The sequence below is a fragment of the Ylistrum balloti genome, unplaced genomic scaffold (assembly GCF_031769215.1).
Source record: "Ylistrum balloti isolate Yb309-2 unplaced genomic scaffold, AGI_CSIRO_Ybal_v1 Utg369954, whole genome shotgun sequence".
NCBI classification, from domain to species: Eukaryota; Metazoa; Mollusca; class Bivalvia; order Pectinida; family Pectinidae; genus Ylistrum; species Ylistrum balloti.
The window spans coordinates 1,051,376-1,187,500 of record NW_026782055.1 but is presented as its reverse complement, the minus strand read 5'-3'; the positions used below and the strand labels follow the sequence as shown (position 1 = coordinate 1,187,500).

Sequence of the window (136,125 nt, the reverse complement as noted above, 5' to 3'; positions counted from 1 at the left end):
GGCCACACATACACACACCTTACATACACGGCCACACATACACACACCTTACATACACGGCCACACATACACACACCCTGCATGCACGGCCACACATACACACACCTTACATGCATAGCCACACATACACACACCTTATATATACGGCCACACATACACACACCTTACATACACGGCCACACATACACACACCTTACATACACGGCCACACATACACACACCTTACATACACGGCCACACATATACACACCTTACATACACGGCCACACATACACACACCCTACATGCACACACCTTACATACACGGCCATACATGCACACACCTTACAAACACGGCCACACATACACACACCTTACATACACACACCTTACATACACGGCCCCATATACACACACCTTACATACACGGCCACACATACACACACCTTACATACACGGCCACACATACACACACCCTACATACACGGCCACACAAACACACACCCTACATGCACGGCCCCACATACACACACCTTACATACACGACCACACATACACACACCTTACATACACGGCCACACATACACACACCTTACATACACGGCCACACATACACACACCTTACATACACACACCTTACATACACGGCCCCATATACATACACCTTATATACACGGCCACACATACACACACCTTACATACACGGCCACACATACACACACCTTACATATACGGCCACACATACACACACCTTACATACACGGCCACACATACACACACCCTACATACACGGCCACACATATACACACCTTACATACACGGCCCCACGTACACACACCTTACATACACGACCACACATACACACACCTTACATACACGGCCACACATATACACACCTTATATACACGGCCACACATACACACACCCTACATACACGGCCACACATACACACACCTTACATACACGGCCACACATACACACACCCTACATACACACACCTTACATACACACACCTTACATACACACATAACATATACACGACCTGTACTACACACATCGCACGCCACATACATACGACTACATATACACACAGACTACACATACATGACCATCCCTACACACTGCACACACTAACCACCCACACATCACACATACAAACACCTCACAGTTTTGATAAAACATGATTATTTCATGTGTCCAAAAGTGATATGAATTTCGTCGTACTAGATTTGATATGATTATACATTTTAGTAATGAACCCTATATCTATACATTAGTGAAATTTTACAGTAAAATGATATTGATCTTCATTGTCACCACTATAACATTGTGTACTGATTCTGTTGATTTGACTTCGTTATCTAATTTGTCGGTTTATATATCCGGTTATGGGACGGCAACTGCATATTGCGATATAGCTGATATTTTGTTTAAATATTGTATAAAACCAAATTTCCCAGCAATAAATTTGTAAATTGAACACTTAAGGACAGCTAAATAAAATCCAAATATTCTTGTTTAAAATACCACTACACACCTTCGATGACAATTGATAACACTTCGTTATCATTAATTTCGATTTCTCACAATACCCTAAATTTCATTCATCTCATATCTACAGTGAACGGAAGGTGAGGGGTGGTTCATGAGAGCAAATGCACCAGAAATCTCGAGTTTGCGGAGGTGAGGGGGTGGGGGGAGATGGGGCAACAATGCTTGTGAAAATAACGAAAATTATTTTTTCAGTTTATCTACGCCTGCTCTAGGGATCGAACCCGATACCTTGCGCTTAACAGAACACACCTATGCTCTATCGATTGAGTTAAAGACAAGTTTTTGCTAGCCGAGCGATATATGGCGGCTGGTATTAATCAGGATGAAAGGTATTTTCGGAGATTATTTACCACAACATATGAAGCAGAAAAGACGAGTCAGTCCATTAATATACCAACCATGTAACCAATATATAGACCTTGTGACAATATGACGCACAACTTTGATATGTTGTGCTTAATATATCTAACAAATTAGTACCTGTATCAGCAAGCGTTCGCAATAATGTCTACAGCGACCATTTTATATATAGCGTGTCTTCTAAATGCCTTTATCACACCTCGTTTCAATGCAAACAAGCTTGAAAATACACGGTAGCGACATGTAACGGAGATACAATATTAAGCTTGATAGATAATAAACGGTCGAGACGTCTCATAGAGGTAATGGTCAAGCCCATTCCAGCTTTATAATACCGTGACGAAGTGTCTCACGCAAACAAAATGCAGCCTTGCGACGGGACGATTTGTCTAACAAAGCTAAATATTGTCTTGTGAAGGAAACGCAAGCCCCAACTTGTTATTTCAAGGCCGATGTGGTGAGAAAATTGTCCTACAAAATGCAACATTTGTGAGAAAATCACACGTGAATTATTCTTTGAGAGCAAACAGAGTACACATTGTATAGGATAGTACAGTTTTCTTTCGACACTGTAGCTCTGGCCACATGCTATAGGATAGTACAGCTTTCGACCCTGTAGCTCTGGTCACAGATACTAAAGGATAGTACAGTTTTCGACCCTGTAGCTCTGATCATACATGCTATAGGATAGTGCAGCTTTCGACACTGTAGCTCTGGCCACATGTTATAGGATAGTACAGCTTTCGACACTGTAGCTCTGGCCACATGCTATAGGATAGTACAGCTTTCGACCCTGTAGCTCTGGCCACATGCTATATAGGATGCTAGTAGTACAGCTTTCGACCCTGTAGCTCTGGCCACATATTATAGAATAGTACTATAGGATAGGATAGTACAGCTAGCACATGCTATAGGATAGTACAGCTTTCGACCCTGTAGCTCTGGCCACATGCTATAGGATAGTACAGCTTTCGACCCTGTAGCTCTGGCCACATGCTATAGGATAGTACAGCTTTCGACACTGTAGCTCTGGCCACATGTTATAGGATAGTACAGCTTTCGACTCTGTAGCTTTGGCCACATGTTATAGAATAGTACAGCTTTCGACACTGTAGCTCTGGCCACATGCTATAGGATAGTACAGCTTTCGACCCTGTAGCTCTGGCCACATGTTATAGAATAGTACAGCTTTCGACCCTGTAGCTCTGGCCACATGTTATAGGATAGTACAGCTTTCGACACTGTAGCTCTGGCCACATGCTATAGGATAGTACAGCTTTCGACTCTGTAGCTTTGGCCACATGCTATAGGATAGTACAGCTTTCGACCCTGTAGCTCTGGCCACATGTTATAGAATAGTACAGCTTTCGACACTGTAGCTCTGGCCACATGCTATAGGATAGTACAGCTTTCGACCCTGTAGCTCTGGCCACACATGTTATAGGATGGTACAGCTTTCGACCCTGTAGCTCTGGTCACAGATACTAAAGGATAGTACAGATTTCGACCCTGTAGCTCTGATCATACATGCTATAGGATAGTGCAGCAGCTTTCGACACTGTAGCTCTGGCCACATGCTATAGGATAGTACAGCTTTCGACACTGTAGCTCTGGCCACATGCTATAGGATAGTACAGCTTTCGACCCTGTAGCTCTGGCCACACATGTTATAGGATAGTACAGCTTTCGACCCTGTAGCTCTGGCCACATGCTATAGGATAGTACAGCTTTCGACACTGTAGCTCTGGCCACATGCTATAGGATAGTACAGCTTTCGACACTGTAGCTCTGGCCACATGCTATAGGATAGTACAGCTTTCGACCCTGTAGCTCTGGCCACATGTTATAGGATAGTACAGCTTTCGACCCTGTAGCTCTGGCCACATGCTATAGGATAGTACAGCTTTCGACCCTGTAGCTCTGGCCACATGTTATAGGATAGTACAGCTTTCGACACTGTAGCTCTGGCCACATGCTATAGGATAGTACAGCTTTCGACCCTGTAGCTTTCGACCCTGTAGCTCTGGCCACATGCTATAGGATAGTACAGCTTTCGACCCTGTAGCTCTGGCCACATGTTATAGAATAGTACAGCTTTCGACCCTGTAGCTCTGGCCACATGTTATAGGATAGTACAGCTTTCGACACTGTAGCTCTGGCCACATGCTATAGGATAGTACAGCTTTCGACATGTTATAGGATAGTACAGCTGTAGCTCTGGCCACATGTTATAGGATAGTACAGCTTTCGACACTGTAGCTCTGGCCACATGCTATAGGATAGTACAGCTTTCGACACTGTAGCTCTGGCCACACATGTTAAAGGATGGTACAGCTTTCGACACTGTAGCTCTGGCCACATGTTATAGGATAGTACAGCTTTCGACCCTGTAGCTCTGGCCACATGCTATAGGATAGTACAGCTTTCGACCCTGTAGCTCTGGCCACATACTATAGGATAGTACAGCTTTCGACCCTGTAGCTCTGGCCACACATGTTATAGGATAGTACAGCTTTCGACACTGTAGCTCTGGCCACATGCTATAGGATAGTACAGCTTTCGACCCTGTAGCTCTGGCCACATGCTATAGGATAGTACAGCTTTCGACCCTGTAGCTCTGGCCAACTGTTATAGAATAGTACAGCTTTCGACACTGTAGCTCTGGCCACATGCTATAGGATAGTACAGCTTTCGACACTGTAGCTCTGGCCACATGTTATAGGATAGTAGTACAGCTTTCGACACTGTAGCTCTGGCCACATGCTATAGGATAGTACAGCTTTCGACCCTGTAGCTCTGGCCACATGCTATAGGATAGTACAGCTTTCGACCCTGTAGCTCTGGCCACATGTTATAGAATAGGAGCTAGTAGCTCTGGCCACATGCAGCTTTCGACACTGTAGCTCTGGCCACATGCTATAGGATAGTACAGCTTTCGACCCTGTAGCTCTGGCCACACATGTTATAGGATAGTACAGCTTTCGACCCTGTAGCTCTGGTCACATGTAGCTATATGCTATAGGATAGTACAGCTACAGCTTTCTGGCCACATGTAGCTCTGGCCACATGTTATAGGATAGTACAGCTTTCGACACTGTAGCTCTGGCCACATGCTATAGGATAGTACAGCTTTCGACACTGTAGCTCTGGCCACATGCTATAGGATAGTACAGCTTTCGACCCTGTAGCTCTGGCCACATGCTATAGGATAGTACAGCTTTCGACCCTGTAGCTCTGGCCACATGCTATAGGATAGTACAGCTTTCGACCCTGTAGCTCTGGCCACATGTTATAGGATAGTACAGCTTTCGACACTGTAGCTCTGGCCACATGCTATAGAATAGTACAGCTTTCGACCCTGTAGCTCTGACCACATGCTATAGAATAGTACAGCTTTCGACCCTGTAGCTCTGGTCACGTATTATAGGATAGTGCAGCTTTCGACACTGTAGCTCTGGCCACATGCCATAGGATAGTACAGCTTTCGACACTGTAGCTCTGGCCACATGTTAAAGAATAGTACAGCTTTCGACCCTGTAGCTCTGGTCACAGATACTAAAGGATAGTACAGTTTTTGACCCTGTAGCTCTGATCATACGTGTTATAGGATAGTACAGCTTTCGACACTGTAGCTCTGGCAACATGCTATAGGATAGTACAGCTTTCGACCCTGTAGCTCTGGCCACATGTTATAGGATAGTACAGCTTTCGACACTGTAGCTCTGGCCACATGCTATAGGATAGTACAGCTTTCGACCCTGTAGCTCTGGCCACATGTTATAGGATAGTACAGCTTTCGACCCTGTAGCTCTGGCCACATGCTATAGGATAGTACAGCTTTCGACCCTGTAGCTCTGGCCACATGTTATAGAATAGTACAGCTTTTGACCCTGTAGCTCTGATCATACGTGCTATAGGATAGTACAGCTTTCGACACTGTAGCTCTGGCCACATGCTATAGGATAGTACAGCTTTCGACACTGTAGCTCTGGCCACATGCTATAGGATAGTACAGCTTTCGACACTGTAGCTCTGGCCACATGCTATAGGATAGTACAGCTTTCGACCCTGTAGCTCTGGCCACATGCTATAGGATAGTACAGCTTTCGACACTGTAGCTCTGGCCACATGCTTTAGGATAGTACAGCTTTCGACCCTGTAGCTCTGGCCACATGTTATAGGATAGTACAGCTTTCGACCCTGTAGCTCTGGCCACATGTTTTATAATAGTACAGCTTTCGACCTTGTAGCCCTGGCCACATGTTATAGAATGGTACAGCTTTCGACACTGTAGCTCTGGCCACATGTTATAGAATAGTACAGTTTTTGACCCTGTAGCTCTGGCCACATGTTATAGAATGGTACAGCTTTCGACACTGTAGCTCTGGCCACATGCTATAGGATAGTACAGCTTTCGACCCTGTAGCTCTGGCCACATGCTATAGGATAGTACAGCTTTCGACCCTGTAGCTCTGGTCGCATGTTATAGGATAGAACAGCTTTCGACCCTGTAGCTCTGGCCACATGCTAACTATGTAGCTCTGGTCACATGTTATAGGATAGTACAGCTTTCGACCCTGTAGCTCTGGCCACACATGCTAAAGGATGGTACAGCTTTCGACCCTGTAGCTCTGGTCACATGTTATAGGATAGTACAGCTTTCGACCCTGTAGCTCTGGCCACACATGCTAAAGGATGGTACAGCTTTCGACCCTGTAGCTCTGGCCACATGTTATAGAATAGTACAGCTTTCGACCCTGTAGCTCTGGCCACACATGCTAAAGGATGGTACAGCTTTCGACCCTGTAGCTCTGGCCACATGTTATAGAATAGTACAGCTTTCGACCCTGTAGCTCTGGCCACACATGCTAAAGGATGGTACAGCTTTCGACCCTGTAGCTCTGGTCACACACGTTATAGGATAGTAGTATTCGACCCTGTAGCTCTGGCCACACATGCTAAAGGATGGTACAGCTTTCGACCCTGTAGCTCTGGTCACACACGTTATAGGATAGTAGTATTCGACCCTGTAGCTCTGGCCACATGTTATAGGATAGTACAGCTGTCGACTCTGTAGCTCTGGCCATACTTGTTGCATTGGTTTAGTAACGGTCAAATAGCTTAAATAAAATAGCATGACATTCACGAGAAGAACATCTGAGACACATCAATGACATTTTGTGTGGCGTGACACTTAACCAGAGTGTCCAAGTCCATCATAGACCTAGTCCGTCTCAGCACATCACAACCCCAGACAGCTCAATCGCATCACACACCAGACTGCGTCAGTCAATGACAGGTTTTTTCTTGTCAGTAATTATCGATTTATCTGTTTATCTGATTGTTTTATTTCCATACTAATTAGGGTTTGTCTGAATGTCCTCATGTCTTCTACTGTCATCAGTTTCACGGATATAGTCCGATTTCAGAAATCTTGGTCTACAATAAAGACGATAGCAGCTAGCCTGAAATTTGATCAAAATTCATCAAAGAATGACGTCACTAGACTACTGAAAAGGACAGAAATGTGTATAATGGTCCTTTATACGAATATTAAGATTGATGAAAAACCAAAGGAGTTAAGCCACTAGAGCGGTGACAAACATCTTCATAACAACATGTAACATTTGCCTTGACCTTGAATCTACAACCTTGAAACTTAAATTGGTCCATGATACTATGATACTTTTTAAGAAGTTTAGTTCGATAAAATTCCTTCACGACATAAACCACCAGAGCCCTGGCAAGTATTTCGAAATAATACAGCCGAACTTGACCTTATCCACAGGACAATCACAGATCATTGATTACAACTATATACCATTGTATCGTAACTGTATTACCTACTGTGTGTATTGCTTTGTAAAGGTGACCTCTTGTAACACACGTTAGTGTGGCCAGAGAGAAATTTACAGAAAAAACAACTTTAATCAGATATTTGAACTCACTTGAGATAAAATTTGTGTAGCTAAGAAATTTGACATGTTCTCGGGTTCTGAATGTTCTATACACGTTATCGGGTTCTGAATGTTCTATACACGTTCTCGGATCCTGACTGTTCTATACACGTTCTCGGGTTCTGAGTGTTGTATACACGTTCTCGGGTCCTGAATGTTTTATACACGTTCTCGGGTTCTGACTGTTCTATACACGTTCTCTCGGGTTCTGACTGTTCTATACACGTTCTCGGGTTCTGAATGTTCTATACACGTGCTAGGGTTCTGAATGTTCTATACACGTTCTCGGTTCCTGAATGTTCTATACACGTGCTAGGGTTCTGAATGTTCTATACACGTTCTCGGGTTCTGACTGTTCTATACACGTGCTCGGGTTCGGATTGTTCTATACACGTTCTCGGGTTCTGACTGTTCTATACACGTTCTCTCGGGTACTGAATGTTCTATACACGTTCTCGGGTCCTGAATGTTCTATACACGTTCTCGGGTCCTGAATGTTCTATACACGTTCTCCCGGGTTCTGACTGTTCTATACACGTTCTTTCGGGTTCTGAATGTTCTATACACGTTCTCTCGGGTTCTGACTGTTCTATACACGTTCTCGGGTACTGAATGTTCTATACACGTGCTCGGGTTCTGACTGTTCTATACACGTTCTCTCGGGTACTGAATGTTCTATACACGTTCTCGGGTACTGAATGTTCTATACACGTTCTCGGGTCCTGAATGTTTTATACACGTTCTCGGGTTCTGACTGTTCTATACACGTTCTCGGGTTCTGAATGTTCTATACACGTTCTCGGGTCCTGAATGTTCTATACACGTTCTCGGGTTCTGACTGTTCTATACACGTTCTCGGGTCCGTAATGTTTTATACACGTTCTCGGGTACTGAATGTTCTATACACGTTCTCGGGTCCTGAATGTTTTATACACGTTCTCGGGTTCTGACTGTTCTATACACGTTCTCTCGGGTACTGAATGTTCTATACACGTTCTCGGGTTCTGAATGTTCTATACACGTTCTCGGATCCTGACTGTTCTATACACGTTCTCGGATCCTGACTGTTCTATACACGTTCTCGGGTTCTGACTGTTCTATACACGTTCTCGGGTTCTGAATGTTCTATACACGTTCTCGGGTCCTGAATGTTCTATACACGAACTCGGGTTCTGAATGTTCTATACACGTTCTCTGTTCTGGGTGTTCTATACACGTTCTCGGATTCTAAATGTCTCTATGTGTTCTCAGATTCTGAAAGTTCGAGAGGCACAAAAATAGAATATCAAAAAATATGAAATACAACTTGCCTGACTTTCTTTTTCATAACACAACTGAGCCATTAGATGAAAGTGGTGGAGAGGAATTAAACAAAAGTGTCGTGCATTATGTTAGGGAGCCGGACTGTTTATATTTGGTTATGTTACCCGTTAAAGGTCACGAACTGAGAAAATGTACCCGGGGGAAGTGCCTGCAAACAGCTAACGATGTTACATTGTATAAACGTAAACCTTATGTTGATCAATATGACCATATGGTCCAAATTTGGTTATCATGACGAACATGTATGGCTGGTGATGGTCCGTAACCTCGGACGAAAACACGCTCCCCACCACCACTCGTCCTCACTAACTTAGTAAGAGACTAGTACGTGGACACCTTTTATTCCACAACTAGATTTGGAGTTGATACAGTTGTCAGTGGATCGTTGGCGCAGGCAGCCCTAACTTAATTACGTTCTGCCTTATGATTTGAGGTGTCATATGGTCGGCGTCACCAACTCGTAGCCGTGACAACAAAGTGACACCGCTCGGTAGTCTTTTTAACAAAACGTTTGATGTCATTACAAAATCTAAAGCCTACTCGTACATCTTGTTAGCCCCAGTTCTAGTGCACTTAGCACTGCTGTGCACTTCATCATTAATCTAAAAGGCTGATTTAGTTTGTCCCGTAGAGAGATAGTTAAGTAAAACCAGCAGTTCACACTACTTTTTTAAAATACATTTTCTCGCTTTACAGTAGGCTTGCTGCAGCCTTCACACTTTTAAACATATAGACGGAAATCCTTTTAATACCATGCCATGAGATGCTACAAAGAATTTTATAAAAGCGTTTCAAATTCGACCACAAAATATCGATACTATCAACCATTAATCCGTCAGTCTCGTAATTCAATTTATCCGCTCGCGCAATAGGATGAACAATCATCAAATATAGATTCATTGAAACATTTCCCGACTGTTGTACCCCATAATAGCCTATAATTTGGTGTCTGTATTACAACGATTGTTGTATATACCAAATGTAACGGGATTACGCTGTAACTATATCCCAGAGGATAACGATTTCCGGTCGTCTTTATATCATTAATAAATGCTTCTATTCCCGATAGTTTACACAGTTGAAACCTCATATAGCGACTACTGTTGACTCCTGACACTGTTTACTGTTGTCCCCTGACACTGTTTACTGTTGTCTCCAGACACTGTGTATTGTTGTCTCCTGACACTGTTTATTGTTGTCTACTGACACTGTTTGCTGTTGTCTCCTGACACTGTTTATTGTTGTCTACTGACACTGTTTGCTGTTGTCTCCTGACACTGTTTACTGTTGTCTCCAGACACTGTTTATTGTTGTCTCCTGACACTGTTTACTGTTCTCTCCTGACACTGTGTATTGTTGTATCCTGGCACTGTGTATTGTTGTCCCCTGACACTGTGTATTGTTGTCTCCTGACACTGTTTATTGTTGTATCCTGGCACTGTTTACTGTTCTCTCCTGACACTGTTTACTGTTGTCTCCTGACACTGTTTATTGTTGTCTCCTAACACTGTTTACTGTTATCTCCTGACACCGTTTACTGTTGTCTCCAGACACTGTTTATTGTTGTCTCGTGACACTGTTTACTGTTCTCTCCTGACACTGTTTACTGTTGTCTCCTGACACTGTGTATCGTTGTCTCCTGACACTGTTTATTGTTGTCTCCTGACACTGTTTATTGTTGTCTCCTGACACTGTTTATTGTTGTCTCCTGACACTGTTTATTGTTGTCTCCTAACACTGTTTACTGTTATCTCCTGACACCGTTTACTGTTGTCTCCAGACACTGTTTATTGTTGTCTCCTGACACTGTTTACTGTTCTCTCCTGACACTGTTTACTGTTGTCTCCTGACACTGTTTATTGTTGTCTCCTGGCACTGTTTATTGTTGTCTCCTGACACTGTTTACTGTTGTCTCCTGACACTGTGTATCGTTGTCTCCTGACACTGTTTATTGTTGTCTCCTGACATTGTTTACTGTTATCTCCAGACACTGTTTACTGTTCTCTCCTGACACTGTTTACTGTTGTCTCCTGACACTGTGTATCGTTGTCTCCTGACACTGTTTATTGTTGTCTCCTGACACTGTTTACTGTTGTCTCCTGACACTGTGTATTGTTGTCTCCTGACACTGTTTATTGTTGTCTCCTTACACCGTTTACTGTTGTTCCCTGACACTGTTTACTGTTTACTGTTGTCTCCTGACACTGTTTACAGTTGTCTCCTGACACTGTTTATAGTTGTCTCCTGACACTGTGTATAGTTGTCTCCTGACACTGTTTATTGTTGTCTCCTGAGACTGTTCACTGTTGTCCCCTGACATTGTTTACTGTTTGCTGTTGTCTCCTGACACTGTTTATTGTTGTCTCCTGACACTGTTAATTTTTGTCCCCTGACACTGTTTACTGTTGTCTCCTGACATTGTTTATTGTTGTCTTCTGACACTGTGTATTGTTGTCCCCTGACACTTTGTATTGTTGTCTCCTGACACTGTTTATTGTTGTCCCCTGGCACTGTTTACTGTTGTCTCCTGACACTGTGTATTGTTGTCCCCTGACACTTTGTATTGTTGTCTCCTGACACTGTGTATTGTTGTCCCCTGACACTTTGTATTGTTGTCTCCTGACACTGTGTATTGTTGTCCCCTGACACTTTGTATTGTTGTCTCCTGACACTGGTTACTGTTGTCTTCTGACACTGTTTACTGTTGACTCCTGACATTGTTTATTGTTGTCTTCTGACACTGTGTATTGTTGTTCCCTGACACTGTGTATTGTTGTCTCCTGACACTGTTTATTGTTGTCTCCTGACACTGTTTATTGTTGTCTCCTGGCACTGTTTACTGTTGTCTCCTGACATTGTTTATTGTTGTCTCCTGACACTGTGTATTGTTGTCCCCTGACACTTTGTATTGTTGTCTCCTGACACTGGTTACTGTTGTCTTCTGACACTGTTTACTGTTGACTCCTGACATTGTTTATTGTTGTCTTCTGACACTGTGTATTGTTGTCCCCTGACACTGTGTATTGTTGTCTCCTGACACTGTTTATTGTTGTCTACTGACACTGTTTGCTGTTGTCTCCTGACACTGTTTATTGTTGTCTACTGACACAGTTTACTGTTGTCCCCTGACACTGTTTACTGTTGACTCCTGACACTGTTTACTGTTGTCCCCTGACACTGTGTATTGGTGTCTCCTGACACTGTTCATTGTTGCCTCCTGACACTGTGTATTGTTGTCCCCTGACACTGGTTACTGTTGTCTTCTGACACTGTTTACTGTTGACTCCTGACACTGTTTATTGTTGTCTCCTGACACTTTTTTGCTGCTGTTGTTTTTCTGCTGTTTTTTCTGCTGTCTACTGCTGTTTTGCTGCTGTTTGCTGTTGTTTGCTGTTGTTTGCTGCTGTTTGTTGCTGATTAATGCTGTCTTGCTGCTTTTGTTTGATGCTGTTTTGCTGCTGTTGTTGCTGCTGTTTTGCTGCTGTTTGCTGTTGTTGCTGCTGTTTTGCTGCTGTTGTTGCCGCTGTTTGCAGTTGTTGCTACTTTTTTGCTGCAGTTGTTGCTGCTGTTTTGCTGCTGTTGTTGCTGTTGTTTGCAGTTGTTGCTACTTTTTTGCTGCAGTTGTTGCTGCTGTTTTGCTGCTGTTGTTGCTGTTGTTTGCAGTTATTGCTACTTTTTTGCTGCTGTTTTGTTGCTGTTTGATGCTGTTTGATGTTGTTTCCCTGCTGTCTGCCGTTTTGCTGCTGTTGTTGCTGCTGTTTGCTCTTGTTTGATGCTGTTTTGCTGCTGTTGTTGCTGTTGTTTTGTTGCTGTTGTTGCTGCTGTTTTGCTGCTGTTTGTTGCTGTTGCTGCTGTTTTGCTGCCGTTTGCTGTTGTTCCTGCTGTTTTGCTGCTGTTTGCTGTTGTTGCTGCTGTTTTGCTGCTGTTGTTGCTGCTGTTTGCAGTTGTTGCTACTTTTCTGCTGCCGTTTTGCTGCTGTTGTTGCTGTTGTTGCTGCTGTTTGCAGTTGTTGCTACTTTTCTGCTGCCGTTTTGCTGCTGTTGTTGCTGTTGTTTGCAGTTGTTGCTACTTTGTTGCTGCTGTTTTATTGCTGTTTGATGCTGTTTCCCTGCTGTCTGCCGTTTTGCTGCTGTTGTTGCTGCTGTTTTGCTGCTGTTTGCTGTTGTTATTGCTGTTTCGCTGCTGTTTGCTGCTGTTGTTGCTGCTGTGTTGCTGCCGTTTGCTGTTTTGCTGCTGTTGTTTGATGCTGTTTTGCTGCTGTTGTTTGATGCTGTTTTGCTGCTGTTGCTGCTGTTGTTGCTGCTGTGTTGCTGCCGTTTGCTGTTTTGCTGCTGTTGTTGTTGTTTGATGCTGTTTTGCTGCTGTTGTTTGATGCTGTTTTGCTGCTGTTGTTGCTGCTGGGTTGCTGCCGTTTACTATTTTGATGCTGTTTTGCTGCTGTTTCGCTGCTGTTTCGCTGCTGTTTGCTGCTGTTGTTGCTGCTGTTGTTGCTGGTGTTTTGCTGCTGTTTCGCTGCTGTTTCGCTGCTGTTTGCTGTTGTTGCTGCTGTTTTGTTGCTGTTTGATGCTGTTTCCCTGCTGTCTGCCGTTTTGCTGCTGTTATTGCTGCTGTTTGGTGTTGTTTAATGCTGTTGTTGCTGCTGTTGTTGCTGCTGTATTGTTGCTGTTATAGCTTCTGTTTTGCTGCTGTTGTTGCTGCTGTTTCGCTGCTGTTTGCTGTTGTTGCTGCTGTTTTGCTGCTGTTTTGCTGCTTTTCTTGCTGCTGTTTTGCTGCTATTTTCTGTTTTGCTGTTTTTGTTGCTGCTGTTTCGCTGCTGTTTGCTGCTTTTGTTGCTGCTGTTTGCTGTTTTGCTGCCGTTGTTGTTGCTGTTTTGCTGCTGTTAACTGGTTTGCTGCTGTTTGCTGTTGTTTGATGCTGTTTTGCTGCTGTTGTTTGATGCTATTTTGCTGCTGTTGTTGCTGCTGTATTGTTGCTGTTATAGCTTCTGTTTTGCTGCTGTTTCGCTGCTGTTTGCTGCTGTTGTTGCTGCTGTTGTTGCTGGTGTTTTGCTGCTATTTGCTGTTTTGCTGCTGTTTGCTGCTGTTTTGCTGCTGTTTCGCTGCTGTTTGCTGTTGTTGCTGCTGTTTTGTTGCTGTTTGATGCTGTTTTCCTGCTGTCTGCCGTTTTGCTGCTGTTATTGCTGCTGTTTGTTGTTGTATAATGCTGTTGTTGCTGCTGTTGTTGCTGCTGTATTGTTGCTGTTATAGCTTCTGTTTTGCTGCTGTTGTTGCTGCTGTTTCGCTGCTGTTTGCTGTTGTTGCTGCTGTTTTGCTGCTGTTTTACTGCTGTTGTTGCTGCTATTTTGCTGTTGTTGCTGCTGTTGTTGCTGCTGTTTTGCTGCTGTTTTCTGTTTTGCTGTTGTTGTTGCTGCTGTTTTGCTGCTGTTGTTGCTGCCGTTGTTGCTGCTGTTGTTGCTGCTGTTTTGCTGCTGTTGTTGCTGCTGTTTTGCTGCTGTTTCGCTGCTGTCTGCTGTTTTGCTGCTGTTTTTCTGCTGTCTGCTGTTTTGCTGTTGTTTACTACAGATGTTCTCGACAAACTTTTCACTTTTTTACTACTAACAAAATTTTTTTCCCCTCGTTTTTGTTTTGCTTGGCAATACTTTTGAGATAAACGTGTTTGACCTCAAAATGTGTAATTTGAACTATTCCAGTATTCGGTGATTTTCTAATGATAGGTACGAGTCTTCCAGGTTGTTTACAATTGTCGCGAACATTAAGGCCGGGTGCGAAGAAAAGGAAAAAACGTCATTTCTACTATGTTGTCGAATTCTGTGTCTACAATGCCTGCCGCCGTTCGTTCTCTTTACAAATTTTACTTGAGGTGGAAGCTGAGAAAAAGATAAGACTGGATATCTGCGATAATGAGTATTCAGACGAGGAACGATTATTTGAATGTGTTAAATGGCGTTGATCGCGCTTGTTATGTTTACCAAAGGACGGATTCGTTTCTTAAACAGTCGTAGGGAAAATGCCGTTGAGGAAGCAAGAAGATTATCCGAGGACGATCCCAAGCACGTTTTAGGTTTTACGGGTCACTCTAGGTTGTTTGAGGGCATAAAAAAGAAGGTGAATATCAGACAGGTCGATAACAGATCGTTGATTGGCTGCCAAACCAGGATCACTACAGAGTTCGAAAACAAATGAGAAACAAAAATCCCTCGGGCCACAAGCCTTTAATCAGCGTTGACAACATGTGGGATGCAGATTTGGCCGACGTGCCTAACATCAAGGAGAATAACGACGGTGTGTGCTTTTTATTCGTCGTCATCGATCATTTTCCTGGTATGCTTGAGAAAAGTCTCTTAAAAACAAGAAAGTCAACACCGTTTTGGAAGCTTTTAATGAAGTATTTGCCGAAAGAAAATCAGAACTCGTCAGGTTACAGGACCTCAGTAGAAACAGTAGAAAACATTCGAGGCTGCGCGGTTTCGCCCCAAGGACGTAAACGAAGACACCCAATGCCTCATTTCCATCAGAAGAAGGACGAGAGGCCTTTGTAGAGAAGGCCGTACCAATTTAGGAAAGGAGATAAGGTGATATTGAGTTATAAGAAACGTCAGTTTCGTCGCGGATGGCAACAGAAGTGGACGAAGAAATATTCGTAGTTTCTTACAGGTATAAAGTCGGAGACTTCGACAACAAGCAAATACAGGGTTCTTTCCATGGTCAAGAATTGCAGAAAGTAAACAAAGATAAAGATGCGATCTGGAAGATAAAAGAAGTTTAAAAAAAAAAAGAAAAAAGAAATTCGATTCTTTGATAGATGCCTACGATGTGTCCCCGAAAACAAACAAAAATAAGAGGAATATCCTTACACCGTATTTACATCATGCCTCACGATCACCTCTGTCCGATTTGTTTTCAATCTTTCACGAGGAAATATTCTAAGACAGTACACACGACAAGATAACATGCGTCACGTAATATGCAGTGAAGAAAACATCCAAACGAAGATACGCACCTCCCCGACATTTCACCGCAAAGAAGTGTACCGATCGAAAAAAAACATTATCCTTTCAAAATCAGCGACGTACCCGAACACATATTGCCGATCCCGTCAGTCATTTGTACCTTGGATACGTCCTTTAACGTTCCTGATTTCGGGTCCTACCGGAAGCGGAAAGACTATGTTTGTTACAAAAATTCCTAGAAAACGTCCGAGAAATGATGAATCCCGTACCCGATCTTATCGTGTAGTGTTACGGAGAGTATCAGATTTCCTACGCGTTCATAGAAGGCGCCGACTTCCACAAAGGTTTACCTAGTATAGACCGTGTGGACGCTTCGCTCAAGCACTTGATAGTCATGGACGATCTGATTACGGAAGTGGATCCAAGCGTGACGTCCTTGTTTACGAAGAAGAGTCATCACGGAAACATCAGCGTGATGTACATCGTACAAAATCCATTTTTCGAACAGAAGTATCACTCGTAACGCCCATTACATCGTGCTAATGAAAACCCTAGAGACCCTTCGAAAATCATACGGTTGTCTCAACAGATGTTTTCGGGAGGAAGTACTTTTCTGCGAGAAGCTTACGACGACGCAACGTCTAAACCCCACGGCTATTTGCTGATAGACCTGCAACAAGACACTTACCCCGGCCATAGATTGCGCTCCGATATGTTTCACGGACAATATCAAAAGGTTTACCTCCCCTAAAAAGTCTATATAAGGTAGCCGCCTGTCGAGTTAAACATTCAACATGTAAAACGGCCCGCGAAAAGGTCGACAAAGGTCTAATTAATTGTCACTTCATAAAGTCGGTCTTTCTAAATTATTCAAGAGACTACCGTTGAAACAAAAGAAACGCATCGTCCAAAAGGTGGTTTCATTCAGGCACTAGTACCCCTAGTGTTACCGTTAGTGACCAAACTCTTGGGCGGATTGTTCAAAGGAATATGAGAAAGAAATCTTCGATAATGCAGGGATACTGTGAACGAGTGAGACCTAAACGTCGGTGCACTCGATCGTAAAATCCGTGGACAAATTAACGTCGATATGCCAAACATCTTAAATCGAGACGATCTTCCGTTAGACGTTGAAATGGTGTTATACAATCAGACTTTACAGGAGGACATGTCCAGATACCGGCAATACAGACATGACAGTGATAAACCTATATTGATGAATACCGTCCACTCGGTGGGTGTATCAGAGGGCAACGCGGAAACAACGGGAAAACCAAAGGACTCAATTCAGGAATCACCTTACAGAGTGTAGCGAAAACTTCACGTTCGAAAACGGAAATGTTGATGAATCGATTGAAATACGTCATCAGTTGGAACGAAAAGGAGGAATTCCGATACAAATGTCAATAGGTGATTCCGGGTTCGAATACGGTAGATTTTGTCGGTAATGCTTCGCGTAACAGATCTCTGAAACACGCCAGTCCCGAGGACACGAACACTTTCCTGACGGCTCTCAGAGACGTAAACATGTCCCAGAGTTGGATAATAAATCGTATATAGAACAGATGAGAGACGTTGCTTCCACACAAAATACTCCGGCAATTCCCGTTACGCAGCAAAGAATCCCGACGCATCTTCGAACGGAATCTCCAGTCATACAAGAGGATTAGAAAATATCGACAAGGACGTTGTGGAATGGAAAGACGACGATGGCGATGATGGCGAAACCGGTTACGGTACTGCCATTTCTTTCAAAACTCTCAAATTACAAAATTTAATGTCAACTTCCTGTCGACCGATATCTGAAATTTTCAGTTTTTTTTTTTCGGAAAATCTGGGCAAGACACAAACCTTCGTATTAACGTATCAACAGAAAAGCTTACCAAATGGACCAAAAAGTCTTTATATTGGAAAACAGAATAATACATTTAAAAAAATATGTAATGGAATGGCTTGTAACATTTATAATCTAAGTATTGACAATCAACAGGGGTCTTTGTGGGTTGCTCCGTTGATCAGCAGTATCGGCTGTCTATTGCCTAATCCCTCGATCACAAAGAAACACGATGTTTTACATAACCCTACCTTGTAACAGTTCAACGGAATATTTCCCCGATAATAGTTTGACCATTTACACTTCCCAGTTATCGCAAACTCAATACCTGAAAGGTTCTTGGGAAATCGGTTTAGCCGGAATTCAATATCCTCATTCTTGGTTTAACGTGAACGAAAGCGAATTGTGTTAAGAAATGATTGTCTTCGGCAGTGAAAACGTCGCTTCTGAGCTTCGATGAAACTGCACAAGAAAGCAGGTTATTATCCGACAGTGGAAAGCCTACTGGAATATCTGTAGGGAGCTAAAGGAATGGTATCGCACGGTGGCATGTTAAGTATCAATGTCGACGACGTCGACAGTGGAGTTAAGTTAACGATATCGGCTGGCTTACGCACCGTCAAGAACGAAAGATTATCGAAATTGTTAGGTTTCGAGAAAAGGAAATTTTCGGAAGGAAAACACTCAGGGAATTTCATGGCAGACGTCAGACAGGGATTCTATTCCATCAACTATATTGTCCGTAAGTAGAACCTCAAATGGTAGGTGACATGAAAGTCCCGCTGGTAAGAACAGTTTTCATAGAAGACAGACCAGGACGCGTCTTGAGCAAGGAATTTCATCCCATTCATTACGTAGCTCTCCATCAAAGACAACTTTAAGAAATTAACATAATGCTGATAGACGATAAAAATTCGAAAAAAAAAATTCAAAAATACAGAAATACTTTTTTTGGTGGCTACGAAAAAAACTAGTATCAAAGAAATGAAAGTAACTCACAACAGCGACGGAAGTCTATTCGACAGATATTACTTAAATCAGGCCGGAGGTGGAGCTGACGTTTTCAGAGGAGTTCGAATACAGCGAGGACACGGATAGGTTTTGGGCAAACAGGCATTAAGAACTGGCATGATTTGGCGGAAGATTTGTGAAGTGGTAAAGATATTAAAACGTTGACTAGAAAACGAGTTTCCGAAGCAAAACATCGACTCAAACGCAAAGTCTTGCAAAGTCTCGGACCACCGAGAAAAAGAATAAAAACGCCAGGGAAAACACGACAAAGGGATATTTCCGATGCATGATCCGGCAGCCAAAGAATCCCAGTTGACGGGAAGTGTGTGGTATAAAGACACGAATACGAAAATGGACTTTACCTGAGCCGAAAATCACCGTTACGTCAAAAGGAAATTACTAACAGCGACGAGCCAAACCCTCGAACTGATGGGCAGACTGTATTCAGATTTGTTCGTTCTTTAGAGATACTTAATCAGCAACGTAGACGTGATGATAACGTTAACCAGAAGTAAAGATTCGTTTTGTCTGATGGGGGAAGGTGACGGGTTAGAAGTGGTCATACAAGACATTTACCTGAACGTGAGGAAAGTTAAACCTGGTTCGTCAGTTAGATTGGCACATACGAAAGCGTTAGAATTGACGCCAGTCAAATACCCCATAACCAGAATCGAAATGAAAGCTACTTCCGTTCCGAGGGGGAACCTCGACTTCGTAAAAGATAATTTGTTCATAGGACAAATCCCCAAGAGGTTGGTCGTGGGCTGCTTAGACAGCGATGCCTACAGTGGTGTCGTTACAAAATCCATTCAATTTCAAACATTTTAAAATTAATTTCGTCGTCTTGAACGGGGATGGCAATCAGGTTCCGACAATGCCTTTACAACCTAATTTTACTACGAAACACTAGATAAGGATTTATTCAGCAGTACCGGCAAAATGTTCTACGACGAGGTTATAACGTCGCGAAGGAAGAATACGGCAACGACTATACTCTGTTTGGATTCGACCTGACGCCCGATCTTTCCGAATAAGTAACATTTCACCTTATACAGAGAGGAAATCTGTCTGGAAATTCATTTCGGTGAAGCCTTGATCCGAACCATCAACGTCATCGTGTATGCCGAATTAGACAACATCGTAGAAATCGACAGGAATCGACATGTCTTATTTGATTTCAATGTCTAAAAAATGAATCACCTATTTTAAAGGTGTCGATGCCAGGAACAGATTGCCTCGTGCATTAAAGTATATTAAATTAAAATACCGCTCAGGATACGAGGCAAGGTCAACGCTGGATTGTCGTATACATAGACGAAGAAAGAAGTGGAGAGTATTACGATCCGTCTGGAGTAACCCCTCTTTCACGACGCTTTAGTTAACTTTTTAAACAAACAGTATATAACGTAGACATAAAACACTATCCGAGTACAGCAACTCAACTCTCTAGTGTGTGGTCAGCACTGTATATTTTATTTGGTACACAGAGAAAGAGGTCAATGTATGACTTAACTGAAATTCTTGATAAAAGATGTCGATGCAAACAGCTATCTTGTAGATAGACCCGTCTGTCGAAATACGTACTCTACCATAGCCAAATACATCAATGACGTCGTCAAAACCAACCCGTCAGTCGAATAACTTAGGATGGCACACCTGAAACACGGCAAGCAGAACAGGGGAGACAATTAGTGACAGCGGCGATAACTCGATGAGTGATGACGTCACACATCCCACAATTATGATTACATGTGAAGGAGGGGCTGTAGGTTTAGGGGGCTGCAAAATTGACAACAGGTAACAAATTTTCTATCCCAGATGTTTCAGTTGAATTTTTGAGTAATTTCCAGAAATCTTTAGATGAAAAGAAGGCTGCAGGTGCTGACGGTGTTAATGCTAAGCTGCTGAAGCTTGTCCATAATCAGGTAGCACCTTCACCGACATATATTATAAATCTTAGTATAAGAACATGTAAATTTCCTGACCAGTGGAAAATAGCTAGAGTAATTCCTTTGTATGAAAGTGGTAACTCTACTGATTTTAATAATTATAGGCCAATCTTTGTTTCACCCATTTTATCTAAGATACTGGAAAGGCATGTACATACCCATTTTAACAAGTTTTTAAATGAACACAAGCTCATTGTCTCATCACAGTCTGGTTTTAGAGAAAAAACATTCGTGTGAAACAGCCATGTAAAATATTGTTAACTCTTGGCCCAAAAATATTGATGATGGGCTTTTCACATGTGTAATTTTAAGAAGGCCTTTGATTAACTTAATCATTCTGTTTTGTTAGAAAAGTTTAAATCATATGGATGTGATGAAAGCTCATTATCCTGGTTTGAATCATATCTTTCAGATAGAACACAAAAAGTCTGTTTGTCTGGTACTCTGTCGGAAACAAATAACATTACACATGGTGTACCACAAGGTTCAATCTTAGGCCCGTTACTATTTTGGACATTTATACAAATACCCAAATGTATGCTGACTATTCCAGTTTTCATTATGCCAGTAAATCCTTAGAATATATACAAAATGTTTTGCAGACAGATTTAGAAAATGTAACAAATTGGTGTAATGAAAACAAAATGATTGTAAATGCCCAAAAAAACAAAATGTATGATTGTTGCTTCAAAACAGAAAATCTCCTGGACTACAGATAGTAAACTCATGTATTTTTCCCCATTTTATTTATTGGTGTACTGTATGGTGTGGATGTGATGCAAATCATATGGGTAAATTATATAAAGCCCAGAAACAGGCAGCAAGAGTTATACTTGATGTGTCATATGATACACCTTCCTCTGATATGTTTTCTGTTTTAAAATGGCTTCCAATTGAAAAATATTTTTAATTCAAGAGAATATGTGTGTTTTACAAATGTATTCATGGATTGGTGCCAGATTACTTGAGCTGCAATATCAAACTTGCTAATGATGAACACAGAAGATATACCATGTTCTCCGTGGCAAATAATGTTATTGTTCCTAAGCACAGAACTGCATTTTACTCAAAACAATTTTTTATATCTGGTTCTCAGGACTGGAATAGTCTACACAGTCTGTTAAAAGACATTCAAAATTTTAATTCTTTTAGAGACCAACTAGTTCATTACTTTTGGAATTCTTAACTGTTCTTTTTAATGCAAATTTTCCTTTTTTTAATCTATGCTATATTATCGTATATCCTGATCATTTTTACTTTTTGTTATGTTAGTATATATGTATATACGGCTTAAAGCCATTTAATTGACAAATCAAATTAGCACAAATATGTGTTTGTGCTATCTGTGATTATCTTAATTAATACTGAGTGTGATGTTATAATGTCTTTCACTATTATAATGTTGTATGTATTTTAGTCTCTGATTGTGATATCATGTTTTACTAACGAAGTAATATTTAACTAACTTGAGGACCATGTGGTAGATTAGCCTTTGGCTAAACATGTATTATCCTCTTTAAATAAAGTCTATTATTATTATTATTATCATAGGCACGCCAGCTTGGATTTCCGTTGCTAAGGAAATCCAAGCTGGTGGACTCCTTAGTAGCACCTCTCATCCACATTGTATCATAACACACCAACCCGTTACCTGGTTGTTAAGACCGCACTGGAGCCACACCGACCCGTTAGCTGAGTGACAGCGGCAGTATTTGAGTCACACCGACTCGTCAGCTGAGTGACAGTAACCGTATGAAAGTCACACCGACTCGTCAGCTGAGTGACAGTAACCGTATCACAGTCACACCGACTCGTCAGCTGAGTGACAGTGCTGTATGAAAGTCACACCGACTCGTCAGCTGAGTGACAGTGGCTGTATGAAAGCCACACCGACCCGTAAACTTCGTGCTTACCTAATTTATATAAAGAACTTACCTACAATTCTTCGAAAACTGCAATGTTGTTCTCAATACCTATTTAACGGACTTAATGTCCGCTATTACGGCCTGTGTGCCTTTCAGCAGACGGGAAAAATATGAAAGTGAAGCATACAGTTTGCCGACCGTGTTCTTCACATATGCAAGTCAATCCGCCATGGGTTGAAATATACTTTTGTTTTCATTTGTCATAGATGTAGTTGTGTCCCCTATGTTCCAGTATAGCGGCGTATATTGCCGATATCGTGGCCCTGTGTTGACGGTACTTGTCGCGCCTCAAGCCTATGAAGACACTGGGCCATGCTAATCTGCCATTTACTTACAGTGTACACAGACAATCGCCACGGACGTTCGCCGAGAATCCTATTGACGCTTACAATAAAGGTTCTGCCCATTATCACTGCGACCTCATCAGGTCCTATCGGACGAATGCTAATTCTCCCTTCTTTCTCAAACACTAAAAATAAAATTGATCTATTTGAGTGACACCATTGAGGTCACGTGAGTAACCAACTGATTAGAGTTGTCACGGCTGTACGAAGATGCCTTGTGGCCACGGATATTAGTCTCCCCCTCTATTCCCCTCCCCTCCGTGTTAACATCCGTCTCGTTAACACTTCAATATCGAACATCGGATAATCGACACGACATGACTATCTAGAAAGGGTTTAGAAACCCTGTACGAATTTGTTTGATATAAAAAGAAATGGAACATGATTCATTACCAATATTCACTCTTAATGATGAACTGACACGTTACGAATATCTGACAGGCGAGGACTTAAGCTGTATAGAGAGATATTAAACTGTCATTCATAACACAGCAGTAGATTCAGAGAAGTTGTCAACTCCTTCAGTGATTTGTTTTCAGGATGGTTTCCACCTCAAGAGTATAAGCAGATCTAATCTTTACACGTTTTTTGATTAATCGCCCAGATACAGTTATTGAGAGTAGACTCCCCACCCCCACCTAACCCCAAACCCCTTCTACAAATGTGTGACAATATTCTGAATGTAACACAATTCTGTTATATTAATTAAGTTGCCATATGACATTTGAATGCGCTCTCCGGTTAGACTAGGAGAAGACCGTGATATCTACCAGTGTAACTTTATAGATACAATATGTTAACATACATATAACTTCGACATAAAGTAAATTTTCTAATAATCTTTAAAAGATAAAATCCTATTAGTATGCAGTATTGATATTACCATTTAGTCTACAGAATGTTTTTTTTTAATTACAAGGTAACAAACCTGTGTCTTGGTCAGAGATTTACTGTTTAACAACATATTAATCCAGGGACACTCTGTGTTCGTGTCTTCATTGTAGAGTATCAGGCTGAATATTCACCGTGACGATGATAAAGGAAAGAGATGTGGTGACCAGGAGGCAGCCATGACAGAATCTCGGGTTGTTATGGTTGGCATGTTGACGATAGAAGTAGACAAATGCTCACTATAGACAGAATGAGGACCTCTGCACCATTACCAAATGGTATATTGGTGATCACCCAGAGACACCCGGCCATATGTTTTACTAGAGATGAAGTTGAAAATGGAAATAGATTTTTAATCTTTAAAGAGGTGGCATTTTTCCTCCACCATACCTCGATATCTAATTAAAATAATAACTTTATAGAAAGTATACATATATGTATGTAGTTGATATTTTCTAACAAACAAATTCTACAGCGTATAAACCTGCCAATCCGACGGATAAAAAAGTCACGTGCACGTCAGGTGATCATGGGGCTACTATCTGTATGATAGTGTTGGTATTGGCCTTTTATAGAAGTACTGGCTGGCCATAGGCCATACATTGGTCCTGGTGAAAATCTCTATCGTGTCACATACCGTTATTTGTCCTGTTGGTACCTAATCCAAAGTAAGTCATAAAATAACTGTTCGTGGTTCCCATTACGTGTCTCTTAGAAACACCGACTAAAATGCATTGTAAAGTTATTCCTCGACTGGTGCATATTGTCTACCTAAACTACCCAGAAAGTACAACAGTAATTAAAAAAAAACCACCGCTTACAATTGTATGTCCCATTACACGGAGGCGCCTGTCTCCTGAAAGTTAAAAAAAAAACAAAAAACAAAGCAAACATTCGCTATTCATACGACTCTGTATTGTGAATGGGTATTCATTGTCTATTTTTATTATGGAATTTTGTCACCATCCCCTTTAACTGGTATATTGCACTGGAAATGACATCTATGGTCCGAATTCACGAAAGCATACTGACCGACTTGTTAACTTTTCCACGGGGGAGGTTTTACGTGCTGAAATACAAAAATACAGATAAAATGTGGATAAAGATCGACCCCCCAGAAAACTTGTAAATTACATCTTCTGGGTTATTCATTCAAGTAAAATCATCACATCTTAGAAAATCATAATAGCTTAGCTAACTCACTTGTGGCAATTACAAAAATCAGGGGTCCAAAATCGGGAGTCGCCCTCCTGAATAAGGAGAGTTGGAGAGGGATATTTATACATTTTATGTACACAGCAACGTTGTTAGTGCATAAGAAACATTCTACAATATTAACGCGCAAGACTGATATTAGCAAGGCACCAGTCACCGTGCGAAAGTATCGGAAAAATTGACAAATCTTCAAATCAATGATAGAACAATGTTTAAGCACTTATCCGGCCAATTGTCCGTGATAATACGAGTTCGGACCAATCGCCTCCGGTTTTGTTTCTATAAACTGACCAATAGGAAGCGTCATACGGCAGCTTAATTACTGAATATCTGAATTAATTCACAAGACTACCGAGTGAGGATTAAAACTCTAATATTTGTTGGTGTATCCACATATAGCTGGAGTGTATTGATCACTGTGTCAGCCTCGCTGTCCTTGCTCATACACACGTTACACTTTACATCGCTTGCGCCTTCAGAAGAGCGATCCGTCACACCGCACGCTGGATTGACGAAGATCAGGTACGTCAACAGGTGTATCGACAGGAGTAGCATCAGGTGTGTCACCAGGTGTCACCAGGTGTGTCAACTAGTGTATTGTCAGGTCTTTTTCAAAAAGTGTGTTGTGGGTATGTCAAACAGTACGTTAGTATGTTTGTCAAACCGCGTCAGAAGCTACGTGAAGAAGTGCGTCAACAACTACCAAACCATGGTTAATGTCACCATCATGGACCTCTGTTGTGATGGAGTTACTAGGTACATCACTTTTACAGAGTATGCTTGATTTGTGTCGCTTTCACTTGGAAAACTGAAATATAGTCACTGGAGACAGCAGTGATGTGTATACAATACGATACGTTCGAAAATAAGTAGATAATTTGTCATACAAATGTAAAATATTCTGACCACTATCCACGGAGCTCTAAAAGGAATACCACGATACACACACCTTGGATTACTAGACAAGAAACATTAAACATTGCTATCTTTACCTAGACGGGTTGGCCTGGGTCCAGTTTACTAACACAAACTTACTAACTGAGCACGGATTTGGAACACAAGTGACAAAGTGAGTCTCCCAGGAATATTGGGAACTAAAACGCCGGTCCCATTAAACGGAATGTACTGTCGCGAGCTAATGGTTGGTGAGACGTGGTGCTAGAACTGGGTAGTAAGTTGTCACGTGGTCAAGTGTCACACTCAATACTGCAATCGTTCCATGATTCGACCCATCGTCCTGAGCAACAGGTACAATCGAAGTTCACTTCCGGTGTTGTGTGCTCCGATGGGTGAACAAAGAACGACAACTACAAAATGGGCTGCACTCCATGGACGTTAACGTTCGCATCCTTAGCGTTTTGCGCCATATCTATCGGCGCATTGGCGCTTGCAGTGGGAACGGACAACTGGCTTATCACTATGGAAGTGATGTTAATCTCAAAAACGGAAAATGGAACCGAATTTCGTTTCAGCGTCTTCGTGACGAGCAAAATAGGACTATGGCGGACTTGTGCGATAGGTGAGCTTTCTTCTCCAATAATAAGCGATATACGCTTCGATTGTTTAAAATTTTCTATACAGTAGACATAGATAGGTCCATTCTTTCATTTCTAAATTACATTCAAAATGATATCAACAACTACTTCCTTGTATCGGATTTTTATACAAAATTAAGGTTGAAAGGGGGACATGTTCAAAATCTCTAACCTTATTACCCTTTAAACCTATTTTTCTGTGTCCTGTCCTGACTTGATATGTAGTGTTAGCATTCTGCACTTGTGTTATTACAATATTGAATGCTATTCGCTATTCTTCCGTGAAGAATTAAACCACATCCACAAAATTGGCTAATATATTTTGCGAGCACTCGCCTGACACAATTATCAGACGAACATTGTAACCATGTATATACAAGTCAACGGCGAGTACTCGCCTGACACATCCATCAGACGAACATTGTAACCATGTATATACAAGTCAACGGCGAGTACTCGCCTGACACATCCATCAGACGAACATTGTAACCATGTATATACAAGTCAACGGCGAGTACTCGCCTGACACATCCATCAGACGAACATTGTAACCATGTATATACAAGTCAACGGCGAGTACTCGCCTGACACATCCATCAGACGAACATTGTAACCATGTATATACAAGTCAACGGCGAGTACTCGCCTGACACATCCATCAGACGAACATTGTAACCATGTATATACAAGTCAACGGCGAGTACTCGCCTGACACATCCATCAGACGAACATTGTAACCATGTATATACAAGTCAACGGCGAGTACTCGCCTGACACATCCATCAGACGAACATTGTAACCATGTATATACAAGTCAACGGCGAGTACTCGCCTGACACATCCATCAGACGAACATTGTAACCATGTATATACAAGTCAACGGCGAGTACTCGCCTGACACATCCATCAGACGAACATTGTAACCATGTGTATACAAGTCAACGGCGAGTACTCGCCTGACACATCCATCAGACGAACATTGTAACCATGTGTATACAAGTCAACGGCGAGTACTCGCCTGACACATCCATCAGACGAACATTGTAACCATGTATATACAAGTCAACGGCGAGTACTCGCCTGACACATCCATCAGACGAACATTGTAACCATGTATATACAAGTCAACGGCGAGTACTCGCCTGACACATCCATCAGACGAACATTGTAACCATGTATGTACAAATCAAAGGAGAGTACTCGCCACACACATCCATCAGACGAATTTTGTAACCATGCGGGTACAAGTCAACGGCGGGTACTCGCCTGACACAATTATCAGACGAGCATTGTATCCATACATATAGGAGTAAAAGGACACAATACTCAGACAAAACACTGTAACCTTGTCAGTACAAGTTAAAAGCTAGGACCTATCACAGACATTCAAAGACGAGCATTCGTGGAATTTACGAACATTATGTTTTTTTATAAGCATTTAAAGTATCACATGCTCATCGGAAGTGTTAGGAGATTTCTCATAACATACTCCATTGGAGCCTTGTATCTATACGTTTATTGAAGGCGCAAAACATTCTATGCCTATGACAGATAATTCTTGTGTACATAAAATGTATGTTTATTGAAACATTTGCCATACGAATCTTCACTGTTAAAAATAACAGGTAAACGTACAGCTGATCTGCCATCTATTTTAGTATAAACTTTCTATGAACAATATAGAATACTGAATATACCCCGCTCTTTCCTACCTAAGTATTAAATAAAACACTGTTAATGATCAATTATACTCAGCTCCCGGGATTTCAACTGCTCATAAAGTAGATTGTATATAACATACATCACTTCAAACAGAAATGTGCTACAGTATTTAAATGACACATACCTGACAAACTATTAATTTAATAAAATTATTGATATGACGGTATAACTTGGCCAAACTCTCTATATTGCCAATATCCTTGCAGTGGCTCAATGTGTTGTATATCCTGTCAAGTACGTCTCAAATTGTAACAAAAATAGTTGTACAATGTAACAAACTGGCACGTTGTAACAAATTGACAGACATTATTCTGTCAAGTACGTCTCAAATTGTAACAAAAATAGTTGTACAATGTAACAAACTGGCTCGTTGTAACAAATTGACAGACATTATTCTGTCAAGTACGTCTCAAATTGTAACAAAAATAGTTGTACAATGTAACAAACTGGCTCGTTGTAACAAATTGAACAGACATTATTCTGTCAAATACAGACATTATCTCAAATTGTAACAAAAATAGTTGTACAATGTAACAAACTGGCTCGTTGTAACAAATTGACAGACATAATTCTGTCAAGTACGTCTCAAATTGTAACAAAAATAGTTGTACAATGTAACAAACTGGCTCGTTGTAACAAATTGACAGACATTATTCTGTCAAGTACGTCTCAAATTGTAACAAAAATAGTTGTACAATGTAACAAACTGGCTCGTTGTAACAAATTGACAGACATTATTCTGTCAAGTACGTCTCAAATTGTAACAAAAATAGTTGTACAATGTAACAAACAATGTAACAAACTGGCTCGTTGTAACAAATTGCTACGTCTCGTTGTAACAAATTGACAGACATTATTCAAATTGTCAAGTACGTCTCAAATTGTAACAAAAATAGTTGTACAATGTAACAAACTGGCACGTTGTAACAAATTGACAGACATTATTCTGTCAAGTACGTCTCAAATTGTAACAAAAATAGTTGTACAATGTAACAAACTGGCTCGTTGTAACAAATTGACAGACATTATTCTGTCAAGTACAAATTGTAACAAAAATAGTTGTACAATGTAACAAACTGGCTCGTTGTAACAAATTGACAGACATTATTCTGTCAAGTACGTCTCAAATTGTAACAAAAATAGTTGTACAATGTAACAAACTGGCACGTTGTAACAAATTGACAGACATTATTCTGTCAAGTACGTCTCAAATTGTAACAAAAATAGTTGTACAATGTAACAAACTGGCACGTTGTAACAAATTGACAGACATTATTCTGTCAAGTACGTCTCAAATTGTAACAAAAATAGTTGTACAATGTAACAAACTGGCTCGTTGTAACAAATTGACAGACATTATTCTGTCAAGTACGTCTCAAATTGTAACAAAAATAGTTGTACAATGTAACAAACAAATGACAGACATTATTCTGTCAAGTACTAGTTGTACAATGTAACAAACTAACAAATTGACAGACATTATTCTGTCAAGTACGTCTCAAATTGTAACAAAAATAGTTGTACAATGTAACAAACTGGCTCGTTGTAACAAATTGACAGACATTATTCTGTCAAGTACGTCTCAAATTGTAACAAAAATAGTTGTACAATGTAACAAACTGGCACGTTGTAACAAATTGACAGACATTATTCTGTCAAGTACGTCTCAAATTGTAACAAAAATAGTTGTACAATGTAACAAACTGGCTCGTTGTAACAAATTGACAGACATTATTCTGTCAAGTACGTCTCAAATTGTAACAAAAATAGTTGTACAATGTAACAAACTGGCACGTTGTAACAAATTGACAGACATTATTCTGTCAAGTACGTCTCAAATTGTAACAAAAATAGTTGTACAATGTACGTTGTAACAAATTGATAGACATTATTCTGTCAAGTACGTCTCAAATTGTAACAAAAATAGTTGTACAATGTAACAAACTGGCACGTTGTAACAAATTGATAGACATAATTCTGTCAAGTACGTCTCAAATTGTAACAAAAATAGTTGTACAATGTAACAAACTGGCTCGTTGTAACAAATTGATAGACATTATTCTGTCAAGTACGTCTCAAATTGTAACAAAAATGTTGTACAATGTAGGCTGTTGTAACAAATTGATTATTCTGTCAAGTACGTCTCAAATTGTAACAAAAATAGTTGTACAAACTGGCTATGTAACAAGCTTATTCAGGAGTCTCACATTGTAACAAAAATAGTTGTACAATGTAACAAACTTTGTAACAAATTGACAATATTCTGTCAAGTACGTCTCAAATACAAAAATAGTTGTACAATGTAACAAACTGGCACGTTGTACAAATTTGCAAATTTAACTGGCACACGGTAACAAATGGTGATACTAAAATCAGAATTATTCTGTTACACATATGGTAACGTGATACAGTTCAGAAATTAGTCATTTCACACTGTTTCTTGTGTAATAAGATGACATAAGACATCGTTATCAGTATTAAGTTACACTGTAAATTACACCCAAGTCAGGCGTGGCATTTTTTTACATTGATATATACTTGTATTTTTTGAAACACTCCCTAAGCAAATTATAAGTTATAATGTTCTCCTGGCGAATGTTTCTATAAACACGACATTAAACATATCAAACAAAGTACTTACTTTCGTCAGTCGACAGTATACGTGTTTTTTTATTATTGAAATATTCGCCAGGCGAACCCTGTATATCTGTCCTCATACATTTAACTAAGACGCTTGATCGCCGCCAATAGGTATATATCATTGTGCTCTAGTTAAATATATAGATGTCGTCTTCTCTGCTATCTGTAAAAATGAGATATGATGTTGAAGTAGCTGGAATGTAACATTGACTACAGGGTTCGGTATACAATTCCCTATGTTGTTCAAATATTATTCTGAACTTCGAAAAATCAATGCTGTACAGTAAGTCAAAGACTATTTAAACACCAGCAATCAGATAAATCGCTTAATCTTGTCTGCCAGAAAATGCATGCGTCTAATGTACAATTCATGATAAAGATATATACTTTGACTCGGCGTTATCACCATCATCAAATGTCCAATCACTGTCGTCCGTGCTCCGTCCGTGCTCCGTCCGTCTCTCCATCGTCCGTCTGTTCTTTATTACTACTTCTTTTCGCTTTGTCTTGAGAAAGACATGATTCTTAGATTCCCTATGTACCTGATTGTATCCCGCCTGGTTCAACCATAGTCATCTAAGATATTGTATCGTTTATCATAGTTAGTGAGAAGTACTTAATGGGTGATTATTATACAAATAATATAAGGACAGAAGAAGATCCTACACGGGTGGGTGCCAATATTCCTTTGACTTATCCGATGAACTGATTTTCACGAACTAATGTTTGAGAAGCTATTATATGTATGTTGCTCAATTGCCGATCAAAATGGAGGTTATCATCATTATTGACACAGAACATCACCCTCGTCTACAACTGTATATCGGTAATATAACCTACATTTAAACCGAACATCACCCTCGTCTACAACTGTATAACGGTAATATAACCTACACAGAACATCACCCTCACCTACAACTGTATAACGGTAATATAACCTACACAGAACATCACCCTCACCTACAACTGTATAACGGTAATATAACCTACACAGAACATCACTCTCGTCTACAACTGTATAATGGTAATATAACCTACACAGAACATCACCCTCGTCTACAACTGTATAACGGTAATATAACCTACACAGAACATCACCCTCGTCTACAACTGTATAACGGTAATATAACCTACACAGAACATCACCCTCACCTACAACTGTATAACGGTAATATAACCTACACAGAACATCACCCTCACCTACAACTGTATAACGGTAATATAACCTACACAGAACATCACCCTCACCTACAACTGTATAACGGTAATATAACCTACACAGAACATCACCCTCGTCTACAACTGTATAATGGTAATATAACCTACACAGAACATCACCCTCGTCTACAACTGTATAACGGTAATATAACCTACACAGAACATCACCCTCACCTACAACTGTATAACGGTAATATAACCTACACAGAACATCACCCTCGTCTACAACTGTATAACGGTAATATAACCTACACAGAACATCACCCTCGTCTACAACTGTATAACGGTAATATATCCTACACAGAACATCACCCTCGTTTACAACTGTATAACGGTAATATAACCTACACAGAACATCACCCTCGTCTACAACTGTATAACGGTAATATAACCTACACAGAACATCACCCTCGTATACAACTGTATAACGGTAATAAAACCTACATTGACACAGAACTTCACCCCCTCGTCTACAACTGTATAACGGTAATATAACCTACACAGAACATCACCCTCGTCTACAACTGTATAACGGTAATATAACCTACACAGAACATCACCCTCGTCTACAACTGTATAACGGTAATATAACCTACACAGAACATCACCCTCGTCTACAACTGTATAACGGTAATATAACTTACACAGAACATCACCCTCGTCTACAACTGTATAACGGTAATATAACCTACATTTACACCAAACATCACCCTCACCTACAACTGTATAACGGTAATATAACCTACACAGAACATCACCCTCACCTACAACTGTATAACGGTAATATACACAACTGTATAACAATATAACCTACACAGAACATCACCCTCGTCTACAACTGTATAACGGTAATATAACCTACACAGAACATCACCCTCGTCTACAACTGTATAACGGTAATATAACCTACACAGAACATCACCCTCGTCCACAACTGTATAACGGTAATATAACCTACATTGACACAGAACATCACCCTCGTCTACAACTGTATAACGGTAATATAACCTACACAGAACATCACCCTCGTCTACAACTGTATAACGGTAATATAACCTACACAGAACATCACCCTCGTCTACAACTGTATAACGGTAATATAACCTACACAGAACATCACTCTCGTCTACAACTGTATAACGGTAATATAACCTACACAGAACATCACCCTCGTCTACAACTGTATAACGGTAATATAACCTACATTGACACAGAACATCACTCTCGTCTACAACTGTATAACGGTAATATAACCTACACAGAACATCACCCTCGTCTACAACTGTATAACGGTAATATAACCTACACAGAACATCACTCTTGTCTACAACTGTATAACGGTAATATAACCTACACAGAACATCACCCTCACCTTCAACTGTTTAACAGTGATATAACCTACATTGACACAAAACATCACCCTCGTTACAACTGTATAATGGTAATATAACCTACAATGAACATCACCCTCGTCTACAACTGTATAACGGCAATATAAGCTACACAGAACATCACTCTCGTCTACAACTATATAATGGTAATATAACCTACACAGAACATCACCCTCACCTACAACTGTATAATGGTAATATAACTTACACAGAACATCACCCTCGTCTACAACTGTATAACGGTAATATAACCTACACAGAACATCACCCTCGTCTACAACTGTATAATGGTAATATACCCTACACAGAACATCACCCTCACCTACAACTGTATAACGGTAATATAACCTACACAGAACATCACCCTCGTCTACAACTGTATAATGGTAATATAACTTACACAGAACATCACCCTAGTCTACAATTGTATAATGGTAATATTACACAGACACAGAACATAACCCTCGTCTACAACTATATAATGGTAATATAACCTACACAGAACATCACCCTAGTCTACAACTGTATAATGGTAATATTACACAGACACAGAACATAACCCTCATCTACAACTGTATAACGGTAATATAACATACACAGAACATCACCCTCACCTACAACTGTATAACGGTAATATAACCTACATTACACAGAACATCACCCTCACCTACAACTGTATAACGGTAATATAACCTACATTTACACCGAACATCACCCTCACCTACAACTGTATAATGGTAATATAATCTACACAGAACATCACCCTCGTCTACAACTGTATAATGGTAATATAATCTACACAGAACATCACCCTCGTGTACAACTGTATAATGGTAATATAACCTACGTTGACACAGAACATCACCCTCGTATACAACTGTATAACGGTAATAAAACCTACACAGAACATATCCTACGTATAACGACACACAGAACATCACCCTCGTCTACAACTGTATAACGGTAATATAACCTACACAACGGTAAACCTACATCACCCTCGTCTACAACTGTATAACGGTAATATAACCTACACAGAACATCACCCTCGACTACAACTGTATAACGGTAATATAACCTACACAGAACATCACCCTCGTCTACAACTGTATAACGGTAATATAACCTACACAGAACATCACCCTCGTCTACAACTGTATAACGGTAATATAACCTACATTTTAACGGTAATATAACCTACACAGAACATCACCCTCGTCTACAACTGTATAACGGTAATATAACCTACACAGAACATCACCCTCGTCTACAACTGTATAACGGTAATATAACCTACACAGAACATCACCCTCGTCTACAACTGTATAACGGTAATATAACCTACACAGAACATCACCCTCGTCTACAACTGTATAACATCACACAGAACATCACCCTCGTCTCACCGGTAATATAACCTACACAGAACATCTCACCTACAACTGTATAACGGTAATATAACCTACACAGAACATCACCCTCGTCTACAACTGTATAACGGTAATATAACTTACACAGAACATCACCCTCGTCTACAACTGTATAACGGTACAACTGTATAACGGTAATATAACTTATATTGACACAGAACATCACCCTCTTCTACAACTGTATAACGGTAATATAACCTACACAGAACATCACCCTCGTCTACAACTGTATAACGGTAATATAACCTACACAGACAACTGTATCAATATAACCTACACAGAACATCACCGTCTACAACTGTATAACGGTAATATAACCTACACAGAACATCACACAGATACATCACCCTCACTCTCGTCTACAACTGTATAACGGTAATATAACCTACACAGAACATCACCCTCGTCTACAACTGTATAACGGTAATATAACCTACACAGAACATCACCCTCGTCTACAACTGTATAACGGTAATATAACCTACACAGAACATCACCCTCGTCTACAACTGTATAACGGTAATATAACCTACACAGAACATCACCCTCGTCTACAACTGTATAACGGTAATATAACCTACACAGAACATCACCCTCGTCTACAACTGTATAATGGTAATATAACCTACACAGAACATCACCCTCGTCTACAACTGTATAACGGTAATATAACCTACACAGAACATCACCCTCGTCTACAACTGTATAACGTGTTATATAATATCTATATAATCTCTACAGAGACGTATCACACAATGTGTTATATAATCTCTACAGAGACGTATTACACTGCTATATAATCTCTACAGAGACGTATCACACTGTGTTATATAATCTCTACAGAGACGTATCACACTGTGTTATATAATCTCTACAGAGACGTATCACACTGTGTTATATAATCTCTACAGAGACGTATCACACTGTGTTATATAATCTCTACAGAGACGTATCACACTGTGTTATATAATCTCTACAGAGACGTATCACACTGTGTTATATAATCTCTACAGAGACGTATCACACTGTGTTATATAATCTCTACAGAGACGTATTACACTGTGTTATATAATTTACACAGAGACGTATCACACTGTGTTATATAATATCTACAGAGACGTATCACACTGCTATATAATCTCTACAGAGACGTATCACACTGCTATATAATCTCTACAGAGACGTATCACACTGTGTTATATAATCTCTACAGAGACGTATCACACTGTGTGATATATAATCTCTATAGAGACGTATCACACTGTGTTATATAATCTCTACAGAGACGTATCACACTGTGTTATATAATCTCTACAGAGACGTATCACACTGTGTTATATAATCTCTACAGAGACGTATCACACTGTGTTATATAATCTCTACAGAGACGTATCACACTGTGTTATATAATCTCTACAGAGACGTATCACACTGTGTTATATAATCTCTACAGAGACGTATCACACTGTGTTATATAATCTCTACAGAGACGTATCACACTGTGTTATATAATCTCTACAGAGACGTATCACACTGTGTTATATAATCTCTACAGAGACGTATCACACTGTGTTATATAATCTCTACAGAGACGTATCACACTGTGTTATATAATCTCTACAGAGACGTATCACACTGTGTTATATAATCTCTACAGAGACGTATCACACTGTGTTATATAATCTCTACAGAGACGTATCACACTGTGTTATATAATCTCTACAGAGACGTATCACACTGTGTTATATAATCTCTACAGAGACGTATCACACTGTGTTATATAATCTCTACAGAGACGTATCACACTGTGTTATATAATCTCTACAGAGACGTATCACACTGTGTTATATAATCTCTACAGAGACGTATCACACTGTGTTATATAATCTCTACAGAGACGTATCACACTGTGTTATATAATCTCTACAGAGACGTATCACACTGTGTGTTATATAATCTCTACAGAGACGTATCACACTGTGTTATATAATCTCTACAGAGACGTATCACACTGTGTTATATAATCTCTACAGAGACGTATCACACTGTGTTATATAATCTCTACAGAGACGTATCACACTGTGTTATATAATCTCTACAGAGACGTATCACACTGTGTTATATAATCTCTACAGAGACGTATCACACTGTGTTATATAATCTCTACAGAGACGTATCACACTGTGTTATATAATCTCTACAGAGACGTATCACACTGTGTTATATAATCTCTACAGAGACGTATCACACTGTGTTATATAATCTCTACAGAGACGTATCACACTGTGTTATATAATCTCTACAGAGACGTATCACACAATGTGTTATATAATCTCTACAGAGACGTATCACACTGTGTTATATAATCTCTACAGAGACGTATCACACTGTGTTATATAATCTCTACAGAGACGTATCACACTGTGTTATATAATCTCTACAGAGACGTATCACACTGTGTTATATAATCTCTACAGAGACGTATCACACTGTGTTATATAATCTCTACAGAGACGTATCACACTGTGTTATATAATCTCTACAGAGACGTATCACACTGTGTTATATAATCTCTACAGAGACGTATCACACTGTGTTATATAATCTCTACAGAGACGTATCACACTGTGTTATATAATCTCTACAGAGACGTATCACACTGTGTTATATAATCTCTACAGAGACGTATCACACTGTGTTATATAATCTCTACAGAGACGTATCACACTGTGTTATATAATCTCTACAGAGACGTATCACACTGTGTTATATAATCTCTACAGAGACGTATCACACTGTGTTATATAATCTCTACAGAGACGTATCACACTGTGTTATATAATCTCTACAGAGACGTATCACACTGTGTTATATAATCTCTACAGAGACGTATCACACTGTGTTATATAATCTCTACAGAGACGTATCACACTGTGTTATATAATCTCTACAGAGACGTATCACACTGTGTTATATAATCTCTACAGAGACGTATCACACTGTGTTATATAATCTCTACAGAGACGTATCACACTGTGTTATATAATCTCTACAGAGACGTATCACACTGTGTTATATAATCTCTACAGAGACGTATCACACTGTGTTATATAATCTCTACAGAGACGTATCACACTGTGTTATATAATCTCTACAGAGACGTATCACACTGTGTTATATAATCTCTACAGAGACGTATCACACTGTGTTATATAATCTCTACAGAGACGTATCACACTGTGTTATATAATCTCTACAGAGACGTATCACACTGTGTTATATAATCTCTACAGAGACGTATCACACTGTGTTATATAATCTCTACAGAGACGTATCACACTGTGTTATATAATCTCTACAGAGACGTATCACACTGTGTTATATAATCTCTACAGAGACGTATCACACTGTGTTATATAATCTCTACAGAGACGTATCACACTGTGTTATATAATCTCTACAGAGACGTATCACACTGTGTTATATAATCTCTACAGTATCACACTGTGTTATATAATCTCTACAGAGACGTATCACACTGTGTTATATAATCTCTACAGAGACGTATCACACTGTGTTATATAATCTCTACAGAGACGTATCACACTGTGTTATATAATCTCTACAGAGACGTATCACACTGTGTTATATAATCTCTACAGAGACGTATCACACTGTGTTATATAATCTCTACAGAGACGTATCACACTGTGTTATATAATCTCAACGGAGACGTATCACACTGTGTGTTATATAATCTCTACAGAGACGTATCACGCTGTGTTATATAATCTCTACAGAGACGTATCACACTGTGTTATATAATCTCCACAGAGACGTATCACACTGTGTGTTATATAATCTCTACAGAGACGTATCACACTGTGTTATATAATCTCTACAGAGACGTATCACACTGTGTTATATAATCTCTACAGAGACGTATCACGCTGTGTTATATAATCTACACAGAGACGTATCACACTGTGTTATATAATCTCTACAGAGACGTATCACACTGTGTTATATAATCTCTACAGAGACGTATCACGCTGTGTTATATAATCTACACAGAGACGTATCACACTGTGTTATATAATATCTACAGAGACGTATCACACTGTGTTATATAATCTCTACAGAGACGTATCACACAATGTGTTATATAATCTCGTAGACAACTGTATAATAATAAAACAGAGACATCACACTGTGTTATATAATCTCTACACAGAACGTATCACACTGTGTGTATATAATCTCTACAGAGAACTGTATCACACAATGTGTAATATAACCTACAGACAGAACATCACACTGCTATATAATCTACAACTGTATACACTGTGTTATATAACCTACACAGAACATCACACTGTGTTATATAATCTCTACAGAGACGTATCACACTGTGTTATATAATCTCTACAGAGACATATCGTCTACAACTGTATAACGGTATATAATCCTACACAGAACATCACCCTGTGTTATAACTGTATAATGTGTAATATAATCTCTACAGAGACATCACACTGTGTCTCTACAAGACGTATCACACGGTAATATAATCTACTACAGAACATCACCCTCGTCTACAACTGTATAATGTGTAATATAATCTACACAGAACATCACCTCGTCCTACAAGACTGTATCACACTGTGTAATATATATCTCACAGAACATCACACTGTGTTATATAATCTCTCAGACTGTATAACTGTGTAATATAATCCTACACAGAACATCACCTCGTTATATAATCCTACAACTGTATAACGGTAATATAACCTACACAGAACATCATCCTCGTCCACAACTGTATAACGGTAATATACCCTACACAGAACATCACTCTCGTCTACAACTGTATAACGGTAATATAACCTACACAGAACATCACCCTCGTCTACAACTGTATAATCCTCACTACACAGAACATAACCCTCATCACAACTATCCTACACAGAACATATAACAACTGTATAACGTAATATAACCTACATTACACAGAACATGTATAACGGTACTCTCAGTCATACCCTCAACTGTATAACGGTAATATATACCTACATTACACAGAACATCACCCTCACCTACAACTGTATAACGGTAATATCTACAAGAACATACCCTCGTTTACAACTGTATAACGTAATATAACCTACATTTACACAGAACATCACCCTCATAATAATATAACCTACAACTGTATAATGGTAATATAATCTACACAGAACATCACCCTCGTCTACAACTGTATAATGGTAATATAATCTACACAGAACATCACCCTCGTGTACAACTGTATAATGGTAATATAATCTACACAGAACATCACCCTCGTGTACAACTGTATAACGGTAATATAACCTACACAGAACATCACCCTCGTCTACAACTGTATAACGGTAATATATCCTACACAGAACATCACCCTCGTCTACAACTGTATAACGGTAATATATCCTACACAGAACATCACCCTGTATAATGGTATATACCTACACAACTGTATCACAACTGTATAATATAATATAACCTACACAGAACATCCTCGTCCACAACTGTAACGGTAATATAACATACACAGAACCTCGTATAACGGTATATAATCTACAACTGTATAACGGCAATATAAGCTACATTGACACAGAACATCACTCTCGACTATAACTGTATAACGGTAATATAACCTACATTGACACAGAACATCACCCTCGTTTACAACTGTATAACGAACATCACCCTCACCTACAACTGTATAACGGTAATATAACTTACACAGAACATCACCCTCGTCTACAACTGTATAACGGTAATATATCCTACACAGAACATCACCCTCGTTTACAACTGTATAACGGTAATAATCTAACCTACATTGATAATGGTAATCACAGAACATTCACCCTGTATCTACAGTAGACTGTATAACAGAACATAATATAACCTACACAAAACTTCACCCTCGTCTACAACTGTATAACAATGATATAGCATACATTGATACAGAACATCACTCTCGTGTAAAACTGCATAACGGTAATATAACCTACATTGACACAGAACATCACCCTCGTTTATATAACGGTAATTGACACAGAACATCACCCTCGTTTACAACTGTATAACGGTAATTTAACCTACACAGAACATCACTCTCACCTACAACCGTATAACGGTAATATAACCTACATTGACACAGAACTTCACCCTCGTCTACAACTGTATAACGGTAATATAACCTACACAAAACATCACGGTAATATAACCTACACAGAACATCACCCTCGTGTACAACTGTATAATGGTAATATAATCTACACAGAACATCACCCTCTTGTACAACTGTATAACGGTAATATAACCTACACAGAACATCACTCTCACCTACAACCGTATAACGGTAATATAACCTACGTTGACACAGAACATCACACTCACCTACAACTGTATAATGGTAATATTACATAGACAGAGAACATCACCCTCGTCTACAAATGTATAACGTTAATATAACCTACATTGACACAGTATATCACCCTCACCTACAACTGTATAACGGTAATATAAACTACACAGAACATCACCCTCGTCTACAACTGTATAACGGTAATATAACCTACACAGAACATCACCCTCGTCTACAACTATATAATGGTAATATTACACAGACGGAGAACATCACCCTCACCTACAACTGTATAACGGTAATATAACCTACACAGAACATCACCCTCACCTACAACTATATAATGGTAATATTACACAGACGGAGAACATCACCCTCGTCTACAACTGTATAACGGTAGTATAACCTATATTTTACAGGGAATATCTCCCAAACCTTCAACTGTTTAACGGTGATATAATGGTGATATAATGGTGATATAACGATGATATAACCTATATTTTGCAGGGAATATCTCCCAAACCTACGACGGTATAACGGTGATATAACGGTAGTATAACCTATATTTTACAGGGAATATCTCCCAAACCTTCGACTGTTTAACGGTGATATAATGGTGATATAACGGTGATATAACGGTGATATAAACTATATTTTACAGGGAATATCTCCCAAACCTACGACTGTATAAAGGTTATGTAATTGTGATATAACGGTAGTATTACCTATATTTTACAGGGAATATCTCCCAAACCTTCGACTGTTTAACGGTGATATAATGGTGATATAACGGTGATAAAACGGTGATATAATGGTGATATAACTTTGATATAATGGTGATATAACGGTGATATAAACTATATTTTACAGGGAATATCTCCCAAACCTACGACTGTATCGCCTTGGAATACACCATCGATCTACATCGAACCCGCCAAGATGATCAACCAATCTCTACTTCCATTGCAGGTATTTGAAGTTTTTGTTACAATTTTTTTCTGTCGTATTTTTGAAATGTTTATTTATTTATTTTGAAATTGGTATTTAGAAATTGAAAATCCGATATTAAGGTGTGATACAATAATAGAATGAGTATCCACACAAAAGAGAAGAGGGTACTGCTTAATAAACACGCGGGTTCCACGACACACCATAAATAGGAGAGTGTGTTTTTGAATGTTAATTGGTTTCACAAAAACACAAAAGAAAAAAAGGTGCTGCGATTTAAATGAATGGGTTACACGGAACACGATGGAAAGGAGAGTGCTGCCTCTTAAATTAATGGGTTTCACGACACACTATAAACAGGAGAGTGTTGCTTGTAAAATTAACGGGTCATAAGAGACAGTAGAAATGAGACTGCTGCCTGTTGAATCAATGGATTTCACGACACAGCTTATAAAGGAAAGAAAGTGTTCCTTGTTCAATTAATGATTGTACAGCACACCGTAGAGAGGAGAGCGTGGCTTGTTAAATTAATTTGTAGCACCACACAGCTTAGGTAGGAGAGTGTCGTTTGAGCTAATAGGTTACAGAACCACCATAGAATGGTGAGTACTGTCTGTTAAATTAATTGGTTTCACGACACACAATAGAAAGGAGGGCAATTTATTATTATGAATCTGGCACACTATAGATGTGAGAGTATGTATTATTTATTTAATTGATTACACGACACATTAAAGATGGGAGAGTGTGACTGGTTAAGTTAATGGATTACACGTCACACTAAAGATAGGAGAGTGTGACTGGTAATGTTAATGGATTACACGACACACTAAAGATAGGAGAGTGTGACTGGTAATGTTAATGGATTACACGACAGAATAAAGATAGGAGAGTGTGACTGGTTAAGTTAATGGATTACACGACACACTAAAGATAGGAGAGTGTGACTAGTTCAGTTAATGGATTACACAACACACTAAAGACAGGAGAGTGTGACTGTTAATGTTAATGGATTACACGACACATTAAAGATGGGAGAGTGTGACTGGTAATGTTAATGGATTACACGACAGAATAAAGATGGGAGAGTGTGACTAGTTCAGTTAATGGATTACACGTCACACTAAAGATAGGAGAGTGTGACTGGTTAAGTTAATGGATTACACGACAGAATAAAGATAGGAGAGTGTGACTAGTTCAGTTAATGGATTACACGTCACACTAAAGAAAGGAGAGTGTGACTGGTTAAGTTAATGGATTACACGTCACACTAAAGATAGTAGAGTGTGACTAGTTCAGTTAATGGATTACACGTCACACTAAAGAAAGGAGAGTGTGACTGGTTAAGTTAATGGATTACACGACAGAATAAAGGTGGGAGAGTGTGACTAGATCAGTTAATGGATTACACGTCACACTAAAGATAGGAGAGTGTGAATGGTTAAGTTAATGGATTACACGTCACACTAAAGATAGGAGAGTGTGACTGGTAATGTTAATGGATTACTCGACAGAATAAAGATAGGAGAGTGTGACTGGTGATGTTAATGAATTACACGACAGAATAAAGATAGGAGAGGGTGACTGGTAATGTTGATGGATTACACGTCACACTAAAGACAGAATATTGTGAATGGTTAAGTTAATGGATTACACGTCACACTAAAGATAGGAGAGTGCGACCGGTAAATGTAATGGATTACACGACAGAATAAAGATAGGAGAGTGTGACTGGTAATGTTAATGGATTACACGACAGAATAAAGATAGGAGAGGGTGACTGGTAATGTTAATGGATTACACGTCACACTAAAGACAGAATATTGTGAATGGTTAAGTTAATGGATTACACGACACATTAAAGACAGGAGAGTGCGACCGGTAAATGTAATGGATTACACGACAGAATAAAGATAGGAGAGTGTGACTGGTAATTTTAATGGATTACACGACAGAATAAAGATAGGAGAGTGTGACTGGTAATGTTAATTGATTACACGTCACACTAAAGATAGGATATTGTGACTGGTAATGTTAATTGATTACACGTCACACTAAAGACAGAATATTGTGACTAGTTAAGTTAATGGATTACACGACACACTAAAGATAGGAGAGTGTGACTGGTTCAGTTAATGGATTACACGACACACTAAAGATAGGAGAGTGTGACTGGTAATGTTAATGGATTACACGACAGAATAAAGATGGGAGAGTTTGACTGGTAATGTTAATGGATTACACGACACACTAAAGATAGGAGAGTGTGACTGGTAATGTTAATGGATTACACGTCACACTAAAGATAGGAGAGTGTGACTGGTAATGTTAATGGATTACACGACAGAATAAAGATGGGAGAGTTTGACTGGTAATGTTAATGGATTACACGACAGAATAAAGATGGGAGAGTTTGACTGGTAATGTTAATGGATTACACGACACACTAAAGACAGGATATTGTGACTGGTTAAGTTAATGGATTACACGACACACTTAAGATAGAAGTAGGAATGTGACCGGTTACTTATGATACTTGTGAGAGGTGATTATCGTCTAATTAGTTATTTCGTTTCTTCACTTTCTTCACGTCTAAATCATTTCATCACTTGTTTTGGTCACTGTTTCTTTGAGTCATTTTTCTAGGTTCAATAACATTTCATTATAACATGTAGATAATATAGGACATCAATTGTATTCTGAAATAAGATCAACAAATGTCAATTACACAAAAAAATCTCCTTACTACTCAGTAACTGTCGACGGTGCATTTGTATCGCACCTCATAACATTTAGAGTCGTTTCTGGAGGATATTTTATAGGATACTATATATATATATACTAAAATAGATATACTAGATGTGAGCCCGGGAGTTAACTGAGGGAGACGTGGTAACCCGATGTGTTGACTGAGGGAGGCGTGGAGTCCCGATGTGTTGACTGAGGGAAACGTGGAGTCCCGAGGCGTTAACTGCGGGAAACGTGGAGTCCCGAGGTATTGACTGCGGGGGACGTGGAGTCCCGAGGTGTTGACTGCGGGAGACGTGGAGTCCCGAAGTGTTCACTGCGGAAAACGTGGAGACCCGAGGTGTTGACTGCGGGAGCCGTGGATTCCCGGGGTGTTGACTGCAGGAGACGCGGACTCCCAAGGTGTTGACTGTGGGAGACGCGGTGTCCCGGGGTGTTGACTGAGGGAGACGTGGAGTCCCGAGGTTTCGACTGCGAGGGACGTGGTGTCCCGAGAAGTTGACTGCTGGAGACGTGGATTCCCGGGGTGTTGACTGAGGGAGACGCGGACTCCCAAGGTGTTGACTGCGGAAAACGTGAAGACCCGAGGTGTTGACTGCGGGAGCCGTGGATTCCCGGGGTGTTGACTGAGGGAGACGCGGACTCCCAAGGTGTTGACTGTGGGAGACGCGGTGTCCCGGGGTGTTGACTGAGGGAGACGTGGTGTCCCGAGGTGTCGACTGCGGGGGACGTGGAGTCCCGAGAAGTTGACTGCTGGAGACGTGGAGACCCGAGGTGTTGACTGCGGGAGACGTGGAGTCCCGAAGTGTTCACTACGGAAAACGTGGAGACCCGAGGTGTTGACTGCGGGAGCCGTGGATTCCCGGGGTGTTGACTGAGGGAGACGCGGACTCCCAAGGTGTTGACTGTGGGAGACGCGGTGTCCCGGGGTGTTGACTGAGGGAGACGTGGAGTCCCGTCCCGAGGTGTTGACTGCGGGGGGCGTGGAGTCTCGAGATGTTGACTGAGGGAGACGTGGAGTCCCGAGGTGTTGACTGCGGGAGCCGTGGAGTCCCGGGGTGTTGACTGCAGGAGACGTGGACTCCCGAGGTGTTGACTGAGGGAGACGTGGATTCCCAAGTTGTTGGCTGAGGGAGACGTGGAGTTCCGAGGTGTTTACTGAGGGAGACATGGAGTCCCGTCCCGAGGTGTTGACTGCGGGAGTTGTGGACTCCCGGGGTGTTGACTGCAGGAGACGTGGACTCCCGAGGTGTTGACTGAGGGAGACGTGGATTCCCAAGTTGTTGACTGAGGGAGACGTGGAGTCCCAAGGTGTTGACTGCCTGAACATGATGACAAATGATGCCAAATGGGGCAAATATTTGGACCAAGTGATGACAAACTAGGGCAAATGAAGACAATCGAGGACAAAACTAATAGAAAACGTGGTCCAGCATCAACATTATATACGATTTTGACCAAGTGATGACAAACTAGGGCAAATGAAGACAATCGAGGACAAAACTAATAGAAAACGTGGTCCAGCATCAACATTATATACGATTTTGACCAAGTGATGACAAACTAGGGCAAATGAAGACAATCGAGGACAAAACTAATAGAAAACGTGGTCCAGCATCAACATTATATACGATTTTGACCAAGTGATGACAAACTAGGGCAAATGAAGACAATCGAGGACAAAACTAATAGAAAGCGTGGTCCAGCATCAACATTATATACGATTTTGACCAAGTGATGACAAACTAGGGCAAATGAAGACAATCGAGGACAAAACTAATAGAAAACGTGGTCCAGCATCAACATTATTTACGGTTTGTTTTTTGAAAAATAAGAGTCGTAAGAAAATATCTGTATCGAAATAAACTCTTTTAAAACAAAACATTAAAAATAGCCGCCCTCTTTAAAAATCGAAGATTAGAGATATATGTAGCCCCCTCCCCTTTCAAGAAACTCCCTAACAACTCTTCACCATGACTACCAGTCCACGTATAGGGCCCTAACAACTCCTCACCATGACTACCAGTCCACGTATAGGGCCTCATGTAACACATGTGAAAGTTGTCTGTTGTCTCCGCAGAAATAAAAGCGTATGTATAAGTAACATATAAATTTGATATCAGATACACTCACGTGGTCTACCATCATTGTCTTGTTTCAGAAGCTCAGATGGGTGCCACACCTTTCTTTGTTACCAGTTTAGTGCTAGCCTTGTGCTCCGGTGTGTTTAGTGTGTTGGGCACCCTGCAGCGCAATGTCAAGGCCATTATCTCCGCTGTGCTCTCCATACTTCAAGGTCAGTAACAAAACTAGTGGTCAAGGTCAGTAAGAAGACACGTAGTCGAAGTCAGTCATAAAACTCGCAGAAAGGTCCGTAACAAACATATGGTCAAGGTAAGAAACAAAACACGTGGTCAAGGTAAGAAACAAAACACGTGGTCAAGGTCTAAATGAGAGTCGCGGAGAGGGTCAGTAACTATGTCAGTACCAAAACACGCGGACAAGATCAGTAACAAAACACGCAGACAGTATCAGTTATAAAACACGTGGTCAAGATCAGTAACAAAACACGCAGAGAGTATCAGTTATAAAACACGTGGTCAAGGTCGTTGCAAAACACGTGGTCAAGGTCAGTAACAAAACACGTGGACAAGGTCAGTAACAAAACACGTGGACAAGGTCAGTAACAAAACACGTGGTAAAGATCAGTAACAAAACACGTGGTCAAGGTCAGTAACAAAACACGTGGTCAGGGCCAGTAACAAAACACATGGTCAAGGTGAGTAACAAAACACGCGGACAATATCAGAAACAAACACATGCTTACCCCATATAAATGAATATTATGCTGTGCCACAATGCAGCTTTCATCATTTATTCTATTGTCTGCTGTTCGACGCTATTAATAACTTTTTGCAATAACCATTAGGGAACACATGGAACCAAACCATTTTTATTCACCACGACCATTGACAAATGCACGTTATAAATAATGCAGGATTTTAATTTTCCTCTGTATGCATCACCATATTTAAAAATGGGTTTCCTCGCACATCCTAAAGGGTCTGCTGTGTTACTTGTGTGATGCAGAGAATTCTAACACATACGTGTAACATGGACGAACTACGTGTATATTGAGTTCCTAATATTTTGGCGTCGTTCGTCTACGTGTAGTGTAATTATCTATACTACCAATAGTATATATAGGCTCCGACATACATATAGGCGACGCTAGCGTAGAGAAGTCGTATTTGAACACCAAACCAGCTGAATGCGTTATTTTTTCATTAACGACTCATTTGGTCCTCCATATTTGTCTGAGTCGCGTTTTCAGGAAACAAATTAAGAATTAAATAATTTACGGCGAATAACCAAGATTGATTTTGCACAAGCTAAAAACAAGCATGCACAGCTATTCTATGTGTTTTATAAAGCAGTAAAGAATACTTGTCTCCGTTTCATGACAGACCTAAATTGTCATTGTCGTTTATATTATTTTCATTTTTATTGATAACTCTCAGCCACGGGTACATTTCTCCGTCAAATGTCAATTTCCAAGAGGCCCATATTAAAATTTGTCATTTCACAGATCGCCTAATACTTTGTAGCAAAACTTGGCTTCTACGCCAGACATTGACTTAAACCTTTCCTTGCCAGATAATAGCCTACACCGTGCTTTAAGGATCTCCACCTCTACACCTGATACTGTCTGTGTAAGATATGCGGGATACGGTGTGTTTTGTGTGTAGATACTCAGAATCGTTTGCCTTGCAGTAAATGTAATTATTATCTTAATCAATGGCACAGAATTCGGAATAAACCGTTTCCTGTATGTATCTACACCAGCCAAGACTTTCTAACACACTTTACGTAAGTTGCCTTAACTGTGTACGCTAACTCACTTCTCGTCAAAACCTCCACAAATCGCAAAAAGCGACGCACATGTTAAGACAATATCCATACGTATTATCTAAAACTTTAGCCCTTTTTTATCTCCTGCATATATCTACTCCCTCCAGTGCGTCTACATCAACTCACACTATACATGTATCAGTTTATTTACTTAACGAGTCTTACGCGCACTACTTGAGGCGGACAAGACAGAATCTGCATTTTGATACCCTACCAGAAACAGGAAACTAAGCCTTATTAATAAAATAGTTCACCAAAGACTTCATCGTTGCCTTGCCAGAAAGTGACCTAGACTTATTTCTAGGAATCTACATTTCTTCATGTGATTTTGACTTGGCTTCTCTTGTGCCAGAAAGTGACATCTGATTTTGACTTGGCTTCTCTGGTGCCAGATAGTGACCAAAACTTTTTTCTATGAATCTACATTTCTACATCTAAATTTGACTTGGCTTCTCTGGTGCCAGATAGTGACCTAGACTTTTTTCTATGAATCTACATTTCTACATCTGATTTTGACTTGGCCTGTCTGGTGCCAGACAGTGACCTAGACTTATTTCTATGAATCTACATTTCTACATCTAATTTTGACTTGGCTTCTCTGGTGCCAGATAGTGACCTAGACTTTTTACTATGAATCTACATTTCTACATCTGATTTTGACTTGGCCTGTCTGGTGCCAGAAAGTGACCTAGACTTATTTCTATTAATCTACATTTCTTCATGTGATTTTGACTTGGCTTCTCTGGTGCCAGAAAGTGACATCTGATTTTGACTTGGCCTGTCTGGTACCAGACAGTGACCTAGACTCATTTCTATGAATCTACATTTCTACATCTGATTTTGACTTGGCCTGTCTGGTGCCAGAAAGTGACCTAGACTTATTTCTATTAATCTACATTTCTTCATGTGATTTTGACTTGGCTTCTCTTGTGCCAGAAAGTGACATCTGATTTTGACTTGGCTTCTCTGGTGCCAGATAGTGACCAAAACTTTTTTATATGAATCTACATTTCTACATCTAAATTTGACTTGGCTTCTCTGGTGCCAGATAGTGACCTAGACTTTTTTTCTATGAATCTACATTTCTACATCTGATTTTGACTTGGCCTGTCTGGTGCCAGACACTGACCTAGACTTATTTCTATGAATCTACATTTCTACATCTAATTTTGACTTGGCTTCTCTGGTGCCAGATAGTGACCTAGACTTTTTTCTATGAATCTACATTTCTACATCTGATTTTGACTTGGCCTGTCTGGTGCCAGAAAGTGACCTAGACTTATTTCTATTAATCTACATTTCTTCATGTGATTTTGACTTGGCTTCTCTGGTGCCAGAAAGTGACATCTGATTTTGACTTGGCCTGTCTGGTGCCAGACAGTGACCTAGACTCATTTCTATGAATCTACATTTCTACGTCTGATTTTGACTTGGCTTGTCTGGTGCCAGACAGTGGCCTAGACTTATTTCTACGAATCTACATTTCTACATCTGATTTTGACCTGTCCTTTTGTCATGCCATGACCTTGACCATGTCAGCTGTGATGAAAAATTTCTTTGATCACATGGTGTAATTTGGTTACAGGTCTGTGTATGGCAGTGGGTATCATATTGTACATCACATTCATTAACGATGAGGCTTCCCACGCCAAACCTGACGGCGGACATTTTCAGTACCAGTACAGCTGGTCCATTATCTTGGTAGGACTAGCCTTTCTCGCCTCACAGTCCACTGCTATCGTGTGCGTCACGCTCTACCTCAAGCGTAACGCGAAGAAGGAGGATATGGTGAAAATTATCCCTGGCTTGGAAGACAAGGTCAAGGACGAACCAGAAAACGTGGGCGTAACCAATTACTCCACCCCTATCTTCTAATGGGGAACATAGGTATGTTTATGCAAAGGTCAAGGACAAATTAGAAAATGACTAATCTCACCCTATCTAGTAATGTACATTTTTAGGTAGGTTTACGATAAGGTCAAGGACAAATCAGAAAGCATAAACGTGAACCAGTATTCTAAATGTGAAACATAAGTAGGTTCATGGTTAGATAAAGAACGAATTAGAAAACGTTGGTGACGCCATTTTCTCAACCTCTAATGGGAACTTAGGCAGGTTGATAACAAGGTCAAGGACGAATCAGAAAGCACATGCATGACATCTGTTCGGCTTCTTATATGAAGATTTTGTGTCGATATTTGGAACACATTTTATTTTTAATACATTGTAATAATATAATGCAATATTTGTATTCAATATTTTGCTGTCATTAATTTCAGGTATCGTTGGAGCACGAAATCTCCGATCGCCTATGGTAACCAGGTGCCGGAGAGGGTCACTAAGTCTCCGGTCAGACATTTACACCATTCGCTGACCATCTCTAGTTGCAACGGACTCTGCTGAGCAGGATCTAATTTTCATCAAGTACACAAGTTTTCGTGAACAAATACTAATCCTGGCTTTCCATATGTCGGAAGCCATACGCTACTGGTGATTATCTGGGCTCGCCGTGAACAGCCCAGTCACTGCTCACTAGATATTACTTCTGTATGGTTACCGAGTCTGGTGGTAAACTCACTGACATTGGTAACCCGAGAACAACAATCTACGTCTTCCTTTCTCGGACAGCTTTCACTAAGGTGACACGAGTCACGAGACTGTGTTCCAGTAAATACTGCTGACTATCCGACCAATCACATGTGGCCTGTCGGTGTGTGTTTTTATACGAGTTGTCTCCCTTGTGCAGCTTTTGCGTGTATTTTGTACGGAATATTAATTTTTGACACCTCTAGCTTGTTCAATATTTCAGGCAATTGTGATTAACTTCCGCATAGTAAACGAGATAGATAGGAGGAAATCATCTTAAAATATTGACAGAAATTCGTATGTACACGTTGTGTTTATCTATGGAAAATTCGGAAAAGCTAAGCCTATCCTTGGGAAGAGCCATACCGTTCAGTAACTGGTCTTTGTCGTCTGGCTCCCTGTCACGTGATGTCATTTCTTTTTGGGAATTGATTATTACTTCACATGCAGCTTTGCTTTGATTTTAAGTATTTTGTAAATAATTGCACGTTGTAATGGAAATTTGCCAGATTTATAGTTGCATAACCAGCATCGTTATCAATATTTCCGAATTCCCTAATACGAATGAAAAGAACTAATCAAAGTTGGTGTGTGTTTTCAATCAGACTAGATATGACGACAGATGGGGTTAGAAATAACTTATGTCGCCCTCTACAACGTGATGAACGCTTTCGTGAACTATCCCATAACTTACTATACACGTAAATCGACCGAAAGGTAGCGCTATATCTGCGAGACCTGTCTGTAAGAACTGGTAGGTGTGGGATATGTCCCGGAGGCCTGTTTATATTTCAGGCGTAGGTGCGATATATCTACTGATATTGCAAATCGCTATTCTCGTGACTTTTCTAATTTACAAGTATGGGTGGGACATATTCCTGGGATTTGTATATATTTATAAGGATGGGTGGGGCATATCCACGGGACTTGTCTATACCTAAGGGTATGGGTGGGACATATCCACGGGACTTGTCCATACCTAAGGGTATGGGAGGGACATATCCACGGGACTTGTCTATATCTATGGGTATGTGTGGGACATATCCACGGGACTTGTCTATACCTATCAGTATGGGTGGGACATATCCCCGGGACTTGTCTATACATATGGGTATGTGTGGGACATATCCACGGGACTTGTCTATACCTATCAGTATGGGTGGGACATATCCACGAGACTTGTCTATACATATGGGTATGTGTGGGACATATCCACGGGACTTTTGTATATCTATGAGTATGGGTGGGACATATCCACGAGACTTGTCTATACCTATGGGTATGTGTGGGACATATCCACGAGACTTGTCTATACCTATCAGGATGGGTGGGACATATCCACGGGACTTGTCTATACATTTCAGGATGGGTGGGACATATCCACGGGACTTGTCTATACCTATGGGTATGTGTGGGACATATCCACGGGACTTTTGTATATCTATGGGTATGTGTGGGACATATCCACGGGACTTGTCTTTACCTATCAGTATGGGTGGGACATATCCACGGGACTTCTGTATACATATGGGTATGTGTGGGACACATCCACGGGACTTGTCTATACATATGGGTATGTGTGGGACACATCCACGGGACTTGTCTATACCTATATCAGTGTGGGTGGGATACATCCACGGGACTTGTCTATACATATGGGTATGTGTGGGACATATCAATGGGACTTGTCTATACCTATGGGTATGTGTGGGACATATCCACGGGGACTTCTCTATACCTATGGGTATGTGTGGGACATATCCACGGGACTTGTCTATACATATGGGTATGTGTGGGACATATCCACGGGACTTGTCTATACCTATCAGTATGTGTGGGACATATCCCCTGGACTTCTGTATACCTATGGGTATGTGTGGGACATATCCACGGGACTTGTCTATACATATGGGTATGTGTGGGACATATCCACGGGACTTCTGGGGTATGTGTGGGACTTGTCTATACATATGGGTATGTGTGGGACATATCCATGGGACTTGTCTATACCTATTGGTATGTGTGGGACATATCCCGGGGACTTTTGTATACCCATGGGTATGTGTGGGACATATTCACGAGACTTGTCTATACCTATCAGTATGGGTGGGACATATCCACGGGACTTGTCTATACCTATATCAGTATGTGTGGGACATATCCCCGGGACTTGTCTATACCTATGGGTATGTGTGGGACATATCCCCGGGACTTGTCTATACCTATGGGTATGTGTGGGACATATCCCCGGGACTTGTCTATACCTATGGGTATGTGTGGGACATATCCCCGGGACTTGTCTATACCTATGGGTATGTGTGGGACATATCCCCGGGACTTCTGTATACCTATGGGTATGTGTGGGACATATCCACGGGACTTCTGTATACCTATGGGTATGTGTGGGACATATCCCCGGGACTTCTGTATACCTTTGGGTATGTGTGGGACATATCCACGGGACTTCTGTATACCTATGGGTACGTGTGGGACAAATCCACGGGACTTGTCTATACCTATATCAGTATGTGTGGGACATATCCCCGGGACTTCTGTATACCTATGGGTATGTGTGGGACATATCCACGGGACTTCTGTATACCTATGGGTATGTGTGGGACATATCCCCGGGACTTCTGTATACCTATGGGTATGTGTGGGACATATCCACGGGACTTGTCTATACCTATATCAGTATGGGTGGGACATATCCCCGGGACTTGTCTATACCTATGGGTATGTGTGGGACATATCCATGGGACTTGTCTATACCTATGGGTATGTGTGGGACATATCCCCGGGACTTCTCTATACCTATGGGTATGTGTGGGACACAATGTATCTCCAAACTTGGCTATATTCTGTATACCTATGGGTATGTGTGGGACATATCCACACCTATGGGTATGTGTGGGACATATCCCCGGGACTTCTGTATACCTTTGGGTATGTGTGGGACATATCCACGGGACTTCTGTATACCTATGGGTATGTGTGGGACATATCCACGGGCGACATGATCATATTTACCAGTAATTTTTCAACATACACAATGTATCTCCAAACTTGGCTATATTTTCTGGTACGGTAAGTTACATCCTCAGATGATATATACATTGTACATGTTTACTTACCAGTTTACATGTGCCTTGCCACTCGATGGTTACTACCCCGAGTTGTCGTTCTTTATCCTCAAAATGTATGTCGTGTAGTCGTAGCCTAAACAGGGTTTTTAACGACCTAACTCTAAAGGTCTTATTATACAGAGTGCGTGCAGAAAAATCAAGGATCAAATTCTTGACATTATTTCAAGTGACTTCTTAGAAGTATCTACCGTATTTCGAATAGTTTTATTTCACTTATGGTTTGGCGAGAGATGGGTATTTATAAAATATATTAACCTAGTTTCGAGGGAATGTGATTTAAAATGATGAAATATTAAGACCTTTTCTGTTGTTGTAATTCACATGACTTAACCTAATGGTGTAATTAACAGTCTGGAGTTGTGTAATTAGTTGTCAATCTGACCAAATAAAGAATGCTTATTATGTTCATATAAAATACTAAAATAATTTGTAAGTTGAAGAAATGCTTGCTATGAGATTGCTGGTCGATATACCATCCGTAAGGTTTAGTATATTAACATTAAACCAACCAGCAGATGAACCGTTCAACAGTACAAAGATCTGCGTATTTGCGCTAAAACTCTGGATGCGATGGACGAGTGTGTTTGTATTTCAGTCGCTATAATATTGATTTCAGGTGTAATCAAATGACGGGTTGTACTATGTCCAACTGTGGCCTTTCTGTTAACGGGCATACTAACTCTCAATTTTCGGATTGTACATTATGTATTTAATTAAAAAATGAAAGCAATTGTCTGTTGTTTTTACTGTTACTTGTTACTGTTACATGTCACTGTGACTGGCCCGCGTTACTACACAATGGTTACTGTGACTGGCCCTCGTGACTTTACATCGGTTACTGTGATAGGTCCTCGTAAATAAACACCCGTAAGTGTGCCTGGACCACGTGTCTAAACACAGCTTACTAAGAATGACCCTTGTGGCTATACATGTGTTACTGAAATTGGAACATGTGACTATACACACGTTACTGTGACTGGCCCTCGTGACTATACACAGGTTACTGTGACTGACCATCGTGACTATACACAGGTTACTGTGACTGACCATCGTGACTATACACAGGTTACTGTGACTGGCCCTCGTGACTATACACAGGTTACTGTGACTGAACATCGTGACTATACACAGGTTACTGTGACTGGTCCTCATGACTACACACAGGTTACTGTGACTAGCCCTCGTGACTACACACAGGTTACTTTGACTGGCCCTCGTGACTATACACAGGTTACTGTAACTGACCATCGTGACTATACACAGGTAACTGGGATTGGCCCGCGTGACTATACACAGGTTACTGTGACTGGCCCTCGTGATTACACACAGGTTGCTGTGACTGGTCCTCATGACTACACACAAGTTACTGTGACTGGTCCTCGTGAATATACACAAGTTACTGTGACTGGCCCGCGTGACTATACACAGGTTGCTGTGACTGACCCTCGTGACTATACACAGGTTACTGTGACTGATCCTCGTGACTACACATTGGTTACTATGACAGGCCCTCGTGACTATACACATGTTACTGTGACTGACCCTCGTGACTATACACAGGTTACTGTGACTGGCCCTCGTGATTACACACAGGTTGCTGTGACTGGTCCTCATGACTACACACAAGTTACTGTGACTGGTCCTCGTGAATATACACAAGTTACTGTGACTGGCCCGCGTGACTATACACAGGTTGCTGTGACTGACCCTCGTGACTATACACAGGTTACTGTGACTGATCCTCGTGACTACACATTGGTTACTATGACAGGCCCTCGTGACTATACACATGTTACTGTGACTGACCCTCGTGACTATATACAGGTTACTGTGACTGGCTCTCGTGACTACACACAGGTTACTGTGACTGGTCCTCATGACTACACACAGGTTGCTGTGACTGGTCCTCATGACTACACACAAGTTACTGTGACTGGCCCTCGTGAATATACACAGCTTACTGTGACTGGCCCGCGTGACTATACACAGGTTGCTGTGACTGGCCCTCGTGACTATACACAGGTTACTTTGACTGGCCCTCGTGACTATACACAGGTAACTGGGATTGGCCCGCGTGACTATACACATGTTACTGTGACAAACCCTCGTGACTATACACAGGTTACTGTGACTGGCCCTCGTGATTACACACAGGTTGCTGTGACTGGTCCTCATGACTACACACAAGTTACTGTGACTGGCCCTCGTGAATATACACAGCTTACTGTAACTGGCCCGCGTGACTATACACAGGTTGCTGTGACTGGCCCTCGTGACTATACACAGGTTACTGTAACTGACCATCGTGACTATACACAGGTAACTGGGATTGGCCCGCGTGACTATACACAGGTTACTGTGACTGGCCCTCGTGATTACACACAGGTTGCTGTGACTGGTCCTCATGACTACACACAAGTTACTGTGACTGGTCCTCGTGAATATACACAAGTTACTGTGACTGGCCCGCGTGACTATACACAGGTTGCTGTGACTGACCCTCGTGACTATACACAGGTTACTGTGACTGATCCTCGTGACTACAGATTGGTTACTATGACAGGCCCTCGTGACTATACACATGTTACTGTGACTGACCCTCGTGACTATATACAGGTTACTGTGACTGGCTCTCGTGACTACACACAGGTTACTGTGACTGGTCCTCATGACTACACACAGGTTGCTGTGACTGGTCCTCATGACTACACACAAGTTACTGTGACTGGCCCTCGTGAATATACACAGCTTACTGTGACTGGCCCGCGTGACTATACACAGGTTGCTGTGACTGGCCCTCGTGACTATACACAGGTTACTTTGACTGGCCCTCGTGACTATACACAGGTAACTGGGATCGGCCCGCGTGACTATACACATGTTACTGTGACAAACCCTCGTGACTATACACAGGTTACTGTGACTGGCCCTCGTGATTACACACAGGTTGCTGTGACTGGTCCTCATGACTACACACAAGTTACTGTGACTGGCCCTCGTGAATATACACAGCTTACTGTAACTGGCCCGCGTGACTATACACAGGTTGCTGTGACTGGCCCTCGTGACTATACACAGGTTACTGTAACTGACCATCGTGACTATACACAGGTAACTGGGATTGGCCCGCGTGACTATACACAGGTTACTGTGACTGGCCCTCGTGATTACACACAGGTTGCTGTGACTGGTCCTCATGACTACACACAAGTTACTGTGACTGGTCCTCGTGAATATACACAGGTTACTGTGACTGGCCCGCGTGACTATACACAGGTTGCTGTGACTGACCCTCGTGACTATACACAGGTTACTGTGACTGGCTCGCGTGACTACAGATTGGTTTCTGTGACTGGCCCTCGTGATAATACACAGGTTACCGTGGATGGTCCTCGTGACAATACACAGGTTACTGTGACCGGCCCTTGTGACAATACACAGGATACCGAGTGTTACCCTCATGACTCTACACTGGACACTTTGACTGGTCCCTGTGGTGTCGTAATTGTTTGACGGCGATAGACAGACGTTCTCGGATATTAACGTTTTAGAGGTGCAGCACGTGCAACGCATACCATCTTTGTATAGAAACTATACCAAATTACGAGACTTAAGATAAAACAATTAAAACATGAAGAACAAGTTTTATAAATAAAGTTATATTTTCTAGAACACAAATAAAATGTTTGTGATATAAAATCTAAACCACTAGAATTAAAATACGAACAACAAGTATACAGGAGACATCTGAGTTCATCACTCGAACACGTGAAATGCCAGTTGCACGATTTATATAACAAACATATGCACCGATAAAGTTTTACAACATTAATAAACCACATTGTTTGTTTGTTTTTTTTAATTCTTTCGTTTTCTGTTTGGCAGCGGCATGTGCTGACTACTGACAGGAAATCCTGTACACGTCTATATGTTCAACTGATATTGTTTATGTTGTGTTTCAATCTGTATTTCAATCTGTTAAATGTTAAAATGGCTAAAATGTCAATGACCCCAGCAGTACACAATGACGCAAACCAAATTAACCACGTCGAATCTGCTCATAGAACTGACCAATCAGATGTAGCGGAGAAAAGCATGGACCAATCAGTATCGGCAATGTGCAGTACGGCTGTGATCGTACGAGCTTGCATATGGTTTCAAAACACCTGGTGATTCGGGGGAAAACATATGTATGAAGTGTGGAATGTGGTTATACCATACGTCATATAGTGGTCTGATAAATCCCTCCACTTACCATCACCTCCCCACGGCGGAGGGGTATAAACAGTCCCGCCGAGACCACGTCCCTCCCATTGTCAAAAGGATTGCTTGATCATAATGTCGGGGATTTTCCGCACCACAGCGATCAGTTCTGTGTTGATGACGGCATTTACATTGTTTTGCTTATGTCAAACAGCGCATATTAAGAAAAGTAAGTGGAATTAAAAAGAAATTTTTTTTTTTAAAATAAGACAGATATATATGTTGAACAATAATTATTAACATAAAGCTAACGTGTTTTCTGTAGCCTCCATACAGAATAAAAACGATTTTTACTACCACCGAGTCAACCGCTGAGATTGATTTCAAACTCTACGGTGCTTTATTGTGAAAGAAAATGTCTAACCGGTCTTAATGTTAGTGTGATATGAAGGGTCTTTGGTCTTAGTTACGAAATGGCCATGACCTTTTCAAACAGACAGATAGAAGGGTGATGTTCACCGAAGAAATCAATATAACACATTGTTACCGTACGTTCGCCAATAATTTTTTTTAAAAATCCCAATTCAATAAAAACACCCATGATTTTCTAGAAACGATTTTTTAACTGACTGAGCAATATGTTGTTACTATTCTCTGCGTGAAATTTTTAGTTGAATAAGCAGACATTTGCAGCTTTAATACAAACCTATACAGGACAATAGTATTGTAAGCAGTAAAATAACCTTCTAGTTGTAACAAATTGATAAACTTGATCAACGACAAAGATAATGTTTAACTGTATCACATAAGGTGATGATTGATTCAGTTCCTCTTTCCTTCAGCAGTCAAGCGTTCTGTGAGCTGTGAGCGGTCCGAATTTGCCTGTAATTCTGGCTGTATTCCTAACGGCTGGGCATGTGACGGGGATCCGGACTGTTCCGGGGGTGAAGATGAATTTCCTTCTCTCTGTGGTGAGTACACCAGTCGCTGAGCTAGAAATTGTTTCGAAACCGACTATGGTGACACTTGTATGACCATACGCTGACTGACAGGTTGAATGTGCAGAAGGCGCAGTGGTAACGCACTCGAATTTCACAGTAACACCCCTCGCACGCTTCCATGAGGGCCAACAAAACCGACTAATAGTTGAACAAACTTTTTCCGTCATTGTAAAATAAATGAAGTTTACATATTTATTTATGATATTGACACGTGTATAAACAGACACCGAGAGACAGGTACAATGTATATAGTTAGTAATGACGGAGACACGTGTATAAACAGACACCACCAGACAGGTACAATGTATAGAGTTAGTGATGACGGAGACACGTGTAAATCTTGACACCGAAAGACAGGTACAATGTATATATATATATATAGTTAGTAATGACGGAGACACGACACGTGTATATCTTGACCGAAAGACAAGTACAATGTATACAGTCTGTAATGACGGAGACACATGTATATCTTGACCGAGAGACAGGTACAATGTATACAGTCTGTAATGACGGAGACACATGTATATCTTGACCGAGAGACAGGTACAATGTATACAGTCTGTAATAACGGAGGTACGTGTATATCTTGACCGAGAGACAGGTACAATGTATACAGTCTGTAATGACGGAGACACATGTATATCTTGACCGAGAGACAGGTACAATGTATACAGTCTGTAATGACGGAGGTACGTGTATATCTTGACACCGAGAGACAGGTACAATGTACACAGTCTGTAATGACGGAGACACGTGTATATCTTGACCGAGAGACAGGTACAATGTATACAGTCTGTAATGACGGAGACACGTGTATATCTTGACCGAGAGACAGGTACAATGTATACAGTCTGTAATGACGGAGGTACGTGTATATCTTGACACCGAGAGACAGGTACAATGTATACAGTCTGTAATGACGGAGACACATGTATATCTTGATCGAGAGACAGGTACAATGTATACAGTCTGTAATGACGGAGGTACATGTATATCTTGATCGAGAGACAGGTACAATGTATACAGTCTGTAATGACGGAGGTACGTGTATATCTTGATCGAGAGACAGGTACAATGTATACAGTCTGTAATGACGGAGGTACGTGTATATCTTGATCGAGAGACAGGTACAATGTATACAGTCTGTAATGACGGAGGTACGTGTATATCTTGATCGAGAGACAGGTACAATGTATACAGTCTGTAATGACGGAGGTACGTGTATATCTTGATCGAGAGACAGGTACAATGTATACAGTCTGTAATGACGGAGACACGTGTATATCTTGACCGAGAGACAGGTACAATGTATACAGTCTGTAATGACGGAGGTACGTGTATACGGTGCTCCGACTGAAAGATACCATTTGTATAGTTTGATACAGAGTAACAGGTACTATTCAATCATATAAACACACAAATAACAAAAAATATATCGGAGAGTGGGGAATTAAGTATAGGACAGAGAGATTCACTTCATCATGGTCATGGTAAGGTAAAGCATTACACTATTTGCTTACTTTTTTCACCATTATTTTGTAATCACCCTGATTAATTCAATTAAACACATCAATACCAATTCATATGTCAAGGGTGTGGAAGCGATCCCCCCTGCCCCGCCCTAAATTTTCCCCAACCCAGACATATTTTCCATCTAGTGTTATTTATGTGTTTACATGATTGGATCAGTTTGATTTGAAAAATAAAAATGGCGAAAAAATATCTTGTAAGAAAATAGTGAAATGCTTCACTTAACCATGGTCATGGTGAATTGACCCTGCCCCTCCCCTCTCTCTGCCCATTCCACATTGTCCTATCCTAAATTCTCCCACCCCAAACATTTTCTTGTTATTTATGTGTTTGTATTTATATGAATGAATCACGGTGGTTAGAAAAAAAATAGTGAAAAAAGTAATGAAGTATAAAAATAGTAAAACGCTTCACTTTACCAAGGTCACGGTAAAATGATCCCGCCCCTCCCCCTTGTCCCTCCATCTTGCCCCTCCCACCTTGCCCCATATTTTTGTGTTTAAGTGAATGAATGGGGATACTTACAGAAGAAAATTGTGAGAGAAAGTTCATTAGTAAGAAATTAGGGAAATGCTTTATACTTTACCATGGCCCTACCTCATTCTAAATTTCCCCACCCTTGTTATTTTTTGTTTTATTATGTATGGATTTTCACACGATACCAAACATACGTTGAGTCGGCATCGGGACATGCACAAGTTTCGCTCTAAACAAAATAAACATACAACGGATGTCGCGACATGCACGATCTCCTCTGAATTAACTGCCGCTGTATATTTGACTGTGAAAATCGTAGTTTATGTATAAGAGAAGACGTGCATTTCGTGGCACTTATTGTACGTGTGTCTGCATTGGTTATATGTGATCGCACGTGTTTATCCCTCGAGAACTGTTTCCACAAATGTATCTTTGTTTTTGTATTACAGATAACCGTGTTTGTCCCGACACGTACTTCAAATGTGACGTCAACAAGTGTTTTCCATGCGAGAATGTCAACGATGGCTTTCCTGACTGCTTCGACTCTTTTGATGAGGAAAACAATAACGTCGCATGCACCATGCCCCCTCCTACCACGTGACCTCTATCATGCATTATAAATAATCGTATGGCAGCAGCAATATTTTACAAGTGTTAATGATTCCCACGAGTAAACTTGGTCACAGTAAACGTTATGTGGAATTGTAACCACATCAACATTTCATTGTATTTGCACTTACTCCCGGTGTTTCATACGAAACAGCATCCCCTTAAATGTCTATACACTTTTGCAAGCGATGTTTCAGAGCCCCAATACCACTTTTAAAGAAGTTTTTTTTTTCTTGATCGTTCAGATGGTCATCCATTACATGTATGACATCATCATCTGACCGAAAGTAGGTACCGGAAATGGCATTTTAAAAAATTTTGGAAATAGATGAAAGTCTGATGTTACGAATTCAGACGAATAAGCGGATGCTCAATCAATTCAAAGCCACAATCGTCAATGGCAGCCATGTAAACAGGGGCATTGTCCTAGTGGAACAACACATTTTACCGAGTTCCGCAGTGATTAATAATTCCTCTTAACTGCCTTCGAAGTGTCCCTTATAGATAATCTACCATCAGAATACCATCAGCATCTTAGACACCGAGGTAATAACCTTTCCAGCTGATGGATCAGTCTTTGCCGCCTTTACCAGGTGTGAACCAGGGTCCTTCCATTGTTTAGACTGTTGTTTTGCTACTGGGTGAAATGATGGGCCCACATTTCATCCATAGTCACAAACCTCTGCAGAAAGTGAGCAGGATTTATCTCTAAAAGGTTCAGATCAGCAGGCGACAATGTCCGCCTGGTGTCCTTCTGATCAATTGTCAGAAGTCTTGGTACCCAACGGGCTGAGATCTTTCTCATCGCAAGATCTTCCGTAAGAATGAAACGTACTCTTTCCTACGAAATCCCAACTGTACTGACAATGTATCTCTCTGAAACCCGCCTGTCAGCCATAAAAATATCACGGACTCTATTGAACATTTTTGGGGTTGCTTGCAACAGTGACAGGCCTTCCAGGACGGGCGTTATCTCTGCTCTGCCTGCCATGCTTAATTCAGCCACCCATCTTTCCACTGTAGCATATGAAGGGGCATCGTTCCTTATTGTTGCTACCATATCAGTATGGATGTCCTTTCTTATGCAAATATGAAATCAATCCTCTTTCAGCGATTTGTCCATTTTACAAAAGCCACTTGCCCAGTTTACTTAAGAGTGCTACCTCTTTGATATAAACTGAATAAATGACATCAGTCTTTGGGTAGTCAGGGAATAGCAGAGGGTGGTCGGGTGGTGGGGTGGTGCAGTGGTAACGAACTCGCCCTTCACCTAGCCGTCCGGGGATCGATTCCCGGAATGGATGTGAAAAGGAATGGGGCCACCTGCTGGACCACGTGGGTTTTTCCCGGTACTCCGGTTTCCTCCCACAATAAGACCCCTCGCGCTCTTCCATCCGAGCCAACAAGAGTGATTAATATAAGTTGGAAAAACTTGCTTCGCAATTGTTGTAAAATAAATAGTTTATTATTAATAGAAGAGCTGAAAAAGGACACCCTGCTTTACTTCTTTTACAGTAGTAAGGTAGAGTTATTACACAGAACAGACTTACAGTAGTAAGGTAGAGTTATTACACAGAAGAGACTTACAGTAGTAAGGTAGAGTTATTACACAGAACAGACTTACAGTAGTAAGGTAGAGTTATTACACAGAACAGACTTACAGTAGTAAGGTAGAGTGTTATTACACAGAAGAGACTTACAGTAGTAAGGTAGAGTTATTACACAGAACAGACTTACAGTAGTAAGGTAGAGTTATTACAGAACAGACTTACAAGTAAGGTAGACTTACAGTAGTAAGGTAGAGTTATTACACAGAACAGACTTACAGTAGTAAGGTAGAGTTATTACACAGAACAGACTTACAGTAGTAAGGTAGAGTTATTACACAGAACAGACTTACAGTAGTAAGGTAGAGTTATTACACAGAACAGACTTACAGTAGTAAGGTAGAGTTATTACACAGAACAGACTTACAGTAGTAAGGTAGAGTTATTACACAGAACAGACTTACAGTAGTAAGGTAGAGTTATTACACAGAAGAGACTTACAGTAGTAAGGTAGAGTTATTACACAGAACAGACTTACAGTAGTAAGGTAGAGTTATTACACAGAACAGACTTACAGTAGTAAGGTAGAGGTATTACACAGAACAGACTTACAGTAGTAAGGTAGAGTTATTACACAGAACAGACTTACAGTAGTAAGGTAGAGTTATTACACAGAACAGACTTACAGTAGTAAGGTAGAGTTATTACACAGAACAGACTTACAGTAGTAAGGTAGAGTTATTACACAGAACAGACTTACAGTAGTAAGGTAGAGTTATTACACAGAACAGACTTACAGTAGTAAGGTAGAGTTATTACATGGAAGAGACTTACAGTAGTAAGGTAGAGTTATTACACAGAACAGACTTACAGTAGTAAGGTAGAGTTATTACACAGAAGAGACTTACAGTAGTAAGGTAGAGTTATTACACAGAAGAGACTTACAGTAGTAAGGTAGAGTTATTACACAGAACAGACTTACAGTAGTAAGGTAGAGTTATTACACAGAACAGACTTACAGTAGTAAGGTAGAGTTATTACACAGAACAGACTTACAGTAGTAAGGTAGAGTTATTACACAGAACAGACTTACAGTAGTAAGGTAGAGTTATTACACAGAACAGACTTACAGTAGTAAGGTAGAGTTATTACACAGAACAGACTTACAGTAGTAAGGTAGAGTTATTACACAGAACAGACTTACAGTAGTAAGGTAGAGTTATTACACAGAACAGACTTACAGTAGTAAGGTAGAGTTATTACACAGAACAGACTTACAGTAGTAAGGTAGAGTTATTACACAGAACAGACTTACAGTAGTAAGGTAGAGTTATTACACAGAACAGACTTACAGTAGTAAGGTAGAGTTATTACACAGAACAGACTTACAGTAGTAAGGTAGAGTTATTACACAGAAGAACAGACTTACAGTAGTAAGGTAGAGTTATTACACAGAACAGACTTACAGTAGTAAGGTAGAGTTATTACACAGAACAACTTACAGTAGTAAGGTAGAGTTATTACACAGAACAGACTTACAGTAGTAAGGTAGAGTTATTACACAGAACAGACTTACAGTAGTAAGGTAGAGTTATTACACAGAAGAGACTTACAGTAGTAAGGTAGAGTTATTACACAGAAGAGACTTACAGTAGTAAGGTAGAGTTATTACACAGAAGAGACTTACAGTAGTAAGGTAGAGTTATTACACAGAAGAGACTTACAGTAGTAAGGTAGAGTTATTACACAGAACAGACTTACAGTAGTAAGGTAGAGTTATTACACAGAACAGACTTACAGTAGTAAGGTAGAGTTATTACACAGAACAGACTTACAGTAGTAAGGTAGAGTTATTACACAGCAGAACAGACTTACAGTAGTAAGGTAGAGTTTTTACATAGAAGAACAGACTTACAGTAGTAAGGTAGAGTTATTACACAGAACAGACTTACAGTAGTAAGGTAGAGTTATTACACAGAACAGACTTACAGTAGTAAGGTAGAGTTATTACACAGAACAGACTTACAGTAGTAAGGTAGAGTTATTACACAGAAGAGACATACAGTAGTAAGGTAGAGTTATTACACAGAAGAGACTTACAGTAGTAAGGTAGAGTTATTACACAGAACAGACTTACAGTAGTAAGGTAGAGTTATTACACAGAACAGACTTACAGTACAGTAGTAAGGTAGAGTTATTACACAGAACAGACTTACAGTAGTAAGGTAGAGTTATTACACAGAAGAACAGACTTACAGTAGTAAGGTAGAGTTATTACACAGAAGAACAGACTTACAGTAGTAAGGTAGAGTTATTACACAGAACAGACTTACAGTAGTAAGGTAGAGTTATTACACAGAAGAGACTTACAGTAGTAAGGTAGAGTTATTACACAGAACAGACTTACAGTAGTAAGGTAGAGTTATTACACAGAACAGACTTACAGTAGTAAGGTAGAGTTATTACACAGAACAGACTTACAGTAGTAAGGTAGAGTTATTACACAGAACAGACTTACAGTAGTAAGGTAGAGTTATTACACAGAACAGACTTACAGTAGTAAGGTAGAGTTATTACACAGAACAGACTTACAGTAGTAAGGTAGAGTTATTACACAGAACAGACTTACAGTAGTAAGGTAGAGTTATTACACAGAACAGACTTACAGTAGTAAGGTAGAGTTATTACACAGAACAGACTTACAGTAGTAAGGTAGAGTTATTACACAGAACAGACTTACAGTAGTAAGGTAGAGTTATTACACAGAACAGACTTACAGTAGTAAGGTAGAGTTATTACACAGAACAGACTTACAGTAGTAAGGTAGAGTTATTACACAGAACAGACTTACAGTAGTAAGGTAGAGTTATTACACAGAACAGACTTACAGTAGTAAGGTAGAGTTATTACATGGAAGAACAGACTTACAGTAGTAAGGTAGAGTTATTACACAGAACAGACTTACAGTAGTAAGGTAGAGTTATTACACAGAAGAACAGACTTACAGTAGTAAGGTAGAGTTATAGTTAGGTTTATTACACAGAACAGACTTACAGTAGTAAGGTAGAGTTATTACACAGAACAGACTTACAGTAGTAGAGTTATTACACAGAACAGACTTACAGTAGTAAGGTAGAGTTATTACACAGAACAGACTTACAGTAGTAAGGTAGAGTTATTACACAGAACAGACTTACAGTAGTAAGGTAGAGTTATTACACAGAACAGACTTACAGTAGTAAGGTAGAGTTATTACACAGAACAGACTTACAGTAGTAAGGTAGAGTTATTACACAGAAGAGACTTACAGTAGTAAGGTAGAGTTATTACACAGAAGAGACTTACAGTAGTAAGGTAGAGTTATTACACAGAACAGACTTACAGTAGTAAGGTAGAGTTATTACACAGAACAGACTTACAGTTACAGTAGTAGGTAGAGTTATTACACAGAACAGACTTACAGTAGTAAGGTAGAGTTATTACACAGAACAGACTTACAGTAGTAAGGTAGAGTTATTACACAGAACAGACTTACAGTAGTAAGGTAGAGTTATTACACAGAAGAACAGACTTACAGTAGTAAGGTAGAGTTATTACACAGAACAGACTTACAGTAGTAAGGTAGAGTTATTACACAGAACAGACTTACAGTAGTAAGGTAGAGTTATTACACAGAACAGACTTACAGTAGTAAGGTAGAGTTATTACACAGAACAGACTTACAGTAGTAAGGTAGAGTTATTACACAGAACAGACTTACAGTAGTAAGGTAGAGTTATTACACAGAACAGACTTACAGTAGTAAGGTAGAGTTATTACACAGAAGAACAGACTTACAGTAGTAAGGTAGAGTTACTACACAGAACAGACTTACAGTAGTAAGGTAGAGTTACTACACAGAACAGACTTACAGTAGTAAGGAAGAGTTATTACACAGAAGAACAGACTTACAGTAGTAAGGTAGAGTTATTACACAGAAGAACAGACTTACAGTAGTAAGGTAGAGTTATTACACAGAAGAACAGACTTACAGTAGTAAGGTAGAGTTATTACACAGAAGAACAGACTTACAGTAGTAAGGTAGAGTTATTACACAGAACAGACTTACAGTAGTAAGGTAGAGTTATTACACAGAACAGACTTACAGTAGTAAGGTAGAGTTATTACACAGAAGAACAGACTTACAGTAGTAAGGTAGAGTTATTACACAGAACAGACTTACAGTAGTAAGGTAAGGTAGAGTTTATTACACAGAAGAGACTTACATTAGTAAGGTAGAGTTATTACACAGAACAGACTTACAGTAGTAAGGTAGAGTTATTACACAGAAGAGACTTACAGTAGTAAGGTAGAGTTATTACACAGAAAATCTATGTGATGTCTTGTCAGAACCCTATCTATGTGATGTCTTGTCAGAACCCTATCCATGTGATATCTTGTCAGAACCCTATCTATGTGATGTCTTGTCAGAACCCTGTCTATGTGAACAACTATGTATGTCTTGTCAAAATGATTCCTGGTCTATGTGATATCTTGTCAGAACCCTGTCTATGTGACTCTTGTCACTGTCTTGTCAGAACCCTATCTATGTGATGTCTTGTCAGAACCCTATCTATGTGATGTCTTGTCAGAACCCTATCTATGTGATGTCTTGTCAGAACCCTATCTATGTGACATCTTGTCAGAACCCTATCTATGTGATGTCTTGTCAGAACCCTATCCATGTGATATCTTGTCAGAACCCTATCTATGTGATGTCTTGTCAGAACCCTGTCTATGTGATGTCTTGTAAGAACTCTATCTATGTGATGTCTTGTCAGAACCCTATCTATGTGATGTCTTGTCAGAACCCTATCCATGTGATGTCTTGTCAGAACCCTGTCTATGTGATGTCTTGTAAGAACCCTCTCTATGTGACAGAACCCTATCTATGTGATGTCTTGTCAGAACCCTATCTATGTGATGTCTTGTCAGAACCCTATCTATGTGATGTCTTGTCAGAACCCTATCTATGTGATGTCTTGTCAGAACCCTATCTATGTGACATCTTGTCAGAACCCTATCTATGTGATGTCTTGTCAGAACCCTATCTATGTGATGTCTTGTCAGAACCCTATCTATGTGATGTCTTGTCAGAACCCTATCTATGTGATGTCTTGCCAGAACCCTATCTATGTGATATCTTGTCAGAACCCTATCTATGTGATGTCTTGTCAGAACCCTGTCTATGTGATGTCCTGTCAGATCCCTGTCTATGTGATATCTTGTCAGGACCCTGTCTATGTGTTGTCTATGTGATGTCTCGTCAGAACCCTATCTATGTGATGTCTTGTCAGATCCCTGTCTATGTGATATCTTGTCAGAACCCTATCTATGTGATGTCTTGTCAGAACCCTATCTATGTGATGTCTTGTCAGAACCCTATCTATGTGATGTCTTGTCAGAACCCTATCTATGTGATGTCTTGTCAGAACCCTATCTATGTGATGTCTTGTCAGAACCCTATCTATGTGATGTCTTGTCAGAACCCTATCTATGTGATGTCTTGTCAGAACCCTATCTATGTGATGTCTTGTCAGAACCCTATCTATGTGATGTCTTGCCAGAACCCTATCTATGTGATATCTTGTCAGAACCCTATCTATGTGATGTCTTGTCAGAACCCTATCTTTTTGGCATATTGAGAATCATTGCTCTTGTCTTTCGCACATTGACTTTAAGCCTCCATCTTCCACAATAAAATGAAAAATATTGAGCAGCAGTTGTTGATTTTAAGATCTGAAAAGAGGACAGTGCCATCTGTACATAGCAGTATAAAGATTTTGATTTACATATATACAAATTAGTCCTGTTATTATGAAATATTCCAAATCGTTCAAATATAAAAAATTCTACAGATGTCTAAAACCACGTGTAAAAGGAGATTTCCTCGTTTTCCTTCATCACTATTCTAGATTTAATATCACGATACATATTAAACTTACATCAAATACTTTTCCATTAACCCCATTTACAATAATTTTGTTCCCTACACAATTCCTCTATATATTATCGAATGGCCGTTCCATGTCGATAAAAAGACAACATAACTTCCCAACCTGGATTTCACAGATCAGAATATTTGTGCAGTCTATCATTTCACATTCATCTACCTCTGCTCATTTACATAAACATCATCTTCATACAGTTGATTAAGATCAGTTGGGAAAATTGACTTTATTACGTGGACTACTTAAACATTTAGAAAACAATTAACAATGAGTTAATGATGACTGTGAGAGAACCTGTCTGAACGTCCGACCTCTAAACAATATCAGGTTTCATTAGGTCAAACATATATGTATAATGAAAACATGTCAGATTACATGTATTTTGAGACCCTTTCTACTCTTAAAATGTCTTTAAGATATTAAGATATTCTTATATTTTTATTTGCTATCGTAAATTATAGCATTAACATATAAGTTATCTGACAATTAGTTTATTTGCGGTTTGTTTCCAAACTGTACACGTGGAGGCAAACGGCTTCAAACTGTACCCGTGGAGGCAAACGGCTCCAAACTGTACACGTGGACGCAAACGGCTCCAAACTGTACACGTCAAACGGTTCCAAACTGTGCACATGGAGGCAAACGGCTCCAAACTGTACACGTGGAGGCAAACGGCTCCAAACTGTACACGTGGAGACAAACGGCTCCAAACTGTACACGTGGAGACAAACGGCTCCAAACTGTACACGTGGAGACAAACGGCTCCAAACTGTACACGTGGAGACAAACGGCTCCAAAATGTTCACATGCAGATTATTTTCATTACTTGATAAACCATTGTCTGTTTAAGCGAGGAACCAAACAGCATAATTATGAATACCACACAAATGACATATCACCGTTTACACAAGTTTATTCTAAAAGTTCAGTTTTCTATCTTCCACTACACTCCATAGATCCATCAGACCCATGCACTGCGAGGTAACCGTGGTGGACGATCTTCGCGGGAGGCCAACACATCGCCTGCCATAGTATCTCAGAGTTACATTTACTTGGTCAATCACTTTATAAGTATATTGATTACACAACTCACATCCATATATGGCAGTCACAGACGTGAGTATGCTCTTACTCTTTGAGGGATCTAACCCATTACAGTGTTACCGACACCGGTAAGTGAGCTGAGTGTCCGCCTGCCTTTTTTACAAGTTATCTAAACCTTCATCGTCTTTCAGGTTGTAGGTAAAACTCGCCCCACGTAGATGGTGGTAGTTACCCATGCGAGTAAAACCAAAGACAGTTTCTCAGAAAGACTTGACAAGATACACCATTACACATTACAATGCTGAGAGAAAAGCACGAGGATCGACCCATTTAACACGTGCGATAACTTGCAAAATAATTAATTTCCGCACCAGAAAAATACTCATGCACTTGTGAATGTTTTCCCAGCTGTATTTTCTGGTGATGACAGCTCAATCAACAGGAAGTGGTAGGATGAAAAACGTAAAGAAAAGAACCTGCACGAACAGGCAGACAACTTAATTCCTATAAATCAACTCACATTTGCGGAACAGATTTATCAAAGGCATGAACTTGCCGTCATTTGTTTTTATCGTGTTCGTTATATCTGCAGTAGTATTCGCGCCTCAGTAGCCTCCATGTTTAAGGTACATATCTGCGCAATAATTTACTTAAAATTATATGTTATTGGCAATAGATATATGTTACATTTAAAGATTTTGTCGGATTAATGAAATCCCGAGGCGTTGATTTCACCATTACATCTTTTATTCATACGCCGAATGGCTCAAAAATGCATTTCTTGTACATCTATCATTTAGACAACGTTAAACACCAAACCAAGAATATTTATGTACTCTATTTTGCATTCAAACGAAATTGCTATCAAGCTTGAAGCTAAAGATTATTGTGGAATAATTGTATCCGTATCATTTCAAATCACAATCTGTTCTTCTTTCTTCTTAAAATAACCAAATTTAACACTTTCTTTGTAAGATAGGCATGGGGAAAGCACGAGAACGTGTGCGAAATCGTAAGCCTTATGGTTTGACGAAATTTGACAGAAGGATGTCAATTTTTTGTTGATGTGCCCATGAGGACAAATATAAGCAAAGACAAATCTTTGTAAATATTGATCACGTGTTGTCTGACCATGACGTTCAGTTAACTATGACGTCACAAGTAGCAATGATTGGGCCTTAGATACCAAGGTGTCGAATGGGGTGTAGCACATCAGCACCCAAATCGGCCGACAGCGATGCCGACAGCGCCGAAAGCGATGCCGACAGCGATGGATCCGAGAATATGTTTAACAAAGATCTCACTCCAGGAGCGACGCCCTACACAGGGGAGGAACAAAGGATCATGGCGGAAGTTCTGGAGAAAGCGGAAAAAGTGCCAGTACACCATCGGAAACCAATTGGTAGCAGTCGGAATAAGACAAAACAAGCCGAATGTTGATAAAAGTCACGGACAGTTCTTGTTTTACATATTGTACACAACTAAAGTATGTGATAATTTTATATTAAAAGTCAAGTCATTTTAATGATGTTCATTTAAAAACATTAACCGTCTCATTTTTCTTAATTTTCATTCATTCAAATTTTCAACAGTTTTGACCGTCCTCTCTCGTTCTTCCAGTATTGGTATATTGGATCATTCCTTCCGTCATATCCTTTCCGCTAGGTTTGGACCATTCCATGGTTTATTCTGAGAGTGTTTCCTCGGAATCTCCAGATCTAGCCCATTCAATAGATCTATTGGCTCTACGTTGTACACGTTCAAGTATTTTGACGTCACGTTAACTAACATATTCGATATTCGGTGAATCAAGGGTTTAAATAACAGGATAAACATATATTTGGTGAGTTGCCGAAAAATCCTTAAGATGAGACCAAGCATTGTTAGCTTTCTTCACAGGGTTAGATACGTGTTCACTATTTCACTTGAAATGAACTTGTAGATGAAACTATTAAATGGGTACCATAATATACAGCAACATTACGTAGATTGAAATAAATTCTTAACAGACACACTAAACATATAGACATATACGGGTACTATATTGCATTAGGTTACATTGGTGAGTTATAGGACAATTGTTGGATTAATGTTCATCCAATCGTGAAAAAAATCCAATTTGATGCAGGACGAATAGTCATATGGTTACCAATATATACACGACCTGATCTACACGTAAAAGAACCCGATTGGGACACACTATACAAACACAACAACTTCGTAAATAATCTCTGTTTATACTTTAAGGAATGGGACTGTGCCATATATTTCCAATTATCTATTATCGTGAAATTAATACCGAAGACATTTGAAACACCAGACAACCTATCTATCGTCTTCAAATGTCGTCTACGATCGAAATTAAAAAAAAAACATAACATAATACTCTCAAAAATGCTAAATCGTTGAAAAAATATTTAAAAACAAATAATGCGTTAAAACTGCAAATATGCTAAAATCGTACCTCGTATGATCTTTGCCATCGTACTCTAAGATTTGACGTGTTTCTGTGTTCATCACTTTGACGAATCTTTACATTCTTATTAATACAAACGTTACCCTAAGTTTAGAATAAAAACTCACAAATGGATCGATTAATTACCAGTATTTCTAACAAGGTGTCAAATCTTCCTCCTTATCTCTATCTCATTTTCTATATCTTACTCTCGGGTGTTATGACAATGATAAGTCTATATTCTATATCTTAGTCTCGGGTGTTATGACAATGATAAGCGTATATTCTATATCTTACTCTCGGGTGTTATGACAATGATAAGTCTATATTCTATATCTTACTCTCGGGTGTTATGACAATGATAAGTCTATATTCTATATCTTAGTCTCGGGTGTTATGACAATGATAAGCGTATATTCTGTATCTTACTCTCGGGTGTTATGACAATGACAAGCCTATTTTCTATATCTTAGTCTCGGGTGTTATGACAATGATAAGCGCATATTCTATATCTCACTCTCGGGTGTTATGACAATGACAAGCGTATATTCTGTATCTTACTCTCGGGTGTTATGACAATGATAAGTCTATATTCTATATCTTAGTCTCGGGTGTTATGACAATGACAAGCCTATTTTCTATATCTTAGTCTCGGGTGTTATGACAATGATAAGCGTATATTCTATATCTCACTCTCGGGTGTTATGACAATGATAAGCGTATATTCTATATCTTAGTCTCGGGTGTTATGACAATGATAAGCGTATATTCTATATCTCACTCTCGGGTGTTATGACAATGACAAGCCTATTTTCTATATCTTAGTCTCGGGTGTTATGACAATGATAAGCGTATATTCTATATCTCACTCTCGGGTGTTATGACAATGATAAGTCTATATTCTATATCTTAGTCTCGGGTGTTATGACAATGATAAGTCTATATTCTATATCTTACTCTCGGGTGTTATGACAATGATAAGTCTATATTCTATATCTTAGTCTCGGGTGTTATGACAATGATAAGCGTATATTCTGTATCTTACTCTCGGGTGTTATGACAATGACAAGCCTATTTTCTATATCTTAGTCTCGGGTGTTATGACAATGATAAGCGCATATTCTATATCTCACTCTCGGGTGTTATGACAATGACAAGCGTATATTCTGTATCTTACTCTCGGGTGTTATGACAATGATAAGTCTATATTCTATATCTTAGTCTCGGGTGTTATGACAATGACAAGCCTATTTTCTTTATCTTAGTCTCGGGTGTTATGACAATGATAAGCGTATATTCTATATCTCACTCTCGGGTGTTATGACAATGATAAGCGTATATTCTATATCTTAGTCTCGGGTGTTATGACAATGATAAGCGTATATTCTATATCTCACTCTCGGGTGTTATGACAATGACAAGCCTATTTTCTATATCTTAGTCTCGGGTGTTATGACAATGATAAGCGTATATTCTATATCTCACTCTCGGGTGTTATGACAATGATAAGCGTATATTCTATATCTCACTCTCGGGTGTTATGACAATGATAAGTCTATATTCTATATCTTAGTCTCGGGTGTTATGACAATGATAAGTCTATATTCTATATCTTACTCTCGGGTGTTATGACAATGATAAGTCTATATTCTATATCTTAGTCTCGGGTGTTATGACAATGATAAGCGTATATTCTGTATCTTACTCTCGGGTGTTATGACAATGACAAGCCTATTTTCTATATCTTAGTCTCGGGTGTTATGACAATGATAAGCGCATATTCTATATCTCACTCTCGGGTGTTATGACAATGACAAGCGTATATTCTGTATCTTACTCTCGGGTGTTATGACAATGATAAGTCTATATTCTATATCTTAGTCTCGGGTGTTATGACAATGACAAGCCTATTTTCTATATCTTAGTCTCGGGTGTTATGACAATGATAAGCGTATATTCTATATCTCACTCTCGGGTGTTATGACAATGATAAGCGTATATTCTATATCTTAGTCTCGGGTGTTATGACAATGATAAGCGTATATTCTATATCTCACTCTCGGGTGTTATGACAATGATAAGCGTATATTCTATATCTCACTCTCGGGTGTTATGACAATGATAAGCGTATATTCTATATCTTACTCTCGGGTGTTATGACAATAATCAGCCTATTTTCTATATCTTAGTCTCGGGTGTTATGACAATGTTAAGCGTATATTCTGTATCTTACTCTCGGGTGTTATGACAATGACAAGCCTATTTTCTATATCTTAGTCTCGGGTGTTATGACAATGATAAGCGTATATTCTATATCTCACTCTCGGGTGTTATGACAATGACAAGCGTATATTCTATATCTTACTCTCGGGTGTTATGACAATGATAAGCGTATATTCTGTATCTTAGTCTCGGGTGTTATGACAATGATAAGCGTATATTCTATATCTTAGTCTCGGGTGTTATGACAATGACAAGCCTATTTTCGATATCTTACTCTCGGCTGTTATGACAATGATAAGCGTATATACTATATCTTACTCTCGAGTGTTATGACAATGATAAGCGTATATTCTATATCTTACTCTCGGATGTTATGACAATGATAAGCGTATATTCTATATCTCACTCTCGGGTGTTATGACAATGATAAGTCTATATTCTATATCTTACTCTCGGGTGTTATGACAATGATAAGTCTATATTCTATATCTTAGTCTCGGGTGTTATGACAATAAGCATATTTTCTATATCTTACTCTCGGGTGTTATGACAATGATAAGCTGTTTTTTCCATATCTTACTCTCGATGCCATGATTGGTATATAATTTATGGCAACGTGACTCTACCAAAATTGATAAACTTTTTGAAGATAAAAAAAATCTACAGAGGATTTGAATCCTGTAGCGTTTCTTGATATTTTACGAACAGCCACTTTCTACTTTCATTCCGTGCTATAGATACACGTCAATAGCGCTTGTGTATATAAATAGAATTTTTTCAAGGTATGCCTTGTTCAGCGGCGAAAACCGCTTCAACAGGTAGGGGCACCAAAGACGGAATGTCTTATACATTTCAGAGTATATTCAGCTGTTTTATGATAACCGGTTGATGGCCCTAATGACCTTGTATGTGTTAACGGACCGTTACGAATTTCATAATAATAATAATAAAAGCTCTTTTATAGAAATAGTTTATAAAAGTTCACTCTTTCTCTTAAATCTAATCACTTGTCAATCAAAAATGTTCCTTTCAACAATACGTATCTCCATTTAAAGACATGAATGTATATTTATGTCTTCGCATGACATTATTTCTCAGGATTATTTTCTCGTTATATCTTTTTGAAAAGATCATTTTAATTTCTATGGTGATAAGTAGCACAGAAGACGTGGGCTAATAAAGTGGCCAAAGCCATTTTCCTTTATCATTTAGCTAGTGCTCACTTGAAATGCAATATAAAAATTCTGCGTGAAACATTTGAAAAAAAAATCTGTTTCTGGTACGTTTCGTATCTGAAGGTGAAAGTTCGATGCTGACATGAAAAATGCGCTGAATATGATATTGGCTTTCGTTTAAAGCTATATACAGAAATATGATACCACCCTTAGCTTTATTAGCTCTTCAATGGGAGGCAACTCCCACTTTCCGTTTGAGATTTGAAAACGAGGCATCGCGCCATCAACACCAGTTTGATTTAGTTAGTAGACCAGAAGATCTGCATTATGTGTAACGCTATTCGAAGATACCCACTCTGCAATGTCACGACAGAGTACATGATGAAAAGTGATTGAGCTTTATATCTGTACCCTCTAGTATGCATGTTTTTTCTTCTTACTCTCGTGACAAGGATCTGCGTGTCAACCAAGTTAGGCAAGTGACAGGAACAGAAAGTAGAATGTCAAAATAAGTTCGTCCTACATACGTACAGTACCGGTAAGTATTACGATGTAAATTGTTACTGAAGTTTGAACAATGCGATTTTAAGTCATCGTTATCGCCAGCTCGTGAGTTCACTACCCTGCTATTTTCAGATGGCACATTACGTTTACTTCTTAATTTAATTTGAAGATGCGCAGTAATGTATTTTTCGTACATCTTAGGCTGTCATATCCCTGTGTTTTCTAAAATAACTTATAATACAACGATATTGCAGACATCAGTACTCTGTAGGAAATGGATGGCCGTAGTATTTTGTCATAACAAATGAATGATTAGGTTTTTATTTTTAATCAACATTATACATATAATAAATAGTCTGCACTCTTAAGATTGTCAGGCAGGCCGTTGGCAACACTCATCCATATGTAAGCAAGGTTTCATTTTCAAAAAGAGGTAATATTTTGTAAATACAGTCAAACTTCTGTGAATCAAACTTGAATGGCTAAAATTTCTTGTTGTTATAAATTGTTTGCGTAGTTCTGAATTTGATTTGTATATTTTATTACTAACTTACCCCTTTAGGAATGGAAGTTATATAAAGTGAAGTTTTCCATGTATCATTTTTTTGTAATGTTCACCACTGCCATTTCAGTAATAGCATATAGTGAGATCAAATTTATGAATTTTGAAAACAAATGGAGGAAATCCTGAACAATTTCATGATAATTTCACTCATTCTGAAAGCATCACTTTTCAATTTCAAGCATAAAAGCATGAAACTCTGTCGATAAAGGTTTTAGATGAGGCATGGTCTTTCTCAACACTCTGTCTGTCGGTAAAGGTTTTAGATGAGATGTGGCCAATCCTCAACTCTGTCTGTTGCTGTAGGTTTCAGATGAGACATGGCCAGTCCTCATCTCTCTCTTTTGGAGAATTCTTTGAAGCAACAACTGATCCCCATCTTTGCCAATCTAAGTGAGGATATACTTGACATTTGTGTCCGTGACCCGAGTAACCTCTCCGACCTCCAGCTGTGTATTGATGATCTATTGGAACTACGTACCTATTCACAACATTTGGCAAAATCCACTACACACTCACCTGAAAACTGGCCAAGACGAGATCCAGTGGTTGTCGATTCTGATGGCAAGTAACAAATCATCAAAGCTATATCAAGAGCTGTGCATATATATATTTTGACTTTTGTAATATTTCATATCATGGACTTAAAAAAATTCAGTTGATCATAAAATGAAATGACATTTTTAATTTTGAATATATAGAATGAGTTTTCAGAGAAGTGATATATTAATGGATTATTTTGCATTATCTCTCTTTCTGTTCTGGTTGAAAATATAAGAAAGAGTCTACGAACACCAGATTTTGTTAAGTTGAAGTGAAATGCTTTTAGTAAAATCTTAAAACGCTTTATTGACATGTGCTACCCCAATTGACAAAACACGGGCATTCAGATATTAATCACGAAAATATATGGCAATATAATGATAAAAGTATTGGCAATTTAATTCTTTAATTTTCAAAGTAAAGTGTTCTACAGTGTTTGTCTTTCAAAACTCCCTTAAGTTTTAACATTGGTGTTCTGTTGTAGATGATGTGGACCTTGTCGGTGCTCTGATAAGTGCTGAGAGTGAAGAGGTGCAGATTACTCAGCAATTTCCAGCCACGCGCAGCCTGGACAAAGATTGTCTTGTGACAGATGTTGATACATCTGGTACAAAAAAGGGCTCTTCCGTGAAAATTTGTGAGGCAAAATTCAAATCGCCCAGTTTTACTTCCCCTCAGAAAGTCAACCTGCTGGATTCTATTGAGTTTGACAGTGATCTTCCACGTTTTTCTCCTATCAGTAAAGAAAAATCGAAATCTCCAACTGCCCATACGCTTACAACTGAGAATGACATAATCTCCTCAAGAGTCAGAACCAGTACTTCTATCTTGGACATGGGACATACAGCAGTGGTGCACCAGTGGTGCCAAAACCCTGTGAAATCCCTCTTCACTTCACCTTCCAGACAAAAGTGTCATTTAGGATCAGAACCGTTAGTGAGTATTAAAGCCTGTGACCCTGACACTGTACCAGGTAAAGATGACATGAAGCCTAAATCTGCTGTCTTAGGGATACTGTCACCAGCCAAGCTAAAATTACCTTCATCTCCATTGAAGCCTAAATCTGCTGTCTCAGGGATACTGTCACCAGCAAAGCTAAAATTACCTGCATCTTCATTGAATCAGAAATCAGCTGCCTCAAACTCGCACAAGTATAGGTTCAATCCAGATTCATTTCAGTCTAGCTCTGTTCCAGTTATACGTCCCTCTGTATTCAACCCAGATAGGAAAGAATCATTTACATCCAGCGACAATCCACACAGTGTATCTACTGACAGAGCTCTTCCAGCTGCAACAGCTGACAGTGTATTACCAACTAAAACAGCAGGTACATCACAAGAAACAAAGCCAAAAAAAATCAAATTTAAGAAATCCCTCATCCTGCCTGGAGACCAGTCATCAGCTCCCACAGCAACTTCAGGTGATAGAATACCAGAGAAGTTTCAGGTATCTCAATCCAAAGTGGGTAGACAAGAAGATAAGGATTTTCTGCAATCAAATCTTTCTCATCTTAAAGATCAAAATGGATCTTTATCATCAGCTAATAAAAAGAAAAATGTGTTATCAACATCAAATGGACACCTTAGTAATATTCAATCAAATACACAGGACAATGGATTGTTAGCTACAACATCAGATTTAGATATGTCACAATTTGTGTATGTAAAAGGACAAGAAACTGCGATGGAAGCTGGTGCCTGTAACCAGCCTAGACTTCAGTCACAGCCTTCATCAAATGATAACCACGGACATACCATAATACTACAAAAGAATTCACATGAAGAACCCTTGATTCAGAGGCCTGTGGCAACATCAAAATGGACTGATACCCATACACCTAAACCATTACAAACTGCCAGTGGACTGCAGACTTCAAACAATAGGCCACAGCTACAGACAGGTTTGTCACAATCCTTGACTTTAAACAAGAATCAGACACTGCCTCAGCAGCCACAAAATTTAGCCATCAGTAGGCCACTGGCCCCAACATCAACTGTGATACAAGCTGAAGATGCTGGAAAAATGGCCTCAAATACATCACAGAATTCCACTGTCTTAAATTGTCTTGCTTCACAATCTACAGATCCCAGTAGACACCATTCCAAATCTAATGTACAACAGACTTCAACCATTACCTCAAATGTGAATCAACTGAACAGTTCTAGTGTGAGACAAGATGCACACATTTTGTCTTTGAATAAGCCTCAGTCAATGCCAAGTAGACAGCAAACTGTTATCTCTACTTCAAAGGCAGAGGCCCCATCTATAGCAAAGCTGTCATCAACATTAGATATATTAACAAATGAAGACATTGTAGCCTCAGCATCCGGGGACTTCAAGACACAATCAGTTAAAAGGCCAGAATCTTCTGCTTCATCAACAATAACAGGACAGTCACTGAAATCAACTTCTAATACAAAACTTACAGCTGCATCATCAGCATCAAGATCACCAGCATCAACATCATCATCATCAACATCATCAGCATCAATATCATCAGCATCAACATCATCAGCATCAACATCATCAGCATCATCACAAGCATCAAAGGATGGTAAGACTTCACCTGCAGTAAACAAAACTGTTGTCACAAAACTCAGCAACCAGACTGCCCCGTCAGTCCATCAAAATACTGCTGCTCCTGGTGCAAACAACTCTAAAGCAGAAGCTCGCTTGGTTACAGCAAGGTAAGATGTTGAAAATAGATCTAAATACTGGATTGTTAACTTAGAAATGATCTTATTTACTACAGTGGTGTGACTTGGAACCCATTCATTCTGAATCTTGAAGACAGTGGAATTTTTAGTATCACAATATTAGAACCTTTGAATTATGAAAAACTTATAAAAACTAAACTTTTAACTAAATTCCAAGGTATTATCTTCACTTATAGAATATATAACCTAACTGTAATGACATGTGAAAAATGTCCTTCAAACAGAAACACTTAAATACGACATACTGACATAGGTGAGGTACCCTGTGTCATGTATCCAATCTCCCACATCCTGTCCCCCTGCTAGAGATGAGTCCCAGCCCTTCAGCTAGGGGGAGATGGCCCAGCATAACACCTCTACCTTTCCAGCACAGCAACATCCTTATGTGATCTACAGTACCTAAACAATCCTGTCTGTCACACAAGCCAGCTTTTCTACCTAATCTACCACTATGTTTGTGCATTAGACCATGTAAATAACTCATGTGTTATCCACTTCTTGTTAGCAAATATGTAATATTAGATTATCAATGTCTACGACTTTTAGTATAAATACGACTAGGTTTCTAGCCAGTCGTCGAATCGGTTCCTGAAGGCATGCGAGTGTACCACCTCTCCATGTCTACACACAATAAATTTACATCAACCTGAACAGCGTTTGGATTTCTTCATCTCCACTCAACACTGCACCACTCTTCATTCTCAACAAAGAAGTTCACCCACTACACTTTATCGGACACCACTTCACTTTATTGGTGCCGTGACCTCGGACACCGCTTCACTACGATCACCGGTCATTCGTAAGGTAAGTGAATTGATTTTTATCTTTTTATCCGTAGAAACATTTGAACCTAAGTCATTTTTTACTTACTAATTAATCTATACATATATACATACATGTTTCTTTTATTATAATAAGTCTTTTTCTAAATCTATAATGGAAGAAAATCAACACACCCAATCTTCAACTGAATATGCCATCCAGTTACTTAAAGCTGTAGATTGTGCCATGATAGAAAATACACAATTCCCATCACAAATACACACAGCTCCTTACAACACACATACTTACACATGTAGAGATGAAGAACCAATAGAAATAGACACTACACGGGTAAGATCCATAAACACTTATACGCATGACAACAGAAATTCACACTCCACAGGAACTCGACCACAGAAACATACCACAAGTCACAAATCACAATATCACACTTACCCAGATCAACAGTCTACATACCGACACCATCATAATCCCTCTGGTCACCAGACTTCTTACGCAACAAATTCACACAAGTCTACACAACACTATCGCCACAGGGGTACAAACAACCATCACAGACACCCAAAGCCACAATCATATCATTACAACACAACAAGTATTAAATATTTCATTTAGTTCATTATGGAAGCCATTCCAAGATAAATTTCCAAACTATTCTTCCACATAAGTTACAAACAATGGAAAAAATACCAATGAAATCTTTAATTCAGCAACTATCAGAAATTGAACCAATTGAAAGTAATCTTTGGGATTATAAACAGTATTTTATTCCTATTTTCACGTGTTTAGGCTTAGTTTTAGTATTTTTTAGTATATTTTGTGTATGGTTCAAATGTTTCTTGCGGAAAAAGACAAAACGTCAATTTACGAAATCGAACGCCATTGACCAAAATGATCAAGACGGACACAAACCAAAATATTCCAGTCCAGCGGATGTAGCAGAAATACAACTAACACAGCCGTTGATGCCACCCATGTATCCAGCACAGCTCTATCCACACCTACAAAACATACTTCCACCACCAAGAATTGAAGAAGAGCCAGTGTAGAAATATTCATCAAACATGTTGACATTTACATTTATTTTCGTTAAATTTCGTCGTTTTGTCCTCTCGTCAAAAGAGACACTATTTCCAACATCATCCTTATTTTACAAGTTTTTCTACTATGGAGAGTTTACCTTACGTGATATTCAACACGGAGTGACCATTGTTTTCTTAAACTCTACCATAATGTGTTTGAAACAGAGTTAGTGATGTGGTTTAACACACACAAAAATGTAATTCTCTGTATCTTATACGACACATCTAGTAGAACTCAACAATATTTCGACGCACAGGAATCATCCGATGCAGTCTAATGCCGGAAAGACAGAAGAAGTCTTCGTTTCCTGATCAGAATCGTATTTATTATTTTACCTCTAACGACGAACTTTGTATTGTTTTTTCATTAACTCTTCATCGTTTGTCTCAGCCTTTTTGTGCGAGATATCACGTCTAGACGGTAGTACGTCAACCAAGAACTTTTCGTCATTTTCATATTTACAAGACTCATCATGTGATGAACATTACTTTTATTTGGCCTCTTCGTCAAGACTTGTGATTTCGAACCTTCGCCGTGTGGAACTATCAACTTGTGGAGTGATTGAACTGTCTTATTAATATTTCGAACTGTACTATTCATATAATAACTGTAATATCAATTTATTATTGCCTTTCGTTCTCAGTTCTTTATTAGTACACAATACTTTTATGTTTATTCTATTGCAAATATTGTAAAATTGCATGTATTACATGTAAGTTTTTATATCTAAATATTATATTGACCTCGTACATTACCTATGTATGTTACATCTTAAGTAGTATTTTATATATTTATGTCTATTAATTATAAGGAACCATCCCTTAATCGGGTAATAACAATAATTAATCGTTATGATTTACAAAAGTTTTCAATTACTAGTTTTATCAGATCTCAATGATCTATTTTTTATTTTTTTTAAATGTTATCTTGAAATGTTACAAATTGTGCTGTTTTACATATCATTATCCTTAGAGAGTTCCAAATCAATTATGTTTTCAACATATTCACACAAATTTTATTCACATACTATTTGGAGAGTTTCGCCTACGTGATATTACACGAGGATTTAAATGTTTAAACTCTACCATTTTATTTATGTCAGAGTCAAAGTCAGTGACGTGGTTGTACATGCACAATATTCATATGAAAGACTTTGTTACTCATAAGACATATTTACACAAATACATATTTCTATGCGGATGAAACATTCCCGAAACATTTATATATCAATAACTTAATGATAAGGAACTTTCTGATTTTATTTCATTTTCTCATCAATTGTACTAGTCATAGCCTTATTGTGAGCGTGACGTCATGACTTAGCATAAAAGACGGTGGTACGTCGTAACTAAGTATATTTACATATTTTTTCATTCATTATTTGTAACACAGCACAATGAAAACATTTGTCGATAATTGAAATTTATCAAAGTCGAGCGAAAGCCTTACTATCCACTTGATTATTTTTTTTTCTTCTCTTCGTTTTTTATCAAAATGTACATCGTTAACAAGCAAGTTTCATGGTTATTCATGGTTTTATTACAAAGGGACGTAACGAACTATTAGTATTTTCATAGATGATGTCAAAATTATAACTAATTTGAAATCAATTTTATACAAAGGGACGAATGAACTATCAATGTCTACGACTTTTAGTATAAATACGACTAGGTTTCTAGCCAGTCGTCGAATCGGTTCCTGAAGGCATGCGAGTGTACCACCTCTCCATGTCTACACACAATAAATTTACATCAACACTGCACCACTCTTCATTCTCAACAGAGAAGTTCACCCACTACACTTTATCGGACACCACTTCACTTTATTGGTCCCATGACTTCACTTTAAGTGTTTATAAAGCCCTGACAAGATGGAGGTCATTTTATGTACCTGTGTTTACCTGTATGTGTACATCATGTTGATGTTGAGCAAGAAAAGGATAAGGTAATTATATAACAACTAGACTCCTGTTTCACACCTATTCTTTAAACTTTGTGTTCTTAATACACAAATACTTCAACTACTACATCATTTATCAGTTCAGATGTAGTCACCTGATTTATGAAATGACTTTAAATATAAAAAACAGGGAAAAAATGGTTAAAATTTAATGATAAAGAATTTAAAATTTGTGTCCCAAATTTTCTGCCCTATTTGTGTGTGGGAAGTATATTCTCATCCCTAATACTATGCCAATTGGTTTTTCTGAATTATAAGTAAAATGCTTACAGTTGTGATTTTTACCTACATGTTTATTTGGGTAAAGGGAGATTGTGTTTGTCAAGTTGAATTAACTTGCCCTACTCTCATTGTCATATATATGTTAAATGTGTTAAAATTTCCAAATAACTTTTTTTCCAAAATACACCTGCAGCATACTGGAAAGAAGGGAATTAACTGTTAAACATGAAAGTTGCTTAAATAAACTCCTCCAAGTTCTTCTCTATATCTCCTGAAAAAAGCTATTGCAGCCCATTCAGTCATTTAATATTAGACTTACCTCTCATACCTTTGTCTTTGTTTTTTTCCTGTTGTTAATTGTAAACAATGAATTGAATGTATCACTGATACTGCTATACATTGCTTACTGTAGTGTTGATACCCACACTGTAACCAGTCCAGCTCGTGGAGAGAAAATCCAAGCGCTTCCTACAACTCCGATTCAAGCCACAAAATCAAGGCCAGATTGTTTGGTTGATGATGTGGTAAGTCACGATATGAGTAAGCTATTGAAGTATAGAAAATATTCCTTATAACTTGACAATGATTAGATTAAAGTATTTAAACCATTGTCACAACTTAGTGGTCAGGTCATAAGCAAGTGCCATCGATACAGAACAGGTCATTCTCAGAGTACAGAACTGATCTTTCTCAATTCTATTTGGAAATTTCTTTTGTTCTTGTTTTATAGTGATTGTGCATGTTCAGCTTTGTGATTGAATTGTTGGGAAAATGAAATGACTTTTTCTTCTCTAAATTGAATTTTAACGTAAGAAGCAAAACCTGTGTGCCAGGTAGCGTTCTTGGATTTGACTACTAACACATGTACAGTTATAGACAGTACAAGTAAGAGAACATTTTGTAACTGTCAAGTATGATGTTTAGTTTGTTTCACCTATTCAGCCAGCAGTAGTACTGTAAAATCAGCTATTTTTTCGTGTTTTAACAAAATAACATTTTCATGGACACTTGATTTTGTTGGTAAATATAGTTTTTCAAGTCTACTTATACTGATGTTAACTAGTTTTTGTTGATGAAGAGAACCACTTCAAGTCTACTTATACTAATGGTAACTAGTTTTTGTTGATTAAGAGAACCACTTCAAGTCTACTTATACTAATGGTAACTAGTTTTTGTTGATTAGAGAACCACAAAAAGGATGATAATTAATCCCCCCACAAAAACTAATGATTTTCATAGAATACTACTTGATGTGTTTTGTTACTTACAGCTGGCACTGTTTGGAGATGCTGACCCGACCTATGTCAGGAAAATGATTGAAATGGAGCTTCTCACACAGCGCCTGGACCATGAGATTGTCAACAATCTTTGTAATCTGTTGTTAGAGAACCACGCCTACCCTCGGGCTAAACCCTCTGCTACAGTCACCAGTACAGAAGTCAAAAATACACAGGTAAGTAACGCCAGTGTCCAGCAGACAACCCACTCAACCCTCACAGTGACAATGATCTTTGACAGAAATAGTGCAGTTCTTACCATAAATCTGTTAAAGAATAGACAGCAGGTTTTGTCTGTGAATCTCAGTGGCTGCACAACAGCTATAGACCTAAAGAATAGATAGCAGGTTTTGTCTGTGAATCTCAGTGGCTGCACAACAGACCTAAATATCACCAACCAACTTGCGAGGGCTGATTGATAAGTTGTGAGCTGTGAGGAAGTTAAGCAGGGGTGTCCTTTTTCAGCTCTACTATTCTCTGACTATTTAAGGCTGAGTACCTGAAGATTGGTATCAATTGGTCAGTTAATGTCGAAGAGGTAGCACTCTAATGTAAACAAGGCAAAAGACTTTTGTAAATTGGAAAAAACCGTTGAAAGAGAGTTGATTCAATATTTGCATAAGAAAGGTCTAGCACCTAAGGATATCCATACTGATATGGTAGCAACACTAGGGAATGACACGCGTTCGTATGCTACAGTGAAAAGTTAGGTGGCAGAATTTAAGCATGGCAGGCAGTGTCTTGGGGATGACACCCATCCTGGAAGGCCTGTCACTGTTGCAGCCCCAGAAATGGCCAATGAAGTCCATGATACTGTTATGGCTGATAGGCATGTTTCAGAGAGATATATAGCCAGTACAGTTAGGATTTCACAGGAAACAGTACATTTCATTCTTATTGAAGATCTTGCAGTGAGAATGCTCTCATCCCAATGGGTACCAAGACTTCTTACAATTGCTGAGAGGCACAACAGACAGACTTTGGCACATGCTGATCTGAACCTTTTAGAGGCAGATCCTACTAACTTTCTGCAGAGATTTGTGACTATGGATGAAACATGGGTCCATCAGTTCACCCCAGAGGCCAAACAACAGTCTGAACAATGAAAGTACATTGGTTCAACCCCGCAGTGTGTTGTTCCACTAGGACAATGCCCCTGTTCACAAATCTATTATCGCCATGGCTGCCATTAACAATTGCGGATTTTTTAATAGATTGACCACTATTACAATGGTACCCATGAAGGGACATTGAACAATACTTGGCCATATGTCCAAGCATCATTGTAACCCATGGGAATTTTAGGACAAGTTATTTTCTGGAGTGGGAATATGTAACCCTTGTAAATACTAGCCACAATATCTCTGGAGAGAACTTCTCTTTAGCTCGATGGGTTGAGTGTTATACTATGGCCTACCAGTGGTGTGCTTTGCACTAAAACTTTTAGTGCATCATGGTTCTCTTTTTTTGTATCAAATCTCGTATCATGAATTCTGGAGAGCAAATCGTGTCAGGTCTAAATTTACAATCACCATCAGTAAACAAAATGGCAGACTCCAGGCAGTCCAAGGTAAGGGACCACTTCAAGTTTTTCGAACAAGGCAACAAGAAGGATAGTCACTGCATGTAACACATCCTAAAAAGTAAAAACAAAACAAGATCCACTACGTCCATGAATTATCACCCGAAATGAAAACAAAGGGTAGATATATCAACTGAATGTACTACTGGTTCTGCCCACTGTGCCATAACAGTACAGTCAACTTTGACTCCATGGACTGAAAATTAAGTCCTTCCAATCAATTGAAAGTAGCAAATCAGGTGGATAGACTGATATTTGTGAAGAATAAAGAAAGTGTTAAGAAAATAAAGTCTTATATATTTAATTCTGCTAAGACAGTCTAGTGTTAATTGCCATTTCCAACAACCTGACAAACTTTCTATTATAATGCAATGCATCAAATTCTTTCTGTTAATTTGATTGTTTGTAGTTTTGTTGAGCTTTAACTAAATGTATTCTTTTAATCTCTGAGACAAAGTCTAATGGTGACCTATTACAATCACATTTTTCAGGCATTCATATGTCAATAAACAATTTAACATTTTCAACTTCTTCTCAAAAATCCTGAACTGATTCAATAAATTGTGCAGAAACATTCCCTGGCATAAGATGGACCAATATAGTGAATTATATGGTACCCGCCCCACAGGAGCTTAAGGTGCAAGGCCAAAAGGGTCAAATATGATGCAAAATTCTAAAGCCTTCTTCTCAAGACCCAGATAGGGTAAAATCATAAGCACTTCATAGATGGAAGCATCTTAAGGTGTTTTACCAGAATTGTGAATTTCATGGCCCCAGGGTCTCACATTTCCCCGTGGGGAGGGGGTAAAGTTTACTATAGTTTATATAGGAAAAATAGATTTTTGAGCAAAAATTTTTTAATTTCTATTGGAAATATTTCAAACTTGTTTAGAATTATGAATGAAGGATGATGGCTAGATGGTATGCATATATTGATTCTGACTGGCCCGCAGGGGCTGATGCGGGGGGTCAAAAGGGGTCAAATTGACTTAGATTTGAACAAAATTTTCTTCTCAACACCAAGATATAGTAGAATAAAATGCTAGTTTATTTCTGACTGGAAATAACTTTTGTAAGAATTTTTAGGTTAGGATGACAGTTTTGATAATATGCATGTATTGACACTGGCTCATTATCGTCAATGTCACGATTTACTTTTCATGATACTTGAAAGCTTCTAAACCTTTATATTTAATATTGCTTATCTCAGGTGACGATCAAAGCTGCTAGGTCTCTTGTTGTTGTATATGAGGTGTTGTTATTAGTGAATTGCTGACAAAATCATTCAAGGTGGTTAGAATTTATTAATAACAATTGTATTTCTTGATTCATTTCGAAATTGTTCGAACCGAGAAGCTTTGAACAGAACTTGATTCAATGAAAGAGTCATTTATCCCAGTGTAAATCTTTGTTTTGTTATGCAACATTAGGTTTTGTAACGCAATGTGTAATGTGTTTTGTAACTTTACGATGAAAGTGATATATATATAAGATCTAAATGTAATGTATGATATACCTGAACTGGTCTGTGTATCGAATAACTCTACTTACTGATGTTGACAGGAAGTTGATGATGATAACTCTACTTATTGATGTTGACAGGAAGTTGATGATGTTGACTACTATGAAGTTTACAAGAAGAATGAGAGAAGGACAGGTTTATATTATCGTCAAACAGAGAAGCTTCTCATGCATCACTTTATATGGGTAAGGACAATTTATGTAGAGTGTGGTTGTATCATAAACTGAACTGGTATCAAGTACAGTGATCTGAATTTTTTAGGTCATCTGTTCAAAAGGGTCAGAATGACTCATACCCATTGTGTTTCATATGCCATCGTACACCATCCACCGTGCATAAACTTGCCTTTCAAATGACTTCTTCTCAGTAACCAGAAGGCTCAGGGTACTGATATTGGCCTGTAGCATGATAGGATGAAGGGCTACCAAGTTGGTTAAAATGAATTACCTTGACCTTCTTTTAAGGTCACAAAGGACCAAATATGTTAAAATATTTTAACAACTTCTTCTTAATAACCACAATGCCCAGGGTGCTGATGTTTGGTCTCTAGCATGATGAAGTAAAGGGCTACCAAGTTAATTAATATAAATGACCTTGACATACTTTTAAAGTCACAGGATTTAAGTATGTTAAAATCTTTTAAACAACTTTTTTAAGGTCACAGGGGCCAAATATGTTGAAATCTTTAAAAAACTTTTTCTCAATAACCAAAAGGCCCAGGATGCTGATATTGGACCTGTAACATGCTTTTTCAACAAAAAATATGTTGAAGTAATGACAATTATGTATTGCATGTAGAAAGAATATGATTCCAAGTTTTCAAAAGATGAAGGTATTTTATGGTCAGATGACCTGTGGGCCTCTTGTTTATGTTACACACTTTCTCTTCATGTGTGTGATATCAGATATCGGTGTTAGTAATTTTTGTTTACAGAAATCAGCAGTGTGAAGGATATGTATTGTTTACAAATTCCAGATGTTAGCACAGTGTATGCCAGATGTGTTGTTTACCATTTTCAGATATCAGCACATTGTGTTCGACATGTATTGAGGTGGTACAATGGACAGTATGCTCCTACACATCAGGTCCTTAGTCAAGTAATGAAACAGCGGAAGGAGGACATCAAAAAGGTCAAAGGTCAGCTATTGTAAAGCATAATCATTAACCTGTCTATAGTAAACCCTTGTGATGTATTATAATCATTAACCTGTCTATAGTAAACCCTTGTGATGTATTATAATCATTAACCTGTCTATAGTAAACCCTTGTGATGTATTATAATCATTAACCTGTCTATAGTAAACCCTTGTGATGTATTATAATCATTAACCTGTCTATAGTAAACCCTTGTGATGTATTATAATCATTAACCTGTCTATAGTAAACCCTTGTGATGTATTATAATCATTAACCTGTCTATAGTAAACCCTTGTGATGTATTATAATCATTAACCTGTCTATAGTAAACCCTTGTGATGTATTATAATCATTAACCTGTCTATAGTAAACCCTTGTGATGTATTATAATCATTAACCTGTCTATAGTAAACCCTTGTGATGTATTATAATCATTAACCTGTCTATAGTAAACCCTTGTGATGTATTATAATCATTAACCTGTCTATAGTAAACCCTTGTGATGTATTATAATCATTAACCTGTCTATAGTAAACCCTTGTGATGTATTATAATCATTAACCTGTCTATAGTAAACCCTTGTGATGTATTATAATCATTAACCTGTCTATAGTAAACCCTTGTGATGTATTATAATCATTAACCTGTCTATAGTAAACCCTTGTGATGTATTATAATCATTAACCTGTCTATAGTAAACCCTTGTGATGTATTATAATCATTAACCTGTCTATAGTAAACCCTTGTGATGTATTATAATCATTAACCTGTCTGTAGTAAACCCTTGTGATGAATGATATCATTTACCTGTCTATAGTAAACCCTTGTGATGTATTATCATTGTAAACATGTCTTTAGTAAACCCTTGTGAAGTATTATCATTGTAAACCTGTCTATAGTAAACCCTTGTGATATATTATCATTGTTAACCTGTGTATAGTAAACCCTTGTGATGTATTATAATCATTAACCTGTCCATAGTAAACCCTTGTGATGTATCAACCTGATGCAGTTTAATTTCTGAATTAAATGGTCTTGATCACTTTGAGGTAATATGGCTGAAGCAGATCTTTTGAATTTTATTGTTCTCAAATTTTTCTGTTTCTGTTACAGGAGATGTTCAGTATTGTCTGAAAACACATTCCTTACATGCTGGAGCTGTCATCGACATCATTGTTACTGTTTGTAAGTATCCATATCACTATCACTCTTTGTATGTATCAACATCACTGAGTCTACGTCATCACCCTGGTATAACACACTATACCCTCAATATCATCATTTCCGTTTATTTGTATCCCTACTTACCATACAACACTTTGGTGCTATATTTGTTACACATTTATTGACATAAGAATGCCATTTTGATTCAGATGGTAAAGAGCGGCCATTGTCTGTCATGCTGTTGAAGAACTGGCGTAAAACTTCACCTCCAATGATGTGTGATCTTGATCCATACCTTCAACGTGAAATCAGCTTCATCAGACAAAAACAATTAGATGAATTTGAGGTTTGTAATAAAGCTGTGTGTTATATAACATTCTGCAGTCACACTTAAAAGTTTTAATGAACATCTGATCAGCTACATATAGCCAATACTACCACCTTATCACATAGATAATGTTGTCACACCATTTGTTACACTTAACATCTAGTCACATAATTCAATATACATCCAAAGGTACTATCCACTGGCTCTTTACATCCAGTGACACTAAATATTCATTAACTCTTGATATTCATTATCCTGTGATATTTAATATCCAGTGACTCTCAAGTTACTTTTAATATACTGTTACTCTTAATAGTCAGTGACACTTAATATCCTGTTACTCTTAATAGTCAGTGACACTTAATATCCTGTTACTCTTAATAGTCAGTGACACTTAATATCCTGTTACTCTTAATAGTCAGTGACACTTAATATCCTGTTACTCTTAATAGTCAGTGACACTTAATATCCTGTTACTCTTAATAGTCAGTGACACTTAATATCCTGTTACTCTTAATAGTCAGTGACACTTAATATCCTGTTACTCTTAATAGTCAGTGACACTTAATATCCTGTTACTCTTAATAGCCAGTGACACTTAATATCCTGTTACTCTTAATAGCCAGTGACACTTAATATCCTGTTACTCTTAATAGCCAGTGACACTTAATATCCTGTTACTCTTAATAGCCAGTGACGCTTAATATCCTGTTACTCTTAATAGCCAGTGACGCTTAATATCCTGTTACTCTTAATAGCCAGTGACGCTTAATATCCTGTTACTCTTAATAGCCAGTGACGCTTAATATCCTGTTACTCTTAATAGCCAGTGACACTTAATATCCTGTTACTCTTAATAGTCAGTGACACTTAATATCCTGTTACTCTTAATAGCCAGTGACACTTAATATCCTGTTACTCTTAATAGCCAGTGACACTTAATATCTTGTTACTCTTAATAGCCAGTGACACTTAATATCCTTTTACTCCTAATATTCTGTGACTCTTAATATCCAGTTACTCATTTCGTCAAGTTATTCTTAATGTCCAGTTATTCTGTATATCTGGTCACTCTTTATGTTCAGTTACTATTGATATCCTGTCATTCTTTACATCCTTTAATTCTAGTCATACGTATCATCATACCATCCAGTCAGCATCCAGTGATAGATACTCTCTAGTCACTGTTGATATTCAGTCACCCTGAACATCCAGTTACTTTTTACATTCTTAAGATAAAGTTTAAAGCAAACTTCAGGGTAGTATTCCTTAGATGAGAAGAACTTCGGTACATTTTGTTACTAAAGTAGATTAATTTAAAACAGGAGGCAGACCGTCAGATGGCTCTGATGCTGAATGAGACGGAATATGAGGAAAGCGGACAGCTGATAGAGTGTGGATGTTGTTATGGTGAAGTGCCATTTGATAACATGATACAGTGTTATGAAGGACACCTTTTCTGTGAGGACTGCCTACAAAGATATGCGAAAGAGGCCGTGTTCGGGGCTGGAAAGGTAAAATGGTATTTTTACTCCTGATCCTAGTTTTTACTAGTCGTTCACTTTTAATAAATCCCAGTCAATATCTTAGATATGAAATTTAAAGTTATCATTGACAAATGAAATTCAAAATTCATACATTGTAAGGTCATCTTCCTCAAAAGGTCAGGATGACCCAAGCCACTGTGTTGTTCTTTTTTGACATCAGGGAAAGTTCATTATAGCAGCCATGGCAGCCAATGTATAACATGATTGTGCAGCCATGTTTTTCCTGAACAACTCATTTTAAAAACATTTTCTCAAACTTCAACTGTAGGATTCTGCTCAAATTTGCCAGACATGTTCCTGCGATGGTCCTTACCTGGAATTGAACTTTTTCTGCTCATTGAGTTTCAGTGTGATGTTGAAAATCAAGTATAAAATGCCTCTTGCAAGACACATTTCAAACTACTTCTCAAGTTTCACTGGTGCCATTGAGCTGAAATTGTGAGGGAATGTTGAGAAATTGAAATTAGGATTGTCTTTGTTTTTACTGTTGAAATATTTCCAAGTTTTTTAATCATTTAATTAGAGTCCTTGCTGCTGTTTTATGTGTTTATAGTCAGATGGCTGTTATGGTCCATGAATCTCTTGTTTAATCAGAGATTTGATGGTCAAGTTGACTATTGTCAGAGCCAGTATTCAGACTTATTTCCCATTGGCTGACAGTTTCTGCAATGTTTATTAGGTGACATTGTAGCTAAACCTACTGACATGTTACATGGTGACATTGTAGCTAAACCTACTAATGTGTTACGTTGTGACATTGTAGCTTAACCCAACTACTGATATGTTACATTGTGACATTGAAGCTAAACCCAACTACTGATGTGTTATATTGTGACATTGTAGCTGAACCCAACTACTGATATGTTACATTGAAGCTAAACCCAACTACTGACATTGTAGATAAACCCAACTAGTGATATGTTACATTGTAGCTAAACCCAACTACTGACATTGTAGATAAACCCAACTAGTGATATGTTACATTGTAGCTAAACCCAACTACTGACATTGTAGATAAACCCAACTAGTGATATGTTACATTGTAGCTAAACCCAACTACTGACATTGTAGATAAACCCAACTAGTGATATGTTACATTGTAGCTAAACCCAACTACTGACATTGTAGATAAACCCAACTAGTGATATGTTACATTGTAGCTAAACCCAACTACTGACATTGTAGATAAACCCAACTAGTGATATGTTACATTGTAGCTAAACCCAACTACTGACATTGTAGATAAACCCAACTAGTGATATGTTACATTGTAGCTAAACCCAACTACTGACATTGTAGATAAACCCAACTAGTGATATGTTACATTGTAGCTAAACCCAACTACTGACATTGTAGATAAACCCAACTAGTGATATGTTACATTGTAGCTAAACCCAACTACTGACATTGTAGATAAACCCAACTAGTGATATGTTACATTGTAGCTAAACCCAACTACTGACATTGTAGATAAACCCAACTAGTGATATGTTACATTGTAGCTAAACCCAACTACTGACATTGTAGATAAACCCAACTAGTGATATGTTACATTGTAGCTAAACCCAACTACTGACATTGTAGATAAACCCAACTAGTGATATGTTACATTGTAGCTAAACCCAACTACTGACATTGTAGATAAACCCAACTAGTGATATGTTACATTGTAGCTAAACCCAACTACTGACATTGTAGATAAACCAAACTAGTGATATGTTACATTGTAGCTAAATACTGATGTGTTATATTGTTATTATAGGCAGATCTACAGTGTATGACAGATGGATGTGATGCCTCTTTTCCTGTCAGTAAGTATACATCAGTACTAGTGAACACTGCTTTGTAGCTTGTATTCTCATTGACATCGTAATGAGAGATTTTGTGTTGATTTTTATGCTAAGAGCATTTTCAATGCTTTTCAGCATGTTGCTATCGCCCCTGAGGCTGAGTATCAGTACTTCGTTTTCATTGGTTCATAAATCGAAAGTTTACTCCTACTCCATCTGCCGGACATTACCGTAATCATTGGATTATCGCCCCTACAAGTTGCTGATGCTAGTCATTAAATGAAACAACCTTATCGACATTTTCTTCATTACCTGTACATCAAGAAAATGTTTTGTGTTGTGCATTAATGATAATCAGACATCGAAATTTGTAAATACAATGACAAAGACTCAGGTTTATGGTGGTAAATTTTGCGAGGCGATGCCAATATGGCGGCTTAACTTTCTTTTCCGCGCGATGCATTGTGGGAGTCATATACATTTGTATATCTTTCTATTTTTCTTTTTTCGAAAATTTACTTCCCGTTTAATACTGTTGATAACTATTAAAAATACTGATATATGTAGTTGAAAATAAAAATGAAACTAAAATAAGAATGATTTAGAATAGCATAAAATTTTGACGGAAACAGCCGGGGTGCTCTGTGCTGCTGGACCCTGAAAGAAGACGGCGGCTGAAAGAAGATGGCAGGTAATTCATGTAGGTAAGTATCACTATATATATATATGTTAGCTGAATTTGAAGTCAATACTTATACTGAACTATCAATTGCATTTTTTGCAACAATTCATTTGGAATGAGCCTTCGCGTCTATTGAATTTAGGCTTGACGGCGATGCGCAAGCTGGGCACTGCCGCCATAGCACTTTTTTTCCAAAATATTTTCAAGACTTTTCCCTTGAAGCAGTATGCATTTGAAAAATGTTATGTAAGCATCTAGCACATTTTTGTTGCTTCCGTAAAGTATTTCAGTATTTTGAAATGGATTTATTTTGGAATGATCGTTTCATAATGGTCTCATCGCAGTCACTTCTGTCAGTGGCCCAACAGATCGGAAATTAACCAGAAAAAAAACTTATCCGTAATATTGTACTGTACTACTTACGCTACCGTGAATAGATCTTGGAATCTGTCTGGGTAATATATCGATTTTACTTTAAAATATCTGTCACTGTCCGCGCTATTGTAGGTCTAGCTCTTTCAAATTTCTGATCGGAGATAATTTATAAGTACCCCAACGGCCAAAGGCCAGAGTATGAAATCGTACGGGAACTCTACAGCTATGCTAATTTTAAGGTTTACATGTGAAGTTAATATATATAGTTTTAGCTTAATTTTAGTTTTTGTCTTTCTGACATGATGTCTCGTTGATTCTGTTGAAGAGTGATGCATGTGAATGATTACAATATGAAGATTAGGAATAATGAAATGTCAATTAACATCTGATTCCCGGAAAGTATTTTAATAAAGATTAGGATAAACCTAGCAAAGTGTTAGGTCCCAGTGTGAATGTGTAAAGTTCCAGTGTGAATGTGTAAAGTCCCAGTGTGAATGTGTAAAGTATTATTGGTACAATTGAACTTTTTGATATATGTACTGTATTTGTTCATCTCAGAAATTTTAGTATTATGTCAACTGCGTCCACTTTCAGTTCAACACTTTTGATTCATCAATTTTACCCAGCCCTAGGCTCAATATTTGTCATTAATTGTCGACTGTTTTTTAGAGTTTTGTTTTCATGGTGAATGGAATGAAATGAGATAAATAGTCTAACCAATACCCCTCGAGAGCTAATTAAGACATTGCAGTATTATCATTTTGGGCCTTATTAAAAGTCAAATTGCAACTTTTAAGAAACTCAAGTGACTGTAAGTACAACAATAAGATGTCAATAATCAATGAAATTGAGTAATTGAGAAGACATTTTCTTAGTACAGTTAACCAGGCTTTGTAGTGGTTTGTTCAGAACTGTAGTTCTGGTTAAGTAACCATTAATTGTGTCCTTTCAGTTACAATGACATACATTTTTGAAATACCTCTACTGTAGCTAAATATGGCATTTGTAATAGACAGCCAACATTAATTTTGTGATAGACATAGCCAAATTTAATTTTAGGATCAGTTAGGACAGCTACTGTTTGTAACAGGCATGGGTTCAATTACATGATGATGTAATTAATGAAATTACAATTACATTATGAAAATGGCATTGCCATTGCATGACGGTCCAATGTAATTAATTAAATTACACATTACCTTTCAAGTCATAATGATTTTTGAAATACAAACGTCAAAATAAATTATCATACTGCACAGATTTATCTTATGAATTTAACTTTATGATTCAATCTCTGTATGACCATGGTCAAGATATTCTTATTTTCTAGCTGTCCATCACTTCATAATTTGACAGTCCTGAATGTCAAAACAATTAATTATATTTAATATAGACTCCTATTGGGAAGTTCAAGACTATAAGCTTATACAGAAGTGTATATTTCTTGCACATAATCATAGCAATAAAGAAATATAGTTATTTATTTGCTTTACTCTCTTTCAGCAGGTGGATGTCCCTGAAGAAATGAAATCTGGAATGGTAGAAGGTATCTCTTGATTATTCTAACTTGGAATTGGCCATTGTGACCAACAATTGATTTGAGGACCTTATGGTGGAGAAAAACGTCCTTCTTTCCGACCTCCAATTAGGTGTTGAAGATGGTTAATCACTTGAGGATATGCTAACAACCATGTTGCCTTTTAAGGTTACAGTACTCTCTAAAGGCGGCAATATAATTACCATCACAAAAGAAGAATCAACAAATGGCAGAAACTAAAAAAATGTGTGGAAAAGATCATTGTATGCTGCATTTGTAGTAAATTTCTTTACAATCTTCAATTTACTTAAGTAGAAAGATTCACTAGTTATACCAAGTTTATGTAGAAAGGCTCACTGTATACTGAGTTTGTAGTGTACATAGAAAGGTTTACTTATTTTTTTTTTCTGAGTTATGTATATACAATATATAAAAAAACTTTTTGTAGAAAAGATCGCTGTATACTGAGTTTATAGTTTACAATTGTCTAGAAAAATCACTGTATACTGAACATAATACAACTTCTGTTTAAAACCTTCATTTAAACTTAGACATGAATTTTTTTTTATTTATCTTAAAAGTCTACCTACAACAATTTTGTGTATGCAATCTTGTACTAGGATATTGACATGACAAGATTACATTGCTGATCAAAGCATGGAAAGTATACTGAATAAAGAAAACAAGATATAAGCATCTTTATCATGTTTTTATTTTTATTATTATCATTATTATTTTTCCATGATGTCTGTCCACATGGAATTTGTAAGCACTCTTGTGCATTCTTATACCACCAAAAGGGTGGGTAAATCGAATCAAGTTGTCTCTGTCCATCCATCTGTTTGTCTGTCTGTAGACACATCTTGTCTAGACAACTTCCATGAAACTACAGTAATATTCGGGACAATGTGTAGATGTGCATGCACCATTTTCCCCTGGAAATATTGATTGCCATGGCATCTGGTCAATATAGACAGGTTTTGCATGTCGGTCAACTTCTAAACCTGTTGACCAATTTCAACAAAACTACGCAGGAATATTAGGGAACATGTGCACATGCCGCTGTGTTTCAGAGGATGTTTTTTTGCAAAAGGTCACCATGGGGAGATAACTAAGGCTGTGGGTGATGGGGGTATTAGTTATCATTTGGATTACAGTTTCAGTTATCCCTGGGCAATGTGGAGAGGATATAGTAATGATTTTGAGGATTGAATGTAGAGGTCACAGTACTTGCATAAGTACTATATGATTACCTTGTAAACGCATTGAGACCAAGACAGTTAGTATACCTTAATCAAATTTGGAACATGTATCCCTTGTGAGGAGAAGTCGGTTTCTTTAGAAATTCAGGGTCAGATATCAAAGATCAAGGTCACAGTCAAAAAACGGATAGTTGCATGGGGGTGTTTTTCCATTGTATTACCCTCATTTTTCTATCAAATTTCACAACCTAAAAGATATTCACATCTTGTAAATTTCAAGGTTCAAGGTCACTGTAAGGATGTTAAAAAAATGATAATACAAGAGGAATAAAATATCTTGTGACAAGTTTTAGAGAACAAAGAATATATAAACATGAAAAATTGGAACAATATCTACTTGAAGATTCCCAGAAAAAGTACAAGGAGAATAAGACCAGGTTTTCTGGAAGAATAGGCATCTTCTATTTTAAGTTATGGTGACAAGTCATGTTTGTTTTAGAAAATTGGCACTCTTATGCAGTCATTTACAAACAATCTGGAAAATGAAGCTGTCCAATATTTGTATGTAGCATGTTATTTGCATGATGGTCTAACTAATGGTCTTAAACCAATAGGATACACAGTCTTTAAAGTGATTAATATGGTGTCCATGATCAACATTCCCTACAATGTATCCAAAGAAATGGACAACTTGATTTACTGATTGCATATAGTTGGTTTCAGTATATAGCAAGCTAATAACAAAGAATTTATTTTTTAATGGTCTTAGCATACCAGTACTTTCAGTACTTTGATTAAATGTATTTTCAGTTTAGCATGTGACATGATTAACTTTTCACCTGGTTGGAATTGTTTCATGCAAGAATGGTGTATTAGTTACAAAATGATTGTTGCTTATTTAATCAGTTTATATTGAATATTAAAACACAAGGCAATCAACTCTTTAATGGAGAGAATAAAGGGGACAATGATATAAAATTCTGAAAGTTCTCAAAACTTTCCAAACACTGTTCATGTCAAAAATAAGTCAGATATCAGAAAGACAAATTTCCTTTCAGTGTAATAGTTTAATCATAACTGACCTAGATTTGTTAATAAATGATGGATCCTAAGGTAAATGTTCACCACAGATTTGTTAATAAATGATGGATCCAAGGACAGATGTTCACCACAAATTTGTTGGTTGATGACAGATCCTAAGACAGATGTTCACTACAGATTTGTTGGTTGATGACAGATTCTAAGACAAATGTTCACCACAGATTTGTTGGTTGATGACAGATCCTAAGACAGATGTTCACCACAGATTTGTTGGTTGATGACAGATCCTAAGAAGAATGTTCACTACAGATTTGTTGGTTGATGACAGATTCTAAGACAGATGTTCACTACAGATTTGTTGGTTGATGACAGATCCTAAGACAAATGTTCACCACAGATTTGTTGGTTGATGACAGATCTTAAGACAAAAGTTCACCACAGATTTGTTGGTTGATGACAGATCCTAAGAAGAATGTTCACCACAGATTTGTTGGTTGATGACAGATCCTAAGACAAATGTTCACCACAGATTTGTTGGTTGATGACAGATCCTAAGACAAATGTTCACCACAGATTTGTTGGTTGATGACAGATCCTAAGACAGATGTTCACTACAGATTTGTTGGTTGATGACAGATCCTAAGACAGATGTTCACCACAGATTTGTTGGTTGATGACAGATCCTAAGACAGATGTTCACCACAGATTTGTTGGTTGATGACAGATCCTAAGACAGATGTTCACCACAGATTTGTTGGTTGATGACAGATCTTAAGACAGATGTTCACCACAGATTTGTTGGTTGATGACAGATCCTAAGACAGATGTTCACCACAGATTTGTTGGTTGATGACAGATTCTAAGACAAATGTTCACCACAGATTTGTTGGTTGATGACAGATCCTAAGTTAAATGTTCACCACACATATGTTCTGTTGTTACAGCACAGTTAAGTAAGGCTTTGCCCAGTAATATTTTAAGCAAGTATGAAGACCGTGTCCAGGAGGAGAATCTTAACTTGGCTGACCTTCCTGACCTCGTCAGGTATGTGTTTAATTTAACTTACCTGTTCAGGTATGTGTTTAATTTAACTTACCTGTTCAGGTGTGTTTAATTTGACTTACCGGTTCAGGTACATGTTTAATTTGACTTACCTGTTCAGGTATGTGTTTAATTTGACTTACTTATCATTCCAGATGTCCATACTGTGACTTCGCAGCCATGTTAGATCCAGGCTACCCAGTGTTTCAGTGTGCCAATCCTACTTGTGAGAAGGTCAGTATAGTAATGTATAGCAGGTTAGGTAAGTTTATGTTTTAAATTGGACAACAAGTTTGAGCAACCTTAATCCCAGGAATGCCAATCATTAACCTTATGGACAGTACAAGTGAACCTAGGTGTGTAGCAGGAACTTGGTAAAACCAACTGAAATCACCAACCAAAAATCATGCAACCTCAAAGAGAAAATTGAAAAAGATTTGTATGATAAGTGGTTTGAGGTGAACAGTAATAACCTGTTATGAATGCTGCAGATAACAACAAATATGAAAAGGGTACATATATTGTACAGATATATATGTTAATTTGTCAAGCTTTGTAAGTGTTGTGTTGATGTGTTGGTAGGAAACATGTCGCCATTGTCAGGAGCCCTGGGCAGATCACATAGGAAAGACTTGTGATCAGGTGGAGAAGAAGGATGAGGTGAAACTGCGTGTTCAGTTGTAAGTGGCTGTAGTATTAAACTCAGTTTTTATTGCTAGAGGTGTAATCTGATATCTACAAAACCATGACGATTTACGTATTAGTGTTAGTGGTGTCACTTGTGTCGATATATACAAAACCATGACGATTTACGTATTAGTGTTAGTGGTGTCACTTGTGTCGATATATACAAAACCATGACGATTTACGTATTAGTGTTAGTGGTGTCACTTGTGTCGATATCTACAAAACCATGACGATTTACGTATTAGTGTTAGTGGTGTCACTTGTGTTGATATCTACAAAACCATGACGATTTACGTATTAGTGTTAGTGGTGTCACTTGTGTTGATATATATTAAACCATGACGATTTACGTGTTAGAGCTAGTGGTGTCACTTGTGTTGATATATACAAAACCATGATGATTTACATGTTAGAGCTAGTGGTGTCGCTTGTGTTGATATAATGATAGCAATGTTGTAAACATATCATTGACACAATGTGCTTTATTATCTAATGATGAAATATTGATTATACCCCCATAAATAGAAGTGGGGGTTGGGGGAGCTGATTCAATTGAAACTAAATATCAATCTATAGGACCATAAAAATTTGCATGCATCATATTTTCCAGAAAGTTTGGTTGCCATTGTAATTAAGTCATTGCATCTGTGAGAGGTATAAGTTACATCATGTACCTTTTTAGTTTTAAGTTACATCATGTACCTTTTTAGTTTTAAGTTACATCATGTAACTTTTTAGTTATAAATCACAACATGTAACTTTTTAGTTATAAATCACATCATGTACCTTTTAAGTTATGAGTTACAACATGTAATGTTTTAGTTATAAGTTACATCATGTAACTTAATTGTATTAAGTTGCATGTGACTTTTTTGTTTTAAGTTACATCATGAAACATTTTAGTTATAAGTTACAACATGTGACTTTTTAGTTAAAATTACATCATGTAACGTCTTAGTTATAAATCACATCATGTAACTTTTAGTTATAAGTACAACATGTAACGTTTTAGTTACAAGTTACATCATGTAACTTTTTAGTTATAAGTTACATCATATAACTAGTGTAACTAAGGCTGATTTTTATAACTAGTGTAACTAAGGCTGATTTTATAACTAGTGTAACTAAGGCTGAGTTTTATAACTAGTGTAACTAAGGCTGAGTTTTATAACTAGTGTAACTAAGGCTGAGTTTTATAACTAGTGTAACTAAGGCTGATTTTTATAACTTGTGTAACTAAGGCTGATTTTATAACTAGTGTAACTAAGGCTGATTATATAACTAGTGTAACTAAGGCTGAGTTTTATAACTAGTGTAACTAAGGCTGATTTTATAACTAGTGTAACTAAGGCTGATTCAATAACAAGTGTAACTAAGGCAAGTGTAACTAAGGCTGATTTTATAACTAGTGTAACTAAGGCTGATTTTATAACTAGTGTAACTAAGGCTGATTATATAACTAGTGTAACTAAGGCTGATTTTATGACTAGTGTAACTAAGGCTGATTTTATAACTAGTGTAACTAAGGCTGAGTTTTATAACTAGTGTAACTAAGGCTGAGTTTTATAACTAGTGTAACTAAGGCTGATTTTATAACTAGTGTAACTAAGGCTGATTTTATAACTAGTGTAACTAAGGCTGATTTTATAACTAGTGTAACTAAGGCTGATTCAATAACAAGTGTAACTAAGGCCGAGTTTTATAACTAGTGTAACTAAGGCTGATTATATAACTAGTGTAACTAAGGCTGATTATATAACTAGTGTTGACAACATGACTTTTGCTGCTGATGTGACTTCTGTTTATGATGTAACTGCTCTGACGATATAATTAATGTTGATTAAACACAAAAATTTAAGGTTATGAAAATAATTATAACGTTGATATAATTTAATGTCCACAGTGAGGAAAAGATGACCATGGCAAAAATAAGAACCTGTATCAAATGTAAAACCAAATTCACCAAGTCTGAAGGTTGTAACAAGATGACATGTCGCTGTGGTTCTAAGATGTGCTACATTTGCCGAAAGCCTAATGTAAGTACAATTAGTAAAATAACATATCAAAGCTGATGTTTAATCATGTGGCCTGATGTTATTTAGCTACATTTAAACTCTACCCTTAACTTTAGTAGGGAATGAGCTTGGAGATAAGGGAGGTGAGGTGGGGGTGCAAACTTTAGAGAAGGGAAACAAAATGGTGTTGAAGCTACATATGGAAATGTTTTTGCAACAAGAAAGTAATGATGAGGTGTTCTTTGACCTTGAACAGTCACCTTGACATTGATTTTCAAGAGATTCAAATGATGGTATATGACACACAAGCCTTTTTATTGAACAGCAACACAGACAGACCTTTTTATTGAACAGCAACACAGACAGACCTTTTTATTGGACAGCAACACAGACAGACCTTTTTATTGGACAGCAACACAGACAGACCTTTCTTTAGACAACAGTACAGACAAGACTTTTTTATTGGACAGCTGAACAGAGAAGCCATTTTATTGGACAGCAACACAAACAGACCTTTTTTTAGACAGCAGTACAGACAAGCCTTTTTATTGGACAGCTGAACAGAAGCCATTTTATTGGACAGCAGTACAGACAAGCCTTTTTATTGGACAGATACACAGACATACCTTTTTACTGGACAGCAACACAGACAAGCCTTTTTTATTGACAGCAGTACAGACAGACTTTTTTTTGGATAGCAGTTCAGACGAGCCTTTTTATTGGACAGCAACACAGACAAGCCTTTTTATTGGACAGCAACACAGACAGACGTGTTTTTGGAAGCAGTACAGACAAGCCTTTTTATTGAACAGCAATACAGACAGACCGTTTTTGGACAGCAACACAGACAAGCCTTTTTATTGGACAGCAACACAGACAAGCCTTTTTATTGGACAGCTGAACAGAGAGGGCATTTTATTGGACAGCAACACAGACAGACCTTTTTATTGGACATTAAAAAACATTACAAAATATTCATTTTACCCGAACTACAGTGGAAACCCTGGACAGACACGAGTAACACTTCATGTATACAACATCTAATACAGTGGCAACAATTTATGCAATATGTCACACTTTTACAGATTGACTACAACCACTTCTGTCAGCATGTTAGAGAACCAGGCAAAGGCTGTGACAAGTGTACTGCATGTTTCCTGTGGAGTACAGGGGAGGTAAGTCTGGCAATTGTACTGTTTCCTGTGGAGTACAGGGGAGGTAAGGCTGACAATTGTACTGTTTCCTGTGGAGTACAGGGAAGGTAAGACTGACAATTGTACTGTTTATTTTGGAGTACAGGGGAGGTAAGGCTGACAATTGTACTGTTTCCTGTGGAGTACAGGGGAGGTAAGGCTGACAATTGTACTGTTTCCTGTGGAGTACAGGGGAGGTAAGGCTGACAATTGCACTGTTTACTTTGGAGTACAGGGGAGGTAAGGCTGACAATTGTACTGTTTACTTCGGAGAATAAGAGATGTTTTCAAGTGACATGTGTTCTGTTTCCTGTGCTGATATAATTCATCACAAAACATTACAGTTTCCTTTATTGTGGATGTAATAAGGCCTTGTATATGTGACAAATTATGTAGTAATATTTTTGTGTCTTTCTAAAGGAGGATGACAAAAGGGCAATAGAGGAAATAAGGAAGGAGGCAGAGGAGGCCAGAAAAGCACAAGGTAACATAATACATTATATCATTAGGTTGTCCAATACCTGTGGATAGATCAGACGACTTCTTGTGATCCCCTTTTGTACCGTTGTCTGGCATTCATCATGCATCGATTGACTGTTATATTTTCAACTTCTTGAAAATCCCGGACCAATTTCAATGAAACTTTTCATGGCCAAAGGTGAACAAAAACTAAATGATATGGTCCCCACCTTTCAGTGGGCCAAAATAGGATGAAATTGACTGAAATTCCAAAAATTGGAAATTGTAAATAATTCTTAGTTTGGTAAAATCATTAGTATAGGATGATGGTTTGATGGTATGCACATATTGATCCTGATTGTCTCCCAGGTGTTGATCGGCATGGCCAAAAGGGGTCATATTCACTCAAATTAGAAAAATTTTCAATATCTAGATATGATAGAATCTATTGCCCAAGGATAGGAGAATTCATATAGGAAAATAACATCGCTGAGTGTAATCTCTTTTAATGCATTTGTGAGTGGAAGCCTTAGCATGAGATAGCAGTTAATTTTTTACACATTAAAATTTGCACTATATCTACAAAGTTGTTCAAGATATCTTAGTGTGTTCAGATGATTTCTATGACATGTTACAAAAGGAGTGATAGCATTTTAAATCAGGTGACCATTGAGGCCCTTTATGCCTCTTGTTTATTTTCTTGTTGATAAGAAGAATGGTACAGGTGTCAGGATATGTGTTATTTCTTCATTGCATGATGAAGCTATAAGGTAAACCTCAATCATTTCTACTCCTTTTTTATAACTGATCTCAACATTAGATGATAAAAAGTTTGTGTTGATGGACAGTTTAAGTGTAAAGGTCATAGCATATGATATATATTAATGGAGTACTGGTGTTAAGTCTCATCCTGTATCCATAGGTTAATTGATAAGTTGTTAATAATGCTTTATAAAATCTGCAGTCACTTACTACAACAGTGTAGGTCACACTGGTCAAATACTGGGGATAACAAACAATAACGGTCACTTACTACAACAGTGTAGGTCACACTGGTCAAATACTGGGGATAACAAACAATAACGGTCACTTACTACAACAGTGTAGGTCACACTGGTCAAATGCTAGGGATAACAATAACGGTCACTTACTACAACAATGTAGGTCACACTGGTCAAACGCTAGGGATAACAATAACGGTCACTTACTACAACAGTGTAGGTCACACTGGTCAAATACTAGAGATAACAAACAAAAACAGTCACTTATTACAACAGTGTAGGTCACACTGGTCAAACGCTAGGGATAACTAACAGTCACTTACTACAACAGTGTAGGTCACACTGGTCAAATACTGGGGATAACAATAACGGTCACTTACTACAACAGTGTAGGTCACACTGGTCAAATACTGGGAATAACAATAACACTCACTTACTACAACAGTGTAGGTCACACTGGTCAAATACTAGGGATAACAATAACGGTCACTTACTTCAACAGTGTAGGTCACACTGGTCAAATACTGGGGATAACAATAATGGTCAATTACTACAACAGTGTAGGTCACACTGGTCAAATAATGGGGATAACAAACAAAAACAGTCACTTACTACAACAGTGTAGGTCACACTGGTCAAATACTGGAGATAACAAACAAAAACAGTCACTTACTACAACAGTGTAGGTCACACTGGTCAAATACTGGGGATAACAATAATGGTCACTTACTACAACAGTGTTGGTCACACTGGTCAAATACTGGGATAAGAAACAAAAACAGTCACTTACTACAACAGTGTAGGTCACACTGGTCAAATACTGGGGATAACAAACAAAAACAGTCACTTACTACAACAGTGTAGGTCACACTGGTCAAATACTAGGGATAACAATAACAGTCACTTACTACAACAGTGTAGGTCACACTGGTCAAATACTGGGAATAACAAACAAAAACAGTCACTTACTACAACAGTGTAGGTCACACTGGTCAAATACATTTGGTATTATTTAATGGAATACATGTATATTATAATAGTATAAGATATTGATTTGTGAACTGAACGCCATATGGCATGGTCAGTTCATATATGCTCAGGTGTGTCACAGTTATGGCCAGTTTGTGTTTGGTCAGGATGTCACAGCCATGGTCAGTTTATGTGTTGTCAAGATGTCATAGTCATGGTCAGTTTTTGTGTGGTCAAGATGTCACAGTCATGGTCAGTTTGTTTGGTCAAGATGTCACAACCATGGTCAGTTTGTGTGTGGTCAAGATGTCACGACCATGGTCAGTTTGTGTGTGGCCAAGATGTCACGACCATGGTCAGTTTGTGTGTGGCCAAGATGTCACGACCATGGTCAGTTTGTGTGTGGCCAAGATGTCACGACCATGGTCAGTTTGTGTGGCCAAGATGTCACGACCATGATCTGGGTGTAACAGTAATGTACAATTGGTGGTGATTGATTGTGTGATTTCCAATTTTTCATTGATATATCATCTGTATAGAGGTAAACTATCAGTTTTTACTTACAGGTTTTGGTGACAGCAAATTGATAGGAGCTCCTGACGAACCACCCACAAAGAAAGTCCGAGTATGATTAACACAGAATGATAAACACAATCAACAAAGAAAGTCCGAGTATGATTAACACAGAATGATAAACACAATCAACAAAGAAAGTCCGAGTATGATTAACACAGAAAGTCCGAGTATGATTAACACAGAATGATAAACACAATCAACACAGAAAGTCTGAGTATGATTAACACAGAATGATAAACACAATCAACAAAGAAAGTCCGAGTATGATTAACACAGAATGATAAACACAATCAACAAAGAAAGTCCGAGTATGATTAACACAGAATGATAAACACAGTCAACAAAGTCCGAGTATGATTAACACAGAATGATAAACACAGTCAACAAAGAAAGTCCGAGTATGATTAACACAGAACGATAAACACAATCAACAAAGAAAGTCCGAGTATGATTAACACAGAATGATAAACACAATCAACAAAGAAAGTCCGAGTATGATTAACACAGAATGATAAACACAATCAACAAAGAAAGTCTGAGTATGATTAACACAGAATGATAAACACAATCAACAAAGAAAGTCCGAGTATGATTAACACAGAAAGTCCGAGTATGATTAACACAGAAAGTCTGAGTATGATTAACACAGAATGATAAACACAATCAACAAAGAAAGTCCGAGTATGATTAACACAGAACGATAAACACAATCAACAAAGTCCGAGTATGATTAACACAGAATGATAAACACAATCAACAAAGTCCGAGTATGATTAACACAGAATGATAAACACAATCAACAAAGAAAGTCCGAGTATGATTAACACAGAATGATAAACACAATCAACAAAGAAAGTCCGAGTATGATTAACACAGAATGATAAACACAGTCAACAAAGTCCGAGTATGATTAACACAGAATGATAAACACAGTCAACAAAGAAAGTCCGAGTATGATTAACACAGAACGATAAACACAATCAACAAAGAAAGTCCGAGTATGATTAACACAGAAAGTCCGAGTATGATTAACACAGAATGATAAACGCAAACAGTACAAATTTGGCCAACATCAAACAATTAGAATGTTGTCAAGAAAGTGTGGCCATCTTCAAACATTGGAAGTGTGGCCATAAAGTGTGGCTGACATCAAACATTAGAAGTGTGGCCGTCATCAAACATTGGAAGTGTGGCCATAAAGTGTGGCTGACATCAAACATTAGAAGTGTGGCCGTCATCAAACATGGGAAGTGTGGCCATAAAGTGTGGCCAACATCAAACATTGGAAGTGTGGCCATAAAGTGTGGCCAACATCAAACATTGGAAGTGTGGCCATTATCAAACATTTGAAGTTCAAATGTGACCATAAAGTCTAGTTAACATCAAACTGCTCAAATGTAGCCAACATGAAACAGTTTAAGCTTGTGTAATGAACGAGCACAGTTCCTGTTTAACGACAAACAATTCATGTACTTGTGATGTACAACAAATATTGATTAAATGTTTTCTATTGTGATGCACAAAATGCAATGGAATGACAGAATCTTTGGTGATGAATGACAAAGTGTTCACAGTGGTAGACCCTGTTACAGTGATAGACCTTGTCAAAGTGGTAGACCCTGTGAGGTACTGACTACCAGAGAGATTTGTGTGTGTTGTAGTACCTGGTCCAGTTTGTTATTGTGTTGTTGAGACACTGCCTTTATAATCTAGTCAAATTACAGTTTTATTATGAAATGAACTTATTTAAACCACATGTCCATGATACTCTGTTCTTGTAGGATGCTTGATTGTAAATCATCATTAGATTTGATGTTTATGAAAACAGATCAGGTACTTTAACATGATTTAGTTGAATTTCAGCTCTGTATGTAAACAAGTGTTTACTTTTCAATGCAATAGATTCAGGCGAAAACACAAGTAAACTCCTTTTACTATGCAAGAATCTCTTGTAGCAGATAGTTCCAGGCAAATCTATCAGATTCTTGATGGAAGGTTGTAGTACAAGAATTGAGTAATGTAGTCCAGTATGTACCTTGGTACATGTCCACAATGTCTGACAGTGTGATGTAGTCCGGTATGTACCTCGGTACATGTCCACAATGTCTGACAGTGTGATGTAGCCCGGTATGTACCTCGGTACATGTCCATAATGTCTGACAGTGTGTAGTCCGGTATGTACCTCGGTACACGACCACAATGTCCCACAGTGTGATGTAGTCCGGTATGTACCTCGGTACATGTCCACAATGTCTGACAGTGTGATGTAGCCCGGTATGTACCTCGGTACATGTCCATAATGTCTGACAGTGTGTAGTCCGGTATGTACCTCGGTACACATCCACAATGTCTGACAGTGTGATGTTGTCCAGTATGTACCTTGGTACACAATGTCTGACAGTGTGATGTCCAGTATGTACCTCGGTACATGTCCACAATGTCTGACAGTGTGATGAAGTCTGGTATGTACCTTGGTACACAATGTCTGACAGTGTGATGAAGTCCGGTATGTACCTCGGTACACGTCCACAATGTCTGACAGTGTGATGTAGTCCAGTATGTACCTTGGTACACAATGTCTGACAGTGTGATGAAGTCCGGTATGTACCTGGGTACACGTCCACAATGTCTGACAGTGTGATGTAGTCCAGTTTGTACCTTGGTACACAATGTCTGACAGTGTGATGTAGTCCGGTATGTACCTTGGTACACAATGTCTGACAGTGTGATGTAGTCCAGTATGTACCTTGGTACACAATGTCTGACAGTGTGATGTAGTCCGGTATGTACCTCGGTACACGTCCACAATGTCCGACAGTGTGATGTAGTCCGGTATGTACCTCTGTACACATCCACAATGTCCCACAGTGTGATGTAGTCCAGTATGTACCTTGGTACACAATGTCTGACAGTGTGATGTAGTCCAGTATGTACCTTGGTACACGTCCACAATGTCTGACAGTGTGATGTAGTCCGGTATGTACCTCGGTACACGTCCACAATGTCTGACAGTGTGATGTAGTCCGGTATGTACCTTGGTACACAATGTCTGACAGTGTGATGTAGTCCAGTATGTACCTTGGTACACAATGTCTGACAGTGTGATGTTGTCCAGTATGTACCTCGGTACATGTCCACAATGTCTGACGGTGTGATGTAGCCGAGTATGTACCTCGGTACACGTCCACAATGTCTGACAGTGTGATGTAGTCCAGTATGTACCTCGGTACACGTCCACAATGTCCGACAGTGTGATGTAGTCCAGTATGTACCTCAGTACACGTCCACAATGTCCGACAGTGTGATGTAGTCCAGTATGTACAGGCCTCATGCAACATATGCACTAGATATGAAGCTTTTTTTAATCTTGATTACTCTTTGTTTAAATCTGTTTTGTTTTATTTATGCATGTTGTTTTGATGTGTAGAAATTCAATTGATTGTATATTCTACAGCAGATGTTCTGAGATCAAACAGAAATAACTAAATCTGTTTTAAGTGTATGTGCACTGCCTCTTGTAACATAGAAGATAGTTCCAGGGTCTTTGATTCTACATGTGGATTTGCTGTTGGGTGTCTCCATTGTATAAATTATTCCAGGGTCTGTATACAAACTGACAATGTACACGTGGAGTTACAGGCAGGTGTCACATGATCACAGATAATTCCAGGGTCTGTATACAAACTGACAATGTACATGTGGAGTTACAGGCAGGTGTCACGTGTTTGTAGATAATTTCAGGTTCTCTATGAGTGTATATGTAGAGTTCCTGTTACAGGCAGGTGTTACATGATCCCAGATAATTCCAGGTTCTCTATGAGTGTACATGTGGAGTTGTGGCTATAATTGATTGTACATTGTGACACATTTTATAGCTATCATCTCTTAGTGTCTACTATCTATGATAGATGGTATTTGTTTTTGTTTTTACTCGAGTTCTGTTTTAATAAACATAAATATATTGTTTTATCCATTTTAGGCATTATTTCTTTCCACGCTAACTATGCTTTGACTTCTGTTGAGAGAAATCCATTTGAATTCATTTATGATGAAGTTTGTTCACACATATCTGTGGCCAATAGATCATGAGTGATGGATATCTGTGACCAATAGATCATGAGTGATGGATATCTGTGACCAATAGATCATGAGTGATGGATATCTGTGACCAATAGATCATGAGTGATGGATATCTGTGACCAATAGATCATGAGTGATGGATATCTGTGACCAATAGATCATGAGTGATGGATATCTGTGACCAATAGATCATGAGTGATGGATATCTGTGACCAATAGATCATGAGTGATGGATATCTGTGACCAATAGATCATGAGTGATGGATATCTGTGACCAATAGATCATGAGTGATGGATATCTGTGACCAATAGATCATGAGTGATGGTTAGAAATAAGGTCCTGGTCTAAATATACATGACCAGATTTGTCAGCAAGCAGTATATTATATATCTTACCTTTCAGTAATTTATTATACATTTTCTAGCAAATTTTGACCGGTTTTGTTACAGACACCTGACAGTTCTAGCTATCACAAATGACAATGAAACACTATGTTAAAAGGTTTAGCCCCTTTTAGATATTTTTAGGTTACTTAATTCTCATGGTGACCTATTGCAAACCCCTTCATCCGGTGTCATGAGTCCATAAACAATTTAACATTTTTGACTTCTCATAAACTCCTGATCCAGAATTTTGCAGAAACCTTGCCTGGCCTAAGACAAATCAAAATAGTGAATTATACAGTCGCCACCTCACAAGGGCCTGAGGGGCAGGGTCAAATTGACTTTTAAAAAAAAGAGTGTCCTTTTACCATATTGAGTTCCATGTTTTCTGTAACATTTTCAAAGACTACCTTTTTTTCGGTGATTTTTTCCTTATAAATTGTTTCTGGTTGACAAGAGGCCTAGCAGCCTTGACAGTCACCTGTGAGCTCCATGGAAATCTAAAGTATTAAAACCATTTATTGTTTATGTTCAGTACAAAGTTTCATTAAAAGGGATCAATATTGCATTATACTGTGCATATTAAAATCAGCTTATCATACCATTATATTCATTTTGAATGCTGAAAAATGATAGCTATCATAACTTCAGAAGATATCCTGCAGAAAAGCAATCATACCATCAGGTAAGAGCAGTCTTATGTAATTAGTCTCCATACATAGTAACACTATATATCAAGTCCCATCTAAATCTTAATATCACTTCAGAAGATATCCTTTGCAAAGCAATCAGCCATTCAGGTCACAGATGCTTCATTATATAAATAGAAATCTGCACAATTCCTCGTCACACTATTTCACAGTAGTGTTGTACCCACACAACTGTAGATTCTGACACAGTTTCACACTAAAACTCCGGAAAACCTACTGACGTATCTTAAGATATAATCCATCTTTATAAACATGTAATGTTGTCTGTCCTAGGGCCCGTTTGTTTAAAAAGCAAGCAAACCAGTTCATTGGCACTTTTTATATAATTTAGGGTATAAATCAGGACAAATTTGCAAATATTAATATGCTCCTTGAAAGGTTTTGTCAAGTTTCATCAGAAAGCAAAGTAAGATCAGTAGGTCAGTCCTTATTTCATAAACAATCCTGGTCAACCCAAAAAACCTTGGTATTTACCGATTCTGTATGTCACACAAACCAAAAAACCTTGGTATTTACCGATTCTGTATGTCACACAAACCAAAAAACCTTGGTATTTACCGATTCTGTATGTCATACAAACCAAAAAACCTTGGTATTTACCGATTCTGTATGTCATACAAACCAAAAAACCTTGGTATTTATCAATTCTGTATGTCATACAACCCAAAAAGCCTTGGTATTTATCGATTCTGTATGTCATACAACCCAAAAACCTTGGTATTTACCGATTCTGTATGTCATACAACCCAAAAAACCTTGGTATTTACCGATTCTGTATGTCATACAAACCAAAAAACCTTGGTATTTACCGATTCTGTATGTCATACTAACCAAAAACCTTGGTATTTACCGATTCTGTATGTCATACAACCCAAAAAACCTTGGTATTTACCGATTCTGTATGTCATACTAACCAAAAACCTTGGTATTTACCGATTCTGTATGTCATACAACCCAAAAAACCTTGGTATTTATCGATTCTGTATGTCATACAAACCAAAAACCTTGGTATTTATCGATTCTGTATGTCATACAAACCAAAAACCTTGGTATTTATCGATTCTGTATGTCATACAAACCAAAAACCTTGGTATTTACCGATTCTGTATGTCATACAACCCAAAAAACCTTGGTATTTACCGATTCTGTATGTCATACAACCCAAAAAACCTTGGTATTTACCGATTCTGTATGTCATACAAACCAAAAAACCTTGGTATTTACCGATTCTGTATGTCATACAAACCAAAAAACCTTGGTATTTACCGATTCTGTATGTCATACAAACCAAAAAACCTTGGTATTTACCGATTCTGTATGTCATACAACCCAAAAAACCTTGGTATTTACCGATTCTGTATGTCATACAACCCAAAAAACCTTGGTATTTACCGATTCTGTATGTCATACAACCCAAAAAACCTTGGTATTTATCGATTCTGTATGTCATACAAACCAAAAAACCTTGGCATTTATCGATTCTGTATGTCATACAAAACAAAAAACCTTGGCATTTATCGATTCTGTATGTCATACAACCCAAAAAACCTTGGTATTTATCGATTCTGTATGTCATACAACCCAAAAACCTTGGTATTTACCGATTCTGTATGTCATACAACCCAAAAAACCTTGGTATTTATCGATTCTGTATGTCATACAACCCAAAAAACCTTGGTATTTACCGATTCTGTATGTCATACAAACCAAAAAACCTTGGTATTTACCGATTCTGTATGTCATACTAACCAAAAACCTTGGTATTTACCGATTCTGTATGTCATACAACCCAAAAAACCTTGGTATTTACCGATTCTGTATGTCAACCCAAAAAACCTTGGTATTTACCGATTCTGTATGTCATACAAACCAAAAACCTTGGCATTTATCGATTCTGTATGTCATACTAACCAAAAACCTTGGTATTTATCGATTCTGTATGTCATACAACCCAAAAAACCTTGGTATTTATCGATTCTGTATGTCATACAAACCAAAAACCTTGGTATTTACCGATTCTGTATGTCATACAAACCAAAAACCTTGGTATTTACCGATTCTGTATGTCATACAAACCAAAAACCTTGGTATTTACCGATTCTGTATGTCATACAACCCAAAAAACCTTGGTATTTATCGATTCTGTATGTCATACAAACCAAAAACCTTGGTATTTACCGATTCTGTATGTCATACAAACCAAAAACCTTGGTATTTACCGATTCTGTATGTCATACAAACCAAAAACCTTGGTATTTACCGATTCTGTATGTCATACAACCCAAAAAACCTTGGTATTTATCGATTCTGTATGTCATACAACCCAAAAAACCTTGGTATTTACCGATTCTGTATGTCATACAACCCAAAAAACCTTGGTATTTACCGATTCTGTATGTCATACAACCCAAAAAACCTTGGTATTTACCGATTCTGTATGTCATACAAACCAAAAACCTTGGCATTTATCGATTCTGTATGTCATACAAACCAAAAACCTTGGTATTTACCGATTCTGTAAGTCATACAAACCAAAAACCTTGGTATTTACCGATTCTGTATGTCATACAACCCAAAAAACCTTGGTATTTATCGATTCTGTATGTCATACAACCCAAAAAACCTTGGTATTTATCGATTCTGTATGTCATACAAACCAAAAACCTTGGTATTTACCGATTCTGTATGTCATACAAAACAAAACCGTTGGTGTCAAGAATGTAGTGTAGTGAGTAGCTAAAGCTTTGATTTCATGTCAAGAATGGAGTGGAGCGAGTCTACATCTGTAACAGGCAAGGAGCAGGTATAATTTTCACACACATAAGCTGTAGCTTTGCCCTCTACCTGAGGCAAACTGTTAACAAATTGGCAACGCCTAGACAGGAAGCTATCTCCTTCAGTTGGTACCATCAGGATCACCTTGTTTGGGAGGAAGTGGGAGTTCACACATCTGACGAGGCTGGCCATGTCTTGAGAGGCGGGATCACCAACTAACACGATCTGTAAATATGTAGTTATACTCTGATAAACTTGTACAACCGAACATAAAATTCAACGCCAGTTTACCACATTTGTGTGATAAACTATTCATATTTGTTTTGAATTGGTTAAATATGGGCTGGAAGACATATTCCTTCCCTTTTCTATTATCAAAGATAGAAATATAGTTTCAACAGAAGAATGATTTAAGGCATTAAGTTATATCTTAAATATACATGTATGTATAACTAAAATTGTTGAAATCTTCCGGTACCTTGACACCAATAAAGTGGTGCCTCTTTCTGTGTTGCCTTGTTTACTTACAACTGTTTATTGTAACTTGACCTATGTAATTTACCTCCCTTACCTGTTTAGAAGTGCCAGAAGTCCAAAACAGGGCAGAGGTCATTTCAGGGAGAGCAATAGGGATCTTTGTGAGCCGTTGTTGAAACACTTTGCAGATTTGCGTGGCCATATCTCTGAAGTCTGTCCGCTGTAGGATGTTCGACAGACGTAGTAGGTTGCTGGCAGCTACTGAGTTAGAGCAAGGTTCAGCACCATCTTGATCTGAGAATTTAATTTTTATAACCTGCTGAATTTGAGTCACCAGTTATATAAGATATATCTTACAACTGAGTAACTAGCTCGTCACAAAAGTAGATTAACAAAGAGTGCGAGGGAACCTGTGTCATTCTCACAGATATTTCAACATTCATGGTAAATTATCACCTACAGTAAGATTTCCCAACTTAGGGATCTCTCAGTACTATGGTTCATAGCATCACTCTTTCATAACTCATTGGATTTCCTGGCTCTGAGTTTTGTATAGAATTGGATCAAAATCTGTCAGAGAGTGAAGTTGACTGATGATATGACCTGCTACATAAACAAACCTAAACCTATATTACTGATACAAATATGTACCATAATATTCAGTTAGACTTTCAAAATGTCCTGTTTTTCACTTTTTTCAATAATGGATTTAAATGGTGAAAAGTAAATAGCTCCGGAGGTTAAAAGAGTTCATTCATCTCTTTCATGCCACACAAATCTCTTGCTTTAAACTTTTAATAAAACTGCAAGAAATGAACCATTGAATAAATAACAGATGTGAATTTATCAGTAACAGGAAAGTAGTGTTTGACCAGCAATTTGTTATACTTGAAATAATTGGTGTACCTACCATCCTTAAGTCGTAGTACTATGGAAGTGTCTGCCTGACAGCTGTTGTAGAAGGCACCATCCTCATGGTCCCAAAACAATGTATTCTGTTTCTCTTGAAGGTCTTCTGCCCATTCCAACCACTTTGTATCAAAATTTGTCTCATACAGGTCCAGTAAGGCTTTTATCACAAGTGCATAATCGTCTGCAAATCCCTCAATGTCAATAGGTCTAAACATTAGGAAAGTCACATTTTACGGTTTATAATCAACATTTATCACAATTAAAGAAGTACATGTACTTGTTAACACGACTCGGTTCAAACTAAGCTCTCATCTTAATATAAACACAGTTAGTTCAGACAGAACATTGTCTTTGAAGAATTTATTCAAACTGTCTACAACATAATTAAATACACAAGATCCCAGAGAAATCTTGGTGCACTTCATTTTTCTAATCTTTGTTCTTTAAAAGTTTCTATTCCTTTCTTTTCTCTTCTCTCCTCCTTGTTTGCTCTTATAGAATTTGAAAATTCTTTATAAGAATTATTTATCAAGATCATCATCTGTCAGCCATTTTTTATATTTCTGATGTGTTCCATTATCAAAAGGGCACAACAAGGAACCAAGAGAAATGTTGGAATGAATTTCATCTTACCACAAAAACTTTCAGCAGTTAGAAGGATTATTTTTTTTACTTTAAAAGAAATCTTACTAAGAAGCTGTTTTCCATGATGCAGATGGTAGTTTTGGTGAGGAGTAGGTAACTAACAAGTGTTACTTATTTTTTGACAGTAAAATTGGAACTCATTTCCAATGATGAAACTTGAGAAGTTTGAAATAGGTGTCACACAGGAAAACCATGATTGTGCAATCTTGTTACAAAATGGCCTCCTGGTTGCCATATCTAAGTTTTGAAAAGGTTGAAAAATAACAACACTTTGTTGGCTACCTTTCCTTAGCATTTCCACCAATTTTTATTTCAATGGTACTAGTGTAACTGGAAAACAAGTTTAAAATATGTGTTTTGAAGATGGTGGCCATCTTGGATTTCAGACATACCGGAAAAATAACAATACTTGGTCAAGACTATCTCAGTATCATTTCATGCAAGTTTGAGCTCAAAACCACTGTTGGAACTTGAGAAGAAGTTTGAAATGTCAAAAGTTTACGCACGGAGGAAGATGGCTATAGGTCAGTTGACCTAAAAATAGTGATAAACTTTCACTGTTGAAATCCAAGGGGAGTTCCTGTCAGCTTCTTTGTTTCTCTGATCAGTTAAAAAATAAAAAGTACACAACTAGAGACTATGGGAAACCTATATATGGAGTGTTTGAAAGATTCATTAAGAACTTCTAAAGAAAGAATAATAAAAATTAAAGAATGCTGCCTGCCAGCCATTTCTGAACACTCCCTTAATGAAAAGGGCACAACTAAGGGCCAAGGGGAAAATTCAAATAAAATTTGAGATATACTCATCCAGCACATCTTTTGAAATGGCACTAACAATCTATCAATGCAAAATGTCGGTCATTTTGCTTTTGAAGTTAGAAAATGGAACAATGCACAACTAGGGGCCAAGGGAAATGTTCCTATGAAATTTGAGTTATTATGAATTAGCATTAACAAACTGTCAGCAACAAAATCTAAGATGGCCACATGCCAGCCATTTTGTGTTCAGATCAGTCCAAAAATCTAAAAAAGCAAAATTAGGGACCAAAGAGAATGTTGATATTTGGGAAAGAAGCATCCAATACTTTCTGAAGAAAAAAACAAGCATTTGTTATCAAAATCAAAGATTGCTGCTTCTCTGCCATTTTGTTTTAGATCTGTGAAAAATTGGCACGCTGCACAACTAGGAACCAAGGAAAACAGAAAAATGAAATATGACAATTATCTATCAAGTACTTCTCAAGTGATGAAAATTTATATAAAATATTACTGTTAAAATCAAGATCGCTGCATGTCAGCCATTTTGTTCTTCAAAATTGTCCCAAAATAGGAAAGTCCACAACTAGGGACTAAGAGAAACCTACAAACCTGAGGATTATACATCCCCATCCAGACCCTACCGTTTCTGTACCTCCCCATCCAGAACATACCCTTTCTGTACCTCCCCATCCAGAATCTACCCTTCCTGTACCTTCCCATCCAGAACCTACCCTTTCTGTACCTACCCATCCAGAACCTACCCTTGTCTTCCCATACCTCCCCTGTACCTCCCCATCCAGAACCTACCCTTTCTGTACATCCCCATCCAGAACCTACCCTGCCTATACATCCCCATCCAGAACCTACCCTGCCTGTACCTTCCCATCCAGAACCTACCCTTTCTCTACCTCCCCATCCAGAACCTACCCTGCCTGTACATCCCCATCCAGAACCTACCCTGCCTGTACATCCCCATCCAGAACCTACCCTTTCTGTACCTCCCCATCCAGAACCTACCCTTTCTGTACCTCCCCATCCAGAACCTACCCTTCCTGTACCTCCCCATCCAGAACCTACCCTTTCCTGTACCTTCCCATCCAGAACCTACCCTTTCTGTACCTCCCCATCCAGAACCTACCCTGCCTGTACATCCCCATCCAGAACCTACCCTTCCTGTACCTTCCCATCCAGAACCTACCCTTTCCTGTACCTTCCCATCCAGAAACTACCCTTCCTATACCTCCCCATCCAGAACCTACTCTTTCTGTACCTCCCCATCCAGAACCTACCCTTTCTCTACCTCCCCATCCAGAACCTACCCTTTCTGTACCTCCCCATCCAGAACCTACCCTTTCCTGTACCTTCCCATCCAGAACCTACCCTTTCTGTACCTCCCCATCCAGAACCTACCCTTTCTGTACCTCCCCATCCAGAACCTACCCTGCCTGTACATCCCCATCCAGAACCTACCCTGCCTGTACATCCCCATCCAGAACCTACCCTGCCTGTACATCCCCATCCAGAACTTACCCTTTCTGTACCTCCCCATCCAGAACCTACCCTGCCTGTACCTCCCCATCCAGAACCTACCCTTCCTGTTCCTTCTCATCCAGAACCTAACCTTCCTGTACCTCCCCATCCAGAACCTACCCTTTCTGTACCTCCCCATCCAGAATCTACCCTTTCTGTACATCCCCATCCAGAACCTACCCTGCCTATACATCCCCATCCAGAACCTACCCTTTCTCTACCTCCCCATCCAGAACCTACCCTTTCTGTACCTCCCCATCCAGAACCTACCCTTTCTCTACCTCCCCATCCAGAACCTACCCTTTCCTGTATCCATCCAGAACCTACCCTTGTACTGTACCCCCCCATCCAGAACCTACCCTTTCTGTACCTCCCCATCCAGAACCTACCCTTTCTGTACCTCCCCATCCAGAACCTACCCTGCCTGTACATCCCCATCCAGAACCTACCCTTTCTGTACCTCCCCATCCAGAACCTACCCTTCCTGTTCCTTCTCATCCAGAACCTGCCCTTTCTGTACCTTCCCATCCCTAACCTACCCTTCCTGTACCTCCCCATCCAGAACCTACCCTGCCTGTACATCCCCATCCAGAACCTACCCTTTCTCTACCTCCCCATCCAGAACCTACCCTTTCTGTACCTCCCCATCCAGAACCTACTCTTTCTGTACATCCCCATCCAGAACCTACCCTTTCTCTACCTCCCCATCCAGAACCTACCCTGCCTGTACATCCCCATCCAGAACCTACCCTTTCTCTACCTCCCCATCCAGAACCTACCCTTTCTGTACATCTCCATCCAGAACCTACCCTTTCTCTACCTCCCCATCCAGAACCTACCCTTTCTGTACCTCCCCATCCAGAACCTACCCTTTCTCTACCTCCCCATCCAGAACCTACCCTGCCTGTACATCCCCATCCAGAACCTACCCTTTCTCTACCTCCCCATCCAGAACCTACCCTTTCTGTACATCCCCATCCAGAACCTACCCTTTCTGTACCTCCCCATCCAGAACCTACCCTTTCCTGTACCTTCCCATCCAGAAACTACCCTTCTTGTACCTCCCCATCCAGAACCTACCCTTTCTGTACCTCCCCATCCAGAACCTACCCTCCCCATCCAGAACCTACCCTTTCTGTACCTCCCCATCCAGAACCTACCCTTTCTGTACCTCCCCATCCAGAACCTACCCTGCCTGTACATCCCCATCCAGAACCTACCCTGCCTGTACCTTCCCATCCAGAACCTACCCTTTCTCTACCTCCCCATCCAGAACCTACCCTTTCCTGTACCTTCCCATCCAGAACCTACCCTTTCTGTACCTCCCAATCCAGAACCTACCCTGCCTGTACATCCCCATCCAGAACCTACCCTTTCTGTACCTCCCCATCCAGAACCTACCCTTTCTGTACCTCCCCATCCAGAACCTACCCTTTCTGTACCTCCCCATCCAGAACCTACCCTTCCTGTACCTCCCCATCCAGAACCTACCCTTTCTGTACCTCCCCATCCAGAACCTACCCTTTCTGTACCTCCCCATCCAGAACCTACCCGTGCTGTACCTCCCCATCCAGAACCGCCTGTACCTCCCCATCCAGAACCACCCTTCCTGTACCTTCCCATCTAGAACCTACCCTTCCTGTACCTTCCCATCCAGAACCTACCCTTCCTGTACATCCCCATCCAGAACCTACCCTTTCTCTACCTCCCCATCCAGAACCTACCCTTTCTGTACCTCCCCATCCAGAACCTACCCTTTCTGTACCTCCCCATCCAGAACCTACCCTGCCTGTACATCCCCATCCAGAACCTACCCTTTCTGTACCTCCCCATCCAGAACCTACCCTGCCTGTACCTCCCCATCCAGAACCTACCCTTCCTGTTCCTTCTCATCCAGAACCTACCCTTTCTGTACCTTCCCATCCAGAACCTAACCTTCCTGTACCTCCCCATCCAGAACCTACCCTTTCTGTACCTCCCCATCCAGAACCTACCCTTTCTGTACCTCCCCATCCAGAACCTACCCTGCCTGTACCTCCCCATCCAGAACCTCCAGAACCTACCCTTCCTGTACATCCCCATCCAGAACCTACCCTGCCTGTACCTTCCCATCCAGAACCTACCCTTTCTCTACCTCCCCATCCAGAACCTACCCCTCCTGTACATCCCCATCCAGAACCAACCCTGCCTGTACATCCCCATCCAGAACCTACCCTTCCTGTACCTTCCCATCTAGAACCTACCCTTCCTGTACCTTCCCATCCAGAACCTACCCTTCCTGTACCTCCCCATCCAGAACCTACCCTTTCTGTACATCCCCATCCAGAACCTACCCTTTCTTTACCTCCCTATCCAGAACCTACCCTGCCTGTACATCCCCATCCAGAACCTACCCTGCCTGTACATCCCCATCCAGAACCTACCCTTCCTGTACCTCCCCATCCAGAACCTACCCTTTCTGTACCTTCCCAGAACCTACCCTTCCTGTACATCCCCATCCAGAACCTACCCTTTCTGTACCTCCCCATCCAGAACCTACCCTTCCTCTACCTCCCCATCCAGAACCTACCCTTTCTGTACATCCCCATCCAGAACCTACCCTGCCTGTACATCCCCATCCAGAACCTACCCTGCCTGTACCTTCCCATCCAGAACCTACCCTTTCTGTACCTCCCCATCCAGAACCTACCCTTCCTGTACATCCCCATCCAGAACCTACCCTTCCTGTACCTCCCCATCCAGAACCTACCCTTCCTGTACATCCCCATCCAGAACCTACCCTTCCTGTACATCCCCATCCAGAACCTACCCTTCCTGTACCTTCCCATCCCGAACCTACCCTTTCTGTACCTCCCCATCCAGAACCACCCTTCCTGTACCTTCCCATCCAGAACCTACCCTTCCTGTACCTTCCCATCCAGAACCTACCCTTCCTGTACCTTCCCATCCAGAACCTACCCTTCCTGTACCTTCCCATCCAGAACCTACCCTTCCTGTACATCCCCATCCAGAACCTACCCTGCCTGTACATCCCCATCCAGAACCTACCCTGCCTGTACATCCCCATCCAGAACCTACCCTGCCTGTACCTTCCCATCCAGAACCTACCCTTCCTGTTCCTTCCCATCCAGAAACTACCCTGACTGAACCTATACATCCCCATCTCAAATCATCATTTCGTTCCTTGCCATCCAGACCTACCCTGCCTGTACTTCCCCATCCAGGCCACAGTAACTGGTGCGTAGCAGTACATCAGACTTGTACATGTATTTCTTCAGGAATTCTGCAGCACGTTCTGCTTGCTGTGTGTACATTTCCTCTCCCAGTGCCTGACCAGCCTTGGAAAGTCCAGATATCATCATACCTAAGTAGATATATTCATTTATGTTAAAACAATTGTTTTAAGGAAAGATGTTTGACCTTTTAGAACTTAGCAATTAATGAATTATGAATGAGGAACTAGTAACTTGTTTATGGATTACCTGTCAATGATTTATCTATAAATGACTTCTTTACCTGTTCATGACTTATCCTCAATCATTAACCTGTCATTGACTAACCTAATAATGTCTTAATTGTCAATGAATAACTCAACGATGACTTACCTGTCAATGGCTAACCTTATGATGACTAACTTGTTAATGACTAACCTTATGATGACTAACCTGTCAATGACTACCCTACTGATGACTTACCTGTCAATGACTAACCTAATGATGACTTACCTGTCAATGACTAACCTAATGATGACTTACCTGTCAATGACTACCCTAATGATGACTTACCTGTCAATGACTAACCTTATGATGACTTACCTGTCATTGACTACCCTAATGATGACTTACCTGTCATTGACTAACCTTATGATGACTGACCTGTCAATGACTACCCTAATGATGACTGACCTGTCAATGACTAACCTTATGATGACTTACCTGTCAATGACTACCCTAATGATGACTTACCTGTCAATGACTAACCTAATGATGACTTACCTGTCAATGACTACCCTAATGATGACTTACCTGTCAATGACTAACCTTATGATGACTTACCTGTCATTGACTACCCTAATGATGACTTACCTGTCATTGACTAACCTTATGATGACTGACCTGTCAATGACTACCCTAATGATGACTGACCTGTCAATGACTAACCTTATGATGACTTACCTGTCAATGACTACCCTAATGATGACTTACCTGTCAATGACTAACCTATTGAAGACTTACCTGTTAATTAACTACTGCCATGTTGGTGACTTATGAAAATGATACAGTGACACTCCTATGTGATGAACAGTTGTTAGCTATTTGTCATTAATCTAACATACCATTCCATGCAGCCACCATCTTGTTATCAAGGTGAGGTTTAGGGCGAGTTTGTCTGGCAGTATAGAGTAGCTGGCGCCCCTTGTTGAGGGAGGTTCTGGTCAATTCTTCTGTTAACCCAAACTTCTTAGCAGTGTCAATCAAGGATCCCCGCTCGATCAAAACATTCTGACTGGTCAGTTCATCATGAGGATCCTAGATATAGAATACTATTAATTGTTTGTACCAAGAGAACAATGAAATGACAGTAAATATATATTACTTAACTATTTAGTCTACTTGAATATGTTTGTAAGAGTTATTGAATTTGATTAAATCCCAATGAAAGAAATTCAGAAGTTGTTCAATCAACCAGGCCAATCGTCTTGGATTAGAAGCTGACACAAGAATGAAGCAAAATTTGGTCAGTATAACCCTGAATCTTCTAGAAAATTCCCTGTAAATCCACCTTGTATAACTAGAAGTGTGTGATGATGGAGTGAAGAGGTCAGGCTTAACTATTAGTTACAAAAAAAAATCACATGCAGCAGAGTTCTGCTGCACGTGATGTTCAAATTACCCTACAGCAAAAATGGCTCACCTGGAACGGATCCACATTTCCTTCAGGTTTCACACCATAATGGTGGGAGAACACATTGGCCAAGGTCACCTCAGGATAACCCTGAACTTCCTCCGCCAACAGGCTGTCCACCTGTGATTGGGACCATACACAGAAAGCCCCTTCCTTTTTTATTGTAGACTCCTCAGATGGTAGAGAGTCAGCATCCTCTGCACTGTAGAATCCTCCTGCCTGATGCAGAAAATCAAAAGTCTTACAGATTTCTAACAACTCTAGAATCATTGGTGACTTTTAAGATTTAATCCATTTACTTTTATACTTAATCTTTTATACAATCTTACAGTCAAGGGGTTCCTTGATAACAACACTAGTATATATCAGAGGTCCTAGGTACATGCTCTAGATGCTTCAGGCCCTCAATGTCCCTAGATACAACATCTCCAAACTTACCAAGCTCTAGACTGGTGGTGCATTGTTAAAAAGTCTACATACTAACCAGATTTTGCAGGTCCTTGGTTACAATGTCAGCATGCTTACCAAGCAGGTCCCTATTTGTAAAGTCTACAAATTCATTGAGCTCTGTAGTCCCAAGTTACAAATTTACAAAGTTCTGGAGTTTCCTTGTTACAAAGTCTACTAACTAACAAGGCTCTGGAGGTCTCTAGTTACAAAGTACACAAACATATCAAGTTCTGGAGGTCCCTAATTACAAAGTATACAAACATACAGTGTTCAGGAGATCCCTATATTCAAATTCTACAAACTTACCAGGTTCTGGAGGTCCCTAATTACAAAGTATACAAACATACCAGGTTCTGGAGGTCCCCAATTACAAAGTCTACAAAACATACTGTGTTCAGGAGATCCCTATATTCAAATTCTACAAACTCACTGGGCTCTGGAGATCCCTCGTTACATACTCTATAATATTCTTGGCCACTTCCGCATACCTTGGCTCTTTGGTTATCTGAAAACATATCAATACATGTCTGTAAACAAATGATCCTTATCTGAGTTACAAATTTACAAATTTTTGGTTAAAAATGTGGCCATGTCCATAACCATATCATTTTTTATTATATTTTCATCAGCGAAATGTAGAAATTTATCAATTTGATAAAAATTTGTTATAATGATATAACGTTTTCAAAAAGTTTTGCAATTAAACCAATTAGAGTAGGGCTTTCAAGTGACTGCATTAAAATTTAGTGCCTTTCCTGTTCAACCCAACATAAAGCAAAAGTTGTATCATTTGGTTTTCCATCAAATCTTTTACTAGTTAAATATCCTCTATAAACAGATGTTCACAACAATTATGAATACCGGGTAAATGAATGCTTTATCACATTCCTGTTACCATGGATACCAGGTAGGCCTCACTATTACTAAGGAAACCTGTTACCATTATTACCTGATATGCCTCACTATAACAGGATAGCAGTTGGCCCTGGTCATACAACATCTTTTCAAAGTGGGGTACATGCCAGAATTTGTCAGTTGAGTATCTGTGAAATCCCTGTATCATTTAAAAAAAGGGAATCACATGATGTAGAAAAGAGAATACTTGTGAAAGAGCTCTCTGTTATCATATTTATAGTTCCTGTGAGCACCATTTACTGCTATTATTAATACAGCTTCAAAGAGCACCATTTACTCCTAACATAAGTAGCTCCAGAGAGCACCATACTGTGCTGTCATAAGAACAGCTTCAAAGAGCACCATTTACTCCTAACATAAGTAGCTCCAGAGAGCACCATACTGTGCTGTCATAAGAACAGCTTCAAAGAGCACCATTTACTCCTAACATAAGTAGCTCCAGAGAGCACCATACTGTGCTGTCATAAGAACAGCTTCAAAGAGCACCATTTACTCCTAACATAAGTAGCTCCAGAGAGCACCATACTGTGCTGTCATAAGAACAGCTTCAAAGAGCACCATTTACTACTATCATAAGTATAGTTCCAAGGAGCATTGTTTACCAGTATCAACAGTACTGGCAACACCATTTACAGGTACCATTTGCGTATCTATAAATCCTCATCTCCTACAGATCAACTTTTCCCAATACTCCATTACTTAAAGGATAAACATTCTTTGGGAAAACATCAAACTTTGTTAAATACATATCAAAAAGGATAAAATGGTTGTTAGACCTAACAATCACAGGGACTGGAATGAATTGATCATTAGTTTAGTACATTGTATCTGAGTACACTATTTTGTCAAGGAGAATAACAGATCTTGACCTCAAAGACTGACCTGTGAAATATGATCATATATGCCACCCTTAGCCATACAGGTCAAGGTAAAGAGGGCTTGGTCAAGGGCTCTCTTACCCTCCTCAGTGGAAGAGTTGTTGGCATAGTAACGAAGCATGAAATTCAGATTTACTGTAAATAAAGAAGATCTATTAACACATCGATACACAAGATTACAAAACCACAAATAAATTGTGATATACAATAAAGCTTGTATTGATACAACATCTCTTCTTACATGTTTTCAATTTCTACAATTTAAGATACAATGTACCCACCTTGCATCAGTGTATCACAATTTAATAAGAGAAAGCATGTCAAGTATAGTTACATTACTTCTGCTTATTAACATCATCATGGTTCAATGATAAAAACCCATATCTTAAGGATATAAAGCTCCCAATAGTTGATATACTCATGTTTAAATGTAGCACCTGGCTGTGGAAACTTTGGAGCTTCTTTTCCAAATCCACCAAGCTCCTCATCATAAGATTTGTCCAACATGTTAAAACATGTTTTTATAGCCTGTATCCCAGGTAGTGGTGTCCCCTCCCCATCCTGTGTGTGGATTTTTGCCCGAGAAAGTGCCTCCAGGATGGAATTGCCTTGATCATTCACTTCTTGTCGCTTGTTCTTCCACTAAAAATTTTTTTTCTTAATTTAAGAAGTGGAATCTAACTTAAAATTATCTTCAAACAAATCTGGGAAAGAACTGTTCTTGCATTCTTAATCATTCTTTTCACATCTGAATCATTTTGAATCTTAGTGAACTGAGATTTATCGGGTAACTTAAATGACATGGTTCATTCACAATAGCATCTCATTTTCTGATTGTAATATCATATACACAACTTCATTGCATTTATGATAACCATCTTCCTCAATTTCTTCATCATCTATTTAGAGTGTTTTATATTTGAGGAAGTTAATGGTTCAAAATAGGTTAGTCAGTATCCTACCTCAGAAATGTTTCCACACAGTGTAAGAATTGTGAAAAATAACTTATTTACAACACTTGCTATCAGAGTGAAGTAATATCTTGACTAATGACTGACTGACTCACTCACCAATTGCGCAATGTGAAGCAGCACACTTTTGAATCCTGGGCGGCCATAATATCGGTCGTCTGGTGGAAAGTAGGTGCCTCCTACCACAGGACATCTGTCTGGGGTCATCCATACACTCATAGGCCAACCACCACCCCCACTAGTAGCCTGTAATTATACACATACTACAGGATATATATTCTCACCTGTTAAAGGTTATTTTTAGATGCACCTGTACAAACATTATTTTTTAGATGTTATTCTCACCTGTACAAACATTATTTTTACTTGCTATTCACAGCTGTACAAACATTATTTTTACTTGCTATTCACACCTGTACAAACATTATTTTTACTTGCTATTCACAGCTGTACAAACATTATTTTTACTTGCTATTCACAGCTGTACAAACATTATTTTTACTTGCTATTCACACCTGTACAAACATTATTTTTACTTGCTATTCACAGCTGTACAAACATTATTTTTACTTGCTATTCACAGCTGTACAAACATTATTTTTACTTGCTATTCACAGCTGTACAAACATTATTTTTACTTGCTATTCACAGCTGTACAAACATTATTTTTTAGATGTTATTCTCACCTGTACAAACATTATTTTTTAGATGTTATTCTCACCTGTACATAGGTAATTTTACATGCTATTCACACCTGTACAAACATTACTTTTACTTGCTATTCTCACCTGTGCAAACATTATTTTTACATGCTATTCTCACCTGTACAAAGGTCATATACACTCTGTCAACATCAGGTCGCTCCTCTCTATCTACCTTGATAGCTACATAATGCTCATTGAGAATTTTGCCAATTTCTTCATTTTCAAATGATTCCCGTTCCATTACATGGCACCAGTGACATGTGGAGTAGCCAACAGATAGAAAGATCATCTTGTCCTCTGCCAGTGCCTTGTCAAATGCCTCCTGGCACCAGGGGTACCTTTAACAAACAACAGCAACTACTTTGATAAAAGGTGGAAAAAACCTAGAAATTTGCTGTTAGATCCTTGTTTTACAGCAAACAAACTGGTACGCCAGACCAACAAACAGTAGGACCAAACTGAGCAGTATAAGCAGGAACAGAAGAGTAGTAGGCAGTAGGAGGAGTAACAGAAGGAGCAGTAGGTTGCTTTGTCATATTATCAATTCTGCTTACATTTTCCACTTTTACATTAAAGGAGTCTGGTGCAAAGCTGCTACTGAAGATGTAATACTCTGACATTATATTGAAAAGTTCTGAAATCTAGATAAACCTCTGTTTTTACACACTTACCAGTTAACAGGGTTAGAAGCATGCTGTAACAGGTAAGGCGACTTTTCGGCAGACAATCTGTTTTGGGCTCGAGCTGCCTCATTCTCACTTTCTGAAGCCATATCTCTACAATTTCAGAGAAAGCCATTTTAGAAATGTTCTCCTTGAAAACAATTATTAAATGTAAAACAGTGGGTCAGTGTGGCTTTTATAAAGTGTGAAGTACAGTCCCTGTCACTCAGCTAAATAGTTGGAGTAAGTTGTATGTAGTATTAAATACAGACTGTCACTTAGTCAATGTGTATGCTTCTTTGGCTAAGTTGTTAGAACCATGTGGATCCTCACACCAGAGACCCAGGTTGGATTCCTGCCGGGTCACTTGACAGAAATGTATGTTTTCCCTGTTCTTTCACAAAAGCTTAAGATGATCATCTTCAAATTTCCAGGTGTTATTGGGATTTGCATGAAATCTGTTTATCAAATGAAGTACAACTTGTTGTTTATCAAATGAAGTACAACTTGTTGTTTATCAAATGAAGTACAACTTATTGTTTATCAAATGAAGTACAACTTGTTGTCAGTTGTTATCTATCCAGCTAATTGCTACATGCTATTAGTCTGACAGGTTATCTCCCTTGGAGAAAACTTCACACTTGACTAGATTCTATAAGTGAACTAAGCAAACACCCGATTGCTGCGGTAGATTGAGTTGGTAAAGGACAGGTATAAAATGTATCTTAAGGTTTGGACCATTCTTTGTCTATATCATACCCTTAATCATAAAACTTCCAGTCTTCTATTTGATCACTTACAATCTGCGCTGAGATTATAACTGATTCTAATCCCTGAAATTTGAAGGATGCTTTTATATATCTGTAATCTGATGATAAGGTTAATATGATTAAAAGTTTGTGTTAAGGTAGAAGATAGAAGGATACAAACCCTATCAGTTACAATACAAAGGAGTTCTACATTTTTTGATTTTGAGATTTCTCTTATGATTCAAAATTAAGCCATGAACTTGAGAGTTACATGTATGTCACACCGCTCCACCCCAAACACCCCCAACATTTTATCTTTCACTTGATGTTTACAAACACTTTCCTTCTTAATAAAAATAGTAACAGTATATACAATTCACAGTGTTTGTTTAAAGGTCCTGTTGAAATTGATGTGTGATACTAAATAATTTCTTTTTTTCCTGCTGAATACCTTTGCTGAATGTGAATCACTTTTTCCCTCAGTATTAAGCAACTTTTGTTAAATTTTGCCCGAATATTTTTCATTTTTTTTGAGACAAAAGTGACATCACTTTATCTCTAGAGTGTTCACACGATTACAACGTGGTCAACAGTATGGAGAAATATCATAGTTAGCTATGTCATTCTCCATGTATTACATTAATGTATAGTCTTCCTCTTGTTTACAATAATAAATATTTAAACTGTTTAAGATCAAGTTTGAAGCTGCTTCGCGATATTTCATACACCAAGTGTTTTAAATTGTTGATAACACTTAATTAAACTTCATATATCAACGTAGGATGGTCTTACACTTATAATCGTATGGTATTGTTACTATGTAAACTTTAATACTACAAGCACATAGATAGTCCACAAAAATAGCGTGAACAAAGTTTGGTTACCTCCCTTAGCTTGTAACGCGGAGCATTAAATTACTTGTAAGCTAGCTGGTACTCGTGGGCAATATGATCGCTAATATTCAACATGGAACACTAATGTGTATCACTGAATTACAAATGGTTGAAATGTTTTATTTCCGTGTCACTTGTTTACAAACAATATCGGTGTCTGTTGGGTACCTGGACAGTACCTGGTCTGTATTAGGTGTGTAGCTGTACGATTACGCAAAACGCAACCCAGTGACAGTCTTATCGAGTCACAGTCGTTGATGAGGATGCGCACGTTGGCCCGTGTAAGTACACGAAACGCACGCGCTGTGGACTGCAGGACGATCATCAAACCTTTAAGACCGTCTGAAACATCTGCTGATTGTTGACATTTTTCCCCGTTCGGAACCATTCACGAGATCATCCGAATGTCTCATCTAAATTTCGCGGGAAATTTCGATTGGCCCAAATATAGAGATCCGCTGCTTCGCAATTTAGGAATGAACTGGTGTTTTATTGGAGAAACGAACAAAAAAGTATGAAACTTGAATTACTGAGAAACTAACAAAAGTATATTAAAGAAAAATTGAAATGGTGTGAACAAACAACATGCCAAAGGCATATAATTTATAAGGACTAACAGGCGATGTGGCTAGTACCAGCGTCCGTGTAGCCTACGTGCAGGAAGCCAAGTCTATTATGATATGATTATTCTTAAAGCATATTTTGTCATGAAAATGAATTGGGCACAAGTTATCAAACTTCCATTAAGTCATTTCCTATCAAATTACAAGCATATGTATCTACAACATGACAAGGATGACACGGATTTATCGATGGACTGTCTTGTTTCGTTATCACGAGACAGCTACAAATAGTACATACTCTGGCTCATTTACGTGGTTTTCTAGTATTTCAATTAAGTCCATATACACAGGGAAAGGCCAAGTACGTACTTTATTACGTTCTTATATTATAGCAACTGTTTTATTATTATATACATTTTACATAAAACATGTAGATATGGTTAAAATGACTCGGAGTGAGAGGGACAACAGGACGGGCCATGAGTGTTACTAGGATCTGTCCGAACCACTAATATAGTGCTGAGTGTGTATGATTATTGTTATTTTTCCTCTTCGGAGAGAGAAGTATCTCCAAACAGATGCAAATTAAACGTAGCACATATTCCTTCAGTTCACGAGAAAGGTTCATTCTTTGTCCGATACAATTGTTGATGATAAATTGTGTGTCTTCAACAGAGAGGCTACATATACAACGCTGTGATATGTAAGCTTAACACGGAAAACATTGGTGTTTTTTTCCGGGGAATTAGAATGCTACTGTGTGCAAAATGCTTTATTTTCTCTCACCACAGAAGAAATTAGTTGGTAAAAGGGTAAAATTTAGGAATGCCTTTCCTGGTGATGTACTGTAGATAAATGGTCCCACAGTACACAGTGTACAAGTAGAAGGAAAGGAGGATACGTTAGATAGATCTAGTATAGGGTGAAGTTTCAGAGCTTCGAACAATGATCGTGCGAGTTATCGACAGTTTCTGGAACCAGATTTTATTGAATACAAATAAATTAAGCAATACTTAATATGGGCTAATAGAAAGCTTGCACCGAAGTGGGCAAATAAGGTTTTAAGGGTTAGAGCCCATGAAACATATCTTAATAAACCTGATACACACAAAATGTAGTTGACAAGGAATTGATGATGATAATTTGTATCAGCAAGAAGTAAGAGTCTATGTGATACATTAATACAAAATATCAGACATTTGAAAATCTCCAAAACGTCAGTTTTACTCGAGAAATTTACATTTGGAAGTTAACGAAATCAAAATTCTAGAACAGGATACCTGTAACTACACTGCGTCAAGGAGCGAGTTAGAGAAGCGGAATCTGGAGATGAATTCCGCTAGAACCTGGTGATAAATTCCGCTAGAACCTGGTGATGAATTCTACTAGAACCTGGTGATGAATTTCACTAGAACCTGGAGATGAATTCTACTAGAACCTGGAGATGAATTCTTCTAGAACCTGGAGATGAATTTCACTAGAACCTGGAAATGAATTCCACTAGAATCCGGAAATGAATTCCGCTAGAACCTGGTGATGAATTCCGCTAGAACCTGGTGATAAATTCCACTAGAACCTGGTGATAAATTCCGCTAGAACCTGGTGATGAATTCTACTAGAACCTGGTGATGAATTTCACTAGAACCTGGAGATGAATTCTACTAGAACCTGGAGATGAATTCTTCTAGAACCTGGAGATGAATTTCACTAGAACCTGGAAATGAATTCCACTAGAATCCGGAAATGAATTCCGCTAGAACCTGGTGATGAATTCCGCTAGAACCTGGTGATAAATTCCACTAGAACCTGGTGATAAATTCCACTAGAACCTGGTGATGAATTTCACTAGAACCTGGAGATGAATTCTACTAGAACCTGGAGATGAATTTCACTAGAACCTGGAAATGAATTCCACTAGAATCCGGAGATGAATTCCGCTAGAACCTGGAGATGAATTCCGCTAGAACCTGGTGATGAATTCCACTAGAACTTGGAGATGAATTCCACTAGAACCTGGTGATGAATTCCGCTACAACCTGGTGATGAATTCCGCTAGAATCCGGAGATGAATTCCACTAGAACCTGGAGATGAATTACACTAGAACCTGGTGATGAATTCCGCTAGAACCTGATGATGAATTCCATTAGAACCTGGAGATGAATTCCGCTAGAACCTGGTGATGAATTCCGCTAGAACCTGATGATGAATTCCGCTAGAATCCGGAGATGAATTCCACTAGAACCTGGAGATGAATTCCGCTAGAACCTGGTGATGAATTCCGCTAGAACCTGATGATGAATTCCATTAGAACCTATGAAAATAAAAGAAAACAGACTTGAGGAACAATCAAAATCAGATAATCCAGATAATGATAAAGAAATAGATAAACTCAGTAAAGAAATTAAATGTTACTATGACCAAAAATCGAACGAGTTTAGAATTTGCTCTAGAATTAAGGAATTTGAAGAACATGAAACTTCTTCTCGATATTTCTTTAATCTTGAAAAGAAGAGAGTTAGCGAAAAACTATGGTATAAAATTAAAGCTGATGATGGTAATTACAAAGAAGGAATTGATGCGATTTTATCGGAACAAAAGAAATTTTATAAAAAGCTATTTACTTCGGATGGCTGGGACAGCGATGCCGCAGATACATTTCTTCGAAATGTCGAGAAAAAATTAACTGAAGAGCAAAAACAATATCCGAGGAAGAAATTAGAAAATGTATCTACCAAATGAAAAAGAATAAATCTCCTGGAGAGGACGGTGTAGCTGTGGAATTTTACCAATATTATTGGAAAACTATTAAGGATGACTTTCTAGCCGTACTATTAGAAATTTCTCAATCAGGTAATTTATTAACATCTCAGACTATGGGAATATTAACCTTACTTTATAAAACCGGTGAAAGAGAAGAGATACGTAATTGGAGACCACTGACGCTATTAAATGTCGATTAAAAAATCATAGCTAAAACTCTGGCAGATAGAATTAAAACTTATTTAAAAGATGTAATTCATCTGGATCAAAAGGGGTTCGTCCCTGGACGTAATATAACTGAAGCAAATAGACTGATTCAAGGCCTCTTTGTTTATCAGCAGAAGGATAGAGTGGCATGGGGCTGGTACAAGATGCAAAAACTTGTATTAATACAAATGGTTACATTTCTGATTTTCCCCTATATCTCGCTCAGCTAGGCAGGGATGCTCTATTACACCAATTTTGTACATTATACAAGCTGAACCTCTTGCATGCTCTATAAGAAGTAACACTAATATTAAAGGCATACAACTTCCAAATCATAACGAGGCGAAAATCAATATGTTTGCGGACGACACGCAGCTCTTTAATAATGATGAACAATCTATTGTGAATTCTTTTGATATTCTTAACTTATATGAAAAAGCTTCAGGTTCAAA

At 38.7% G+C, this 136,125-nt stretch overlaps 4 protein-coding genes across 7 annotated transcripts; 3 read left to right on the top strand and 1 right to left on the bottom strand.

Moving 5' to 3' along the window:
- The first annotated feature begins 15,402 nt into the window (after positions 1-15,402).
- Positions 15,403-51,128, top strand: LOC132547424 (voltage-dependent calcium channel gamma-5 subunit-like). Its single transcript, XM_060211180.1, has 4 exons — positions 15,403-15,652; positions 42,516-42,614; positions 47,503-47,637; positions 50,839-51,128. The coding sequence occupies exons 1-4, from the start codon at positions 15,403-15,405 to the stop codon at positions 51,126-51,128; spliced, it is 774 nt and encodes a 257-aa protein (XP_060067163.1).
- An 8,125-nt stretch (positions 51,129-59,253) lies between these two features.
- LOC132547396 (very low-density lipoprotein receptor-like) lies at positions 59,254-62,840 on the top strand. 2 transcript variants are annotated; one of them, XM_060211155.1, is made up of 3 exons: positions 59,254-59,417; positions 60,034-60,159; positions 62,649-62,840. In XM_060211155.1, the coding sequence occupies exons 1-3, from the start codon at positions 59,324-59,326 to the stop codon at positions 62,798-62,800; spliced, it is 372 nt and encodes a 123-aa protein (XP_060067138.1). In that variant the 5' UTR covers positions 59,254-59,323; the 3' UTR covers positions 62,801-62,840. The 2 variants fall into 2 exon arrangements, with proteins under 2 accessions (XP_060067138.1, XP_060067137.1); XM_060211154.1 differs by having other exon boundaries at positions 59,257-59,417; positions 60,031-60,159.
- Positions 62,841-78,628: 15,788 nt separating this feature from the next.
- Positions 78,629-109,758, top strand: LOC132547423 (uncharacterized). The gene is made up of 19 exons (XM_060211179.1): positions 78,629-78,872; positions 79,336-79,853; positions 79,908-81,208; positions 81,452-81,538; positions 86,028-86,139; positions 86,886-87,072; positions 90,081-90,181; positions 91,017-91,134; positions 92,248-92,319; positions 92,508-92,644; positions 93,952-94,140; positions 95,936-95,984; positions 101,745-101,844; positions 101,997-102,075; positions 102,424-102,521; positions 104,432-104,564; positions 105,629-105,718; positions 106,157-106,220; positions 108,732-109,758. Exons 1-19 carry the CDS (start codon positions 78,629-78,631, stop codon positions 108,794-108,796), a joined length of 3,744 nt encoding a protein of 1,247 aa, XP_060067162.1. The 3' UTR covers positions 108,797-109,758.
- A 6,509-nt stretch (positions 109,759-116,267) lies between these two features.
- Positions 116,268-132,490, bottom strand: LOC132547392 (spermatogenesis-associated protein 20-like). Of its 3 annotated transcripts, none has more exons than XR_009554111.1 (15): positions 132,322-132,490; positions 130,510-130,614; positions 129,957-130,176; positions 129,234-129,380; positions 128,601-128,805; positions 128,168-128,298; positions 127,320-127,424; positions 126,801-126,875; positions 125,930-126,139; positions 125,352-125,544; positions 124,217-124,379; positions 118,078-118,286; positions 117,262-117,461; positions 116,373-116,915; positions 116,268-116,289 (listed from the first exon to the last, which is right to left on the bottom strand). XR_009554111.1 is itself a non-coding variant. In XM_060211150.1 (14 exons), exons 1-14 carry the CDS (start codon positions 132,465-132,467, stop codon positions 116,652-116,654), a joined length of 2,373 nt encoding a protein of 790 aa, XP_060067133.1. In that variant the 5' UTR covers positions 132,468-132,490; the 3' UTR covers positions 116,318-116,651. The 3 variants fall into 3 exon arrangements, 1 of the variants encoding a protein (XP_060067133.1); XR_009554112.1 differs by lacking the exon at positions 116,268-116,289 and having other exon boundaries at positions 116,328-116,413; positions 116,497-116,915; XM_060211150.1 differs by lacking the exon at positions 116,268-116,289 and having other exon boundaries at positions 116,318-116,915.
- Between the last annotated feature and the right edge of the window lie 3,635 nt (positions 132,491-136,125).

Excerpts from the sequence above, each read along its gene's own strand:
- LOC132547424 (XM_060211180.1), top strand. The coding sequence starts at position 15,403 with ATGTGGGATGCAGATTTGGCCGACGTGCCTAACATCAAGGAGAATAAC. Across the intron at positions 15,653-42,515 it reads CGCGGTTTCGCCCCAAGGAC|GGAATATCTCCCAAACCTAC; the intron begins GTAAACGAAGAC and ends TATATTTTACAG. Across the intron at positions 42,615-47,502 it reads AATCTCTACTTCCATTGCAG|AAGCTCAGATGGGTGCCACA; the intron begins GTATTTGAAGTT and ends GTCTTGTTTCAG.
- LOC132547423 (XM_060211179.1), top strand. The coding sequence starts at position 78,629 with ATGGCCAGTCCTCATCTCTCTCTTTTGGAGAATTCTTTGAAGCAACAA. Across the intron at positions 102,522-104,431 it reads GTGAAACTGCGTGTTCAGTT|TGAGGAAAAGATGACCATGG; the intron begins GTAAGTGGCTGT and ends TAATGTCCACAG. Across the intron at positions 105,719-106,156 it reads TCCTGTGGAGTACAGGGGAG|GAGGATGACAAAAGGGCAAT; the intron begins GTAAGTCTGGCA and ends GTCTTTCTAAAG.
- LOC132547392 (XM_060211150.1), bottom strand. The coding sequence starts at position 132,467 with ATGATCGTCCTGCAGTCCACAGCGCGTGCGTTTCGTGTACTTACACGG. Across the intron at positions 130,177-130,509 it reads GCTTCTAACCCTGTTAACTG|GTACCCCTGGTGCCAGGAGG; the intron begins GTAAGTGTGTAA and ends TGTTTGTTAAAG. Across the intron at positions 127,425-128,167 it reads TATATGATCATATTTCACAG|GGATTTCACAGATACTCAAC; the intron begins GTCAGTCTTTGA and ends TAAATGATACAG.
- LOC132547396 (XM_060211154.1), top strand. The coding sequence starts at position 59,324 with ATGTCGGGGATTTTCCGCACCACAGCGATCAGTTCTGTGTTGATGACG. Across the intron at positions 59,418-60,030 it reads AACAGCGCATATTAAGAAAA|CAGTCAAGCGTTCTGTGAGC; the intron begins GTAAGTGGAATT and ends TCTTTCCTTCAG. Across the intron at positions 60,160-62,648 it reads TGAATTTCCTTCTCTCTGTG|ATAACCGTGTTTGTCCCGAC; the intron begins GTGAGTACACCA and ends TTTGTATTACAG.